We start from the raw sequence: 109,910 nt of genomic DNA on the forward strand, positions 1-109,910 counted from the left end.
TTTACTTTTATGTGTGTAGATGTTTTTCAAATTATGTTGGAGTTTGTTTTCGGTTGTGCTTATAAACTTTTGAGGATCAATAACCCTTAGACTGTAACAATCTGTTGAAAACTTTACATGCAGGAAAATGTCATATGCACACGTAACTTTGTACCCCTCATCATAGCAATGCCTTGAGTGAAGAACCACACTTGAGAGCAGCAATTGTGCCATTGTTTCTGTACCACCCAAAACCTATCTCAGTTGTGAACTACCTGAGCCAACTCTCTTTAAGATAGGTGTACTTTGTCTCAATTATAAACAAAATGGAAATCAGTGGCTTACTGTGGTGAGCATCTATCATCTCAAATACTAGCAAAAATCTAGGGGATAAGCAGGGCAGGCAAAATGTGATTGTGTCTTGCTGGATATCTTTCAGTGGATTCAGGATTCTAATCCAACCTCCTGATTTCCAGTTTTGCAATTTTGTATAACACGCTCCAAGGATTTTCATCCAGATCACACCTGCAACTGTAATGATACCTCCTCTTACCATATTTTTTGCTGCAGTAGTCAAGAGCATTTTATGGTCCAAGATGATTGCTCAGCCTCAGTCATCACAATTGTATTCCAGCCAAAAAGAAAGAGAAGGTTAGAGAAGAAGGACCAAAGTGTATATGCCAGAGGTCTTTGAATTTAGCTTTGTACACTTTGCCACATGATGTTTCTCTTGCAATGCACTGGCCAGAACAGTCCAAGAGCCACCTCTGTTGAAAGGGAAGTTTGGAAATTGAGTCCTTATTTTAGTGGCTATGTGCCCAGTTTAAATTTGGGAGGCCTATTACTAGGGAAAGGGGAGAATAGATTTTAGGGAACAACAAGCAGTTTATAAGGTTGGGCACAGTTTCTAGATGCCACTGCTTCTTAAAGACATTTGTATAAATAAGTGTTCAACTAAGATTGCTTACTGCTACTGCTTTTTATTATTTGTATCCTGGGAAATCAACATCAATGTAATACTGTTATATTTTATTGTAGATATTTGGAACCAATGCATATTCCCTTTTAGAAAAACTCCCATTTACATTTTCTATGTTCAAGGTTAAAGATTAGTTTATAGTACTGAGTACCACATGGTGGAATCAAGAAGCAGGTCTCTTTCTTTGATCTTTTCTTATGTCCACAAAAGCCCAACCTTCATCCTTTTGGAATGATCAACATATTTTAAACACTTTTGTGAGAACAAGTCAATAGGGGAAAACCTGAGAATAGAGAGAACTTGTTTATTTTCAGTGATCTGTTGCAAGTTTCTCTGGGAATTACTTGTTTATTTTTTCATCTAAAGAAAATCAGACGTTTGTTTGTCTTAAATGGGAAACCTAATGTTTGTCATTATCCTAATGTTTACTTAGCCAAGGAACACTTACGTAGTTATAGAATGTATCCAATGTGTAGGATGTGGAGAGGGCACCTATGATATGACATTTTAAAATCGGTTTGAGGTCATAATGCCCACTGGAAACTCAAATTTATTTACATTACTAAAATTTTTCAGTAAGAGATTTCATTTTCTTCATAATGGAGACGTATGTCTCAGCCACTAGATCATCGCCAAAAAAAAAAAAAAAATTCAAAATGTGAAACAATGTCCCTTGAGTGAATTTTGTAGTATGAAAACTAGAAAGGAATGATGATTTAGAAGGTTTTTTTAAATGAGACATGTTGTCAAGAATATTTTATGAGACAGCACTGCTTGTAACTTGGGTACAAAGTCCTTTTGCTGATAAATGAGAAATGACAAGGGAAGACTCAGGCACTGATCTCTTAAACTTTTCCATAAGCACAACGAAGTTTTAGTTTTTTATATTTTAATGTAGATATTTTTCTTCACAAGTTTATTTTCATAATTCATATGAAGTCAAGCAAAATACCCTGAGATGCTATGCAAAAGCTATTCAATTATCATAAGGAATGATCTTGTTGGGAATTTTGATTTTTAGCCACTCAGATGTTTTTTCTGTGATTGGTAAAAGATATATTAAGCTACACAAAAGCTCAAATAAAATGGTGAGTAAAACTTTTGTGTTTTTTTTATAAACGGATGAACACTGGATGATATTCAGCAGTAGGGATTCAGCAATCCCTCTTACCTCCTCTACCTGAAGACCTAATGGAATTAGAAATATTTGTTAAATTTTGAGGTTATAATTTCTTCTGGTCCTTTGTGTAGGTAAGTATGAATGAGTGTATAATTCCTATATGGCATTTTTGTTTGTTTGTTTGGTGGGGATGGGGAGGTAATTAGATTTATTTATTTATTTTAACAGAGGTGCTGGGGATTGAACCCAAACCCATATGGCATTTGTAATGGAACACATTTACATTCCCATGTTCTGAGCCAGTTTTGAAATATTTAGATACAGTTGTTGTATTTTTTATAAGGGACAGTTTAACTCTAATTAGAGTTTTATCTTTTACTTTTTTGCCTCTGTCACCTTTCCCTCCCCCACCTTTAAAGTAATGTTACTAGTTTATATTGGTTTCCACTAGACAATTTTGCAAGGAAAACTTTTACCTACCTCATAACTATCAGAAATACCATCACCTTGTAGATTTGATGGCACTCTTCCTTTTATGGGCCCCTAAAGCAGTCATGAGGAATGGTCCAGATTACTTGTTAACCTGCTTTCTGAGGCTTTTTTGAGATCCTCAAAAATTTTATCCAGATTGTTCTGAAAAGTAAGTTTATAGAAAGTCTCTACTTGTCCATCAAATTCTCGTCAGGCATCTGTGTTCTGGATTTCTAGAGTGTAGATACCATTGTTGTCACATGATGAAGTACTGAAAAATCAAGTTTGGGGAAAAGATATTTTGTAACACTATCTTCTGCAATAGGATTATAGAGAGTATAAAGGTAATAAGTTACTCTGATTACCCTTGTTCAACATGACTTTCTCTCTTCAACTTGTACTCTATTTCCAGACTTCTTTTCTACCCTTTATGAGGGCAGGGTGCACAGTTTACCAGGTGTCCTGGCCCGTGTCTGTAACTGCCAAGAGATGTTTTGGCAGGTAGTTCCCTCTGATTATGGCAGGTTAAATTACAGTATTTTGAATTTAATGTACACTATATTGATGAGAACTGGGTTGGTTGTTTAAAGGACTGAGATTCATCTCTAAATAAACTACTTTATTTCCTGATAGGACATCCTTTTACTATTGTGAAGATACAAGCAATGTCTACTTGTGTTAAAGATATAAATGTAAGCAAAATATGTTTTTAAAAATAGATGATATTCTTTCTTATAAACAGAATGCATTAGAAGCATTATTGCATGATTATTAATGATAATAGAAGAAGGTAGAGAATATAATTTATAAAAACCAGAAGGTACATTTTGAAATATATCTTATTTTTATTATATTAGCACATGAAATGATGAAGATACATGGTGAAAATCTGATTCTGGAGAAGGTGAAAGTTCTCATTTCTTTCCTGTGATCCACTGCATATCACCTTTCAAAATACTCCATACTTTGTGCCAGGTTCTAACTTGGTTAAAACTTTCACTTAAAGCTATTTGTTAAGGTGGTTTTGAGAGTAAATAAAACAAAAAGAAATAACATAGGACTTAAGTGAGCAAGCGAGGGACCTAGTTGGGTGATAGGGAAACTGCATCTAAGGATAAAGTGAAGATTGACTTTCTAGTGGAAAACAAGGGAAAGGATTAATTGGCTTATCCCAGACAGAGGGCAGTTCTTTAGGAAGAATGCTTGAGGATATGCTTGGCAATAAATGTGACAGCTAGCATGGTCTCTTTACAAGTTGACTTTATCTGAGATTCTGGAAGGAGAAAACCAAATTTGCCTTTATCTCGGGGCCCAAAGGCAAATGCATGTTTGATGCCCAGGCTGTAAGCCCAGTCTATATAAGAGCCTGATGTCGGGTCTGTAAAACATAAGCAGTAAATATTTAATTATAAACAAATGCTAACATTTTTCTTGAAATGGAAATTCACTGGTATAAAATTAGCAATAAAAATGATTATGTGTATGGCTAATCGCAGTAATGAATGGGAGTAGTGGTCTGTGTGGAGTAAGAACAATCATGGCTTTGGAATCCACCACACATTTTAAATATGTGCTGCATTTTCAAAATTCCATTTTTCTTGGATCATTTTAAGTCTAAGTTGAGTTTGTCTCCTGGGTGCACATTGTCATAGATGGAGATGGTCTGAGCAAATGCAAGCAACCGAGGAAACCAGCTGTGGGGGGGGGGGGGTCACTGGTCACTGAAAACCTACCAAGGAAACCTATACATACAAATGATGCAAAATTACATTCTTTTTAATAGTTCAGGCCTCTTTCCATTCATGTTGCTAGGGTAAACTATTTTATAGTTAAAAGACCAGGAAAGCTTAAACCACTTATTTAAAGGGTATATTTAATCCCCTAATCCAACTTTTGCATGTTCATTTTTAAGAATGTTATTTGTTAAAAAGACTGAAAATATATGCACCTAGAGATTATATACATATAAGATTTGTACAAGTGTACATAATACTATAAACATATTTATGTATATTTTGCTTTACATAATACAAAAACTGTTTTTGTACATAAAATTATTTATGTTTTAGAAAAAGTAATGAATTTAACTGATACTAAGATTTTAGGTTTGAAAGACAAGAATTCAAAGCTGTAGTGAAGAAAGAGAAGGAATATTTTGGTGGAAAGAGATAGGGTTGGCTCTAAAATTATTCAAGAAATCTTTATTAAGCCTTTAATATGCATAGTGCACATTCCTTGGCACTGTGGAGGGTGGGTGGTGCAGGTTGCAACGATGAAGATGCTAATTGTGTCTTTGGGAACTTACAGTTGAGGAGAGAGAAGTCAAATATGCAAATCAAGAGACATGGCAGAATATAAAAGTACCATAGAAAAGGTATAATATTTTATGAAAATTTAAAGGGAGAAGGAGATTATGCCTGGTGAGGAGGATGGCATTTCATGCTCAGTACTTGCTGAAATACCACCTTCATGATGGAGTATGTATTTGAGTATTTTTCCATTTGGAGATTGAAGAAAGGCATTCTGGCCAGTGAACTACAAGGACAGAAAAGCATGGAGGCATTTTTAGAGACCAGTGAGATCCAATTGGACTGGAACAAATGGAGCAGTAAGAGTTTGTGGGCAAAGCTCAGAAAACCTGATAAGTCAGGAAAGATGTTTTGTTTGGGAAGCAGTTATAGCCATTTCAGTGCTGTACTTAGGACAGGTTATCTGAACTGGAAAAAGTAGAGACGAGCTAGCAAGTATTTAGAAGTGAAAGCCTGAACAAGTGTAGATACACCACATTGGGAGTAGAATTGATTGGGCTCTATGTAAAAAACTTTGGAATGGAACAGTTAGAAATTTGATGAAATGATTGAGGTTTCAATCTGGGTGACTGAAAAAAAAGCCCACAGATTATTAACAGAAACAGGAACTCATAATAGTGATGGGGAAAAGAAACGGTAAAGGAAGGAAGACAAAAGGATATATTCAGCATCAATGAGACATTCAGGAAAGAGCTTGGGAAAATGGATTTTGAAATTATTGGCATCATAGGTGAAATTGGCTTGCACACATCCAGGATCATTATGTCTTCTTGGTGGATTGATCCTTTTACCATTAATGTTCCTCTTTGTTTTTAGCAAATTTCTTTGTTCTGAAATTTACTCCATCTTGCATGGTGATTTAGAGTGTGCTAGACATTTCAGTAAATGTGGCCAGTTTCTAGCTGTATCAGCTTTCCATTTGACGTTAAGTAAATTGCTGTGATTTCAAAGAATTAAAGAATACGGGTATTTCATTTTGATAAATTTACTTAATGTGAAATTTCTTATGATGATTAATAGTGGTAATTGAGAATATATGTAATTTGTGATTTTTCATAATTGTGTGATGTTTTTGAATGTAATACATTTTCCTTTATGATACCATTTTTGTATCTTTGAAACCTTAAATTTGCAAACAAAACCTATATTAAGACAAAATAAATACATTGAAAGCTTTTTACTTGTAAGAATATATTATTGTACAACTTAATTTATTGAACATACTACTTAGCTTTTTGTTTATCTCCATCTGTACCCTCTAAAATATGTGTATATATTTATAAAATATAATAATAATCACTTGCTAAATGCCAGGCACCCTTCTCAGTGCTCTATGTATGCTAACTCATTTCACTAATTCCTGTCACAGTCTTATGATTTAAGTACCAATTGCTGTTTTACAGGAGAGAAATTTTCTCACAGAGAGATGAAACAATTTACTCAGACACATAGCTAGATGTATAAAATAGATAATGAGGATATACTATATAGCACAGGGAATTATAGCCATTATCTTATAATAACCTATAATGGAGTAAAATCTCTAAAAATATTGAATCACTATGCTGTACACCTGTAAGCTAATACACTTCAGTTTTAAAAAAAGGGCACATAGCTAGAAGTGGTTGAGTCAGGGATCAAATCCAGGCTGCCTATCTTCGGAGTTTGTGCTGCTAATCATTGTACTGTACTGCCTACCATATGTGAATCTATAGTCCTCTCAGTAAAAAGTTTTCATTGAGTTTTACAAGATAATTTTTTTGTTGACATCTTCTTAAAATATTAAAAATAGGAAAAAATCTGCCACTCTTTTCAAGGCACATTAAGTGCAGGGAACTCACTGTAATACAGTCAAAATAAGTCAAAATAAAACTGAACTGATTAGCAATCTGGTTTCATCCCAAAGAAATCCACATCAAGTGACACTGGTGACTTAACTTGTGTGTTTTTTTAAAAAAGTGTTATTGCTATGCATTAAACATAGTAACCTGCACTTTTATATCAACACTAAACGAAAATTCTATTTAAAGCAAGAACAGGAGCTAGAGATATATGGGCATAAACTGAAATATTCTCTTTGCACTTTTGCTGCCCTTAGTATAATCTAAACTTGAACGTCTTTTAGTGGATACATATTGGGTGTTGTGAGCTACAAATTCAAGGGCTTGATTTTCTCCTTTTCAAAACCACTGTAGAGTGGTACAGAGTATAGAAAACAGTACGGAGTTGACAAGGGAGAGCAGAGCTAGCAGTTCTGATACGTGGGGAAGGCAACAAGAAAGCACATTAAAATTAACTTTTTAATTCATGATGTGACGCATATATGGATGACATTACTGATGTAAGCTCCCTGGTCCCTATCAGTTCAGTGAGCTAGTCTTGCTAACTAGATACTATGTTCAGTTATTTCTAAGATGGTAAAGGATTGGATATGCTGCCAATATGCAAATATAAGCATTTCACAATCTTTTAATATCAATTTTTGCTCCATCTTAATATTGCTGCTTTGTGGCAAAGTAGTTGGTATACAGTTTGTGGCCAGAAATGCTGATGTTTGTTCCTGCTCTGCCCCAAAGTGATAAAATCTTTCTGTGTCTCAACTGTACAGTCTATAAATGAGGGATTTAGCTCAGATCAGTGGTTCTCATGCCTGGTTTCATCTTAGAATCACTTTGACTACTTTAAAAAAATTCAAGTGCCTGGGCCCCCACAGACTAATGAAACCTGAAACTCTTGGGTTGGGACCTGATTGTGTGCATATTTTAAAAGCCCTTCAGATGATGCTAATGGGAAGTCAGGCTTAAGAACTATGAACTAGATCATCTCCTAGGAAACTCTCTGGTTCATATTTTATGGTTTTAACTTACTTGCTTATTACATTCAAATTGCAAACATACTTATATTTTCTGGAGGTCAGAGATCTCTCCACAATTTGGGTTTTAAAAATGCTCCCCCAGTCATTTTCTTTTGTCTCCATTAAATCAAAGAGATAAAAATATTGGTAAGTGCTCGATGGTTTCCCCAAATCCTGGAGCTTGTTAAGTGACACTTAGGATATTGGAATGACTAAACTTTAATCGTGAGGTGCTCCTATTTTTTTCTGTTCTTACCAAGTCAACCGCTTTGCTACCCTCTGCCTCTCATGAATGTTTGATTAACATTTAATCAGCTTTATTAAAGCAGTCACTCCTAAAATTTTTGAACATCTATCAAGCTGCTGCAGGCCCATATGGAAGAGGCAATTCTAAATCTGAATTGCTTGAAAAAAATCTTTTAATATAATATAGTAAAGAAGTTTAAAATACGACTACACAGTTATGCAGAATACTAATTCCTCTTCTCCTGTCCTCCCATTGTGAAAGTGACCCATGATAGCATGGAGCTGTGTCATCTTTGCTTGTCTGTTCCTCCCAGTTACAGTGTAGCCCTTTGAGAGCCGTTATTGTGTCTTTACTCTTCTCCCCTGTCTCTCAAAGCTCCAAGTGCTGGACTATTTATTAGGTAGGTGCTCCATAAATTCCTGCTCATTAAATGACTATGATGCAGTGCAAATGCGTAGCTCTACTATGCACATAATTTGCATTATATGCAAATATATATCATATATATAGTTATACATATATATATATAGTCATACATATATATATATATATATATATATATATATATATAATATATATATATATATATAAAGTGTGAGAGTAATAATCCTTTGATGCCCTAGCTACCATTGCAAAGCTTGTTCCTGTTTGGAGCCCTTTGTTCTTTGCTACCAAGTATATCTGTGTGTTTTTCCTGCTTATGGTATAGAAGTTGCTCATACATCATATTGGGGTGCCTTATCTGGCCCTGCTATTTCTCAGTATCCACTAAGTAGGGTGCCATTTTAAACTAGTGTTCTGGTCTATCCTCTGTTTTTTTTACTTTGCTCGTGTTTTTTTTTTTGGTCCACTCCTGTAGCTGGGTATATCATCTTTTTTGAAATCGTGTCACCCACTTGTATGTGTAATGAATCTCTGGCATGGCTATGTTGCAGCAAGATCTATTTGGATGCTGGAGATTAGCTGTGTCACTGTACTTTCTCTTCAGCCCTTTAAAGCACACAACCGGTTGACAGGTGATTGCTGTTAAAGTTCTCTGGGAATGGGACTTGTCTGGTTTTTTAAGTCATTTTTCCAATTCCGCCATGGGACCTCCAATAAATGGGCTCCGGAAGTTGTTTGTGATGAGTAAAGCTTTTTCAAATTCCATAGCAATTGTTGAGGGTGTAGACTTTTAGTTACAGTTTATACTTTCAGATTGGATTAGGGAAGTGGTTTATAAGGTTTGGCCAAGTAGAGTTACTGCAAGAAATCCACAGATTCATGTGCGCATATTTATTTTTTCAAACCACACATTCTAAAAGTATAATGGAAAATAATCATGTGTGTTTTGTGGTGGTGAATTGTGCATGAAATGTTTAATAGTTAAACAGCAGTCTTCGTGCCAAAATTGTTGGATATTGTGGCTCTAGAGAGTGATACCAGCTAAGTCAGTCTAATTCTATTGTGGCTTTAATCCACATTCACTCCTTTTGAACGAGTTAGAACACTATTTTCACTGAGCAGGTTTATGGGAATTAATTCTGCTATTCTTCCCTGACCTGTACTAGACAGTGTACGGTCTGAGAGGAGATCTGAAGTGTTATCCTTGCTTTTGAGGAATTAAATTTTGTTAGGAAGTTGATGTTTCATAAGCAGTTTCATTGGAATTTTCTGTAAAGTCTGGGCCTGAGAACTGAAGCTTGGAAATGGTTTGGAGAAAAGATGATTTTTACTGAAGTATTTCCAAACTAAATTCAGTGAGATCTGAGCAGAAATGATCCCATTTCCCAGGGTCTGCATTAATGGTCTTTGGTGAAAACCAAATGAACTTCTTTGTATTAATTGCAAATAGAAAGGCCTGGTTATTTCAGCCACAAAAACCAAACAGGAAAGCAGTATGCACAGTGGCAAAGATCGTGGACTTTGGGTTTGTTAAAACCTGGGATTGAATCCCAGTTAAGCTAGTAACAAGTGCTGCCCACCTCATAAAGTGTGGTGAGGATTAACTGAGGTTGTGAAAATCAAGCTAAGCACAGGGTCTGACTTGTAAGGAATCTTAGTCAATAGCTGAAAATGCAAAGACAGTTTAAAAACAGTGAAGAATAAGAAATGGTGCTGAGACACTAAAGCAAAAGAACCCAAACTAGAACCTTGTGACCTCCTTTCTTAATCCACCATGTAGATTTCAGCTGAACCCAACAGGAAAGGGCTGAAGAGAGTGACAGGAGACTGGTTTTACACGATCAAAGTGGCTGAAACTGTTGGCCTGCCCATTTTCCCACCAGGAGCTAAGGAAAAGACTGCGTTGCAGTGGGAATGAAGCCAAGGGAGAAGGAGTCCATTTAAAGTTAATGGTTAAAAATAATATATTGACTCTGCCGCAACTAATTCTTGTTAGTTCCTGCGAGGATAAAATGTTAGTGGTGGTGGTGAAAACAGGCAGGTGGAAGAATTAAACTGTAAATCTGTCTTGGTATAATTACTTCCATTGACCTTGTAACCCTGTAAAAGTTCAATATAATTTGTTTCTAGAAAAATCTTATCCTCCCAAAAGGGTGGAACCTCTCCCCTAGATTCATACAATCTCTTGTTTGTTTATTTATTTATATTGAGTTGTAGTTAGTTTACAATGTTGTGTCAGTTTCTGGTGTACAGAACAATTTTTCAATCATACATGAATATACGTGTATTCATCCTGTTAAAACTGAAGTTTAAATTAGCAATTCTGGATGTTCTAATCCTAATTTACAAATTCTGTAATTTTCTTAAATATCTATAAAAAAGAATTAGGGAAAATGACATAGCAAATGATAGGAGAAACTTACAAATTGTTGATGCTGTTGGGCCAGAGGTGTAGTTTGTTTCATATAGAGTTGATAGCACATTGATGCCAATCTTTGCAGCTTTGGCCTGGAGAGAAATAGAAGTTAGAGTGGAGTAACAGGGTACTATGTAATGCCCTTAAATTACTGGGGATTAAAAAAGGCAGCTTACTGGTTATTTGTCATTTGAAGATCAAAATAAAATAAACAATTAAATGAGAAATTTATTTTCAGTAAGAGATACCTATTGTTATTGTAAAGCCCTCTAAATGTGAAATCAATTGTATACAGTAATGTCCTATCTCATTTTGTGTTTCTGCCCTTTATTTACACTCTCTCCTCTTTCCCTCCTTTTCTTCCTTTTTGTCTTCTGACTTTCCTTCTCAAAAAACATATTCTTCCTCTCACATTTTTTGGCTTCAGATATTTTTCTCTTCCATGCCTCTCCTTCGTTGGTTGTCATAGGTTCCACACTGCCACAGGTCTTTCTCCACATAGGATTTTAGAAGAAATGCAGAGGGAAGAAAATTTTTTGACTCCTCTTTAAAGTCGTTCTGTTAAATTAGAGTTTCTCTTCTAGAGTGGAATCTCATCACCTTTAATACACATTAGTGTTCTGTGCTGTGAGAATGATTATTTGAATTCGTTTCAATGGAGTATAGTAACTAACATATTTATACTCTAAGTGAAGATTTCTTTTTGTCTATATGTATTATGTATATAACCAAAAAAAAGTTATTTTCTTAATCAATTTAGCTGTTGTGTAAGGACACTTACTTTACTCAGAGTTGTTTGTTTTGTATATTTGAATTTTTTAATCCGTAATACCATTTTCCTAGTGATAGATTGAAATTGCATTGCTGTACCTTTGCATATACTAATCAGATTCATGGGTTCAGATTCTTAACTAGATTAATTAAATAAATGACTTTATAGGCCACATATTACTTGTGTTTTTCTTTGTTGTATACACAGAAGATTTTAATGACTGAATCAAATCTCTGCTCAAACTTAAAATTGAATGCTGGAAACAGTTGACTGAAGTCAAAATGATAATTGTGACCTCTTAAAAGATTAGAAAAAAGTCTGTGAGGCAGTATTTGAATTACAGCTGTCCCTGCATGTTATATTTGCCAGCCTCCATGGGATCTGGGGCACTGAACATTATCTGCTTTATTTCTTCTACAGCAATTACAAATATTTATCCGCCATATGCAGACTTTTTTTTTTTTTAAAGCTAACTTGATCAAATTGTTTTCATAGAAAGGAAAAGGATGCTTAGTGGATCGTAGTTTTATAAAGAGTGTACTTTTAGTGCAGAAGCTTCACATTCATGATATCTTTCGTTGGTTAGTAAAAGAATTAATATAATTTCCAAGTTCATCAGGAGGAGAAAAATACAATGGATCTCCTTAAATCTGGTGTTTCGGGGGTAGAATAGCAGATGTCTTTGCTGTTGTCTTTGGCTTTTGCGGTGTATGGTTTTATGCTATGATCCATGTTAACTGTTTAACTGCAGAACCATCTGGATAGTAATGGAATTCTACTCTGGATAGCCTAGACATTTCTTCCTACTGGCTTTATCTTAGAATCACATCAATAAAGGAATATACACCTTATTATCCATATACTTTTATCACATGAAAAATTAATCTAAGGTTATGATTTTAACTCTAAGGTAAACTTCATTAGTTCTCTTCTTTAGTTTTAAAAAGTGAAATTCTTTCAAGATAACCCAAGTTGTTAATGACAAACAGACTGAAATCAGTAATAGTGTCAATGCATAAACCACAGGCTTTTTCCTACATACCAGGTCCTCGTAGTTAGGTGGCAGTTCTGATGTATATCCGTAGGGAAACAATAGCATCTGGGAGTAAGAATGGAAGGTGATGTAGGCCTTGATTGATTTTAGGTGGCTTTGAATGAAGTTGGTGACAGCTTTGGTCTCTTTCTCGGACTCTGGTGCGGGGCCCCGATAGGTCTCCTCACATGGGTCTTTGGTGTAAGGGAAAGCTGCAGAGGACATGGATGGATGAGATCACAATCTGCCCCCCATCAGTACAGCCCCCTACCTCCATTTTTTGTATATATATATTTTTATTGAAGTATACTCAGTTTACAATGTTGTGTCAATTTCTGGTATACGGTATAATGCTTCAGTCATATATGAACATACATATTCGTTTTCATATTCTTTTTCACCATAAGTTACAATACGATATTGAATGTATAGTTCCTTGTGCTAAATAGTATGAACTTGTTGTTTATCTAATTTATATATAGTAGTTAGTATCTGCAAGTCTTGAACTCCCAATTTATCCCTTCCCATCCCCTTCCCCACCTGGTAACCATAAGTTTGTTTTCTATGTCTGTGAGTCTGTTTTTGTTTTATAAATAAGTTCATGTCTTTTTTTTTTTAGATTCCACGTATGAGTGAGCTCATACAGTATTTTGCTTTCTCTTTCTGGCTTATTTCACTTAGAATGACAATCTCCAGGTCCATCCATGTTGCTGCAAATGGCATTGTTTTATTATTTTTTATGGCAGAGTAGTATTCCATTGTATAAATATACCACAGCTTCTTTATCCAGTCTACCTCTTTTGACATAGATGCACAAAATATTTATAACATTTTAGTCTCCCAGGTTTACAGGGCTGCCTCTATGTCCCTGGTGTCACAGTCACTGCGGACTAACTTTGTACACATAACTCAAAGTATAACAGACTTAGCCCACTTGAATATTCTTATTCTTAGCCTTGTTTATTTTCCCTCCATTTCCCAGGGTCACAGGAATAATACATCAGAAGCAGCCCAGGGACTGGAGCCAGTTCCAACTCAACCCCAGCTCGAACTTGCTGGATTTGGTATAAATTACCTGCTTTGAACATGGGTTTCTTCAATCTGTTTCAGTAGGCAGGTCTCACTTAGGGATATATGCAATTGTATTCATTATAGTAGAATAGAATTAGATGCTGAGATGGTATTTTCGACAACATTAGATAAAGAAGAAACTTATGAATTGGGGTAGTGGTGATTTCTCCTTGAATGTAAATAATGATAAAGTCATATTTGTGTAGCAACTGCAGTATCATCTGATGTAGCAGGCCTCTCTTATCATTGCCATTTCCATTAAACCTTTTCACTTTCTTTCCCCCAGTTGTTTCTTTTCATTGAACATCTGAAGAACTACCTATATGTTGGTTCTAACCACTGGTATTTCTCAGATTTTATCAGATCAGAAAGAGGAGGGATCTGAGACCTCTGTTCAGATTACCTGAATTTCTGGGTTGTGCCTGATTTTTAGCGAGCTAGATATATTAAGTAAGAGATGATTTGATAAACAGCCCTACCTCCACTTCCTCCTATTCAACCAAACATTCAAAATACTTCTATAGGAGTGATGATTGTCCTTCATTTTTTAGATTAGAAAATTAACACTTAGGCTATACCTATCTTCACTGAAATAAGTAGGTGGTTTCACTAACTACAGTGTGTAAGCACTCTTTATAGCTGTTTCCCTTGGGCTCCAGTCTGCTACTCACAGTTCCACGAGACGTTAAAGTTCCTGTTGAGGTCAGTTCCGACACAATTAGAGTTTTGGTTTTTGGAACGATTTTTCTTCCACATGCGGTTCTGCAGGATTGAATGATGAAAGTATTTACACAGATCAGTTTGCGTTTTTCAATTTGGTCATTTCAGATTCTCTCTGCAGGTATCTACAGCTTTGTTTGAAATTTATCTAGTTAACCTGAGGCCCATGATTATGAAGAAAAAGAATCTCTTTTTCCTACAACCTGTCATATTTTCAGAAACATTCTTTTTTGGGTGGGTTGTTTTTGTTTTTTTTCAGAAACATTGTTTTTAATATTAATATTCTAAGGCCTTCATAAAAAATTCAGTTAGCTTTAAAAACTTGATTAATTCTCAGTATTAGAAAATGATGAATGATGTTCTCAAATTACCTGTAATTTGAATTTTAACTGCATTACATCTTTCGCCATTTACAGACTCAGGTATAATATGTGTCAGATTGTGACTGTTGGAGCATAATTTTCAGTAAAGAACTTTTTGTGATAGTGTCTGTCTCAAATCTCAAAGTTAATTGTATTTAGCAACAGCAGGACATAAAGGATTCTCTTAAAAGACAGACATATATGTGTCATCGTTAGTTACTTTTTGATGCAATTTTTCCATCCACAATTCTATCCCAAGTTGATGGAATACAATGACTGTTGTTATGAAGTCAATATATTTGTAATGTCTCTAAACGACTTCTATTCTTAGCTAGAATATACTTTTGCCATATCGTATAACATACATCTCCTTTATAATTACTGTTTCATTTTATTTTTCCACATTTCTAGCTTCAGCAGCAAAAATTTCATATTATTTCAAGGACTCTATGTAACCAGAAAATCATGCTTTCCTTAGTCAGAAATTGAAATTTTAAAATATATATACTTTTCTGAATTAAATTAACTGCTTAACCAAACCTCAAACTTAATTCATAACAATCAGTGTGCATTAAACTCAGTAGATAATATTATCTAAATGCAAATAAGAGATTACAGAGCAGTACCTGTGTCCATGACCAAATATATCCATCAACATTGAACACGGGAAGAACATAAAAATTCATTCGGTCCAGGAGTTTGGTCATAATTTTGTTTTTACCGCAAGTTTTGGTTGCCTGTAGGGGTAGGAAAAGAATTAAGCTGTTGGTGTAAAGTTCAGCTACTGTGTGGAAAGCTGTAGTTATAAGCTACTGTGGGGAGAATTCATGAATTAATTATAAGTAGGATTAAAGATAACCTGTAATAAAAAGAATATGAGGAAGAATATATATATATATATATATATATATATATATATATATGGATGATGGAATCACTATGCTGTACACCAGAAACTAATACAACATTATAAATCAACTATATTTCAATGAAAAAATTTAAAAAATTAAAAAATGAATAAGATTAAAGAAAAAATACCCTATTAAAAAATTAGATTATTTAGAATGACCAACTTTTTTCCTCACATCGGATTGACATTTCTCTAATTATCAGGACTTTCTATGGCTACCTAAAATCTCTCATTATTCTTGGAAAATCTCTTCCACGTATATCTGTACTGGAGCCAAGATATTTCCTGTAGCCCTGTCTTGTGTGTGCCTTTATGGCCTGAGAAGGCAGAGCTCCAGGCCCTCAGCTGGAAGAACTCAAACAACTGCGGGGATAAGTCAGTTCTGCTGGCAGAGTCATTCCTAGTGGAAGTATCCTTGCCCTGAAAGGGGCTGTGATGTTCCCGCAGCATGTTGTATACAAAAACTGGCAGAAAAGAAAGTTACAAGATAGTAGGAGTCAGAATACAATAGAAACAGAGCGAGAGAAACAACAAACTTATAAAATTGATTTACTTTTTTTTTTTAAAGTGAGTTATTTTTCTCTTGGAAAAGAATCTTAAGTATGAAAATTCCAAGTGTGTGTGTAGCCAATTCAACATCTAAACAGGAATTAAAGTTCTGTGCTTTGGACTCATTGAAGAAAGGCCAAATTTGTAGGTTGTAATATATAGATAGTTTCAGATTTCCATTAATAACTAGAGGAAAAACCATATTGTAGGGAATTTTTTTCCTTAGTTTTATGAACTGTCAACTGGAGTTTAAGAAGTTAGAAGGAAGGTGTCAATTTTATAAAAACTTCAATGGTGAATAAAATCCAGAGCGTTTATTTCCTGACAGCACCAAATGTGGGCTCTTCTAGTTAAGTGGAACTGTACTCATTTGTAAAGGGGTGTTGCCACTTGGAATAGTGCTGGAGCTTGACAATCAAAGAAGTGTGTGAATGTTCCGATTGACTTACATGATGGACAAACCACTGACAGAATGCTGGGGAGATCCATTCTCATGCGTGAATGCCACAATCCATAAAAATAGCTTTTCTTCTTTCATCCTTTTCCCCAATCTTTAAAAAAATAAATTCGATGTATTATTTTACATGAACTCATGCACTGATCCTTTGTTGTCCAATAACTCATTCATAGTCTCAAAGCAATTCTTTCACCTGTCTCCTATTGCATGAGTAACTGTGTACGCACATATTCTCAGGGAGGACCATGGTGCATATCCTTAAAATAAATAATTCATAATATATTTCATAATCTATTTTTCAAAAATTTTTCTTAGTGTCCGAGTTGCTTTTAGGGTTAAAAGTCACAATATTGTTTGTCTTATTTCATTGCTAACATCCTTTGGTCTGAGAAATAGATTATAAAGTTGCTTGTTTCTGCCATTTCCTTTTGTTTTTCTTACTTTATAAACACGGTATTTAGTCTGGAGTGGAAAAGATTTTGTATTGGTGTTTGCAGCGAGGAGGAGAAATAGTGGCTGGATGTTTGAAGGGCTGTCATTCTGAAGAGAATTTAGATTTGTTTTGGGTGGTTGAAGAGAATGAATGGATGGGGATTCAGGATAAGGAAGGGCTTCTCAGTTATTAAGGGGATGCTTCAGGGAGCAATGTCTTTGGATGTACAAAAATCCAGCAGTAGCTGAATGGCAATTGTTAGCTTGGTTATAGAAGGAAATTCCCTCTCAATACAGAGTTGAAATGCCTCACTCACTGTATGGGGATCCTATAGTTATATAATATTTAAATTTCTCTTTCTTCCTGACATTTAGTCATCAGTTTCACTGGATTTTAATAGATGGAAAGCTGTTTTATACACCAGGGACATCGTAAACTCTTCTAATAAAGATATGGGATGAGAAACTTGTCTGAGTTTGTCCACTGTGTCTGTCAAATGGCTTATTCAGGGGTTTTCTTGGTTCCACCTAAAACCACGTGCTGCTTCTGTTCTTGAATGGATTTCTAGAGCTTATATATTCTTCAAAAGGTTAAGACTTTTTATTGTCTAAAAATTAGCTAGTTTTGTAACTTTTAAATTCATATTTTTCAACAATAGTAAGAATCAGTAGTTCTTGGATTCTTTTTACCTTGAGAACATACAGTGGATTGTTTTCAGCAGTAGTTCCAATTTTAATTCGAGACACCATTTTAGGATTCTTACGCACCATTTTTTCAGTCCAAGCAACAATCTTAAGAAAAAAAAAACCAATGTTTGAGGGATTAGAATAAAAGAAAACTAAGTGACATCAAATGTTTTGGGTGACATTTTTCTTTTTGGAAGCACTGGCATTTTATACTGTACCTTGTCCCAGTTATTGTATTTTGCATAGCTGTGCCTGCCTGGGAAATCTTCTTTAACATCAAACTGTTTCTCAACCTCTTCTTGTACATCATGCATCAAAATTCTGTTTGACAGGGGAATGATAAAACACACATTTACCAGAGAAAGAAAGAAAAACAGTTATCTTCCCTTTGCAGAAATTTCTTCTTCCTTCCTGTCTATCTTAGATTGTTTGCCCTGTTTCTTCATTATTCTCTAACCACCTCTTTTAAACATGTCTCATGCCTGGCTTCTGATCTTCCCATTTATCTAGAACTGTGCTGTTCTCACTGACTGACTGACCAGAGTTTAGAGGAAAAGCATAAATGAGGTATATACTAGGTATACTGTATTCAGAGCTTATTTAGCATTGAGACCAAGTACTGCTCATGAATATTGATTCCCATTAACATCGCTGAGAAGCACATTATTATGCATATTTTATCTAACTCACTATATGCTTGGTTTTGACTTGTGATGAATCTGGGATTTCTAAGAAAAAAACTGTAACAATGAATTTGGAGTCAGATGGGGTATGTTGCACTGAAACTCACATGGAGTTTGAGAAGTTGGAAATTATACTTTGGTTTGTCCCTACAGAGATAATTAATTGTTTTAAGCTCTAAAGAGGGCATGTGGCTTTTGCTCCACCTGCATTAATAGAAGTAGAGGACAGGCAAAAGAGAGATTTTATGGTCTCGGAGGTTGATTCGTAACATAAGGCAGTATTAATTAGTCACAGGAAGCGCCTGTCTAAGAATATTTTTAGACTTAGCACGTATCAATTTAGCTCTTGTGATAACAGCAGCAAAAGAAAGTCGTGTGAGCTGAAATACGACCTTTCCACAAGTGCAGCTGCTTGAGGACATCAGAATAGTGCCAGATTGTTGCTGATAGGGACTTGAAATTAAGCCTAAGGCTGGAAATTAAGAACCACTGCCAGATGTTATTTTCATGAGCCTTTCTACTAACTAGCAGTCATATTTAAGTAGACAAAACCAAATTATTTTCTCTCAGATATTATTTTAGCACTTCAAGATTTGCTTAATTTGTTTAAAAAAGTTCCTAAATATAGATGAAAGGATAAATAATTATCACTGAGGATTTAATTTTATAAATGGCTAATGTTTATTGAGTTTTTCTTATGTTCCAGGCACTCTGTTCAGCATGACAGTTACATTTTATCATTTAATCTTTACATCAACACTGTTAATTGAGTACTATTATAACTCTCATTTTTATAGAGGTTAGGTAGATTTCCAACATTGACACAACTGGTAAAATACAGAAACTGGGATTTGAACCCAGAGATGTATGACCTTCAGTGCTCTAGCTGTGAACCATTACACAACAGTGCCTCCAACACAAGGAATGAAATCCCTGAGTGCTGCCATCAGACCCATAGTCTTCTTAATTTCCTGAAGTTTGTGCAAAGTTTGCCCAGTTGACCAGCTCTCCTGGAAGCCTTAGTCCCAAGATCAGGAAGAGGTAGACTCAGAGAAGAGGCAAAATGAATTCTGTTTTGACAACTTAAAGCCTTCCTCCTTCTGCTGCTTTTAGAGAGTAATAAAGAAGGAATGGAGATTGCTTTGGCAATTTGGGGTCTTTTGTGGGTCCATATAAATTTTAGGATAATTTGTTCTAGTTCTGTGAAAAACGTCATGGGTATTTTGATAGGAATGTCATTAAATCTGTAGACTGCTTTGTGTGTTATGGCCATGTTAACAATAGTAGCGCATCCAGCCCAAGAGTGTGGGTTTTGTGTCGCCCTCAGTCTCCTTCATCACTGCTTCATAGGTTTTGGTGTGTAGGTCTTTCACCTCCTTGGTTAAGTTTATTCTCAGGTATTTTATTCTTTTTGATATGATTTTAAAACAATTTTTTTTCTTTCTGATAGTTCATCATTAGTGTATAGAAAAGCAACAGATTTCTGTATATTAATCTTGTATCCTGCAACTTTGCTGAATTTATTTATTAGTTTCAATAGGTTTTGGGTAGAGACTTTAGGGTTTTCTATATAAAGTATCATGTCCTCTGCAAATAGTGATAATTTTACCTCTTCCCTTCCAATTTGGATGGCTTTTATTTCTTACTCTTGTCTGATTGCTGTGCCTAGAGTTGCCAATACTACGTTAAATAGAATTGCCAAGGGTGGGCATCTGTGTCTTGTTCCTCAATTTAGAGGAAAGGCTTTCAACATTTTACCATTGAGTATGATGATAGCTGTGGGTTTGTCATAAACTGCTTTATTATGTTGAGATATATTCCATTTCTACCCACTTTGATGAGAATTTTTATCATGAATGGATACTGAATTTTGTCAAATACTCTTTCTGTGTCTATTGAGTTGATCATGTGATTTTTACCCTTCCTTTTCTTAATGTAGTATATCACATTGATTGACTTGCAAATATTGAACCATCCTTGCACCCCCGGAATAAATCTCACTTGATCATGGTATAAGATCTTTTTATGTATTGTTGGATTCAGTTAGCCGGAGGCTAACTGAACTTCCCTGACTTCAGACTATACTACAAAGCTACTGTCATCAAAGAACATAGTACTGGCACGAAAACAGACGCATGGACCAATGGAACAGAATAGAGAGCCTAGAAATACACCTATGCACCTACGGTCATTAATCTATGACAAAGGAGGCAAGAATGTATGATGGAGAAAAGACAATCTCTTTAATAAGTGATGCTGGGAAAACTGGACAGCTGCATGTAAAACAGTGAGATTAGAACATTTTCTCACACTATATACAAAAATAAATTCAAAATGTATTAATGACCTAAGTGTAAGACCTAAAACCATAAAACTCCTAGAAGAAAACACAGGCAGAACACTCTTTGACTCTAGCAATATTTTTTGGATCTGTCTCTTAAAGCAAAAGAAGGCAAAAATAAACAAATGGAACCTAATTAAACTTAAAGCCATTTGCACAGCAAAGGAAACTATTGAAAAAACAAAAGACAACCTACTGAATGGGAGAAAATATTTGCAAATGATATGCCTGATAAGGTGTTAATATCAACAATGTGTAAACAACTCATACAATTCAACATCAAAAAACACATAACCCAGTCAAAAAAGGGGCAGAAGACCTAAGTAGACATTCTTCCAAAGAAGACATTTGGATGGCTAACAGGCACATGAAAAGATGCTCAACATTGCTAGTTATTAGAGAAATGAAAATCAAAAGAACAATGAGATATCACCTCACATCTGTCAAAATGGCCATCATCAAAAAGAACATAAAGAACAAATATTGGTGAGGATGTGGAGAAAAGGGAACCCTCCTACACTATTGGTAGGAATGTAAATTGGTGCAGCCACTGTGGAAAACAGTATGGAGGCTCCTGAAAAAACTGAAAATAGAATGACCATATGATCCAGCAATTCCACTCCTGGGTATATATCCAGGAAAAAAAGATAAACACTAATTTGAAAAGATACATGCACCCCCAGTGTTCATAGTAGCACTATTAACAATAGCCAAAATATACAAGCAACCTAAGTGTCCATCAACAGACAAATGGATAAAGAAGATGCAGTATATGTATACAATGGAATATTTCTTAGCCATAAAAAAGAATGAGATTCTGCCATTTGAGACAATGTGGATGGACCTAGATAATATTATGCTACGTGAAATAGAGAGAGAAAGACAAATACTGTATGATATCATTTATTTGTGGAATCTGAAAAATAAAACAAATGAATATGTATATAGCGAAACAGAAACAGACTCACAGATTTAGAAAACAAAGTAGTGGTTACCAGTGGGGAGAGGGAAGTGGAGTGAGGCAAGATAGGCATATGGCATTAGGAGGTGCAAACTACTATGTATAACATAGATAAGCAACAAGGATATATTTATAGTGCAGGGAATTATAGCCATTATTTTGTGATGACTTTTAATGGAGTATAACCTATAAAAATACTGAATCATTAAGCTATACTCCTGAAACTAATATATAATATTTTAATTCAACTATACTTCAGTTAAAAAAAGAAGGAACTGTGGGCCAGTGTATGTGATTGCTAAGGGCTTTGGGGGTGTGTGTGTGTGTGTGTGTGTAAGTGGGGAAGTGATGTTGCAGGAAGGCAGAGTCATTGTTGTGGTGCCTTATAAACTGGTCTGAACTGCCCTTCCCTAATGCTCACATTCCTGCAGGATAGGAGCTACTCACAAAGCATGATTTCAGGTTTCCACAAGATCTCATTTGTCTCCAGTAACTCCCTAACTGGTTTACTTTGTATCAAACTTGGCACAGACGTGGATTTCTGACCATTTGAGGCATACCTCTGTGTTGGATAATAAACTTTAAGGCACTAAATGTATTCACTAGGAGGGAAAGGGAGCATCTGATGATAGTCTCTAGTTATCCTGTTGCGCAGTGTGTGTGTGCATGCACCACTCATGTAAGCACATGTATAAGTGGTCTTTCCTCCACTTGCATTAACAACAGTAGTAAAGGAACCAGGCAAAGAACAATTTTATGGTCCCAGCCAATCTTCATGGAACCCCTATGAAACATCATCTTAAAAATGAAGAAAATGAGATGAAGAGAAGTTAAATAAATTGTCAGTGTTAAATAATGCATGGTTTAAATGGGACTAGACTCAGACACTCTCACTCCAGAATCCACATTCTTATCTACCACACTCTTCTGCTTTCCACTGTGACCAACATCTCTTCGATATTTGTAGCAAATATTAATTTACCCATTTTATTCTTGGGTAAGGGATGTATAAAAATGTGGAGTAGAAGGAAAAATGAATAAGATGAAACATTAGAATGATTTATTTGCTTGAAACACTTATTTGATAGGACCATGTATATACTTGGAATATGAATCTATATCTAACTGAACATTATTAGGTAATTAGACATTATTATGAAGTGTTGATGATCAGTTTGGTGTAGATATCTGTGTTTCTCACATAATCTTTATGTGGATCTCAGTAAGATTTTACTTAATTGTATAATTTGAATTTTACTATTAATAGTTATTTTCTGAATTACCTTTAATTAATAATTATTTTCTAATTTTAACTTTTGGTCAAAGAAAAGATAATCTAAAATATATCTAAAATACAAATATCTACAAATGTAAAAAATTAGTAAAAACACTGGTTTTCAACTGCTGACTCTAAATATGGCATCTGCTCCTTAAGGCTCAATCCAATAGGTGCTCATTCCTTTAGACGTTTATTAAGCCAGTCTATTCAGGTTTGTTAGTATATACATTTTATTTGTTTTTTGGACTTGGCCTTTTGTGATTCTGTAAAAGTATAAATAAAAAGGGAGCAACATGCAACTTTAAAATCAAATGTCTTAGTAATTTAATTTTCTGAAAATTATTAAAAAATCACACAGATGCTTTAAACTAAGTAGTGGTTTATATGCACTGTGTAATGAAGCTGTCTAAGTAAATCATTGTGTCAAGCCAGTCTCTTAATGTGGCTTTATTCAGACTGGTGCCTGGGTCCAACCAGATGTTTCTGTTCTTAGAACCCTCTTCTGTTACTGACACCAAGTAGCACGTGTAATTAATATGCAAATAAAATTATCTTATAATTAGTACTTGGAGACAAGATTTTAAATAGTTCTTATCTGTGCAGACCACTTTACATATTTATATTTCTGAGGAAGGTAACTACCTAATTATGTGGCTTTCCCACAACTGTGGCTAATTTGGGCCAATTTCTAGAAATCATGTTCTAATTAGATGAAACTAATTTTTATAGGTAGTTTAACGCTTTGGTTCTTGATGTAGGTAGCAAGGAAGTATTTGGCAAAAGACAAAGTGAAAAAATCTATTTGTTAGGATCTGGATTTAGACCTCTGTCTGAGTCAGAATTGTTTCAAACTAGGAGAGGACCAAATAGAAGGGCTGATGTGAGCTATTTGATAAAATGGAAGGATGGTAGCCCCCCACCTAGGTGTCTTCTGTCACAGTGATTTATTCTGCTATCTACACTCAATGTTGGGCAACTAGCTTCTTGTCTACCTAACCAAGACATTAAGGAAAATGTACTACATTTTTACCCTGCCGTTCAAACCAGATTATATGAAGTTGACCAGCTAAAATTTATTTTAGCTTGTGCTAGATACTTTGTAAGAATTACTTAATCATAGGAATCTGGGCCAGGTTTATAGTAATGAAGGAAAGCAAAGATTGTAGTAATCGAGGCATACATTTGAGAAGTCTGCTGTGAAGTGAATCAAGAAACACAGTCATCAGGGAGTATGTAGGGAAGAGGGGTGATTTCTTTTCAGATGAAGGAATCAGACATCAATGTTAGCATAAGCATAGAGTCCACAGTGCACTACTAATTTCTGCAGTCTTGGAGGCAGAGTTACAAAGTGTCTATTTCTGATTTTAGTGGTGTAATTTATAAAATCATACGAAAGAACATATTGATACATTAATCAAAAAGGCTTAAGTGCTGGTATAAATTAATTTTGAATATGTTCTCCCCATTTATTCACTTCTGCATTTGTTTCACAACCCTCTTGAAACAACAACAAAAACAAAGATAGTCAGCAACAGCAATCACTTTTTAAGCCATTAAACCACAGTCAAGAACATTGTTTATTTACTTGTCTCATGTATGTGTTTCCTTCGTTTCAACATTGTTTATATGTATTAGGGATACTGTAGCAATGTAATAAATACAGTCAAGTCGTATGACCATCAGTAAGCCCCACTCTGTAATATGACATAGGATCCTTGAGCCATGTGAGTGACAACACTAGGTTAGGTGGCAGAGGCATGAAATAGCAAATCTAAAAGATAGAACTAGTGTTTAGCAGTGTTTTGAGTGGTGGTGGGCTCAGTAAAGGGGACTGCTGGAATAACAAGGGCTGGGGGATTTAAAACAGGACCCCTCAGTACATCAAACTGCTACATGTTTTAAAGGATAAAAGCACATGTTGTTTTCTGTATTGTGTGCTGATTTGTGATGCTCATCTCTGGGCTCCCTTCTTATTCGTTGGCCCAGGGCCCAGACTGTGTGTGCGTGACCTGTAATTGGTGCTCAGTAAGTTCTAATTTCCCCTTATTTCTCTGTGGGACCACAACGACTCATTTCTGCATCTCTGGCCGTTCGAGAAATCTCTTCTCTTAGATTTAAGTCTTATTTTTACTGCATTGTTTTTGTTTTCTCTGAGGAAGAATTTCTTTCATAAAGAATTATTTATTTTGTTATATATTTTACATTCTTGCATCTCTGACTCAAAGATGAACACTGTTATTTGGGTCTCCTTTTATGTGTCAGGAGAATTCAAATACAAGAGTGTGGTGCTGCCAGTCATCAGCAGTGCTGAGCGCTGCGCTGATTACCTGTAGGGGGCGTTGAATGTGCCCAAACCATCCATGCCTGCTTAAGTGCACTCTGTCCTTACTAGGGGCTGGTTTTTGGAGATGGAAGATGAACGTAATTGTCATTCTTGCAGATCGCAGCAAACATATGATGGGAGTTGAGTGGCCAAATTTGAGCTCATCACTTTTGAAAGCAGGTTTTCATAGTTAGTTTGGAAGTAACTTTAAATTTTATTTCATAGATAGAGCTTTCATTCTGGGTGGGCCCAATTTAAAAATAGTACTTCCCTCTCAATTTCAAGACTCCTCAAACTTTGAGTATCCAATACATTTGAATATTTGCATGGGACTTACTCGTAGTGCACTTTATTTTGATCCAAGGCAGACTGAATGGGCTGGGATTCCTTTTCACTAACTCGGAAATCCACTGTCATGTTAGCAGCTACATGGTAGGTGGCGTCTGGATACCAGAAGTCAAGCTGTGGAGATAAGATCAGTGTTAGTCAGTTGTTTATTTGCTCATCCAACACATTTATTAAGAACTGACTATGTGTCATATGCCATGAAAGGAATTTCAGTGTGACTAAAGTATGGACCCTTCTCTGAATAAGCGTATGAGATCTTAAATATATTTAAGAACTGTTGAATATTAGGGAGTGGGGAAAAAACCCCATTGTATTGATCACTTTTTTAGGTCATGGTACCTACAAGTACAAAAAGAATGGACCACTTTTGGTTAATCTGTTTGCTTCCACCACCTTGGGGTTGGTTGGTGTTGTTTCACAGTTGATTTAGCCACAGCAGCTGTTTCCCCCTCCCCAGTCCCCACTCCTGCAGCAGACCTCAGAACCAGATGTCCCTGTGAACTCTGGAATTCTTAGAAGGTTTGTGTCCAATGAAGGCATAACTCCAGCCCTGTCATTTTTCTAGCAGTGTGTCTTAGGGCAAATTACTAAAACTCTTTGAATTTCAGCTCTCTCCCCTAAAAACTGGGACTAACAGCTCTCTACTGGGAGTGTTGCGAAACCTGAAATAGCTGTGACGTCTGGGCCTTGCAGGCATTCAGCAACTGCTGGTTCCCTTCTCTTCCTCTGGCTCAGAATTTCAGAAATTTGGTGAATGGGACTATAAAGATAGCATTCAGATTAAAACAATTCGAGAAGATTCCAATATTTGTTCTTCAAAATCGTACCCAATTGTGAGACCAAATGAAGTACAACTTCCCAACCTAGGAAATGTGGAGAAAATGCCCACTTTCCACCCATTATGCCAAACTTGTGGACACATCTAAGTCTATGGCTGTTTTGTAGTTGAATCCCACTCTACCTCTAGGTCAGTCAGTTATATGCCAGTATGAAGCTGTGATGAACCAATTGATATTTATTGGTTTATTTTGATGAAAAAGAACAGCGTGAATTAGACATATGAAAGATAGAAGTGTGATTTAAAGGTGAGTTATATAGGGCCATCTAATCACAATAGCAGTTTCTCTGACAGGGTAAATTGGGCTAACAGTTTAGGGCTCAGTGAACTTTCATGAGCATTTATTAAGCACCAGGCACAGAGCTGGGTGCCAGGATTGTAGAGACTAATAGAAGAGAAGCAAGAAGTTTAGTGTGGGAGACAGAGCCGTGTATGCATTTCCTGTATGCTGACCAAATGCCAGGGGCAAGCACAGGTGTTCTAGGAGCACAGAAAGCTATCCAAACTGGCTCAGGAGAGTGGATGAACAGAGAAGGACTTCCTTCAGGAGACACTGCCTGAGCTGGGTCTTGAAGAATAAATAGCAGTTAGCCAAGTAAAGAAGGAAATGCATTCCTCCTGAGAAAAAGTGAATAGGGCCAAAGTGGGTGAGTTTTTGGTGTTTATGATGATTGAAGGGTGAGAAAGAGGGTGGGGGGTGCAGAGGTTGGCAGGTTATGAAGTTCTTGGAATGCCACACCAATACGAATAGAAAATACTTCTACAGTGCTTGTTATGGCTAGGCCCACTTCTGAAGATTACTCAAATATTAGTGCATTTAGTCTTTACAGCAGCTTTGGGAAGTAGATATGATTATTATCCCCACTTTACAGAGGAGGAAATTGAGACCCACAGAGGTTAAGTAACTTGCCTGAGGACACAGAGCTAGTGTAGAGCTAGGGTTTCAACCTCTGAAGACCATGCTTTTTCCATACAAGGCCACCTCTTGCTAAAAAGCTCCAAATGGAGGAATGTAATTGTCCGGTTTTAGAGAGAGCAATCCGGTTACAGTGTGGACTTGGCTTTGTGGGAGGCAGGATGAGAACCCAGAACACCAGAGAAATCGAAATTGTCTATTGAAATTGTCCCTGTAAAAGACAGGGCACACATGAATTTGGCACTGACAAGGGGATGAAGAGGAAAGAATGGATTTGAAAAACATTTGGGAATTAGTATAGGCAGAACTTTTGATTGATTTGATGTGACTAGAATAAATCCCAGATTTGGTTCTGGGTTTAAATCTGATGTATCATCTTGGTTATTTAATTTACTGTCTTTGAATTTCAGTTCTGTTTTAAACAAGTTTAATTATGACAGTGACACTAAAAATCTGATGGAGAATTTGAAATGATGTATGTAAGGTGGCTGGCATATGTGTCTTGTGTCCAGGAGCAGCTGAACAAATGATAAAATGTTTATTTTAATCCGTTGGATTTTAAAAGACTGATCTAACTTTAAGAGTTTACTTTTAAAATGGACCTTCTCTTGGAAGGGGTCACATCTTGATATTATCAACTAGTGCATTGATGTCATCAGTCACCCAGTACCTTGATATTATCATGATTTTAACAGAAATTATGCTACTTTACAGATCAGAAGAGAATGCAGCTGGCAATGAAGGAGAGAAGCCATGATAAACGTGTCAGGAACATCTCCCTATTTCACAGTTTCACCTAGAAAAAGCTGTTGTCTGTAGAGCCTTTGGGCAGGAAAACAGAAGGGGTAATTTGGGGAAAAATAAACAGAAACAAGGAAAGTATTGGCGATTGGCTGAATTAGCCAAGTAGCTCCTGCCACTTCCCCCTGCCTTTGTCTTTGGGAGCTCCATGGGCATTAAAAATGAGAGACCAAAGAAGCAGTTGTCAGGGAACAGAAAGGAAAGATAGGATAGCCCTCTCCATGCCTTACCTGGTTGGCTTTGGCCAAGTCCTTTATGACGTTTGCTTGCTTTTCATCCTGGGGCTTCACACGGAGCACCTTCTCCCTGTAAGAATGCAAAGGATGAAAAATGTGAACTGTACAAGAAGCATTTCTTAATCCTCTGCCCACACAGAGTCTGGAACACAGGGCGGAGAGATTTACCTGTCAAAGCAGACAGGAGCAATTGCAAGGGTGGTAGCGATCAAACCCACAGGCAGGATGAACCGCATGGTTCTTCTTTGCCTGCCTGGAGACCATCTGGCAGTTTTATGCCTCAGCTCTTATCTGAAGGAGCAGCTGATTTCCTCTCAGGGTTCTGGTGGGTGAAATGTCCCCCCTCCCCTGATGTTTTCTAGTTGGGGAGAGGGATAGGGTGGCAACTGTAGCACTAAATGCCCACTTTGTGACAGGCGAATGCCATGCTGCTCATAGACCTTTTACAGTTGGGAATACCCATTTTACAGAAGGGATGGGAGGCAGAGTCCTTGTTTAGCAAATAACTTACCCAAGGTAGCAGAGCTAGTATGTCCACAGAGTTAAGATTTGAACCCAGGTCTTTGTTCTAAAATACTACTCTACTGTATGCTTGAATTTAATGATGGAAGGAATTAGTTTAAATTTGCACTTGCAACCTGAGATGCGTTTGGGTATCTGGCCACGGAATCTTGATGGATGGTCCTTAATAAAAAAAAATACGTGTTTGAAATTTTGTTGTAAATTGTTAAGTTAAAAACATTTAAATTACAAAATATTTTGAATATACTAAAAATACTATAAGTTATCTGGAAAACGATGTGTCCTCTGTCTAGATTTTATACTTTTACCATCAGTGCTCAGAGCCTCTCTTGGTAAAGTAGTGAACGTTGCAGAAATTGCTAAAACACTCACATCCCCACTCGTCTCCCCTTTTCCTCCCTCTGTCCTTCGTAAAGCTATTTCCTCCCTCTGCTATTTGTAAAGCAACCCAAGGACATTTAGAAGCCAAGATAATATGGTTGCTCAAATGTTTGTTCACTGGCTGCTCTCTTCAGGGTCCAGATGATGTAGGTGCCCAATAAATGCTTTTTAAAAGTTGAACTAATGCAAGTCATTTATAAAGAATTTTAAACAGTGCCTTGGCAGAGGAAGGGTCTTTAATCTTTAAACACAACTCAGTTAATTATGGATTGTTTGGAAGAAGGCAACACCATCACCCAGAATTATAGGTAACTTAACAGAGTGAGTGAATTTAATCAGGTAACTTATTAGAGTTTCTTTTTAAAAGCTACCTCTTTACGTTGACAAATGTATAGATGGTCATATATGAAACTTCTCAGTACCACGGTTGTATACCTTTCTTATCAAAGTAATATTATTGAGGAGATGACCCTGTTATATGCACAGCAGCGATAGTTTCATTACTTTCCATCTGATATGTAATATGGCATGTATCCCTTGCCCCAACCCTGCAAATAAGGCAGAGGATGGGTTTACAAATGCCTTCATGTTCTTGACATTGGACAAACTTACCAGCACTAGAAAATCCCAAAGCAAATGCTTGCTTCATTGCTTCAAAGGGTGTGTTTGGCAGGGATACAGAGGAAAAGGAAGAGCTTGACTTTGGACTTAGACAAATGTAACCTCAGAGTGGCTCTCAAACACCGGCTACTTTACCTGGAGCAGGCTGCTTAGTTATTCTAGACCTTGGTTTCCTCATCTGTAAAATAGGGATGCAAATGGGACTCTAACAAGTGGCTCTAAGGGCAAAATGAGATGCATGTGTAAGGGACTTGGTGGATGGTCGGTACTGAACAACATTTCCATGTCTTCTCGGTAGTTAGTACAATGTCAGGCTCTATAGATGAGCTTACTGGCCACTGTCAGGCTGCAGAGCTGAAGAGTGTCAGCATATATCATGTGGTAGATTCAAGTGGTTGCTGTGTCCTGTGGGGGTAAAATATCTCTCTGTGTTTGTTTTAATGTGAGCTGCTTTGAGAAGAAAAATTATGCTATAGCTTTGATTTTTGGAGTTTTATTTTCTGATTCTAAAAGTAATAAATGCCTACTGAAAATCATTTAGCAAAATATGAAAGAGTTGAAAGAAGAAAATAGAAATCTCTCAATTCTAACTTTCTGATATATTTTCTATATTAAAGCCTTTTTCTGTGCGACCAGTTTTAAAACTGTGTAGAGAAGGCCTCTGGTCTGTTTTTCAGGTCAGCTAGGAAGGACACTTTTATTTTATCTGGGGATCTAAGTAAATGTTTGAAGGATCCTGGTATTTTTCAGGATAAGACTTTCATGATAAATAATCTTTGGCTTCTTAACATCTGTTGCATGTTGACAGTCCCTTGTTTCTGGGAGAAGACATAGGCATGTGATGCTTTAAGACCTCTTCCTCCTCCCCAATCTATTTAGCCTCTGAAATACAGTACAATAGGTGGATTTCAAGAATATTTTGAAGCTTTTTCTCAGAATAGGTGTGATTTCTTGGCGGGCATAGTTCTGTACAACCTTACATTACTGCATCAAGATTTATGAAAGGCCTTGGCATATGTATAGAGTAGGATGAATAGTTGTTAGACACAATATCATTTTAGGATTGATTATGTAGGATGGTATGATGTTTCATAGGTTAGATTAATCTCTTTAAAAAGATACCTAAGGTTGAATGCTTCACAGACAATGATTTTCCATCTTTCTGGATCTTTGTACTCCTAGGATTTTTGTATGTCTAGACACAGTTAAAAATGTCACTTTGTTTTTTTAAGCTATGCATTTTTGCATATTTTTCAAACATCATCACTGTAAAAGAAATGTCCTAGAAAATGGAAGTGAAAGTTCTCTTGTGATTTACTAGAATCTTTCAAATAATACCCAATCTTCAAATCAAATCTAGTAAACTACTGGAATACCTCTAGGTACCTCATAAAGGAAATGTTGAAAGAAAAATTTTTTGCCTTTAGTTGTGGATATTGGATTTTTAACATTGAAATGAAACTGCCCTGTGAAATGCAGAGAAACTTGTCTTCATTAGTTGCAGGAAAGGTGGCATTTCTGGACAGAGATGTGGCTGTGTGATTCAGGCGGTGTCAGAACTGTCTAGAGGGGGTGTGACTATTTGCTCAAATAAGATGACCTAAGAGGTTCATCAAGACCCCATTTGCCCCCAGATAACCTCATTAACTGTCATGGTTCCTCCTGTCTTCCTTCTGTGCCTGAAATACTCTCTTTACCAATTCAGACAGGTTGTCTGGCCAGAGCAGGTGAATACATGTGATGCAATTCTAGATTTGTAGAACTCCCATGTCCCACACTGGAAAACCAGTCTTACTATTTTAAAGCAGAAACACTGTTTGAGATAGAAAATATTCAGGGGGCCATTCCTGTGCTGTTCCTTAGTTGCTGCTTTGGGGTGGTGAGAGCTTGAGACTGAAGAGAGAGCTTAGAGCCTGTCCTAGGTTCTCAGGGTGGGATTAAGTCAAAGGAAGGAAGAGGAGAGGTGCCCTCACAGCCAGGGGCTCCTGTGTGGGCAAGGCTGGGCTGAGTCTGGTCTGGCAAAGCAGCAGTCTCTGGTCAGCCAGGCAGAAGCGCATACAGTACTACTACACTAGAAGGGACCAAAGCAGGCGTCTCTCTCTGTTTTTTCTCAGTTAAGCTCAGGCATATGGCTACTCCTAGCCTGCTGGCTGTTAACTTTCAGTTGGCAAAGGAAATAGCAAAAATGTCTCCAGTGCAGGAATTCTCAGATACGTGGGTTTTAGGAAAGAATACTTGCATATTTGCTTTCCTTATTCTTCCCAAAAATTCCTTGGAATTTTAGAAAAGCCCATGCATATTCCTAGTTTCTGTTTTAAAGCTCTGAACATTGGGCTACAGCATCCTTTAGTTAGAGGTTGATGCCACATACTAGAGACTGGTAACGGAGTGTCCTGTGGAACTGTCTGAGTTGAATGATACACCTCCAACAAGATAACTTCACTCAGCTAACTATGGTTGAGTTAGCCCTCCAATTCACATGGATGTAACTTAAACATAATGAGGGAAAGATAATTTTGCTAAATTACATCTGTTTTTAAAATTAGCATCAATGCTGCTTAAAAATTCACAGGAATTTCATTCTTTTTCTTCCTTTCTTTTTTCCTTTTCCTTTCTTTCTCTTTCTTTCTTTTTCTTTCTTTTTTCTTTTTTTTTTTTGCACTTAAGGCTCTCTTTTTCTCTGCCTATTTAAATGATGTATTGCTAAAGATGATTGCTTGACAAATTGTAGCAGCTGCACTGCTACCATCTAGTGGACAATTAATGAAATTAATCATTCTTTGGGTTGACAGCTAAGCAAATCATTGTGACTTTAATGGATTGTTTTTGAATAGAACACTGTTATAGATATTTCAACATATTATGCTAGATGTGGAATCCTGTTTTCAATCTTGAATCCACATGGAAAATAATGAGGTAATCTTTTGTTCTATGATTTTAAACTAAGAATACTCCCAAATTGCAATCTAAATACATATTATTATATTTTAAAATTTGAACTTTGCACAATACTCTTCAACGTTAGCACGTTCAATTCTAATTCTGGAAAACTTCAAGTCATGTTTGATATACAAGTCATAGAGTGATTTTTGCCTCTTTCATTTTAAGCCCAACTGATCCAGCCAGGGTCCCTGGCATCCTCTTGTTTCACTTCAATCTACTTTCCACACCTTAGCCTGGATGGTGTTTAAAAAAAAAAACCTCTGATCCTGTCATTTACAAGTTAACATCTTTAATGGCCTTTAATTGTTCTTTTTTATTGAATGAAAGATTCTTTAAATTCTATAGTGCTTCATAATTTTCAAAAGTTTCACACACATGATTTCATATAATCCCATAATAACCTTTTTTTTTCCCTTACCACTATAATGCCCCTCCCTCTTTCCTCTCCCCATTGGTAGCCACTAGTTTGTTCTCTGTATCTGTGAGTCTGCTTTTTTATTTTATCACTAGTTGTATTTTTCAGATTCCACAAATAAGTGATATTATATAGTATTTGTCTCTCTCTGTCTGACTTATTTCACTTAGCACAGTGCCCTCCAAATTCATCCATGTTACTGCAAATGGCAAAATTTCATCCTTTTTTATGGCTGAGTAGTATACAGTTGTGTGTGTGTATATATATATAAATACACATCACATATATATATATATAAAAATACACATCATATATATATATATATATACACGTACACACATACACATCACATCTTCTGTATCCATTCAGCTGTTAATGGACACTTAGATTTTTTTTGATGTCTTGGCAAATGTAATAGTGCTGCTATGAACATTGGGGTGCATGTATCTTTTTGAATTAGTGTTTTTGTTTTTTTCAGCTATACATCCAGGAGTAGAATTGCTGGGTCATATGATAATTCTATTTTTAGTTTTTAGAGAAACCTCCATACTCTTTCCCATAGTGGCTGCACCAGTTTACATTCCTACTAACAGTGTAGGAGAGTTCCCTTTTCTCCATATCCTCGCCATTTGTTTTTTGTGTTCTTTTTCGTTTTCTTTTGTTTTTCAGCTTTCAGTTTTATTAGGTAGAATTGTTATAATTTGACTGCACATGTACAATATATTGCATATAAATACATATATAGAATATCCTACACTTAAAAAATTTACATGTGTACTGTTCATTGTTCCTAAGAATGTTTAGAGCTTTAACTTTTTAAGTTTACATAGTTATCAAAGGAATAAAGCCAATCACAAAATAAGAATTAATTTAAAAAGATACATATACCCCACTATTAACAGCAGCATTATGTTTTCTGTTTTTTAATGACGGCTGTTCTGACAGGTGTGAGGTGATATCTTATGGTTGTTTTGATTTGCATTTCCCTGATGATTAGTGATGTTGAGCATCTTTTCATGTGCCTGTTGGCCATCTGCATTTCCTCTTTGGAAAAATGTCTATTCAGTTCTTCTGCCCGTTTTTAAGTTGGGTTGTTTGTTTTCTGGTGTTGAGTTGTGTGAGTTGTTTATACATTTTGAACGTTAACCCCTTATTGGTCATATCATTTGCAAATATCTTTTCCCATTCTTTTTATTTTGCTGATGGTTTCCTTTGCTGTGCAAAAGGCTTTAAGTTTAATTTGGTTCCATTTGTTTATTTTTGCTTTTGTTTCCTTTACTTACTAATCTGTGACAAAGGAGGCAGGAATATATAATGGAGAAGAGACAGTCTCTTCAATAAATGGTGCTGGGAAAACTGAACAGCTAATCGTAAGAAAAGATGAAATTAGAACATTCTCTAACACCATATACAAAAATAAACTCAAAATGGATTGAAGACCTAAATATAAGACTAGATACTATAAAACTCCTAGAAGAAACCATAGGCAGAACACTCTTTGACATAAATTGTGGCAATATTTTTTGGATCCATCTCCCAAGGCTTCTTATTGTTCTTAGACCAATGTACTGAATCCCTAACATGACCTCTAAGCTCTGCTTGACATGATCCCCAACTCCCTCCTCGGCCCTTACACGTACCCCTCTTCCCTCAACTGTCTGAGTTCCACCCTCTCTGGCTTTCTTCTCATAGCATCTGTATAGTTACAGGGCCTGGAAGGGGTGCTCCCTTCGTCCAGCTAATTGTGAATCATTCCTGAGAGCAGTTTCTCCCTCACGAGGTAGGTAATGTAAATTAAATCACTAATTATTAAATAACTAGTTAGATAATTATTTGTTTCGTGTCCATCTTCCCTAATGGCCAATACAGCCATTGAGGGCAGAAATGTTATCTTTCTCTTTCATTGCTCTGTCCAAATTGCTTAGCAAAGTGCTTGGCATGTAGTAAACAGCTCAGAAAATAACTCAAATGAGCTGAGATGAAAGCTATACCACACTTTACAGTCTTAAATTTCCCCTATGTTTCTTCTTCCTCATCAGCCCCCGGCTCTAACCTGTGTACCTCTGCACTCTGCCAGGACTGGCCAGCACCCCAAGGACTGTTAACACCTATATTGCTGATCTACATCATCAGTTTTGCATTGCTTGTTTAATCCTTTGTTCATATCTTTTTTTTTTTCCCAAAGAAGTGGACAATCTGTCAGGTTTTTCAATTATAATGATTCACTTTTATTATGATCAGTATTAAAGATCCAAGTAGTTTCATAGACCCAGAAGCTTAAAAGAAAGATTGGGGTCTGGAAAATATCTAGGCAAAAGTAGGAGTTCAGGGTAGAAAAGAAAGAAAGAGTGAACATTTAGAAATAAGGCTCTTAGCACTCGGGACTAGTACAGATGTTCCAGGACATAGCTGGTAACATGGTTGATCGCCAGCATTGTCTCCTCACAGGTTGCCTGGATCTGGGATTCAGGGAGGGCAAAGCCATATCTCCCTTTGTCTCGGAGTTCAAAGGTGAAGGAGTATTTGATTCCTAGGTCATAAGCCCAGTCATCAGAGCCCCCAGCAGCAGGGTCTGAAATGAGCAAACAGAAGAAAAAAAAGATCTTTACATCTAGGAAGGAGATTAAAAAGCCCGCCAACTTCCTTTTACAGTTACAGATGTTTCACTGCATAAAATTGCATAGGTAGGCGAATTTCCTAGTAAACTGGATCATAAAAGCTGTGGGGGCTATCTTAAAAATTAGCCCAGCTTTACTACTAAGTCTGCTTTGTGGGAGTGGTGTCTTTAATATCCCAGGAAGTATATACTTTATAATATTTAAACTTCTCAGTGTGCTTGTGTGCTGTGGTAAACTCTGCTGTATAGTGTGTAATTTGTTTATGAAATATATACAATTTCTGGGAAAAGAATGTATGTTCCTGGAAGAATAGGAAAAACTGCATGATGATTGTGAGAGGAGAGGACTCCAAACCCTGCTGAAACTTGCTGAATAACGACATTGGAGCAGCTCCAGGGCAGGGCTGTGCCTTCATTTTTGTATCCTCAGGCTCTAGCATATGGCCTGGCATAGACGAGGCACTCATTCAGTTATTCATTCAATGACAGTTATGATGTCATTCATTTATTCAATCACTTGCTTATTTATTCATTTATTTATTCAGTCAACAGCAGTAAGGCTCTCACTGAGCAGCAGGCCATGTGCTCAACTCTGGAGATGCCAGGACAAAGGAAAGACATGACCCTGCCCTCCAAGGGCTTATGGTGTAATGGAAAAAGGAGCCTTGTTGAACTAGCCTGAAAAAACCTACAAGAAGTTCACAATATGTGAGTAGGTAGGTGGGTTATTTCTGATAGAAGCCCCTTTAAGAAAACAGTATACCCCATCTGATACAGAGAAGTTCAGTAAAGGACAGGAATACAGAAGGCTGTAGTCTACATGAAGCTTTTTAAAAAAGCCCTCAAGATTAGAGCCTATCCTCCATTGGAGGCCCCTTGATGATAAGAGTGGCCTTTTTTCTTGCATTTCTTGTCCTTTAAGGCTTGGGACAGAAAGAAATCATGCAAAGGCAAAATATATGTAGAAATGGAAAATGGGGCCTGCACAATGTGCCTTCCCAGTGGAATCCAAGCAGCAGCATCCAAGGCTCTGGGGTCTGGCCCCTACCTAACCCTCTTGCCACTTACCTCTTTCCCTTGCAAGTAGCTTGAGCCTGAAGTAGCCCTTGCAACCTGCAGTCTGTTTAGCCAGGAAAACCTTCTCTCTGTCCTTCCAGATAAAGCTTCTGTGTCATCATCCTGAGAAATCATCCCTGATACTGTGGGAGGGGTGCTTAGTCTTTGAGGGTGCTCTTTTCTTGTGCATCCTTCTGTCACAGCACTTAGCACCTGTATGACAATTGACGGTACCTCTTCCTGCTTCCCTGCTGTGGGTGGTTTGAAGATTGCTCCCTGGTCCCCCACCTTCCTTTATCTTCTCTTGTCTTCCCTTCATCTTTCCTCCCCAGCACCTAATGAGGGCTGGCACGTGGTAGATGCTCAATAGATGTTCCCAAAGAGCAAATGTTTCTGTGGGCTAAAAGGGATATTTCCCTCCCCGCCTCCCCGCCCTTTTCCTGAACAGAAAACCAATTACATATTTTGTAAAAAAATTCACTGTCAGGCAAAAGCCACATGCTTTAAATGATAGAAAGGAAAGACTCTGGGAACCATTTGTCGCCTTTTAGCCACGTGGATTCTTTGCACAGTTCTGAAGCCAAAACTCACAGATTGTTGAAGCTCCTGGGCCATATGTGTACTCGGTGCCATGCAGGGTGGCAAGTTCTTCCACGGCAGCTTTGGCCAGGGTATTCTGCAGAAGAGCCAGCAGTGAGTGAGTGAAGAAATAAAAGCACACACTGAAACAAACAGACACCTGTACATTATTTTTAAGATGAAGACATGTAAGTCACAATTCAAGAGAGTGCCCATCCCTATTTAGTCGTGTGATCCAGGTGATTCTTGTGGGATGTCTTTCCTAATCCCCTCACCCAGCTCTCACTCTGAGCTTCCCTTTGTCATGTGCACAGCGTGTCATATTGTGTCAGTACCATCAGCTGTCCTCTGGGTTCTCAGTGACTTTCTGTCCTTTATCTCAGTGTCCCCAGGGCTTCACTCCTAGTGGTTACTCAGTAACTCTTTGTTGAAACTCTGAGGATGTTTAGCACACTTCTTATGCTATTGTTTGAGAATTAGGTCCTTACATTTATTTTAAATCATTGTTGCAGTAAAATCTGGGTCCTAGCTCTAAGTTCTGTTTTAGTCAGAGGACAGTGATTTACTTCATCTTCTTTTTTATTTACATGGAATTTAGTTGCTCTTTTTTTTTTTTTTCCTGGACTTAGTCTTGTTAAACTTTTTTTTTTTTTTAAACCTCAGTTCCGGTTTAAATGAAAGCTATGCTTTCATTTAAATGAAGCTATCCTAGATACCCCATTTATTGACATAGTAAAATGTCTCCCCCTGTGAAGAACTAGGTTATAACAAAGGATTAGTTTGGCAAATTTATCTTGTCTCTGGAGCTTGTGAGAGAAAAGCAGGAGGCAGGGTCTTTATGGCTGTGCAAAGAGGTTGTCTGCCTAGTACAGGCAAGCAAACACCAAATGCATACAAAATAACCCCAAACAAAACAATGCAAAAAGCACCTGGAAATATAGCAGGTTATAAAGCCAAGATTAAGTCATGATAGGATTATGTGAGTTGGGGCAGGAGTGTTAGAACCCACTCATAGGAATGATTGATAGTCAATGCAACGTTCTGTGGTAACAAAAATGCTCAAGACTGGACAGTTCCAAGGAGGAGTGGTAGTTCCAGCATGGAAGAATTTTTAGACTGAAAAATTGGAGAACATTTGTTTCATTTCAAAATGCAGAACATTTGAGTTCCAGAATTTAAAAAGTAGCAAGTATTAGCTTATGTGTTTTTTTTTTTTTCTTAGAAGCAGCATCAGACTTGTTGCCCTCCCACCCCCTACACCCAACTCAAGGAGAAGGGCTCTACACCACACCCACTCCCTGTGCTGTCAACTCCCGAATATTCATTGACATACTGTCCATTTAACAGAATCACTTGAAAAGCAAGACTTGACTTAGCTGTCTCTGATTGTTTACTGCAGGAGAATTAGCTATGATTCATTCTGGCTATAAAACTAGCTATATTTCATATGTTGGCATTGTAATTGTCTTGTACATATGCCTGGAAGCTGTGAGGCAGGTGATGACATCAGAATAATTCTCTTTTTACAAAGTAGCAACTTCCCTTAATTCTTGTTCTAATATTAAAACTGGTTTAGTAAAATCTTAAGTCAAATTGATGAGGGCGTGGCTGTAAGATTTCAAGGATTCTAGCTCTCAAAGCATTAATGCTTCATCAACCAAGTGGTAAATTTGAAAATTTAAAAGGAATGATTAAAACTTAAACTGTGTTTTTCTGGTCTGGTCCACTGAAATGATGCAATCAAATTCTTGGAATTAATTTATTATTCCCAGAGTTTTGGGACAGTAACTTGAACATTTTAGGCTTTTAATTCCCTTTTTTTTTTCCAAACTAGTAAACTAATATGTGCTTTCTCATACTGTGTGGAATCTTTACTGCTGTGATCTAAAGGTATTGTTTTTGTTTAATCTTATTCTAACCAACATACTAGAATTAGGTCTTCTCTCCACCCTGCAGTATGGGGCTTACTGCCGGTTGAAATCAGAATAATCTGTAAACATTGCACAATGCTCAGGACAGATTTAAAACCATCTTTTAGAGTTGTGAAACATAGTGAGGTATCAGTTCTTCTGGTAGGTAAACAGCCCGTTTCCTACTGTTCTACAGTTTCTTTAACTTGCCATTCATCCAAGGGAACTTCTAGTTATGTTTCTGTGAGGCAGAACCTCTGATCCTAGAGTACTCTTACTTCTTCTCTAGTTACCCTCCTCAGGCTTTCTACTTTTCTGTTTTTTATTTTTTTCCCTTAAGCCTTGAATTCTTACTTTTAGTAGAAATAAGATTCTAATAAGTTCCAGGTATGTCATGTACGGCACTGTGACTATAGTTAACAATACTGTATTGTGTACTTGAAGATGGCTATGAGGGTAGAGGTTTAATGTTCTCACCATAACAACAAAATGATAATTATGTCAGGTAGAGGGTGTGTAATCTAATGTGGTAAACACTTTATAGTGTATCAAGTCATCACATTTTATACCTTAAATTTACACAACATTATATGTCAGTTATATCCCCGAAAAACTGGGAAAAAGGGAAATGTGATTCTTCAGGATTGGTTCCAAACGTGGGAAGTTTTGAAGACTAGAGATGATTTAAGACAAGATCACAGTCATTATCTATTAACTTCTCATATGTCAGATGACTTTCAAGTCTCTCAATATCTTTATTGGTGTAATGTAATATTTGAGTTATCTAACAAAACCGAAGGGGCTTACTCGTAATCTGTTATCTCTTTTGGCTTACCAATTTACCCATTTAGTCATAGCTACAGTTAGGGCCACACAAAAATGTTTAGTTTGCCTTTCCTCAAAGTGATAACCAAGTGCTTTCTAAGCCTTCAGAGACGTATTTTGGAAACAGTTGCTCTGCCTTTGATGCTAAAGCAGTGTCTAAGATTGATGTTAGCTTAAAAAGGCAGTTATTTTGTTCCTGTCACTGGTGCCCATTGAAGGAAGTTTGTGCCTCAGCCTTGGCTCTCCTTGTCCTCATTGCTCTCTCATCTTGATGCCTACCTCATCACCGCATCCTTCAGTGGCTCTCTCACCTTCTACTGAAATCCAGCCTCCTCTCTTGTCATGAAGAGTCTTTGTGAGTTAGTCCCTCCCTTCTCTCCCAGGCTGCATCACTTGCTGTGTGACCCCATGTTCCTGAACTACTTTCCTGTACACCCTTCCCTGCCTCTCCTTACCTCCATGGCTTTGGGCATCCTTCTCCCTCTGTTGGAATCCTCTTTCTCTCTTTGTTCACAAGGAGAATTGCCATTGTTCTTCCAGATTCAGTCTAAATGTCCCCTTCTTTGCAAAGCTGCCACGACTCTCTTACGGAGCACTGAGCCTCCCTTCTTTGTGAGGGCTCACATCTTTATCAGAGTTTCTATCACTCTGTGCTGTAATCATTTGTTTTCACATCTATTTATTCCCCAGGTGAGCTCCTTGCGGCAGGGGTGGGGTTCTTGGCTATTCATTTTGTATCCTCAGCTGATTGCATAGCACCTGGTTGGTTGATTGTGTCTTATCATAGGACTTCAGGTGGGCTTGATTTGGATTGGGGTGCAGAGTGCTGAGCTCTGCAAAGGCTGGACTGGGATCCTCCCTGAGTGGAGATTGGGGATGCTTGTAGGTAGGGTGGTGGTACCATGTAGTGATGGTTGGTGGGTTACCACTTTTAGACATTGACCTCTGCTGTGCACTTTACTTACTTCCATTAATGAAAAAAAATAGTGAAGTCTATTGACTCTTTCTCTCAGCCCCTCCGAGGCCAAGAGACAAAAAAGTTAGAAGAGACATTAATCAACCAAAATATATTTTAAATTCCAATTATCTTAACAAAAATCCTTGGAATCAGTGTGGGTTTTTTTCTTTTGAAGAGTTCAAATACTTTTACAAATGTTACTCATTTATCTTCCTAACACTATCTGTCCACATTTCATCAGCACAGAATTTTCTAGCAGAATGGAATGCCAAGTGGGGCAGCACACTTGGTGGGAATGTTCCAGCCATGCTGGGTGACTGACCCCTGCCAGGAATGGTAGAGAGAGGTGATTCCTGCATTTGCTAAATGTTAGAGAGGTAACTCCTTTTCCTCATGTGTTTCTGTTAAAAGGGACTAAGATAGCTGACAAAAGACTGGCAGAAACAATAGAACATCAGAGAGTATGATCCACATCTTGAAACCCCAGTTAATGACACTTTCTATATAACCTGTCATTTGAGGGACATCTTACATAGTTGCTCAATGGCTTCAGAATAAGAACTAACATTTACATAAAACCTTAGATTTATAAAGAACTCTTGATAAGAGCTAGATATTTTTATCCCCATTTTACAGATAAAAGAACTGAAACTCAGAGAGGATAAAAGAATTTGCCCAAGGGCATGCAGCCCCGTAAGTGGCTGACTTGAGCTAGGTTCTTCTTGCTTTAAATCCTGTGCTCTTTTTCACTTCTCCTTGTGGCCTTGAAATACTTCAAAAGAAGTGTTGCTGGAGCTGGTTTTACCAATTGTAAAGAACAGAAGGAAGCTAAATATAAATCAGCCTCAGAGAAAACTTTGCTTTCAGTCAAGGCCAAACATGGCCAGCCTTTATTAATCCTTAGATATGAGTTTCCGACCACGTCTTATGCATGTTCTCTTTTGTCACCTGTTTTCTTAAAAAGAGGCCTTGGTCATAGAGCAAAAGACAGAGTCTAAATTGTCACATCTAACTCAAAGCCCAGGAGACAAAGGACTAACTAGTGTAATGTTTCCCCAGGCTCTGAGCTCCAGGGGGCTGGTGAGATGAAAAAGGCAAGGGTGTTCTTTTCCGCTGACCTGCGTTCCCAGGTAAGGTGATCAGGAAGCCCCTGTCTCATGACTGTGCTCATGGTCCTCATTGCCACCTCTGTGTACACGGCCAGTGTCACGACAGCGGGGGCTGCCTCTTCTAATCTTCCACTGGCCCATTATTACAATACAAGAAAACAAAAGCCCCAGACTGACTGTGGGGTATAAACCAATTCAAAGGAAATTTTCTTCAGAACTTTGTTTCTAACTTGAGGTTCTGAGTTTAACCATCCCTTGGGGTGAAAACACGTGGTAATGGAAGCATCAAAATGATCTTTAACTGCAGTTTCCTTCCTTCTGTGATAATGGGTAACTTACACCAAGGGAACAATGAGAAATTTACATTTTTACATTTTGGTGCAAAAGGAGAAGCCCCCAAGGCCTGCAGGCAGGACCGAGGAGAATGCTTTCGGGACTTGAAAAAACAAATATGTTTCTGAGGAGAAGGAGGAGAGTAAACCAGTGCTGGCTCTGGTTGCAAAGACCCGACTTGAAAGTAAGACAAGGAGTTGGGAAAGGCGTGCTTCAAGAGAGCGAGCCTGTCTGTCTTGGCAGACCCCACGGGGAGCGTGGCAGTGCTTTCCCTGATGTAAACCAAATTCTTTCTTTGGCTGATCTGCATACATGTTTTTACAATTCAAGTAAAATGTGAAGCATGAGTCAGCTGAAGTTGCAAAGTTCATATAATTTTTTTTTTTATGGCAGTGGTGCTTCTTTCAAATAAATGTTAAAAGATAAATGCTGTGTAATGGGGATGTACAGCCTCTCTTGCACTTTAAATCTGCAGAAAATTGTAAACTATTTGTGAGGAGGTGTACGATCCTGTGAAATCCAGGGACCTCTGGCCAGGAATGAGACTCTATTTATCTTTGTTTAAAACAGGGTTTCTCAACCTTGGCACCTTTGACACGTGGGCTCGATGATCCTTTGTTGTGGGGGCTGCCCTGCATGTTGTAGGGTGCTTATCAGCATCTCCTGGCCTCTGCCCACTACATGTCAGGGGCACTCCCACAACCAAAACATGACATGTACTATGACAACCAAAAACATCCCCCCAACATTGCCAGACGTCCTCTGGGGGAAGGGCAAGGGGCAAAACTAGCTTACAGGGAAGTCAAATAAAAGACATAATTATGTTAAAGAAGCAAGTATTTTTGAGAAAAAATTGGAAAGGAAGACAGCGGGTTTTAAAGGTGCTCTGAATGCCTCATTTCCCTCTGTTGACGATAGTACAGGTGCCTCCTAAACACCGCTGCTAGGTCATTCTTACTAAAATAATGCTGCCTGCAGGTTGCCAGATTTAGCAAAAAAACAAAAGCCAGTAAAATTTAAATTTCAGGTAAACAGTGAATGCTTTTCCAGTATAAGTCTGTCCCATACAATGTTTGGAAGGTACTTAACCAAGTGGTTATCTGAAATCAGATGCAACTGGGAGTCTGTATTTGACCTGGCAATCCTGTTTACCAGGTCACTGGCTCTGGGCGCACTGTGATGCAGGATTCATTCTGACATTCAGGTCCCTCCATAGCCTGGTTACTTCACTCCAACTCTTCCCTCGCGAGAACACTCATAACAGGCTGACCACCCCCCCGGCCAACTCCATTTTTCAGTCCCACTGTTGCACATTTGTTGGCTCTTCTTTCTGCCTAAAATGCTTTCTTCCTTCCTCTGCCACCTAAATTCTGCCCATCCTTTAAGGCTCCGAACAAATGGCATCTCCTCTCTGTAACCTTCGCTGAACAGCTTCATTGCACATTGCTGTTTTCCTGCCCTGAATTCCTGCTACTGTGCCTAGTTGGAGACTTCCAATTCTGTACTTCTCTTGTGTGGTTTCTGATATCAGAGTCTTGATATTTCAGTATAACCCTGCATTCTCAATGGCAGGAACCATGGTTTGCACCGAGCACTTAATAGGTGCTCAGTGGAATTTCTGGTAATTGCCTGATGTGTCATGTATTGACTGGGCCCTGCAGGAAAATTTTAACAGGCCAAGAAGTCACTTAAAGTGTATAATGGTAAATCAGCAACTGGTTTCTCTAATCGAAGAAATTTTACAGTTGTCATTTAAAATATTTTTGTCTTTTAAATGAGATTAGAAATTCTGAGAAAATTGCTGAAGCAAATGTTCTGTGCCTCAAGTCCTGTCTGCCTTAGTTGCTGGCAGCCTGCCTGGCAGAGGGACTGTGACCCTTTTACTCTTGTTATTAGGCAGGGACGTGGTGACAGCTGTGACTGAGTGTGTGTGTGGCTCTGCAATTGTCCACCTCCTAATCACACTATTTCTTCCTCTGATTTTTATGTTTATCTCTAATCACGCACTTGCTTCATGCTCACATGCTTGGGTGGAGCAGTAGGTTTCCATCTTGGTGGCTCGTTAAGTAAAACACTTTTAATTAAGAGGTAGTGAGGTGCCATGAGACAGGACGATGTTAGATTTTAGAAAAGGATTTCTATCTTTTGGTCAAGTTGAATAATTTTTCAGAAACTATTAGACTGTCATATTTCTCTTGGTTAATGTATATAAACCCATGAAAGTATGGGCCAGAATCATAGAGACTGGGCCCTGAGAAGTCAGGGATCTTAGTGGACTAGTGTGAATCTTTAGATATGTCCAGGGACAGAGGTAATAATCATGTATCTATAGGATAAAAGACTTTATTCATTAATGTATGGTCTTTTGCAGACCAGCTGCATGGTGTACTGACATGGCCTCACAGATGTGTGTGAGTGTGTCTCTGGAAATTGGGGCAGCCTAGGAAATTCTTCAGGACCCAATAGCTCCAGGCTCAGTGCCACCTCTACTGCTGGTATTGGCTTAGTCCAGTCTCCATTGTCTCAGCTGGAAAATGAGAAAGCAGAACCAGAGAAATTCCAAGATTTCCAGCTGTAAAATTCTGTGCTTCTAATGCAGGAATGTACTGATGGATAGTGCCCTGGATTGGCACCTTTGTGTAGTGTACATTGGTTTTCCATTTGGTCAGTCTGGGGAATGGGTCAAGATACTTAGTGATTGGTTATTATTCTGAGTTCCTGCTTTTGAACTTAGAAGTGGTATTATAATAATTATTATTGTTAACAGAGCCATGGAGGCCTCTTTGGGGGAAATGTAGACCAAAGATTGGGAGCTTCTCTGTTCTCAATAAATGCAAAGGTATGGATAAGTCTGGAAGCCTTTTCAATTATGCATCCTAATTTTTATTTCCTCTGATGATGAAGAGGTCATATATTTCAATATTTCATTACCTTTTAGAATTTTGGAAATGTAAGTATATTCTGTTTTTGGGCCTTAAAACTAATTTTGAGGATACTGATAGCTTTATATCAAAGAAGTCAACACTGAGGAACTGGACAGTTTATGACGCATTGGAAACTCACAGTGCAATTTGTATTCTTTCTTTAAATAATATAATGTGCGTAAAAGCAGTTTGCAATCAGGATAGCATTGTACATGTAAGATACTCTTATGATTCCTTGTACTTTTTACTCATCTGCTGAAGATATATTTTTTGGTAGCCTGTGTAATCCATGGTATTACTTCTCTTGCATGTTTACTTCATTGGTCTTTTGCATTCCCATCTCTGCCTTTCTTCCCTGTAAAGGTTGTCTCATGATATAACTGTCAGGTAATCTACATGTAAGATCTTTCAGAAATGAGGCCATGTACATTTTTATCATGACTCAGATAGCAAAGGGTTGCTACTTATGGTATGTCCTAAATTTGGACTGAGAATGCTGATATTATTATATAGAATAATTTCCTTCTGATTATTTCATTGAAGCAATTTTTTTTTGCTACAAATATGATCCTATAGATTTTATAGGTATAAAGAAAAATAAGAATCATATATATATATGCCAAAATCTGTATATGACAAAGTCCATTTTACATTCCTTTAAGAAAATTCTGAGTTATCTATGATGTGGTTTGGTGCCAATAATTCATCTTATTAATCTTTTACTATCTTTTGTTTTCTACAGTGGGTTCATATTTTTCTAATTGAGAATTAATATGGGGCCACTGGATTTGGATGGAGCACTCATCTTTCTAGGGCAATACTTTTATTTTTTTAGTGATATCCTTATTGCAAATAAAAACCATGAAAAAAGTAATATTTTTATTTTTGAGAGACTCAAATTCTATTTTGGCTATACATGTATTTATAATAACACTATAGTTATGAGTTGTTCTAGCAAAATGTGCTTAGGAAGTAAGTGAATTGGATTTATACAAAATAAGAAAAAAGATTGAAAGGCTCTCTAGTCAACTATTCAAAATATGTGAGTTGCTTTGGGGTGCCAAACTAAACTCAGATCCCAAGTGAATCAACTAATCAAATAACATGCATCTTAGATTTTACTAATGACATTCAAGTATTTCTTTTAAGATACTAGGTAAAAGTTTAATCATAGGAAAAAATGATTGGAAGTTAAAGTAACTTTTAAATCAATGTTTGTGATATAAGCACAGATAAGTTTTGTATTTTAGTCACCTATTTTATGCTCTGGCAAACGTATGACATAGCATGTACTTTTCATTCAATTTATTAGTTTTTTGAGTATAAAAATAAACACCCAAAGTAAGATTATTTTGTGGTTTGTGGTTTTTTTTTGAGAATTGATTATGAATATTTTACTTTGATATAATTCTGTTTCACTTCTTTGTTAGAATTTAAAACAATTTTGGAGAATTTAATTTTCTAATTTTTTTCTTTTTCTAATTTTTAAAAAACTATTACCACTCTTTCCTTGCTTTTACATGGAGAAGTGATTCTTAGGGAAGAATGTCAGTGGATCACATTCTCCTGGAATGGTTTCACATCACTTGGGGCACATGTGAATTGGCCCACTAAACTCACTCTGAGTCTTGGGTCTTTTCCTGGAGAAACTGTAGGAAATAGCAAGAATTATTCATGAGATTCCAAAGGTAGAACTTACTTGATTCTTTTTTTTTTTTTTAAAGGATAATTTGTAAGACTTTTAGAGCAGCCCAGATACTATGTTATTATTGTATGGAGCCAGTGGGGCAACAAAGATTTCAAGATTGCTAAAAGGGTTTAATCTTATTCACCAAATAAGAAAAAGTATTGAAACTTTGTGAAGCAGCTCAATTCCAAAGAACACTTTCAGCTTTTTTGTTCAGCTTTTTTGTTAGACTAAACACTTTTAGTCTTTTATGTTTAAAAAACTAGTTGATATTGAGCAGACTGGATATATTGGTTGTTGTTATATTTAATATGGCTTCTAATTTTATTCTCAATATTTTACTTATTAACTCATTAATGCTTGGTTTTTACGGCTTTGTCTCTTCTGATGTACAATTTAAACACTCACAGGAATTAAGCAAACAACATACCCATACCTCTTTCCTCTGGTGACCAGAAATCTAGGACTGAAACAAGGACCACACCCATCTCTGGACAGCAGGCCTATGAGCACCCACTGCTGGGAACACTTACAGACTGAACAGAATTGGAAAACTCAAACATTTAATGGTTCCAACTAATGATGTTCTCCTTTGTTTTTTGGCTATGTTTAGGGAATATGGAAAGCTTTTTAAAAAATAGCATTTCTTTTTAAAGAAAAGTTTAGCTATCAGTTTTCTAAGAGACTGAGTTATTTTTTTGTTTTGCTCTTCAAAAAATATGTAAGCATTACATGTTTTATTTGGTCTCTGAAAGACTGCATCTAAAAGTCCAAAACAACAGTTTTCAGTTTATAAAGTTACTGGGTCTTTGAATTTATTCATTTAGGTAAGCCAAATATCTATGTCATGGGCTAACTGGAATAATTTTTTATTTTTTTGGCATAACTCAAATGCTTTAAATCTTATACTTACTCTTTTAAATCATTGGTCCCAACTTCTGGCAGCCAGATGTTCATAAATTAAAAAAAAAATTGTTTGAAAGATTCAAACCTGCTTATTTTAAAAAAATATGCATAGATCTAGGGTATTTGTTAATGTGAATATTATAAAACTCTTATATTATTTAACTGTATGTGGTTAATCTTGATTCTCCAACAAGATTGCTAATTTTTTTTTTCAGTTTTGGGAGTCTTCTTTATTGTTTATTATTTACACTGTTACTTAATGTTTTTATGGTTTTATTATTAATAAAAATTTATTTTATTTATATTTTATTTATTTTTACTTGAACAGTAGTCAAGAAGAATGCTAATTTTTTGAAACAAGAATATTTAATTTTATTTGCATTATTTCTCATATCTAGTAAGGACCCATTCATATCATTTGTTCATTGATTAATTTGCTTCTATGTATCGCCTAATCCAACAGCGAAATAAGCAATTTTAGGATCTTATCACTTAACCCAGTATCAACCAAATACTCCAGATTCCTAATGACATCTGCCATACTCTGCCTGTGTCAAATCCAGCTCAAGGGCAACTTGTGAAATTGACTTTCTGATTAAGATTAAGTATGAGGTGAAGGAACTTCATTGATCTGAAATCATCATGTGTGTCATTATTGCGGTGAAGCAGGAGGAAGTGGAACTATTATCATTTTGAAGACTAGTGAATTAATCATATATTGGGGATCATTACCTGCATCAAAATCATATTTCTTCTAGACAATTTATCTAGCCAATTTCAGATTCCTTGTAAATCTATAGTATTAAGTTTTTTGCTTCTATTACCAAAAATCAATAATGGAACTTCCAGAAATTATTCTTATAATAATTTTTTTCCAGAAATAGAATTTAAAAAATCTCAACAGTGAAATAGTAGATCTACTACCATGACTACTTACCAACTCCTTGTTGTCCTTCGGGAGTGCATAACTGTAGGAGTAAGGGTAGAGCATCATCTGGGAGTATGAGTGGATTGTCAGGTATGCTTTGATGGAAGAGAGGTTGTCACGGATGAAATCAGCCAGGGCCTTGGTCTCTTTTTCAGACTCTGCAGTAGATCCACAGTAAGTTTCATCACAGGGGTTTTGAGAGGCTCCAATTGCTGGAAAAACATATATTGTTGTTAATGGCAAATGGTCGTCTACTGAAATTCTCCCAGGGCATGTTTCAAAATTTCAAACTACAGAGTTCAAAAAATAAGTTGTTTTCACAATAGTTTATAATCATCCTCGCATGTATATGCATTATAAAGTACATTTAGTCACAAGATTAGGTTGGTTTTAAGCTAACAGTGTAAGAAGTTGCATGTGAAATCACCAATGTGTCCCCGTGTAGTACTAAACAATGAGATCAATAAAGTGTAAGAAAATTAATAAGTAGGGGGCAAACTAATATCCAGGAGAAATTTCTATATTGTTGTAATCATTTACTGAGAATTGAATCACGAAAGTATAATTATATCACAATTTTATTTAAATAATTATTTAATGGTGGTCTCCTCTTGATTGTGCATTCCACAAATAGGATCATGTCTGGTTTGTTCAATCTCACGTTTCCTGCATCTAGCATAACTGGGAACACAATAGAGTAAGCAATACATTTTTATTGACTGAATGAGTAAACTGTTTATTGTCTGTGCTTTCAGAAAGTTAGAATTCTAAAATATAGAATTTTATATTTTTTTCTTGTTTTAGACACTTGTGTTTTCCTCTGTAGTTTTTCTTTGTATGCTTTTCAATAGCTGCATGTAGAATGGTCAGCCAGTTACTTACAGCACCAACGAGCATCAAAATTTCTGTTGGGGTCTGTGCCAATGCAGGTAGTTCCAGCATTGGTGGAGCGGGTCTTTCTCCACATTCGGTTCTGAAAGTGCACTATATGGTTAGGACAAATATGATAGAAAGTCATTAGTTTTAATTTTATCAGCCCCTCCTGGTATTGGTTCATATACCTTGGTCCAGGTGTAGATGTAGCCATCAATATTGAGCACAGGCAAGACATAAAAGTCTAGCTTGTCGAGAAGTTCTGTCATGTGGCTCTCACTTCCATAGGTGCCAACAGCCTGTGTATAAATTACAAAGCAGAATTTCATGGAAAAGTGGAATGTATTATAGTGTTAAAATTTACATAGACTGTGCGAATATTGACTTTAGTAACAAAACTGCTGCCCCTCTTTGAGGTAGATATTATTAATATTTAAAAAGCAATTAGTGAAATACTACTGACAGTTTTTTAAAAAAATAGTTTCTAATTCTTCTCTGTTTCTAGAATACTCTATTTCATCCATATGTAACTCAAATAATGATTTTCATTTTAACTTTTTCCCTTAGAGATGAACAAAAAATTTAATAAAATTAAAGACTTTTTAAAGAGCATTTCCTCATTTGATGCAGTAAGCATTACTCATTTCCTTTGAAATAGAAATTGCAGTCACTTTTTCTCAAAGTTAGTAGGATATGAGGGTAAGACCTATTTCTAGAAAGTAAGGAATGTCTACGGATGTCTATGCATATTCCTAATACTGTCATCTAGAAATTGTTTAATTTTGGTGAGACTGCCTGTAGATGGTTTCATTAGAGGAAGTGGCTGACATAGAAGAAGAATGAAAAAGCCTCTCACTGTGAAGTGAGTTTACACTGATGGTTTTTGGAGAGTCTCTCACCAAGGCTCCAACTGCATAATGATGAAAGGCTTCTTCTTACTCCTCTTTCCTGAGAACGGAACCTTGTTAAGGGTCTAGTTCTCCCTAAGTAATATGGACACTTATCTATGAATGACCTCATCCCCCTTTATTATGTTCTCTTAATCACAGTTCTTCAGCCCCAGGATCATATTAAACTTACATTTAACTCTTCCCCAGGCTTGCCTGAGTAGATTTTAAAATATTTACAGCTTCTATGTAGTAATAGTTTTATAGACTCTTTGTGACTCTACACATGTATGTTTGTTAAAATAACACATGATAGAGCATTTTAGGTTGGAGAAGCTATAGAATCCTGTTCTGTTAGTGGTCTATAATTAGAGATAACCCAAGTAATATTGAAAGTCCTTTCCTTCTAGAGGGCAGATGGTGAGATACTGAAATTAAATGGTGCCAATTGGATACATAACATGTCTAGAAACCAAAAACCTAGTAAATAGATACGGAAGTGCTTTACATACTTATATAGTAATATTCTTATATTTTAAAGCACTTTGATACTTTAAACTTTTACTTTTGAAATCATTTTAGACTTATGGAAGAGTTGCAAATATGAGGAGTTCCCATATACCCTTCACCCAGTTTCCTTTAATGTTGCCTTCTTACATAATCATGGTACAATGATGAAAGTAAAGAAATTAATATTGGTGTAGTACTATAAACTAAACTATTGGCTTTAATTTAGGTTTCAGTAATTTTTCCGCTAATGTCCTTTTTCTCTTATAGGATCCAATGTAGAATCCCACATTGTATTGGGTTGTCATTATTTCCTTAGTCTTCTCTTATCTGTGACAGTTCCTCAGTCTTTCCTTGTCTTTTATGACTCTGACACTGTTAAAGAGTACTGGTGTGGTTATTTTGCAGAAGGTTCCTCAATTTGTCTGATTTTTTTTTCTTTTTTAATGATTAGAGGGAGGTTATGCATTTTGGGAAAGAAAACCAAAAAGATGCTGTATCTTCTTAGTGCATAATATCAGGGGTTGCATGATATTGATTGTATCTTATACTGGTGATGATCCTGACCCTGCTGTTGTTAACCTTGATCACTCGGTTAAGGTAGTTTCTGCTAGGTTTCTCCTCTGTAAATTTTGCCTTTGTAATTTAATGCATAATTTTGGGAGATATTTTGATGCTGCAAATATCCTATTTTTCTTTAGACGTTTACCCATAACTTTTTGCATCCATTCATAGATTTTCCTGAAGCAGTCATTACTGTGGTGTTCTAGTGGTAACTTTCTATTTCACTCATTTGTCTGCCCATTAGTTGCAGTTCTTCTATAAGAAAGAGTTGTCTCTTCTCTCCCTTTTCTGTGTTTATTGAATCATCTATTTATGTCAGTATGGGCTCATGGATATTTAAAAGGGTTTTCAGGTCTATCTTATCATTAGAATTATAGGGAGTGACACAGTATCATCTAGAACAGGGACTGCATGTACTGTCTTCTTTCATTCTGAAGTAGGGTGCATTGATTATCATCCAGGGGATAATGCTCAAGTTAGGTGTTTATCCACTACCATTATCACTTTTAAATGACCTATCTATTAGTCTTTTCACCAAAGGTGGGTGAGAAAGTTCAGATGAGTGAAATTCAAATAAATATAATTTGCTAACTGTTTTAAAATTTTGCCTTATGAAGTTCTCTCGGTGACCTTTATAGCTTTCAGCTTGGAATTACAAGTTTTCTTTGTGCGATTATTCTCTTTTATTATAGCTAGGTTATAAGGGATTGATTAAAAAATGCTTTCTACTTTCCTCCGCCGATAATCATTCTACATACTGACCTCTCTCACAAACCACTGGCAAAATGCAGGGGAAATCCACTCTCTGGCATGGAAACCACAGTCCATGAAAATGGCAGGCTTATTTGACCCAGATGTGCCAACCTAGTGCAAACAAAAGGAAAAGGGAAATGGTGATTCATCACCTTCAGGAGTTAACATTCACTACCCATCTGGGCTTTGGACTCAACAGGTGAAAATTGACAGCAGCAAGAGATATATCCCATGATTAAATTAAAACATAATACTAGCACAGTATGTTCTTGCCTCTAGACAACTCACAATGTTTGAGCTGAAAGCTTACATGGCTGTTTATTATTTTTATTAAGCTTGACAAGCTCATATTTTCAGAAGATGCTTGATTACTCTGCTTAATTGTACTCACGTGGAGGTTATTTTCTGCTGCTATTATTAGGTGACATGACCAAGACAACTGGATGAGTAATTAGAAGTAATCATGATTGTTGCTAATCTTGTAAGAATTTTTCCTTCTCTGCTACTTATTCCTTGTTTTTTCATTTTCTTCATTAGAATTGCATGATAAGAATGGCATTAGAGGATGACAGAAACAAATTGTTGATACACTGTGTAATGTTTTCTGATAGACATGAAGTTTATGAACCTCTTTAACAAATGGATCTGCAGATAACATCTGGGAGAGAAAAATTTCATCAAGGTAGATGATCATTTACATTGCTTACAGGAATGTGGTTAAATTTATAGGACTTCTCTTACTTTTATTGCATTTTTCCTTTTGAATAAATCAAAATAATGACTTAAAAATTCACATATCATGAAAGAATCTGGGGAATCTGTTTGATTCCCTAGGGGATATAGGCAGGAAAAGAGTTATAACAGTGTTTGGGATGAACATGTCTGTGAAACAGATGTTAATGTGTTAGAATTCATTGATTTAAAGCCCTTAGACATGTCAAGGTCATGGTTAAAAAGGATTACCTTGAGGAGGTATATATTGTTTCCTGAAAATGTGGTTCCGATGACACTGCGAGAGACGAGGTCTGGATTTTCACTGGTGATTTGTTGAGTCCAAGCCTCTATCTACCAAATGGAATCATTTGTGGATTAATGTGACATTCTTGGTTCAATTCCCAAAGCAGTATCTGTGTAAATCGTGTGCACGTCGTACCGTTTCCCAGTCGTTGTACTTCTCGTAACTGTGTCCAGTTGCGTACACCCTGCTGTCAAGCTGAGCCTCCAGCACAGATCCCAGGTTGCTTATCAATACCCTGTAATAAACCAGAGAGGGTGCTTCTGTGAACAGAGCCATGTCTCCCAGTGAATATATGCAAAAGCCCAGTCTCCACTTTAGCAGATGGCACAGGGAGTCAGATGTTTCCTCTGATTGTTCTTGATGCTCTTCAACTTGAGCTACTCATCACAAAGCGCGAGTAAATCACTGAGAAGGATACTGGAGACTGTGAGCGAAGCAGGCTCTTCTTTGGCTCAGACTTCACATGTTTGGGTGTCTTTGTACCTTAAACTCAGAAAATGGTTTCCCTGATACCTGGGGCATTCTGGGTCAGGGCCTTGGGCTGCCACACAGAGGCATGCATTCAAGCCCTATCTATGGTCTTTCTTCCTCAGGACTTTCCTGGTTTTGGTACTGAAATCTCCATGTCACAGGAACCTTCTTAGTCCAGGGTAAATTGGGCTAGCTGGTCACCTGAGGCCTTTCTCTAGGCTTTGAGAAAAATATCTTTCTGCTTGCTTTTCTTTTGGCTGGTTTAAAATAATATAATAATGGTTCTGTAGTGAGGTAGTATAAAAATTGGTGACAGAAACTTTGAGGCCTGCTTATTTCTATAAATGACTGTTCAGATTCAAGTTTTTATTATAAGAGGCAGGCATGAAGGTATGGGTATGTGTGACCTTGTTTCTCCTGGCAACTTTTGAGTGGAAACTATGTTCTGAAGGGACAAAATTTTATGAGCATTAATGTCCTTGATCATGTCCTTGGTCACTGTAAATATTATGGGCAGTAGCTAGTTTGTAGAAATGTCTGTCATCCACAGTCAAGCCTTGAAAGGTTTTTATCTGACACACAGAGAACTGCAGCCGCACATCAAAAGTCTACGTCTCCTCCGGCAGCCCCAAGGGCATTTTGATGAAGTATGTCAGGGACATCTTCTGAATCTCTCTCCTGGTCTCTTCTTCATTTGGTTAACTTGGACATGAACTGGTGTTTATGGGAAAAACAGTAAATTAGTACTAAATGATATTTGTTTCCTAGCAAGAGGCAAATACTATCTTAAGGTAGTATTAAAAAAAAAGAAAAGGGAGAAGTTTTAAAGATTTATTTCTGGGGAAAGAAAATTTCCCATTAAGTACTTTCGTTAGTATATTTGTTTCTCTGTCTGCTGTAAGTTACCACAAATGGAGTGGCTTAAAACAACGTGAATTTAATATTTTACAGTTTAGAAATCAAACACGGGTCTCACTGGGCTAAAATCGAAATGTCAACAGGGAGATGCCCCCGTCTGAAAGCTCTAGGGAGAATCTGATTCCTTGCCCTTTACAGCTTCTAGAGGCTGCCCACATTCCTTGGCTCTTTGCCCTTCTCCTCCATCTTCAGAGACGGTACCAGCAGCTCAAGTACTTACGTTTCATCACTCTGACCTCCTCTTCTGCCTCCCTCTTCCGCTTGAAAGGACCCTGTGGTCAATTTGTATTTATCTGGGCAACCTTGGATAATCTACATATTTTAACTACAGCTGCTTAGCAACCTTAATTCCATCAACAACCCTAACTTCTCTTTGCCATTAACATAACATATTCATATACTTGGGGGATTGGGATGTAGACATTTTGGGGGGATAGTCAGGAACTACAGTTAGGAACAGTTGTATTAAGTGCTATAATTAATTATATTCAACACCCAAAGTGAATTGCTAGGGAATAGGGTGGAATTAGAAAGAATCTAAAATTAGGAATCAAAAGGTCAGAGTCATAGTTTTGCCTAACATGTAAATTGACTTCAGAAAAGTCATTTAATCTCTGGCCCTTAATTTTTATAATTTTTAGAGTCAGATATTTGATTAGCTGGTATCCAGTGTCCTTTTCAGTTCTAGAATGCAATAACTTAATTCAACTCCATAGACCTTGGTCATTTACATAGATGTCTTCCAAGGTTTATCAAAAAAAAAAAGTAAACTATAGTAAAGTTGCTGGTTACCACCCTCATAAACACCAAGGAAACATCTAGAATAGAGATAATTTAAATATAACTAAAAACAAATGAAAACAAAGCAAGTAAAACAAAAACCTTGAAAATTAAATATCAACAAGCAGAAACCTTTAAGAAAACAACTATATTCCAAGATCATCAATTTGAAAGAACAAATCCTGCCTAACAAGGATGAACTTCTCTGATAGAATGGCAAAACTAAAAATCCAAGAGGAAATGGCAAATGACGTCTGCTTTCACTTTAACAAGATTTTCCACTGTTAGTGAGCAAATAAAATGACCGTCTTGGTCACATGGCTTCTTAGAGGGGGCCCAGAGAAAAGAAAGCATCAGCTAACTGCTCCTGGGCATTGTACAGCCTCAGGACATTCTATTGCCTTTTGTTTTCAAGAACAGAAGCACGCTGGTTTCTGACTACCAGGACCGGCTCTGAGTGGAGGGAGAAGTAGAGCTTCTATAGCAAACTGCAAAATCCTATCTTTTGCGTCCAATCCTCAAATTCAAATTATTTGGGAGAATAAGTGACTGTGGAGGTTGCTACTTAGTTTGGTACTAAGAAGAGACATTCCGTTAGAGTTATTATTATGTTAAATATTACATATTTCATCAATAATCAGGACAAAGAAGCATAATAAAACCAGTTAGATTTAAGATGGCACCCAAGAGTAAAAATGTCCTCTAGTAACTTGCAAACGAGTATCAGAAGAAGGTTGAAATGTGGTTGCTGACTTTTGCCTGAAGGTGGGGGGATTGACCGTAAATGATACTTCCCAGTCCTATGATTATTTGATATTATTAGATTTAGGGCAAAGCACTACTTTAACTATATTACAAAATATTATTACTAAATAATGAGCTTCTGTTCTACGAGATTAAAACAATGCCTCTTAATGTAATAGGAACTGCATTACAACTCCAAAATATAGAGGCATGTACACTATTTTATACTTTTGTATGTTTCTTTTATAGTGCTATCCAACTTCTTTTTCTTTTTTTTTAAACATGCAGGCAAATTAGATAACAGGGACTCGCAACAAAGCCCGAAATAACAATGTCTGAGGAGGAGAGACATGACTTAATTTTCTCCCCTTTTCAGATTCCTGAAAAACGGAGCATTTGGTCAGTTCCCAGACTACACACCCATTGCTGTTGAAGAGCATTACTATGTACGCATTGTTATCCAAGGACACTTTCCTGTTCGAATCTGAAATATGCTGAAAAATGTTATAGGCAGATAACAATAATCAGTCTCTTCTTAGATTAGATAGGGCACAGACAACCTTCCTGCAGTTTGTAGGAAGGAATTGTGTGAAGGCCCACCCACTGAAAGGTTCTGTCAACTTGGCTTCAGTACTGTTAAGTTGGCGATTTACATCATCCAATTTCTGGTCTTTCTGTACCGTGGGTGTGACATAAGCATTTAAAAATAGGTTTTTTTTCTTGGTGCACACATTTTAAATTTTTTCCTGTGGTAATTCAGAATCTGATTAAAACTACCAAATGATGAAAGTCTTGGTGAAGGAGGTTGGGACCACTGAAAAACCGGAAGAGCTATTTTGGTGGAACTTGTGAAGTAGATGGTTCCTGTTATATAGAAAAAGAACTGCAAATTCTTGCCGGCAGGAAGCCATCTAAATACACATTAGTTACCATGTGAGGTAATAATGGGAAGCACAGGGACTGCTTGCAGCCCCGGCAAGAATATTGCTGGTGTGCTTCTCCAGGATTTCTAGGGACTTATTATTATTTAATATTTAGAAAATCATATGCTCAAATGTGCTAAGCAAAAATTAACAAGATCTTAGCCCTCAGGGAATGTCCTATGTTCTACGTGGGACAGCATTCATACACAATTCCCCAAAAGTTTACCCACTAAAAAAAGGACATGAATTTTCCACCTGGTAAAAGGAGATTGATATGTGATTAGAAGCTGATTTACTGCTTCGTGCTGTGAGCAGAATTAGGACGTTATTCGGGTGGCTAGAGTTATCTTATGGTCGCTCATCTTCCTTTTGGTTTTCTTAAAGAATTGTAAAGAAACTTATCTTTTTGAGTATTACTGAGGGCTCCTAAAGGCTAGGATTTTAGAAGTCCTTCCTAGTGTAATAAAAAGAGCAAAATATCACAGACATGAATCTTAATCACATGTTGAAACTTAACTGTATTATGTCTTTGTTTTAAAAAGACAGTTGATTCTTAAGGTCACATTTTGACACTTCCCTCAGGCAGAAGCAGATAGCTAAGCTGTGTAAAGCACGATAATGGGGTTAAACAAAACAGTTTCTGTTGACCTTTAAAAAATGTATAATCCACCTCTTTGTACAACAGTAAACCATAGCAGCACTCACAGCAATAATAAGACCAGTTACGATTTATTTACATATTGTTTTATTTCATCTTTACAATAACCTTCTCTCAAGAGTAGCATTGTATATATCTTCACTTTATGAAGATATGGTTATAAGGATCCTTTCCCTAGAAGGATGAGGAAACCAAAGCTCGGAAAGGTTAAACAAATGATCCAAGGTCACACAGCCAGGAAGTTGCAGAGCCAGGATTTAAATCTTGTCTGATTTTTCCCAAAGCATTTGTTTGTTGCATTATGCTGCACCCCTTCTCTTGATGGAAGTGCACATTTTATAGGTCACAATTCTGACCTCTTTACTAGTATAAATACTATTCTATATTTTAAGATGTGAAAAATTATAGAAAATTTCTGTTAAAATTATGTAGGTCACATTTTCTCAAAATATAATGGAGACTTGAGCTTGTGGTAGGGAATTGGATAAACATTTGAATTTTCAGGACTGGAGCCTGAGACTGTCTCTTTGCTGCTTGCTTATCCACTCTAGAGGAGAACTTCTGCTTTAGACTAAAGACCTCACTTCTTCTTTCCCTCAAGTGCAGATTGAGGGAAGTTCTAAGCCTTAGCATATAGTCTGTTCTCTGCCTAGAGCATGACTTTTCCTTGTCTCTGTCTGGCCCACTCCTTATTTTTCAGTTCTCAGCTAAAGCCTCATTTCCTAGGATGGTCCTCCACGATCCCTAGACTTGATCTATTCCCCAGTATCTCCAGCTCTTTACGTTTCTTGATATGTTATGCATATTGCAATTCTTTGTTTAAAGTTCATTTTCCTCTGAAGGATGTGGGCTGTATCTGTTTTTTTGGTACTTTTTATATGTAGGCCCTCACTATTATTTGTTGGATCAACAAATGGACAACTGCCTCTATTTAGGGGGACATCCTCATCTTAAAAGGCTTAGATGGACCAGTGTGGTATTTGGGGAGGAGATGTGGAATGATCAGCTTAGCCAACTCTACTCTAGGCCTTTGGGGAACCACTTTCCTTTCTTTCAGTCCTTCTCTCCCTGCCTTCTCATACCACTAGAGATAGTTGGGGGCTTTGGGAGGGAAAAGAACAGAAAGACCACTCAGTCTGACTCTAGTCTGGTCCTTAATCTAAAGGAGCATGGAGAACCCTCATGGCTCACAATAGGTCTGGTGCTCACCTGGAAAGAAGACTTGATATGATTTGGGGCTAAAACTGTGTCTAGCTGATAATAGAATATCCACTGGTTTGGCCTACAGTCTGTATGTCACTTGTAAGCCAGTATCAGTTCAGATATTTGGCTAAAGATTTGGGATATGAGAGTCAAAACTGTTCTTACTAGAGCAATAACTAAACACAAAATCTGCTAGACCTGATGTCTTAAGATCTGGAATTCAGGGCCAACCCTGCCATGCCTTATTTATCAGGCCCTGAGGGAGCCTGGTCTTGGTCTTATTTTACCTTCCCAGGGTTTTTCAGAGACCAGGATGAGAGCATACATGGGAGAGAATTTTTATAACTATGAAACATAAACTTACTCATATTGTAGTTCATTTTGCTTCAGAAAGTCTTCCACAGTGAAAATATCTTCTGCTTTAACATGGAAGTCAACTGTAGTATGAGTATTGACTTGTATGACAGAATCTGGTTTCCAGAAGTCAATCTAAGTAAGGAACAAGATATATTGTATTAGACATGTATAATTCAATGGGTAAATCATCACCAGCAAGCACACTGTTGCTCTATTCCAGTGAGTTATTTTCAGACTCAAATTATCCATGAAATCTCTTAAAAATATCTCCTTTGAGTGGACAAGAGTTGGAATCAAGCAGTTAGATGTCAATAAAAGTGTTTACACATACATACATACATAGCATTAATTGATTATCAGCAAGCATGAAGAATGTATAATTATCTCCCATAATGTTAGTTAATTGCAGTATTCTACAACTGCTCTTTTCTATTTTTTGATTTTTCTAGAGCAGTTACTTACTGTGATAGCAGTGTTTTTGGTGATGGATAAATGTGCTGAATGAATGATGATAAATTAACTGGAGCCACAATATTTAGTAGAGAGAAATTGAGCTTTCCCTTTTACTTTTTGTTAGATTTGTTTTATGAGTTTATCTTGGAGCTCAGCGCTGTACAAGTCACAGTAATGTGTGGAACCAGGAGCATCCCTGACCTGTTGAGGATCCATCAGGGAGGAAAAATGTATCTTTCTGCAGTGGTCATCTTGGTACCGTGGTCTGAAACAAAATATTCTCGAGGATCCAATAATGTGCTGACATTTTCATTTGTTCAAATATTCATCAGCTATTACTGAGGACCTACTATGTGCTAGGCTCTGTGCCTCAGACTAGGAGTACACTAGAGAGCAAATCAAAGATGGGGACATTTTAGAGAAAATTATGCACAAAAGTAGGATGACATATTTGATAATTCCATTGTTTTTCTTTGTGAATGTGTGGTTTCACATCTCCCTTTTCCTTGGGAAAGTACTAACCAAGGACATAGTGCCTTTCATAGGTGTCTTTTTTTCTGTTCTTTCTTTGAGCTGAGTAAAGGCCTAGAAGCCTGTGGTGAGCCTGACATTGGGTCTTTCTTTGCCAATGTGTCTCACCCAATACCTGTTTAGATGTTTATGAGCTAGTCTCAGGCTGAAGGTGTGACCAGTGGTGATGTTTAGGACCATTGCTTTGGAGCTTAGCAGGGAGTTTGGGCAGACTTAGTGGTTGTTAAATAGAAACTGATGATGTACAATATTAAGATGACCCAATTTTAGATAAACCTGTGGAGAATCCTGTAGCCTATATTCTGTTCTGGTAATCTTCAAACCATTGTAGATGTCTAGAATGTGCTGAATCATGAGTCAGTGTCGTAGGGAATGTCAGGGCAATAGAAAGCAGGGATATTAGAATTACACAGAAGGAATTCCAAAAGTAGTGTGTGCTGTGGGGGAAGTATATGCACATCATGATAAGGACTGAGAAAGCAAGGGGCTGGTGAAGAATTCCAGTTAGCCAATATTGTAAAGAGAAGAGCAATGAAGACAAGCACATTATAAGAGAAAGTATATTTTTAAAAGTTAACTCTGAATTTGTGTTCCTAATAAATGCCTATCATTTCATGGGGGGATGGGAGAGGGAAGTGTGTTGTTATTATAGACACAGAGGTTTAGAATTGGTGAAGCACATGAAGTCCTCCAAGCATCTGTAGTCAAGTTGGCCGTGCTCCGCCCGTGCTCAATGCTGCAGCCTTTGAGCACGCTCAAGGGACTGCCAAGATCTGCATCTCAGTGCTTGAAAGCTCCCCCAGACCTGGAAAAGGCCAGGCTAACAGCTTGCAGCAGTCAGGAAGTGCCAGAGAAATGATTCCTTCCAGAGAAGTGCTTAACCAATGACCCTAGAAAGTAGGTGTCTAAGTGCTCCAGTTCTCATATTTCTCAGGTGGAATAATTTTGAATCCTGTTATTTGCGCCCTTTCCTAGAGTTTCTTTGTAGGATTAAGCTCTAGTCAACCTCTGTGGTATCTGGCTTAATAGTGCCCACTTTGTTGGCTGCTCTCCCTTTTCTGTATCTCTACTTATGCTTCCTGTGCTTTCTAAATGAAATCTTTCTCCTGAATATTTGTCTAAAGGTCTACTCTAGAAGAACCTATATTAAGATGCTAGCTTTCCACTTAGAGTAAAAAAAATGCCTGCACAACATCCTTGGTGATGGGTACTTGAATATATCTAGCACCGCTTCAGAACAGCCTAATTGCCTTATGGATGGTTTTATTTCTGATATTAATTGAAAGTTGCTTTCCCTAGACTCCTGACCTCTTGCCTATCTATCCTGGCTTTGCCAGTGAGAGAGAGAGAGAGAGAGAGAGAGAGAGAGAGAGAGAGAGAGAGAGAGAGATTGATTGATTGATTGATTCTGTGTTGAAGAAATCTCATAGGCAAGTTTGACAGAAGACTCATAGACCCTAACCTGAAGTCCCTTAAAAATTTCAGTTTGACAAGGAGAAAATTGGTCAACAAACATCCTAACATACAATGTGATGGAGTCTTGCAAAAATGATGCAGACTTGCTGACTTGGAGTTAGTCCCCAGTGCATCTTAGGAGAAATGGAGCCCCAAATCAGGAGCAGCACTATAGCCTCATAGATGTTTACAATGCATTAAGTAGGGCTACAAATAATAAAATATTGGTACAGGGGATAAATATAAATTTCAGAAGTTGCCAACACCTTGTGAATGAGATCTATGTTTAAAATATGGAAGTGAAATAAAATATAGGATATGAGATGTGGGGAATTGAATAATATGTTGAAGAATTATAAAGCTGAAGTTATAAAATTATAAATCTAGGAATCTGAGTGACAAAGAACCATAAAGAGCATTTGTTGGAAGATAAAGAAGTATCTTTAAGTGATAGCACTGTGGGAATGTCAACTTAATCAGCCAGCTGGCTAATAACTACAGAGTCTTTCCTAAAATATATTACAAAACCAGCACAAAAGCAAGATAAAGTAGTGTATTGACCTTAAATTCTTTTAGGAATAAGATGGATATATAAAGATGAAATACTAGTTTTGGGGATTTTGGGTTCTTCACATATTTACACAAATTTATTACTTCACACTGCATTTGACTATAAGTGGAGCACATAACAGACTCTTCATTCATCTTGATGGAATTTTCCTTTCTTGTTGGAAAGGAAAATGGCTTCTACTCGAGGCCTGCTTCCAGACAGCAGGGAAGAACTTACAAGCATAATGGGAGTGATGGAAACACTGGAAGGCTGTAACCATGTTACTCTGGGCATAGATAAACATGCACCTGAAACTGGAGAAACAGAGTTCAGGAAAGTACTGAGAAAAAAGAACAGGTTTTGTGATGAAGATCTCTAATAAAAGAACAAGGAGATAACATAAAATCTTTACTCTACAATTAAACATGAAAAGAGTGAGGCTGCTAGAGTCCAGTGTGGTCACAGGTCTCTCCAATACATTCAGCTTTTAAAAGGACATGTTCAAAAGCCGGAGGAAGGACACATGGCCAAGGATGAATACAAAGACTAGATGCCCTTGTAGTGATCTTATCAGGAAGGCTACAGTCCAGAATATGCTGCACTTGCAAGACTGCTAAGGAGAGTAAAAATCCCTTTTCCAATCATGTGGAAATGCAGTGAATGAAGAAGAAACATGCAGTCCCCCTGCTTGGAGCTAAAGCATGATGTTTACAGCTGGAAGAGAGGAAGTAGCCGTGTTTCACTTTTGTTTGGCTTTTGTCTTTTCTTAGGAGTTATACTATCTCTTGTTTTTTCTGTTTCTGTTGAGAGGTGAAATTACCATACGTAAAGGATTTTTCTCATGTTTTGATTTGAGCAGAAATACCTTCTTTGGAAAGAACACTGAGGCCCAGGATGGATAAGGAGAGAGGGGACTGTACCGTCCATGTAAATTGCATTCAAAATCCTGGATCTAACGATGGTAATAACAAATGCTTACATAGTTGTTACTATATAAGTTCTTTCCAAGTGCTTCACTTATAGTAATTCTTTTAAATCTCATAACAATCCTGTAAGGTGAATGCTGTTGTTCTCCTTATTTGACAAATGAGAATGTTGAGCTCCAGAGAGGTGTCCAACATCCAGCTAATTAAGTGGTAGAGCCAGAAATTGAACCCAGGAAGTCTGAGTCCAGATTCTCTGCTCTTGACCACCAGAAAATGCTGAACTTTAGGTAACTAAAAAATACTGAGGATGTAATTGCAGGCCTTTCTCAGCAATCTTGGGGGAATCAGAGCTTGAAAGGATCACTGAGGAGTGGAAGGGGCACGTCTTGGATTTCATAAACAGGAAAACAGGTGAATCCCAGAGCTCCTGGGGCTGGGCATGGACTCTGGCAAAGCTGCAGAGTGAACTGGAAGCAGATGGATTATGAACGCTCAGAAAAGGAAGCTGTAATCCTTAGGAGCCAGCACGGTGTAAAGCAAGCATAAGTCAGGCTCAGTTAACTTCATGTTATTGAAAGAGACCTCTAGCCTGATAGAATGCTGAATCTGGATCTTAGCAAAGTGACCAAGTCTCTGCATTTATATTCTGTACAAGCCGGAAGGTGCAGTGTTAGCTGTCGGTAACACCACAGTAACATGGGTGGTGCAGCAAACTCATCCGAGGAGAGTTGGTTAATGAATCACTTTCAGTGTTTAACACTGTGTCTAGTGTGTTGGTGACTCGTGATAGATATTAAATGAATGAACCATGGCGGGGGCCTCTAATTCTGTGCTGACCCCTGACTTAATATTTTTCCTTTATCAGTGACAAAAATTAAAGTCAAGAAAGCATGTTTATCAGACTTGCTGGTGATGCAGAGTTGGGGGAAGAATTATTTTTCTGGATGACTGTATTCATTTTTAAAACAATTTCAACGTGCTATCAAGGTAAATTTTAGCAGAGTAAATCTAAAATCCTGCACTGAAGTTAAAAGATCAATTAGGCAAGTACAGAAGAAAGAATATCTTGCTTGAGGGTGATTCATGTGAGAAAAAAAGTAGCCTAATAGTTTTGATTGGCAATAGGTTTACTTTAAGCTAAGAGTATTTTATAACTGTTCAAGATACTTAAAAGAATCTTCAGCCCCATTAATAAATGTCTGCTTTAAAAATGAAGGCTGGCAGTGGTCCCACAGTATGTATTAATCAGAGCATACCTGGAGGTCCACTCAATTCTGAGAGCTACACTTTAAGAAAGAAATATAGACAGAAAGATTGAGCTATATTTAGAAGTGACGAGAATGATCAAGTGTCTGTAAACCAGTGCTAAGAGAAATGATGGAAGGCCTGGAAAAGATAAATCTTAGAAGGAAGACAGTATTTGGCTCAGCTAGGTCCACTGGGTCAAAGTTAGAGAAGGTAGCTTTCAGCTTTGTGTAACAATTAGAATGATTCGTAAGGCAAATTTACTTCTCTAAAACAGCAGTATTCCTACTATCCTTTTAAGTATTCAAACAGATTTTATTAGGGCTAGAAACCAGGGATGCTGTTTCTACTGAGGAAATTCAAATTTGAGTGGAAGGCTGGAATAGATGACTTCATATTCTCTTTCAGATGTAACCTTCTGAATCTGCTTGGTTATGACACTCTCTACCTTTATCCCCTCTGTACATTAAAAGCTAAAAAAATGACTACAGAAAGATAGATGGATAGATGGATGGATGGATGGATGGATGGATAGATACTTAGGAGCTAGTAGACTATTTGGTTTACATATTCATGAAAAGACAGTTTGGACCAAGCTATTTGTCATTAGCAATATCTTCCTGCCACACTATGTATGTAATTAAAAATGTCAGTTTTCATCCCATATGCAGTGGATTTTTTTTAAAGTAGCCTAGAGATTATGGTTTCTTGAGAGTCAAATGAAAGTATGGAAATCACTCATGCCTTTTTACCTTCCTTACTCATGTCACGTCATTAAGAGGGCCTGAATCAAGGTCATGAAAACTCAAGCTGTTTGATTTGGAATGAAAGAAAATCAAAGAGAACAGATGATACATGGGATGTGGAAATGAATTTCAAGTTGGATTAAAGCCCAGTTTTTCTGTAATATCCAAGTTGATCATTTTTCTCTTTTGCTTTAGAAGAGAAGTTACTGTATGTTAGATGTTCTATGACCTTTGCAACAGTTCCAACTCATCTAGTTGTCAGGCCCTGTCAGCTCTTTAAAAAGTTACCTTGGATTTATAATACTGTGGGGCTTGTGGCAATCTAATTAAGGCAGAAAAAAAAAAGGTATTGCAGTGCTAAATGTTTTTCAAGTTCTTATTTCTTGCTACAGAAGTGCTTTAGCTAATATTTCATGTCATTCTTTCTTTGATGGAATCACAGTGCTATCTAAGATTTAAAAATAAGTGTGAAGGAAACTTAGCATAGAATTGTTATTTACCTGCCTGATGCTGGTCAACTCACGGAGTAAGTTGATGTGATTTTCATCTTCAACATTGACACGGAACACCTTATCACTGAATGGTGAGATAACAGAAGAAGAAGAGAACATTTAAAATTGTGTAGTTGTTCAAGTATTTTGGCTAGCAAGGAAGTCACTTGCTCACTTAAACGTGTTGCTTACTTACCCTTCAAAATGCTCACCAGAATGGTGAGCAGATGCTAGGGTCACGGTTACGAGAATCAGGAATGCCAGCATTGTACCTGACTAGGTCTTCTGGGTGGGTTTCTCCTGCTTTTATAATACGGGTGTTGTTTATTTTCTTCTCCTGATTGAGAAGAGGCACTATCAAATCTTGATTAATGGTTTTCCTGGCATTGTTGCTTTGGTAGCTGTGAAAAGTCTGAGAGTATATCTCTCTCAACACCTGTGGAAACAGAGCAACTAATCTGAAGTTCAGCCTGTCTAATTTGGATGTCAGACCTTGAATAGTCTGGAGATAAAGGATTTTAAATAAAATCTATTTTGTTGCCCTTAAAATTTTTGACTTGAGTATTACATACAACAAATTCTATAGATTTAAGTGTAAAGTTTGATGAGTTTTGACAAATGTATACACCCATATAATAAATATCCTAATCAAGGTACAGAACATTTTCATCACCCTAAGAAGTTCCTTTGAGCATCTTTCCAGTCTCTTTCTGTACTTCCCTCAGGCAACCACTATTCCCATTTCTAGCTTCTTGCATTAATTTTGTGTGTACTAAAACTTTATGTAAATGAGGTCATATGGTATATATTTCTTTGTGTCTGGCTTCTTTCATTCAGTATAATGTTCCTGAGATTTATTGATAATTTTGTTTGTATTATTGTCTTGTTCCCTTTTATTAAGAAGTGATAGTTTATTGTATACCACAGTTTATTTTCTTGTTGGTAGATATTTACATTGTTTCCGGTTTTGTGTTATGAATAAAGCTGCAATAAATCTCTTATACAAGTCTTTTTTAGACATATGTTTTCATTTTGGGTGGAAACAAATTCTAAGAATGGAATTGCTAAAAATAATGCAGGTGACGGTTTCACACCATCAGAGTCTGCCAAACATTTTTCACAGTAGTTGTTATCATTTTAAACTTCCACCAGTATCGAGTTGCTCTGCATTCTTTCCAACATTTTGGTATTATTAGTCTTTAATTTTGGTAATTCAGTGAGTGTGCTGTGGTATCTAACTGTGGTTTTAGTATGTATCTCCCTGACTAGTGACATTGAACATCTTGTCATGTATTTTTTGGTCATTTGTAAATCCTCTTTTGTGAAGCATCTTTTGTTTTCAAAGTAATTGTTTTTTTTGCCTTTTTATTATTGTTTTCTTTTATAATTTGTATATTTTATATTTTTTTCCAAGAAATCTTTGACTATCTCAAGGCCTCAAACGTATTTGCTTATGTTTCTTTTTTTTTCCTTTGACGTTTTTAGGTGCTTTTTAATTATTTACACTCACAGAACCAAAATTCAAGATTTAAAATATAGCCTTAGTAATATTTTGAATTTTTGTTTTATTGAAGGAAATCAATTACAATGTATCAATTTCTGGTTTACAGCACAATGTCCCAGTCATGCATATACATACATGTATTCATTTTCATATGCTTTTTTTGCACAATGTACCAGTTATGCATATGTATATATACATATATTTGTTTTCATGTACTTTTTCATTATAGGTTATTACAAGATATTGAATATAGTTCTCTGTGCTATACAGAAGAAATTTTTTTAATCTGTTTTTATATGTAGAGCTAACATTTGCAAATCTCAGACTCCCAAATTTATCCCTTCCCACCCCCATCCCCCCAGTAACCAAAGGATTGTTTACTATATGTCTGAGAGTCTGTTTCTGTTTTGTAGAAGAGTTCATTAGTGCCCTCTGTTTTTCTTTTTTAGATTCCATCTATGAGTGATATCTTACGGTATTTTTTTCTCTTTCTGGCTTAATTCACTTAGAACGACAGTCTCTAGGTCCATCCATGTTGCGGAAAATGGCATTATTTTATTCTTTTTTATGGTGGAGCAGTATTCCATTGTATAAATATATCACAACTTCTTTATCCAGGTATTTGTCGATGGGCATTTAGGTCTTGGCTATGTAAATAGTGCTGCTGTGAACATTGAGGTGCATGTATCTTTTTGAATTAGAGTTCTCTCTGGATATATGCCCAGGACTGGGATTGCTGGATCATATGGTAAGTCTATTTTTAGTTTTTTGAGGAATCTCCATACTGTTTTCCACAGTGGCTGCACCAAACTGCATTCTCACCAGCAGTGCAGAAGGATTCCCTTTTCTCCACACCCTCTCCAGCATTTATCATTTGTGGACTTTTGAATGATGGCCATTCTGACTGGTGTGAAGTGATACCTCATTGTAGTTTTGATTTGCATTTCTCTGATAATTAGCGATACTGAGCATTTTTTCATGTGCCTATTGGCCATTTGTATGCCTTCATTGGAGAATTGCTTGTTTAGGTCTTTTGCCCATTTTTGGATTGCGTTGGTTTTTTTTTTTTTTGTCATTAAGTTGTATGAGCTGTTTATATATTGTGGAAATTAAACCTTTGTCAATTGCATCATTTGCAAATGTTTTCTTCCATTCTGTAGGTTGTCTTTTTGTTTTGCTCATGGTTTCCTTTGCTGTACAAAAGCTTATAAATTTAATTAGGCCCCATTTGTGTATATTTGCCTGGGTAGACTGCCCTAGGAGAACATTGCTAAAATTTATGTCAGGTAATGTTTTGCCTGTGTTTTCTTCTAGGAGGTTTATCATGTCCTGCCTTAAATTTAAGTCTTTAAGCTGTTTTGAGTTTATTTTTGTGTATGGTGTGAGGGAGTGTTCTAACTTCATTGATTTACATGCTACTGTCCAGTTTTCCCAACACTTCTTGCTGCAGAGACTGTCTTTTCTCCATTGTATATTCTAGCCTCCTTTGTCAAAGATTAATTGACCATAGGTCTGTGGGTTTATTTCTGGACTCTTTATTCTGTTCCATTGATCCATATGTCTGTTTTTATGCCAGTACCATGCTGTTTTGATTACTGTAGTTCCATGGTATTGTCTGAGTTCTGGGAGGGTTACTTCTCCAGCTGCATTCTTTTTCTTCAGTATTGCTTTGGCAGTTCTAGGTCTTTTGTGATTCCATATAAATTTTAGGGTTATGGGTAATTTGACAGGGATTACATTAAATCTGTAGATTGCTTTCAGCAGTGTGGCCATTTCACAATATTGATTTAACTAATCCAAGAGTATGGGATATCTTTCCATTTCTTTAATCATCTTTAATTTCCTTAATCAATGTCTTATAGTTCTCCATGTATAAGTCTTTCACCTTCTTGGTAAGATTTATTCCTAAGTATTTTATTGTTTTGGATGCAATTTTAAAAGGGATTCTTTCTTTACTTTCTTTTCCTGCTATTTCATTGTTAGTGTAAAGAAATGCAACTGATTTCTGTATGTTAATCTTGTATCCTGCTACCTTGCTGAATTCTTTTTATCAGCTCTGGTAGTTTTTGTGGGGGGCTTTTAGGGTTTTCTATATATAGTATCATGTCATCTGCATATAGTGACATTTATACCTCTTCTCTTCCAGTTTGGATTCCTTTTATTTCTTTTTCTTGCCTGATTGCTGTGGCTAGGACTTCCAAGACTGTGTTGAATAGAAGTGGTGAGAGTGAGCATCCTTGTCCTGTTCTAGATTTTTGTAGGAAGGCTTTCAGTTTTTCAACATTGAGTATTATGCTGGGTATGGGTTTGTCATAAGTAGCTTTTATCATGTTGCAGTAGATTCCCTTTATACCCACTTTGGTAAGAGTTTTTATCATAAATGGGTGTTGAATTTTATCAGATACTTTTTCTGCATCTATTGAGATGATCATGTAATTTTTGTGCTTTCTTTTGTTGATGTGGAATAGCACATTGATTGATTTGCATATGTTGAACCTTGTGTCCCTGGAATGAATCCAACTTTATTGTGGTATGTGATCTTTTTTATGTGCTGTTGGATTCTGTTTGCTAATATTTTGTTGAGGATTTTTGCATCTATGTTCATTGATGATATTGGTCTGTAATTTTCTTTTTTGCTAGTATCCTTGTCTAGTTTTGGTGTCAGATGATGGTCACTTCATAGAATGAGCTTGGGAATACTCTCTCCTTTTCAGACTTTTGGAAGAGTTTGAGAATGATCAGTACGAGTTCTTCTTTGTATGATTGGTATAATTCCCCAGTGAAGCCATCCAGTCCTTGTTCTTAGGGAGGTTTTTTTATTACTGATTCTGTTTCATTTCTAGTTATCTGTCTGTTCAAGTGGTCAGTTTCTTCTTGAATCAGTCTTGGTGGACTGTATGTTTCCAGAAACTTGTCCATTTTTTGTAGGTTGTCCAGTTTGTTTCCATATAGTTGTTCATAGTATTCTCTTATGGTTTTTTAATTTCTGTGATATTGGTTGTAATTTCCCCATTTTCCTTTCTTATTTTGTTTATTTGTGTTCTCTCTCTTTTCTTCTTGGTGATCCTGGCCAGAGGTTTGTCAATTTTGTTTACTCTTTCAAAAAACCAACTCTTGGTTTGATTGAGTTTTTCTGTTTTTTAATCTCTATTCTATTTGTTTCCTCCTTGATCTTTATTATTTCTTTCCTTCTGCTGACTTTAGGTTTTGTTGTTCTTCTTTTTCTAATTCTTTTAGGTGATGGGTTAGGTTGTTTACTGTTCCCTTTTTGTTGGAATGGAGGCCTCCAGACTTGTTTCTGAGCTGCAGTGTGTGGTAGGCAGAGTTGGAACGCTTCAAGTACTCTTTATTGATGCTGCCCTTGTCCCTGCTTTGGCCTCAGTAATGTCAGTACTCTGCTCTGGTGTCCTCCAGGTTTTCTGCCCTCAGAGCTACTAGGACAGATTCGCAGACATCTGGGTCACACACCTGGATCGTGGCATGCTGTCAGGTCAATGCTGTCCCCAGTGCCACATCTGCAAACTGTATGCAGGTCTGCTGAAAATTCTGCACCTGCACTTGCTCCTGCTGTGTTCCAGAACTCTGCTCCTTGCTTGTCTTTGAAGTGCAGGTCCACAAAGGCACCCATGGAGCAAATCGGTCCCCTCTGCCTGGGGCTGTAAACAAATCTCAGTACCAACTATGAAGTTGTGGAACCCCTGGGTACAGATTCTGGTTTCAACACCAGCTCTGCCTGGGAGCCGTGCACCAGTGAATATGGTGGCTGTTGCTGAGCCCTGCCTCTCTTCTCTTGAGAACACGCCAGCAATGGTGCTGGGGGCCTGCAGAGACAGTGGCTATGGCCCAGCTGCGTTGCACCCCTACCCCCAATGCACACCAGTAGTTTTACCTTTCTTTTTTTCAATTTTTTTTATGGGGGATCCAGGCTATTCTGTTCTGTATACATTCCCAATCATGGCCCACAGTACACTCCAGCCCCCTGAGGCTGCCTCTGTGATGTCGGCCCCAGCCCTCCACCTGGCTCGGGCAGCCAGTCCCTGGCCCACATCCGCCAGCTTGCATCTAGGGCTGGGAATTGCAGGGACCTTTTGTGCCGGTTTATCTGTCAGCCAAGTGGCTGATGTGCACTCCTCCAAGACTTGAAGATTCCCCCTTGGTCCCACTGTCCTCTCCACTGGAGAGGGGGCGTCCAAGCGTCAGAGCACTATTCCTTCTTTGCTGCTCCCTCCCTGTGGGACAGATCCCACACTAATTTTTTTTTTCTTCTTTTTTTCCCCCCTCTTACCATATTTTGTGAGGAATTTTTTCTTTTGAAGTAGGCAATGTTCTGTTAAAGTCCAGCAGGTGTTCTGAGTGAATGAGTGGGTCTGTGGATGTAGCTCTTAGTGTATTCATGGGAGAGCTAAGAGCATCCTCCTCCTCTGCCATCTTGGTACCAGCTTACCTATGTTTTCTTAAAGGAGCTTTGTAGTTTAGGTCATTATTTATGATGTAAGGTATGGATCAACACATTTTAAAAAATATGGGTATCCAGTATATCCAGTACTATTTGTTGAGAAGTCTTTTCTTTCCCCATTGAATTACAATTGGTGTCTCTGTCAAAATTCATTTGACCATATATGTGTGGGGTAATTTCTGGACTTTGTGTCATGTTCCATTGATCTATTTGTCTAATTTTATGCAGCTATCACAATGTCTTAATTACTATACTTTATAGTAAATCTTAAGGTCAAATAGTATATAAATCCTACAGCTTAGTTCTTTTCCAAGATTGCTTTGGCTGTTCTAAGTACTTTACATTCCATATATATTTCAGTATCAATTTGTCAATTTCTATGAAAAAATATTGCTGGGATTTTGATTGGTATTGTACTGAATCTATAGATCATTTTGGGGAGAACTGATACAATTACGTGATTGAGTCTTTCAACTTATAAGCATGTTATCTCTGTAAATTATCCTGGGTCTTTGTCAAAAAGTGTGAAGAGTCTGAGATGTTATCTTACCTACAAGATAAAAAGTTATCCAGTCACAGTTACATAGCTGCTAGCAGAAGACACAGTACTCCTGGCTAAGAATCAAAGGACTTTATTATGGAAATACAACAGTCAGTGTAAACTTTTTGTTTGTTTCAGTCCTTTTATTCCTCAGTCCTTTGGGGATGATGTGGAGGTGGGCCCAGGTGGATGCTGGGTACGCAGGTTTGCATTACAGTTGAGGTACACCAAGTTTAGGAAGCTCTCAATCTAATGAGTAAGCTGCTGGCAAATCTGCCCAACTCTTGTGCCAGAGGAGACATTAGCTTTATTTTCCTGGATGGCAAACAGAACTTGCCATTGCCCTAGAGGGAGATGTTGTTTCTGTCTTTCAAGCTGTTTGCTATGCAAACATCTTTGAAAAGATAGTCCAAAATAAAACCTGTTCCAAGACATGCAGAAACAGAGGGATCCATGAAGACTTGTCTGTCCCTTTCTACACACTCTTGACTTCTGGTGAATTTTTCCATAAGTATGCTACTCTATTGGTGGTCACTCTTATTAATCTGACAGGCAGGGGTTGGGACCAATTCTATTCAATTTGCCAGATGTGGCATTTAATTAAGGTAAATATCAATAGGACTCCCAGCAGTATGATGAAACCAATCTGTAATACTGACCTCACCCTTGCCTACCTAGGGTACCAGACCCAACCAGCTGAAGAAATTCCATAAACTATCAGTTCCTGTTTAGAAAATCAGGTAGCTTTACTCTTAAATTGCAATATTGACTGCTCCACTGAGACAATAATACAGTTACAACAGGAAATAGTAGCTATTGCACAAACTCCACCATTGCCTGCAAGAAGAGGGTCGAGAGCAACTCCATCATAACCAACAACCCTGGTCTAAACTAGCTAAATGAAAGAGAGAACTTGTTATTCATGTAACTGAAAAGTTTAGCAATAGTGCTGGCTACACAAGTTCTGTTGATTATGTTTGATAAGCCTGAGTCTCTCTTTTTGGTCAGTTCCACCATGTGATAATAGAATGGCTTCTCATAGGTCCAGTTTTGCATCCTGCTGGATTGGCAGTCCTATTGGAAAGATAGTTTATTCTTCTCTAATATTCTAACTCAGGTCTTCAGATTGGATTTCAGTGGACTGACTTGGTACATATGCTTCTCTATACTTGAAGTAATTCTGTTGCCAGGATGATGGGATGTGCTGATTGACCAGGCCTAAGTCACCCCTGAAACCTTGGTATAAGCCCTCCATAAAATACTATAAAACTATGACTGCTGCTGCTACCTTTCCCAGGATAGATCTTGAGCAGTCTTCACTTGTGTTTACTACCAGATCCTAAATCAAAATCAAGATCAAAGGTCAGGACCTAGCTACAAGGGAGGCTGGGAACGTCAAAGTCTGACTTTTAACTTTGGTAGTGGGAAGAGTCTCTGCCTCCTTTGGCTCCTTAGCTAGAGCATTCTCCAAACTTAGAGTAGGAGTTAGGATCTGGATGGCTAAAAAAGAATGACAAGTATACATTAAAGGAGGAAATAATCACTTGAGGATGACTTGTGGTATAGTACTTGGGACTATAAACATACTAGAGAATTGGTTTCAACTGTTGCTTTGTGGAGGTGGAGGGCAATTAGAATTTTCAGTTGGTAATTAAAATTTATTTTAGTTAGTTGTAGTAATTTTTTCACAGATATTAAAATTTCTGCTTCTCATCTCATATTAATATATTTAAATTTTTTATGCATAGCTTGGTGATTAATAAGCTAAGAGGCACCTTTGTGTCTCTGTGTTTTATGTAACAGCACGAGATTTTGGAAAGTCTATAAAATGCCCTGTGGAGTTATGATTCATCCTATGTGATGTCTCACTTTCTGCAAGAGCACTTCCCCAAGCATATTCCATGATGTTCAATAGGAAAGGATTCTGAGGTCAAATGTGTTTGCTTTAAATGAAAACAGACACTTCTTTAGTGTAGGGCTTTTTGGAATTGTTAATATGTATTGTAAATCATCAAAAAGGGACTTTTAAAATTTTTTCTATTTATTTAATTGAGTTATAGTCAGTTTACAATGTTATGTCAACTTATGGTGTAGAGCACAGTTTTTCAGTCATACATGAATATACATGTATCATTTTCACATTCTTTTTCACCATGAGCTACTACAAGATCTTGTATATATTTCCTGTGCTATACAGTATAAACTTGTTTGTCTATTCTATATATACCTGTCAGTATCTACAAATCTTGAACTCCCAGTCTGTCCCTTCCCACCCCCTCCCCCCGGCAACTACAAGTGTGTACTGTACGTCCATGAGTCTGTTTCTGTTTAATATTTAAGTTCATTTGTCTTCTAATTTTTTTTTAGATTCCACATATGAATGATATCATATGCTGTTTTTCTCTTTCTGGCTTACTTCACTTAGAATGACATTCTCCAGGTCCATCCATGTTGCTGCAAATGGCGTTATGTTGTCATTTTTTAATGGCTGAATAGTATTCCATTGTATAAATATACCACAACTTCTTTATTCAGTCATCTGTTGATGGACATTTAGGCTGTTTCCATGACTTGGCTATTGTAAATAATGCTGCTATGAACATTGGTGTGCATGTGTCTTTTTTGGATTAGGGTTCCTTCTAGATATATATGCACAGGAGTGGGATTACTGGGTCATATGGTAAGTCTATTCCTAGTCTGTCAAAAATGGGCTTTGATACAGCATTTCTTGAACTTTTCTCATAGTAGAGGGCCAGGTTGGTTAAGTCCAGCTAAATTATAAGATTTAGGATTGTTGCTACATTCCATTGTGTTTGGCGGTGGAACATTTTCCTTAAAAGCATCACCTAGGACCAGAGATTTGGGGAACACATTCTTGGGAAACTCTGAACTGAATTCACAAATGGAATCACATTAACTTGCAGGTTCTTGGTTTATTTTGTTCAAAGCCAAAATGTTTATTGTGATTTCAGTATTAAGGTCATGGGGCTACATGCTATCAGTGTGACTATAAAATACTAAGAATATATTCAGAAGAATGTTTTACAGGCATGTTTTTAATCCACCTTGGATCATAAGTTATACTATCAAAATGGGAGTTTTAAGTGCCAGTGAATATATACAAATGTGTATAGTTACAGTAGATTTTATGATTTATGATAATGAAGTATAACTAATTTTTTGGAGCTATAAGAAAAAAAAAACTTCATTTAAGGATGGACAGGTCCAAGAGAAAGAGAGATGCACCTGCAGTCTCTCTGTTTCTAAACATTACCTTGCCTCCAGGATGATGTTGTCACGGATGTCAGGCTTTCCTAAGTTTCACCAGGCAGATAAGTCACTCTTCCCAAAAGGGCAAATAATGATGACACCTTCTGGGACGAGTGACTCAGAGTGACTCTGAGTAGTCAGAGCTGAAAAAGGCTTGATTCCTGCTCTTCAAGCCCTGCTCTGCCAGGCATGTTAGTGGTTAGGTACAAGTATTAATGGAGTAGTTTTATTGACATGTTCCTTCTTTGTTGTAGAATGTGGGTTAAAAAATTGGGTCAGTTGATAATTTTGGGGAAACCATTCTCACAACTGGAGTGCTACCTAGAACTGATAGGTGAGGAGTAAATAGAGGGCTCTTCTTCACTGTTAAAGGACCAGATGATACAAAGGAAGAGAGAGAAATCAGGAAATATGCAGTTTCTGTTAAATCAGAGAAAACAGTTCTAATGACTTGGAAGAGTTCAAGTACTTTGTACATGTATTTGTGTCTATTTGATATTGAACAGGAAAGAGTTTATGTAAAAATTATTCTCTCAGAAGCCCTGTATCATCATCATTGTTGTCATCGTCATCATCATATTCTGTCATCAATTGCTAGACGATTTACTATGAAAGAAGATTGTTGATTCGATTCTGATGTTCAAAACATGATAGGATTTTAGGTGAGAGCGAAGGAAGCTCCTAAATGTAAGTTATTTTTGAAAAGAGTTGGCTTTTGTTTCTGTTTGCATCCAGTCAAAACAACTGATTGATTCAGTCAATTCAGTGAAAATTCTGCTCACATTGTTTTCTTAACTGAACTGTCCAGTTGTTTGTAAGGCAGCCAGAATTTTCCTGTAACTTGAGGGATATGACTGATTGATAACACAATCTGATGGTATTGCTCCAAGGAGGGCAAAAACAACCTGAAAATGTTTCCAGGTGCACCAATGTCCCATTAGCTTTCTGTAATTATATTTAATATCAAATAAGCTGCCTTTTTATGGATATGAAGAAACATTTTCTTGGCGACTTTTCTCTCTGGCATCTACTGATGTTGGTATGTATGTGTATGCACGTATATATATATATTTAACATGATCATCATCATTGATGGGCATAGTCTGCATATCTCTGGTGGGAATGTTGTTTCTTACCGAATTACAGACCAGTATTTTTGAAAGCTGGGAAATAAACAGGACAACTTCATACCATAAATCTTGCCACCTGACTCATCAATTTGAGGTTTCTTATTGAAACAAGGAAAACATCTTTAATCATGCAAATATTTGGAAACTGCAAGCATATCTCTATTTGGAATTTGGGAGGTAATTAAAATGGACAAGTTATGATTGATTAACTCATGAAGAATGGGTTAGTTAAAAGGCATTTGGTTCTGTTTCTATCCTTACATCAAGACCCATCAACAGGAATTAAGAAAACAGCATAAGTAGGTTTCAGCTCCTTGCTGAGGGCAATTAATCAGGACAGAAGGTTGGGGAGATAAATTGGAATGGTGCCAAATAAATTAACCTGTTTTTTTCTTGTAGACCATCTAAATATTTTGATCTTTGATTTCTGTATTAGATGATGGATTTTCAGGAAAAATTCCTGGGTATTTTGAATTATCAAATGAATAAATGACATTTGTTATATTTTCATATTAACAGCTTTACTTTATTTGAAACAAACTCGTAAAAATAAGTACATTTCTACCTTTAATTCAAATATGAGGAATAGTTTTATTTTAATTTAATTTAACAGAGCCTTAAAAAAGCTTAAAATCTTTTGAGGAAAGGGTAAGGTTTTACTAAATAAATGTTAATAATACAAAATGCCATATGGGTAGAAAAATAAAACCAAAAAATCAATTCTAAAAAGAAAATGTCAATATTTTCTGACAACCTGTTTACTCTTTACCTGATATGAATCTTCAAAAAGGTCTGTGTTCTACTTTGCATGGCTCCAGTTCAATTTCAATTTATTCTTAAAATTAGTTTGGAAGGGCAGCCTCCAGGCACCCAGATCATGCAGCTGACGCTGTCATTTGGCAGTCTGATTCTAACTACCAGATTGGTTTTTTCTGTTCTGAGAGTCTAAGTCATTGAGACGCTCTGTATTTCTATTATATTACTATGAAGTAATTTCTTAGGGAAATTCTCTGACGACTACTCTGGTTGACACTTGGGAGTAGCAAGCTGACAACAGATTCTCCTGTAATCATTTGCAAAAGTTAACATTTGAGTATTCAGAAAGATGATCAGTACAATGGGTGTTAGCACTTGGATTTTCACCCTTCAGAGTGGTGTACATTTTAATGTTGGAGTGTTTTACAGTCTTTTGAAGGACTAGGTTTTTATATCACCATACTTTTAAATAGTTTTAAATAATAAAATTCTTCTGAATAATTCTGAGAATTAAATAGCTAAACTGACACCTTGATTGAGATTTAAAAGAAGATTCCAGAATCTTTGTTCAGTTTTTTGTTTTACTTCAGAGTTTTTTGGTCTCCAAATGCAAGGAGGGTTGAGCTTGCTTCACAATTAATGACCTAATTTTGTAGCACTGCATGCTGCTCCCCAACATTGATCTGACTTGGAGGCACGTATGTTAAACATGATGTCAGCAGGAATTATTTTGACAGCTGCCACAAGCGGTAACATAAGACTCAAAAGGTTTTCACTGTAGAGTGTGGTGGTCTAGAATATTGGTCTGATGTATATGTATTAGTGGACAAAGACAGTATTTAAGAGAAGAACCCACAAAGAAAAGTGATCACATTAATGGAACATTGGGAGATAAGGCTGAAACACACAAAAAATATCCCTTTTAATTTCAAATTCGAACAGCAGAATCAAAGCACATTCTTCTTTTTAATGGTCTCTGGTATGAGACCAGAGACTCACTTTACTACCATGAGAAGTGATTCCAAACTGTATGAAATACCATCCCTGATACACGAAGTATTGGCTGTTGACAAGTCTCTCTTAATCTGAAGAGAGTACCTCCGTGGATGGGCTACAGTTTTCATTCTCAAGACTGATTACAGCATCAGATTACATGATAAACTTGTTCAAAGCATGGTCTTGTGTTTTCTAACAGTGTTAGATAAATATTCAGTGTCTGCATTTCAGAGGGTAACACAAGGATGACTCAAATAGCAAATTAAATTTAGGTATGCCATCTGCTGCCTTTATGTTATGAATTCCAGCCCATAGGACATTGACTGGGCATGAATGTATAAACCATTGTCTTTTATTGTTGGACTTACTACAAACATTGGACAAATGTTCATCCATGCTGTTGATCTTCTTGGAAAGGGTAAAATTCAGCAAAAGTGAATTTTTTAAAGTTGTTGTAAGTTTTTTGTTTTAATAAAAATAAACCATAACAGAAGAAAAAACAGCATGTACTTGTTTCTCTGAGTGCAACATCTCAGCAGGCTTTAGGAACTCATCCACAAGGGGTAAATTGTTTAATGCATAATTGTAAGCAGAACTGTAAAAAGCCATATTAGACTTCCATGATTTTATTCTCTTCTTCTGGTAAAAGATCATTACTTCTCCCTGGGCCCCTAATGGTTAAGCCTTTTATAACTTTTCCATTTCTAAGGAAGTTCTTGATTTCTTCTGATGGTGACTCTTATGCCATGTCTTTACTTAAGAGTAGTTTCTTTAAGAAATGTCTTCCCAAATGTTTCTGTAGAAATTTTCTTATTCTTCTTTCAAGACTTACTTTTTAAAAAGTCTCCATTTTGGAGGGACAATGGGTATATTTCCTTTTAGCTGTCTAATGTAAAATATGAATTTACAGACATGAAATTACAGTTTGGTGCTATCATTTGGAGGCATTTTTATCTTTTAATATCTGTTGCCAGTCTGGTTCTTTAGCAGCGTTTGCTCAGATGCAGTGGTTACCAGCACCAGTAAGAGCTGCTTTTCAAGGACTTTTGTAGATTTTTAGCTAACCCTGTAAAATGAGTTCTCTATTTTGGAGGCTAATAAAAGTCTTAATGATATGTGCAGCCAACAGATGGGACAGAGGGCTATTTTGGCAGTGGACAGTTGAAATCTGCCCTGAGTTGTTTGTATAAGGCTGTCACTAAAGTCAATAAAAGGTAATTTTCACACACAATTTAGTTCAGGGTGTAAAATGTGGGAAAGAGTAGCTGGTTTAAGTCCAATGGGCATAAGGGTAGCAGTTGGTATAAGTTTTGTCTGATGTCAAATTCTAGCTGACAGACTGACAAGTTGATCAAGAGTAATATGGGACCGTGCCACAAATTGTGGACAATGGCAGGGCTTCAGAGACTGAGAGAAGGACATAGCTGAAGTAATTATTCCCAACATCTCTGGCATAAGCTGTGATGATTTTTTTTAGGCTCTGTCTTCTCTGTTCCCAGTCTTCTTTCTTTTTCACTCTCACTCATATCCATTTTAAAGTCATTTCTGCTTAGCATTTTGTCCATCAAACAAAATGCTTACATAAATGAATACCTCAGTGTGAGAGCATCATAATGGTGTCACACAGATTCAGAATATGGTGTATGTTCTGGCCATACAGGGTCAAGTGTGTGGCTCAAATCTGCTGATATGAAAGAGGGACTCCATATATTCTCCCTGGTTATGGTAGGGGATATTATGTTTAATGCAAATAAGACTTTAATGGGGCTGAGAAAGAGTCTGAAGACTGGTTCATAAGTGAAAATTATGCATAGAAACTGTCAGGACTTTGCTCTTTCATGCACTATTAAATGAATTGTTAATAATTTATGCATATTTTGAGAATGAAAAAAGACTCAACGATGTTTTTGCACGCATTATTTTATCTGATGCTGGTGATCTCTGAATATGGTTTAAATGTATGCATGTAGCTGTGCAGAACAGGTTCATATTCTAGCTCTTATTATTGTTCAGTCTTTGAAGGCAGGTACTGTAAGTACTGTAACTCTATACACCAAGAATACATGACAAATAAGAAATGAGTTTATAGTCATTGAATTGGTGAGATTTTGTTAGACTGCTTCAGAGTTTCTTAATCTTAACATTATTGACATTTTGGGCTGGATAGTTCTTTGTTCAGGGGCTGTCCTGTGCATTTTAGGCTGTTTAGCAGCATGCCTGAACTCTACTTATGCCAATAAGTAGATGCCAATAGTATACTCTTTAGCCTTCTGAGCTGTGACAACTGAAAATGTCTTCAGATGTTGTCAAATATGTCCCTTTGGGGCGAAACCTCTCCTGTTGAGAACCACTGGTTCACTGAGGGTTAGCTTGCTTCCAAGTCAAGCCAAGACTTCTGAACTTTAGTAAGATTATAGTCCCAGATGGAGAGGCAATTCTGGGAAAAGGTACATGTGTAGTATACTTAGATTAGACTATAGTCATGGCTTTTTGATGGCTCCATCAGCATCCCTAAGAACCTATTAAAGCATTAAATCACAAGGCACCATCAATGACAGTGAGGTACTTATGTGGCAGCATGAAAACGATGCTTGCTCCAATAGGTTATTCTCTGGAACTGTGCAGAGCAGAGAGGTTGGTGGCCTTGTAGGCATCTGTGGTTTTGTGAGGTAAAGTGGAACAGCTGTAGTCAGGGCAAAAGAAGCCTTGAAGCATGGCCTGAGGAGTTGGAAGCTGAGGTGTGACACACTGGAAAGCAACAGCAGTTGCCTGCGAAGAGGGTGGCAGGGACTGAGCTGGAGGCTTTTCTTGACTAGAGGTAACTGGGTTTCTTTAAAGCTCCTTGTGTTTGCTCTAAACATCTGTGAACACTTCCAGTCCCCCAGGGAAGCTGGGTTTCCTGCACAGTCCGGCTGGGCATGGAGCTTGTGACTGCAGTAAATGGCCTGATACTTTCTTACTGTTCACTGTATTTCTTGGGCTCGATTCCCTCTACCCTTTCTAGGTGAAGACAGGCTGGGGCAGGAGCAACTAGGAGCTGTGTACTTACTTTGTTTTCTTTCTATTTTAGTTGTGATACTATCTCCCCAAAGTGAAGTAAAGAAGAGGGGCCCATTTCTTGCTAATTCTTGTCTCTGTATGATACAATTAAATGATTTTTGTTATGCTTGACATTTTCCCACAGACCATAACGCATTCTGGGGTTTGGCCTACCTAGTACTGTTAGTAAGAATCTTTGCAAGCACCAGACATTCATCCTTATTTGTGTATTTTTAAATTTTACATTTAACCCACATTTGAAAAGGAGTATGTTTTAAAAATACATTCTGTTTATTTAGAATTCTAAAGAGCAAGTGTAATCTGCTAATTTCTAGGTTACAGAATTCTTAAAAATGTGCAACCGCTCACTAGGTGATTTAAAAGAGGGTGGTTTCAAGACCGACGTGAATGGTGCCTCTTCATTTGAGATGAGACTACACTCAGTGAGAGTTTGAATGTGGTTGCTGAGTACATTTCACAGGTAGGGGATTATGGATGATTGTTGAAAGTCTGCTTACTTGCTCAGATCTTTTTGATAACAGATTGCTTTGAGTCAGTTTTGGTCTTTCCAGGTACCATAGTTGCTCAAACACACAGGCATTTTCAAATGTCCATGCCTTTGTTTGCTCATGCTCTGCCAGCTGCTCAAAATAGCGTCTTTTCTGAAGTCCAGCTGAGGAAATTCTTCACCTCCTTCCCATAGTTTACTGAGTCCAAGGCACAGTGTTCCCTTCCCCATTTTAATGTGTCTCAGTTTGCTGTGATTCTTATGATGAATAGCATATCATAAGCAAATTGATGACTTCTTTCCATAATGATATATAAAGTAATGGTTGATTTTGTAATTGTTGGCAATTTAGATTTGATGAAATACAGTACATGAATCTGCACTGTCAATAGGTTATCCAAGTAGAAATGTGCAGTAGGCATTTGGAAGTGATTGTCTATGTCTCTGGAGAGGTGAAGGTACAAAATACATTCTTCCATCCCAAGATTTCCCCAAAGCCTCAGTCCTTTACGGCATCAACTCTAAGACCTAAAAGCATACTCCTGGGAGATCACGTAAACTGAGAATTGATGAGGAACCAGTGAGGGTATAAATTCATAGAGCTGTGTAACTATCACCAAAATCCAATTTTAGAACCCTTCATTCGCTCCAAGTAGATCTGTCAGGCCCCTTTGCAGTTTATCACTGGTCCCATCCCCAGCTCCAGGCCGTTGTTAATCTGCTTTCTATTTCCATATATTTTTTTCTGGGCATTTCATATAAATGGAATAATATAATAAATAGTCTTCTGCACCTGGATTATTTCATTTAGCATAATGTTTTTTGAGGTTCATCCATTTTGTAGTATTTATCAGTAGTTCATTCCTTTTTTTGCTGAATAATATTTCATTGTCTGCATGGACCACATTTTGTTTACCCATTTACCAGTTCATGGATGTTTGAATTGTTTCTACTTTTTAGTTATTGTGAATAATGCTGCTAAGAACATTCACATAGAAGTCTTTGTGTGGATATGTTTTCATTTCACTTGGGTAGCTATAGAACAATTTCTTGATTGGACTATGGATTCTTGTCTGAGGAGCAGGATATTCTACAGACATCTTTGAAATTTTCTTTTTTTCATGGAGTTGTATTGAAACCTTGAGTTAGATACCTAAAAATTAAAATACTAATGACTATGTGAATATGATAAGAGCAGCTAAAAGGCTGTTAAAATTTACTTGGCATCTGGTACAATTTACTGTCATTCACTAGTAACTACCTCCATTTTTTTCCTGTCTGGAATAAAAATGACATATACATTATATTTACTAGTCTGCTAATACCACCGAAAAGCCTAGCGATTGACATTTTCTCAGACTGCTCTGAGGCAATGTAGCAATCTAATTCTTTAAAACTGTGTCCTTGAATGTATCATTTAATCTCCTCCCTTTTTGTCCTTTTATGGTTGAAGGACATTTTACATTTAAAAACTGGGATTTAGGTTGATTCTTAAAGGGGCCAATAGAAAAAAAATAATTTGTTTTAAAATCTTTTCAAATCCAGAACATCATTCAGGATAGTTTATTAATTTGCCAGAGAAGTTAAGAGATTAGAAAACCTTGATTTGCTCTGTTCTCTGGCTTCTTAGAACTGCAGAGTAATGTAGAGTCCAGTTTTGCATCTGCAGATTTTTAACCGTATGAATAGGAAAAATGTGATGATGGTGAATGTTAAAATAACATTAAAAATAACACTTCTCAGGACATTTCTGCTAAATTGGAAGTGATGGATGAAGACTTATAATATAGTCTTCATTCATTCATTCACCTACTCACTAAACTAGCCTCTTATTATTTCTAAAGATATTTACATGTCATCTTCTATGTGCTTGACACTGAGCTAGGCACCCTGATGACAACTGTGAACAGCAGTTTAAAGTTTACACAGTAAAGTAAAGCTATTTAGCAGATGATTTTCCCAACTAATTAAAAAACATAGTTAATTCACTTTGGGAGAAGAAATTTGGAACTTTTAGTTACTTAATTTAAAGATCTTCGGAACTTTCCTTCAGCTCTTTTGTGTAATAATTTGGTTGGCATCTTTCCTGAATCACCTGTGGGTTGGTATTGAGCAGCTTTTAAAATCAGGAGAAACATGACCAAAGACAAGAAGAATCATTCTCTGAAGTGAAGGTGCCAAGACCTCCAAGATGAGGTCTTCTGAACCCTATGTCTCTTGGTGAAAACTAAGGAGAAAAATATAAATATTGTTCAAAAATAAAACCCCAAGTTTAATTACAAGCATTTCATATAGAATAAAAATATTGTGCTGTGTTCTGTTCATCTAAAATTCTTGCACATTTTCTTACATTATTGGTCTTGTACAAGATGCTTAATGTTGCTTCAGTTGAATGTGACACAAACAGATTTTTTAGTTACAAATGACTACTCTCTGGTACCAGATTCCTAGGTCCTTACATATAAGAAATATATATTTCATCTTTGTCCCCATTCCTAGCACAGAACTCCTGAACCCTTGGAATTGCCCAAGTGATGAGAGCCATAAAGGTGTCTTGATATTCATAACAAACCCCTTTCAACCACATCTGAGTGTATGTTAATAAGGTGACTTTTGGAAAGCACCTAAGGATGGAGCTGGTTTCCAGAGGAACCAACCCTGTAATTAGAGGGTTGGAACTTTCAGTCTTACCTGCTTGACCTTGGGGAGGGGAGAGGAGTGGAGGTTAAATGAATCACCAGTGGCCAAAGATTTAATCAATTGTGCCTGTGTAATGTAGTCTTCATAAAACCCCAAAAGTACAGGGTTTGGAGAGTTTCTAGGTTGACTGATGAACACATGCAGATTCGGGGAGAGTGGTGTTCCCAGAGAGCATGGAAGCTTTGACCCCCCCCTTCCCACATACCTTGCCCTGTGCATCTCTTCTCTCTGGATTTTCCTAGTTATATCCTTTTATAATAAACCAGTAATTTAGTAAGTAAAATATTTCTCTGAGTTCTGGGAGTGGGGAGCCACTCTAGCAAATTAATTGAACTCGAAGATTGGGTCACGAGAATGTCTGGTCTATAGCTGTTTGGTCAGAAACACAGGTGACAACCTGGACTTGCCATTGGCATCTGAAGCGGTGGGTAGGGGAGGACTGGGCAAGTCTGTGAGACTGAACCCTTAACCTAATGCTATCTCCAGGTTGATCATGTTAGAATTGAGTTAAATTGTAGGATACCCAGTTGGTGTCACAGAAAATTGCTTGGTGGTATTAAAAACACACACATATCGGAAATATCAACCAATGCCAAATTAGTTAAGTGCACTTTAAAGAATCTCTGTTTGTTACTACAATAGTTTTTCAATAGAAAAAAATGTGTTTGGTATTGAAATATCAGAATAGGAATACAACTGTGTTTATTGTCTGCCAGGATTAGGATCAGAGATGATCTGAGTTCCATATATATATGCTTTCACTAGCACAGGCCCAGTGGAGAAAGTGGGGATTCTGAATACCAGAGGAAATAGGCCCGCAGGAACACTCAGCCTCCTGTTTTCTCCTGGTGCTACGCATATGCTGATGGTGGCCAGGTGGAGGATTTGGCTAGCCCAGCTAATTGCTTCTATCTGGAGGAATAAGCGAATAGTGCAGAACAGTGCGCTACCCCTGGATACAAATTAAACGGCACTAAAGTGCACTTAGAAGAAATTAACAAAGCTCCAGAATGGAAAGTGACTTTAAAAAATTCATTCTCTTTTTATTTCAATTTTACGATTAATGGGAAATGAATAAATGAAGAGACCATGTAGAGAGAGGAAATCGTAAGGGATTATTACCACAGCATAAAGCTTTTGTAGGTATTGTATTTGAATGGGCTGAATACAGGAGATGGGTTTTTAATCATTTCCCTGGTTTTAAATATCAGCATTATTTTTTTAAAAATACTACCTTGGAAATCTGCAGACTAAGTCAGTATACTTTGGATTTCAAAATACAGAAATCACAAAATTTTTATGTATTCTCTCTAGTAGAAGCAAATGCTGTGGCTGTTCTCTCTCCAGGTGGATGTGATTTTTCTTTATGTTGTATCGAGGCAGATGACATAGAGGCACAATATGAGCTGCTTACACTTGAAGTTAGAGTTATACTTCTGACAACTTTGGTGTGTAAAAAATGGCACAGCATTGGCACACCATTGGTATTTATTTCACAAAATGTAAGGAGAACAAAACAGACTCCTAAACAGGTGAAAGACATTCCACAGTATACAGAATTCAACTGTGCTTCCTTCTCATACTTTGAAATGTTATCTGCTCAGTTGGGTGGGCCAGTTGAAGACCATCACTGTATTATTTATTGAGAACTTACTCTGTGCCAGGCTCAGTACTAACAGCATGGATTGTCTATCTTGATTTTCATGTTTGTTCTATGTATTACGCCCATATTCTATTTGAAGAAAATGGGACTCAGAAAAAAGTAACTGCTCAAGGTCACACTTGTTCAGGGAGCCAAGAATTGAATCAGAGACATCATGTTTATTTGTACTTCAGACAACAGGAAGGGAGACCTGCGTAGTCCAGAAAGGGATGAGTCATCTGAAAAAAAAAAAAAAAAAAGAGTGTGGATTCAGCTGTGACTTTCACACAGATACTTCCACTTGCCTCCTGATTGGGTCTTCTTCATGATTAATTAAAAGCCAAATAAAAAATTTCATGTCAGAGTATTGAAATAATTGGAATAGATCTCATTTTCTTTGGCTACACAGCATAGTATGAAGTGCTTTCCCCCAACTGGCATTCTTATAAATTACCATTATTTTTTCAGACAGTTTTCTACCCAGGTGGCTGAGTGTTTGGTTGCAAAATTAGTTCAGATGGTTTCACACAAAATTATGTTAAATGTTGCTACATGTGCTTTACTGAAATGAAATATTTAACATTTAATGAATTCCTTTCCTCATTGGTTAAGTCTAATCTATCTGGCGCAATTTAAAAATGGGTTTCATTTATGAGTCTCTTGTTTTCCTATTGTTTCCATATTTATTCAGTATTTTTTATTAACTACTTACTGAGGGATTTAACAGTCTTCTGGTTTACTCAGCTGTGGCCCAGAAGACCAACCAGAGAATTCAGTGGCCCCTAAAATAATCATATAAGATGCTTCCAGAGTATTTGAGGAGGAGAGTGGTAAGTGTGTATATGAAGTATTGTTACATTTTTGAGTGCTGTGTGTTTGAGGTATGTGATAACAATTTTAAATGCTTGTGTTTCCTTATAATCTTGTCTGCTCAGAAATATTTTTAGGGTTTTGCTAATACTAATTTCTATTACAATGTGGGATTAACTAATGTAACCTTAATTTCTATAGGAAGAACTTGATATTTAAGTAATAAAAATTATGTCTGAAAATATTCTGCTTTGGAGATTGGATGACTTTACTGGCTGTGTATGGACTAAATTAGCAAACAATTGCACATATTTATTCTGAGCTGTGGAAGCTACTCTTTCTTTTGCTTGTGACAGAGAGGCCTGGCCTGGAGCAAACTCTGTCCCTCTCATACCTTGGCTGCATTTCATGGTGCATTTCCCTCTGTGCCCAGACCTCCGCTGTTGCCATCCACAGACCGATTCAAAGGCCGCTCTCAGTGGGCCTGCTCATGTGCTCAGTGTATCGGGAAGGGGATTGTGGAAAGTCAGACAAGAGAATGAAGTGAAGGGAGAGAAAGGGAGGAGAGAGTGAAGAAAGAGGGAAGGAAGGAAGAGACGGAGAAGAAGTAGTGAAGAAAAGGGGACTAGGAAATTCAGAAAAAGTGGATAAAGGAAGGAATACAGAGCAACAGAGGCGACTTTTTCCTCTACCTTCCTCTTTCTAAAGCGGGATTCTCAGTGTGACATCTACATAGAAAAATCAGGAGGTTTGTGAGTTGGGATTTGAAACAATTGCATGCTTATTTCTTCTTATTTGTAACTGAAAGTTGGCTTTTCCTTCAGCTATGAATGTAAGCCACAAGCCACTGTCATATTAGCAACACCCATGACTTTGTGTTTAACAGAAATAACAGATATTTTCATATCGCAATGTAATTGTTGCAGATATCTTGAAATATTACTTATCCTCATAACCACTTTGAAATTATGGTGGCTACTGGACTTGCCACTAGTTCTTATATAATGCTTAAAAAAAAAGCACATATACTGTATCATATGTTTGGTTTTAAAACATTTTAGAATTGTATTTCAGTATAACTACTTTCCTTTTCAATCCTATACATTTTATTTTATGCACTTAAAAATGTTATTCTGATGGCCATCATTCAAAAGTCCACAAATGACAAATGCTGGAGAGGTTGTGGAAGAAAGGGAACCCTCCTATACTGCTGGTGGGAATGCAGTTTGGTGCAGCCACTGTGGAAAACAGTATGGAGATTCTTCAAAAGACTAGGAATAGACTTACCATATGACCCAGGAATCTCGCTCCTGGGCATATATCCAGAAGGAGCCCTACTTCAGGATGACACCTGCACCCCAATGTTCGTAGCAGCACTGTTCACAATAGCTAAGACATGGAGACAGCCTAAATGTCCATCAATGGATGACTGGATAAAGAAGAAGTGGTATATTTATACAATGGAATACTATTCAGCCGTAAAAATGACAACGTAACGCCATTTGCAGCAATATGGATGGACCTGGAGAATGTCATTCTAAGTGAAGTAAGCCAGAAAGAGAAAGAAAAATACCATGTGAGATTGCTTATATGTGGAATCTAAAAAAAAAAATAAATAAAAGAACATAAATACAAAACAGAAACAGACTCATAGACATAGAATACAAATTTGTGGTTGCCAAGGGGGTGGGTGGGAAGGGACAGACTGGGATTTCAAAATGTAGAATAGATAAACAAGATTATACTGTATAGCACAAGGAAATATATACAAGATCTTGTGGTAGCTCACCATGAAAAAAAATTGTGACAATGAATATTTTTTTTTTCATGTATTACTGAAAAATTGTGCTCTACACTGGAATTTGACACAACATTGTAAAATGACTATAACTCAATAAAAAAAGTTAAAAAAAAGTTATTCTGAGAAGGGACCCGTAGGCATTGCCAGATACTAAAGGGGTACATGGCACATCAAAGGTTAAGATCCTCTGCTGGATGGCAAAACCTCCCACATCAAGAGCTTACAGTACGCCTGAGATATTTATGCTCTCAGTCCTTAGGGTGGCAGTTTGCAGCTGGAGCAACCCCAGGCTGGTTGCCTGACCTCAAATAGCCTTGCCTGTACATGAATTAATTTTATGTGTTCTCTGATGTAAGAGATATTAGGGGGCACTCTTTAAGTTACTAGGGATTTGACTCCTAACATTGATCTTCCAAGGATGCCATGCTTTTTCAAATTATCTCCTACATGGTGTTATCATCTCTATTTCAGAGAAAGCAAGGGTTTATTACAGAAGGGAACAAGAGTGTAGAGCAACATAAAGCTCTATGATCTAGGAGGCTCAAGGATTTCTGGGAAGGGCTCCTCAGACAAGAACAAGATCAAGGGAAAATGGAAGCCCATTAAAGGGACTTCTTTTGGCTTCTTTTATGGAACAAGGAAAGATGGTACCTGGATTCTTCCTAAGAAATAAATGTACTACCCAGTTTCGGAGACTGTCTTCTATTTGGGCATAAAATTCAAATGACTGTGATCTTGTCCACATTCATATCTGACCTGCAAAATTTTTATTTCTTTAAGTTTCATCTCATAGAGCATAATGCTAACAGTGTCTTTAAATATGAGTAGCTATAAAGGGGTTAATTTATTATCAGTGCCCAAAACTTCCTGTGAGAGGGTTGACTGATGACTTGCCCTTCAAGTAGTCATCTTCCCCTTTTATGTAATATATAAGGTCGAATTTTAATACATCCAGAGTCACATTCCATATGTCATTGGTAGTCTCTAATCTAGAATCTGTATACATGCCAATTTCTCCTCAGTTTTTGAACAGTAAAATTATTAGAATAAAGGACACTGTAGTTGGTTGGATTCTTGGTTCTTTTTATAGAATCCTGAAGTTTTTGCTGTGTCATTTGGTGTCTGAGCCCCCAACTTTGCAGCAAAAAGCTTTAAAGAAAATGGAATCCTTTCCTCTTTAAACTATAACAAACAACGATGGTCCAGGACTATACAGAAAGCATCACATTCAGATGTGCAGTACTGAACTGTAGAATAGTATCACTAACTGGCCATCGATGACATATTCTCTTTCTTGGTATCCAGGAGACTGGAAATCATTTGGTTTCCCTTATCTAGGCCACAGCTGTCTTGGGCTTGATTCCAATCATTTTGATCTGGTGAGGATTCTTGTTGGCAACATAAATGCAGTTGAGGAGGGGCTGTAATGACATGGTAGTGACAGCCAAAATGCATTTCCTTGTTTTGATCTAGGTGAATGTTCTCAGTAGTATTGCTGGAGACCATAAAATAAGACCATATGCTTATTCCTCTCACACTTCTAGGAGATTTTTTTTTTAAAGGACCAAAAGATATTTTTTTCTCCATTAAACTCTGGACAAAGAGCAGTTGTGAGCCAGTATCGGTTAATCCATCATATTATAAAGTATGAAAATCAATAACCAGAAAAACACAAAGTACCCCTATGTGCCCACCCCATTTCTAAGGAATTAATTCATCAGGAGAGGCAGCAACACAGCAGATTTGTTAGCTTAATTATGATGTATTTCCTTGTAACCAGTTTGTATGCAGTAATTGATCAAAAGTCTTCATAACAGGTTTCCCAGAGCAATTCGTTAGTTCAGTAAAACAATGTGAGTAATAGTTGGAACATGCTTATTCATAATCATTTTGTTAGAAAAAAAAAGAACAGCAGATGTAGTTCAGCATAGATGGCCATCAGAAACAGTTGATTTATCAAAATGAATTGATCTTGGCAGTTTCCATTCTGGGGCTTAGATGGAGAAACAAAATTAGAATTCAGTGCTGCTCACATAGCCAGAACAAAGTAATGTTGGCTCATTTTCCAGTAACATTATGGGTTACATCATGGATAGATAGAAAATTCAGAATTTATCCAGCCGTATAGATTAAGCCACACATCTAAGTGATCAATAAATGGAGTAGAAGTATTCCCTGCTTTCCCTCCATAGGAAAATGACAGGCCAATACCTTTGTTTAAACCTGGACCTGCTATCTTATCCTAAGAGCACAGAGCACCAGTGGTAATATAACACATCCCAGCATACCAGGAAAACAATGGACTGAGAGAGTTAAAGGTGAGCTTGCAAAATGACACTCTTCTCTCCCCCCTCCTCCAGTGGAATGGACTATCACTCTGACCTTCCATAGGGTTGCTTTTGGGAAAATCCTCAATCAATTAGTGCACATAATCCTGATTTTTAACCATAAATCATAGCTCTGCACAGCTGCATGCATTCAAAACTTCTATCCTTTTCCAACCTACACTCTCATCTTAAAAACTGTGGTTTAATTCATTTGGTTTAGCAGCTGCCTCCTTACAGCACATGCCTCCCAGATACACAGATTACATCGATAACTGGCCATCTGTGCTCTACAGTCACCCGTCCCAGCTCCAAATCTTTTTGGCTTCTCTTTCCGAGCTCTCAGTGGGATGCTTGACCCTCAGGTAACTGGGAGGCAGTCAGAGATGCAAAGAGCTCTGGATTACACACAAGGGATGCAGAGCTGAATGATTCCATGAAAGAGGCCCTTGTATAAATATGGCCTTTTTTTTTTTAATTCAGAAAGATTCTCCGAACACCTAAAACTTATTTTCCCATTACTTATCTTGTCTTACTTAAGAGGAAGTGGATTTTCCAGGCCAATGCTCATTTGTTGTTGCCACTATGCTTTTAAGGTCCAAATCAGGCTCTCTCACACTGCCAGGAAGAATGCTCAGTTGAATATATTATCGGCTTCCAAAATTTTCTCATTTTGAAGACTTTGTGGTCTGCCTAGCTATGTTGCCTTGGGTGCCAAGTCTGTTCTATGGGGACTAATTGGGGAGCTTGGCAGAGAGATGATGAACTTGCTCACATACTAGGAAAGTCATGGTCACAGGGCTAAGGGAAAACAAATCAAGTCTCTAAGTCCCACAGTGAGAAGTCTTCGGTTTGCTGCTAGAGGCAGGAGTAAAAGGGCCATACTTAGACTCTGCATAGAGGACGGTGTAACTGAAAGGAATTTGTTGAAGGTCCAAACCTGTTCAGGTGCTCTTGGACCTGCCTTTGCATCCATCCTCCTTCAGGTTAGACAACATTAAATCCCAGGAGCTTCCAAGTTTTTATGATCAAATGTATTCATGAACCATAGTGCAATGGAAATAAGTTTGTATCTTGAATAAACAGATAAAAGACTAGAGATTTAATTTGTACTCTGCTTTCTGTGAGAAATAGCCATAACTGTACTTTTCTTTGTGCAGAAGATAGTGTGATTAAACAAATGATTATGGGGACTAAGAGCCTAGCATTGAAGTCACAGCCTGCCTCCAGATCTAATCTGAGTTTCCAACTCTCTGTCCGTGTTCTTAGGATAAGATGTAAACAAGGATTGGCGATGACTGAGCAATGGTGAGTTTCTCTCCTTAAAGGTCTTCAGTCACGTGACTTTGGAGTATTTTCAGTATTTTATCCAAATCCTCTGTAGTTGATTAGTAGGTCTTATTGCCGATTGAGTTCCCCCACTCATGCTCTCCCTCTCCCTCCCCCCAATTTAAATGTCCTCATGGATGTTATTTTCTGCATATTTAAGGGTATCAGTAGTGTTCATCAGAGGAAGGCTAGAGGGAGATAGCACGGCTTGGGGACAAGGCACTGAGCAGGGAGCAAGGTGCATGGGCAGCTGTGCGATGTTGGATGAGCCATTTAACTTTCCTGAACGCAGTGTGCTACTCTCATTAGAGGGTTCCTTTGACAATAAAATCCTATTGTGACCCTTAGACAGAAAAATCAGATAATGTCTAATGCTTTCAGCACATACGACAGAACTACATTAGTGTTTATGAATGTAAGCTATGTGTAGTAGCATCAACATGATATAAATAGAACAATTAGTGTATCTTGGAGGTATTAAAAGAGGTAATGCACCCTTTTTCATCCTCTTCCCTTTCTGTTTCAGTTCATAGCTTTGCTGTTCCCCGGAATTCTAAGGATAATGCTATTTAATATTAGCAAGAATTGGACATAATCAGATATTTTGTGGTGTAGTTATCTTTAGTAGTTTACAAGAAAGGCTGTCCCCAGCGACATGCTTATGGTGTTGCATTCTTGTCTTAGCCTAGGGCTTTTCTTCACCTCGACTCTTTCCTTCTCCCCTGAGTCCTCTGTCAGCAGCAATGAATGCTTAAGTAGGCTCTGTCAGGAAAACTCTTGGTGACCCTGGAAACGGTATTTAACCTTTCCATGGATCAGCATCGAAATTGCAAAGCAAAATTGACAGGAGCTGCCTCTTTCACAAGTCTGTGAGTTATGACTAAGAAAAGAAATTGTACGACGCTGAAAATCCTCAATGCTGCAGACAGGCCGAGTAATGTTAATAATTCACCAGCTCATCCCTGGCGGCCATCACCAGACCCCTAAAGCCAGTTGCATTGTGGTTGTCCAGGTCATTTCCTACTGGAAATGGAAAAAACTCAAATGACAAAAACTTTCACTAGTATTGGATGATTGCTAACAGGAAAACTGGAGTTTTTGAAGTGCTTGTGAGGCATATCAGTGCTGTAAGAGTGTTTCTTCTGTAGTTAAGCCAAGGCCATGAGCTGTTAGTGTGACTCCTTTCATCGGCACTAAGTTCACAAAGGCTCTTATAACAAGGGTTTTTTTTTTTTTTTCTTTTTTAAGAAGGAGAAGAAAACAGATTTGGCATAAGCTGTATGACAGCCACAATGAGGCTTTCTTATGTATGAAAGACATTGACAATCAGCCCCACGGGGTTTATGTAATTTGAGAATATAGCTTTAAAAATCATATTACAGGCGGCAGTACTTAAGATTAATACAAAGGCCATTTACCTTTTTATTACATGTTTTATTAGCACTTAGCGGCTTGATTTATGAAAGAAAAAAATTGAATATAGTGTGTCAAAAGAGAAAGACTGCTCTATAAAATTAACATAAGAAGGTGACAGTGCACTCCTCAGTTTTAGGAGAAAAAGTCATGGAAGTTTTCTGCACAATGTAGCTGAGTTCTCTGGGAAGTGATATTCCAAGAAGAGCTAAAGAAGAATTAAGAGATGACTTCTCTTGGGAAGTAGAAATTGTGGGAAGACCAATGGAACGTGTTTATTATGGGATGTGTGTGGGGGGGCCAGTCCAGTCAGAGGGAATGGCATCTGCAGATCCCTAAGGTGAGAGAGAGGTTGGCATTTTCTGGGAGCAGGTAGAAGAATAGTGTAGCTGGGGTGTCATCAACATGGTGGAGCATGACAAAGTGAAGTTTAAGAGATATACAGTTAAAACTCTTTATTAAAAAGTATAGTTTGTGAAACAAAACCTTAGTTTACTTATTGATGGGTCAGAGGTTATTGTGTCTATAATAAAATCATGGACATAAATTTTAACATAGTGATTACGTTTCTAGGGATTCTAAGGACGTGATCAAATATATATAAAAGAAGATTATATCTAAGGGTGTTTATTATAGTTTTGCTAACTTTTATTTTTTTTAATCACACTCAGTTTCCATGGTTTTATTCTTTAGACAGCTTTCTGTAAGATTGATTGTATTTTTGTTATTCCTTACTTTTTTCTCTACTAATTTGGAAGTTTTTAATTTTATTTCTACTTTATGTTACCTTAAAATTTTATGTGCCTTCTTAAATTCTAAAGTTAAACAATACATTTATATGCTCCTGTGAACCAATGTCAGGTCCTTGCAAATCCCTAACTCTGAAATCTCCCACTCACTTTCTTAGTCTTTGTCCCATATTTTAATCCCCTTGTTTTAAAATCATTTCTGTTCTAGGTTCCAAATAGTTAATTCACTATTAGCTGTGCCTGCTCCTCTACTATTTGACATTTTTACTCTTTTAATGTGAAATAATTTCAAACCTAGAGAAAACTTGTGAGAATAGAATGAATTTTTTTTTGGACATACTTTAAAGTGGCCGATGTGATGCCCTATCACTTCCAATTACCTCGGTGTATAATTCTTACAAACAAGGAAATTCCCCTATATAATCACAAACAACATCAAAATCAAGAAATTAACATTGATACTTTACTACTGCCTACTCAGATTCCTTTCAGGTTTTCTCAGTTGTCTCAGTAATGCCCTTGATAATAAAATAACTTAGCACTGAATTAGGCATTGTGTGTAGTTGTCTTGTTTCTTTAGTCCCCTTTGGTGAACCGTTCCTCAGTCTTCCTTGACTTTCATGTTGAAACTTTTGAAGATTACAGGTTAGTTATTTTGTAGAATGTCCCTCAGTTTTCATATCATTGTTATTTCCTCATGGTTAAGTTCCAGTTATGTAATTCGATAGGAATATCACAGAAGTGATGTCTTATTCTTCTCATTGCTCCTATCAGGTGGCACATGGTTTTGATTTGTCCCATTATTGGTGATCATAACCGTGATTAAAGTGATATCTGTCAGAATTCTCCACTGTAAAGGTACTCTTTATCCCTTTGTAATTGATGAGGATTTTGTGAAGAAGTTCTTTGCAACTATGCATCCCACTTCTTAAACTTTCACCGAGTACCTTTAGCATTCATTGATGTGTCTTGGCTGAATTAATGATTACTCTGATGGTTGCCAAATTGTGATTTTCTGATTTCTTTACTCTATCTCCATTTATTCACTGGCACTTGACTCCAAGAAAAAGTTTTTTTTCCTTCATGTTTAGGTATTCATTTATTTATTTATATCATTATGGACCCATGCATTTCTGTCTTGATGCTCAAATTGTCCAAAAATTGGCTAGGAATCCCTTTACACTGGTGTCTGTGTCTTTGATTTTTTTAGCCATGTTTCTTTGAGCATTTTCCTACTTTTTGGCCTGAAGATATTCCAGGCTCACCTTATACTTTCCTTGTCCCAGCTCAGGAAGCAGCCTTTCTCCAAGGAGCCCTGTGGTTCCTTTTAGTGGAGAGTGGTTATTTAGAAACTGAGATCTGAGTGTTAGGTGTACTCATTGCTTTATGCCCAGATCACTCTCCCATTCTCTCTCTCTCCTTCTGTATGTATCTATTTAGATACATACACATAAAGATATATATACACTTCTGTATTTACTTCCCAAATTATCTATATTGACACTATTGACACCTATAAGTTCCACTAATACCTTCAATTCCAGTCCACTTTATTTTTCCTCTTTCCACATTTGGTACTCCTCTCTCTAACAGTAAGGAAATCAACTTCCTTTAACTTCATTATATTTATTTATTGCCTCTGTCTACCTGTATGTGTCCCATTTATCATTGCATCTGTGCCCCCACTCATTGACCTTGCACAGACACCCATCATGGTCAGCTCCACTCAGTTGCTTTTGAATTGAAACACTTAAATTAAAAAAATTGCATTGATCATACATTTTTATTTATAGAATTTCTTTTTTAAAAACACATTTATATCTAATCCTTTCTTCTTGACATTAATTGTCTGTTCTTTTCTCTATTTCTTTGATCATTTGATACTTACTTTCATATTTATTTGCAAGTTTCTTTTGGACTGCTCTGTTATCTTCAGTCTTAGGGTTCAAACGATTCCGTTAGTTGCATCTACTCAATCTGCTTCAGCCTAGCTCACTTCTGTGTAGGACTTACAATTTTTCACTGTGAGCAGTTCTTTGGTAGGGGTTGTTTACCACAGCTGTCCCAGTGTCCTGGGTTATGGAATTGTCTCTGTGGAGTCATTCCTGTGGAATGATTTCGTATTTGCCTCTTCCAAGGATTTATGAGTTTTACTGGTTTGGACAAACTGTTCTATTAATTTCTTATGTTGGGATTTCCATACCCAGGGGATATGACCCTCTTGCCTATGGCACAGGCTTGGTGCTCTGCTTTCCTGCAGGTGGTTCTTTTTCAACCTTATCCCTCAAAACGTGACCAGCTTCTTCATAGCTTTCCAAGGCTGGGAAGCAGAGTTTGTAGAATAGAGTGCACAGGCCTCTCGTCTCCCAGTTGTATGCAGAGTTTAGTTCTGACTCTCATGGCTGTGACTTCATGGCTGTGACTTCTCCTCTCCTATTTGCTGACTCGGTTAAATTGCAGCCTCCAGCCCCTATGGCCTGTCTGACTCTAATACCCCTGGTGAGTGATTTCATCTCCTACTCATCTTTAAGGCTTTTAGTTTTCTCTTATTTGGCCATGTATTAAAATAGTTTTTTATTTTGATTTTTTTGGTTGTACACTGGTGCACATTTTAATGTTTTGATCAAGGAAGTATGTAAAATACTGTAAAATATTGACTTAAATGTTTAACAATACTGCTGGAAATAAATTATAATGTAGTTGTAAGATGGAGTAATATGTAACTATTACAAATAATGTGATTGAAATGTAATTAAGTGGTTAGAAAATGCTTAATATTAGGTTAAGAAGCATAATATAAATTTATAGAATGTTTATTATGTAAAAAATATGTGTAAGAAAAATGTCTATAAGAATATACTAGACTGGAATGTTAGGAGTAACTGTCTCTGGTTTGAGGGATTAGTCTTGAGTTAATTTTATTTTTTTGTGGAGATACAGAAAAGTAACTTTGACAAACATTCCTAAACCATAGAATTCCTCGAATAATAAAAATAACAATACATCTTGACTGGTCACGCCTTAAAGGTATAAACAGTTTCTAGGAGGTTTAACTCTAAGATTTTCCCTACATTTGGGATTGAATAAAAAGTTTTGAAAGTGAATAAGGCACTTTGATTTCAAACCATTGTGAGCGTTCTCAAAGGGATTTTATTACTTGAGTTTGAATTGAATATTAATAAGAAACAATTTTCATATGATTATCGAAGTTACATTTAAATAAAAATTTGTAACTTAGCCAAGCTTTGTTTTCCTTAGCGTACAAGTATCAAATTTTGAATTTTAAACTCACTAAAATAAGAAATACTACTAACTATTAGTCTGTGGAAAAGCATATATATTTGTATTCAAGCTGATTTTTATAGTTACCAATAAAAAATAATGCATTTCAAAGTCATCTGTGTAATTAAAGTCTGAATAACTGTGTCCAGTTGGTTGTTTCATTTTAGAGTACACTGAAAGGAATTCAATTTTGAATTGTATAGCTTTAATAAAAATAACAAAGCAAAACAAAAACAAAATATTTATTTATTTTCCTGTGGTATCCCAGAAGCAGACTTTAATAAAGGGGGTTGTTTCAGACACTTTACTATCCTTTGAGCATTTAATGTATTTCTTTGCTTGTTTAACTCTTGCCATTTATCTTGCTTGGAAATGCTTACAACTGTAACTCATATTGCTAATTATTATGTTCTTTTGAATCAAATACATCTCCGTGATCATTTGTGACTGTTACTCAAATGGCTTTTTTTCTCTTCTGTTTCAAGTCATCCTTCTCATCAACATTCTCTGTCTGTATTCATTACTGCTGTTTCATAGTCTCTTTTAGAGCTTTCCCCTTCTTTTCATACATAGACAATGATATTGTTTTTACACAATGGGGTAGACAGCCAAGGCTGCTTGCTCCAGGAGCCCCAAGGCTGACAGAGCACTATCTCAGATCACCTGTTTTCCATTAGCACACCTGTACCCTTGGCAGGTCCTGCCAGTTGGGAAGCCTTGGTTTGTTCCATGTTGTCTCCGTTTCATTAGGACTTTGTCTATGTCTCCATGTGCTTCAGCCATTTTACATTTATTAAAACTTTAAAACTTTTGAATAAGTGAACCAATACATATCATGTATCAAACTATTTGATTAAGTAATCAAACTGTCAAATACCATAGCTTTTAAAAATGGTCACCACCTATGTGTCACCAGTCCTCATCAACATTTATAAGTAAGTGGGTGTGGCTGTCCTGGAATTACTGTGTTCCTTGTGGGTGAGTTGCCTTGAGTGATTAAGGGGAAAATACTGGCAGCTGAATCTTGAGATCTTGAGGAAATTTTCTTAAACTTTTGTAAACATGCACATGTATTAGATGTTGGTTTTTTTGCTCTCCTCCTCTTGCCGTCCTCCTGTCTTTTCCTCTCCCCTCTCTCCCCTTCCCTTCCTTTCTTTTTTCTCTTTTGAACTTTAGTGTTGGAGCAATTTAAATTTATGAAGAATTTATCACTTTTTAAAAAATTTTATCTTACAATATAGGAGTTATTTATTTATTCGATAAGGAAAGACCTGTGCCCAGGAGCAATTCCCAGGAGAAAGTAATTTCAAAACCATGGTATTTCAGAAAGAGTTCCTACCTTCTAATCTGAAATTTGTGTGAAATAAAGAAAAATGGCCCTTTTAAGTGGAGACAGGAACACTTAGTAAGCAGTTTACTTTGTGCTACATACTACCTCATCTTTTCTAATATAAATTAACTGTTAACATTATTACATAAAATAACAAGTTATATACAAATGACATTTTCCATTTTTACCTTTGCTGCCAGCAAGCCACAAATGGAACTGATACCCAAGCACAATTATAATCTCCCTTTAGTTTTCCAAATGTAATGGTCACTCTCCTTCCTTTATATGGTTATTTATTTTTTATCTTGAGATGTTCCAGTGCATCTATATTTTTATTAAATGCTCCTTTAGATCCTTTTTTTGAGTAAGCAAACCTGAATAAATAAAATGAGAATTGGGATAGGTGATCTTGAATGTACCTTTGGACCGGGAATATTTTATTACTTTATAGTGAGAGCATAAAAAGTTACTGGATATTCAAAACTCTCTCTTCTCATCTTTCAGGTTGAGGGTAACTTGCCCAGTTCCTTGTATCTTAATAAAAATACCCATCAAATTTGCCCTTTTGTGAGATAATTCCTCTTTGAGCTAGAGAATGCCTAATTTAAGGTTTTGGCTCTTCACAACCATTTCACGAACTCCCATGATCTGTGGGAGCATTTTTCTCTAAGGGAAAAATATAATAATTTATAACAAATAATACTAGATATAATTTGATTAAGGAAAAAAAACTTAGATGAGATCTTTGTTCCTTGGAATGTCTGTGTTCCATCTTGAAAAGATGTGCAAACTCCAGTTGTGAAATAAGATCTTGGGAAACAAATTCTTTTTGGGTAAAAGGAAGAAATTATAGAACAGTGGAGAGAACAATAGACTGAGGCTCAAGAGAATAGTGTGGGTTGTTTTTAAAGAGCATAGACTTTGAAGATAGAAAGACATGGCTCAAATCCTGAATTGCCAGTTCATTGGCGACCTAACTACCTGTGTATTCCATTACTGTTGACTCAGATTTTTATCTGTGAAAAGAAGGAAATGGTACTGTTGGGTTGTTCTGAGACATCAGGTATCTAGTTCAGTGCCTGGCACCTGATAGACTCCCTGTAAATAGTAGCTGCTTTTATCAGCATCAGAAAGCCCTGGTTTAAGTTCTGGTTTTCCTGTTGTGTGATCTTGGGCAAATGGTTTTGCTTCCCCGATCAAGTTTGTAATTCTTGGCCATACCTCCCTGAGAAGAATGTTGTGAGATGAATGCTGAGAATCATGGTGCTGTTGTGCACATCCATCTCGAGTAAGGTCAAGAGCACCAGAGGTAAAGCTTGGCTGTCTAGATTTTAATCTGAGCCCTGACACCAGCCATTTGACTTTGGACAAGCTGCGTTATTTCTTGGGTCTTAGTTTTCACATTTATGTTATGAGGATAACTGTAGAACCTACCCCATAGGGTTGTTGTAAGAGTTGTATAATTTAATGCATGAAAGTGGCTGGCACATTATACTTTTGGTATATATTAAGTATTAATGACACTTGAGTGACTTTCAGAGGAATTATTAATGCTGATATTGCAATGTATTACAAAGCAGTGTGGTATAAAAGAGCAAGCATGAGCTTCAGCCTTAAGACAGACTAAGGTTCAAATTTTTACTCTATTTCTCAGTCTTTTAGAGAGCCTGATAATGACAGTACTATTATTTACCTCTTATGGCAGTTGTGAGGGTTAAGTGACCTCTTGCCTTCTTATTACAGTGGCAAGAAACTCAGTAGAGGGTAATTCCATTTTCCTGATACTGGAAAAGTGCAATGGAGATAGTAACTCAGCTAGGAAATCATGATAGAAGCTGTTTGTAATCCATGATTCATCTTTAAGCTCTTCAAGACCACCCAGGTGTGGACATTTTATTCTTTTACTTTCTCAAGTTGAGGAACCAGGAAGATGCTTCCTTTTGACTTTCCGCTCTCTCTCTTTTGCTTGAAATGGACAGCTATCATCACTATTACTAACATTTACTAAGGGCTGACATCTACCAAGTACTTTGCCACATATTACTTCACTTTATCCTTCCAATAACCCTGAGGTTGAACAGTATCCCTATCCATAGATGATTAAACTAAGGCTCAGAGAGATGAAGTGACTTGCATTAAGATTACATGACTCCTGGGCAATTGAACAAAGGCTTAAATGGCCCAATTCACTCCACCTTAAAGTCTTCCCTGAGAACCAAATGTGAACCTTTCACTGTACCTCCTGGGGGCCTGTATCCATTTGTTGAACCTGCCAGGATAGAAAAATGGAACTCTTGGCATCCACTCTAGCTTGAAATAGGCAAACTTGCCCTCTAAACTTGGAATCTGAGTGGGGCAGGGCAAGCTGACTCCTTGTCAGGCAAGAGGGCTTTAGCTAAGACAGCAGGTTTGCAGAGGCAGACCCTTAATCTGGTGGCAAGTTTTTACCTTGACCCGCTTAAAAACTGTTTCCATGTGGTTTTGGAACAGACAGAACCAGTGGCAAAAGTGGTCTCCATAGGGGCTGTGTGTTTCAAGGTAACCACTGGCAGATGAGATAGTAGTAGAGGATGTAAATTCCTGGTTTATGTAGGCAGATGCCTTGGGTTTCCCTCCAGGACAATTCTGTTAGGTTCTATCACAGTACACTTTTATACTATTTTCACATGCGAAGCCTACATTTTGTGCATGTGTATTGGGTAATTGGGTGTTTATCTGCTCAATTTGCATAACAAGCATACTGACATTTTTATGTGTAACAGACGTGACTGTTGTACTCTAGAAGACTGATACGATTTCAGAATATGGCTTTATGATAATACCACAAATGGTAAGCCCTTTTGGTTGTGTGCAGAGTTTTGCAAATACTCAATTAATGGCAAAAGAAAGAAATGTAACCTTCAGTGACTTATTATTGGTTGAGACATCTTCCACAGAAATATTACAGTAGAATAATTGGTGGTTCATTGTATGTTTTATGATCTCTAGGTTCTTGAATGCAGGTTTGTGATATTTTGTAATTGAAAGTTTGTATTTCTTAATTTTCCTCACCTCTTTCTCTTGTCCTCTCACCCACCTCCCCTCTGGCAACCACCTGTTTGTTTTCTGTATGGACTCTGTTTCTGTTTAGTTACATTTGTTCATTTGTTTTGGTTTTTAGATTCCACATACAGGTGAAACCATTCAATATTTATCTTTCTCTGTCTGACTTATTTCACTTAGCATAATACCCTTTAGGTCCATCCGTGTTGTAGAAAATATCAAGATCAAGATTTCATTCTTTTTTTTTTAATCGGCTGAGTAATATTTCACTATGTATGTATATATTTACTCTGTCTTCTTTATCCACTATCAATTGATAGGCACTGAGGTTGCTTCCATGTCTTGGCTATTATAAATAATTTTGCAATGAACATAGGTCTGTATATATCTTTTCAAATCAGTATTTTTGTTTTCTTTGGATAAATACCAGGAGTGGAATTTCTGGATCACATGGTAATTCTATTCTTAATTTTAACAGAATCTCCATACTGTTGTTCATAGGGGGGCTGCACCAATTTACATTCCCACCACCAGTGCATGAGAATTCCCTTTTCTCCACCTCCTTGCCAACACTTGTTATTTATTGTCTTTTGATAATAGCCATTCCCACAGCTGTGAGATGATATTTTATTGTGGTTTTGATTTGCATTTCCCTGTTGATTAGTGATGTTGAGCATCTTTTCATGTGCCTGTTGGCCACCTGTATGTCTTATTTGGAAGAACGTCTACTCAGGTCCTATGCCATTTTTAATTAGTTTTTTTTTTTTTGGATATGTGAGTTCTTTGTTTATTTTGGATATTAACCCCTTATCAGATATCTTATCAAATATCTTCTCTTCAGTAGGCAACCTTTTGGTTTTGTTTATTCTTTCCTTCATTGTGCAAAAGCTTTTTAGTTTGATGTAGTCCTATTGGTTTATTTTTGCTTTTGTTGCCCTTGCCTGAGGAGACAGATCCAAAAAAATATTGCTAAGCTTGACATGAAAAAGCATACTGCCTGTGTTTTCTTCTAGGAGTTTTATGGTTTCAGGTCTTATATTTATGTCTTTAATTCATTTTGAGTTTATTTTTTGTATGTAGTGTGAGAAAGTAGTTTAGTTTGATTCTTCTGCCTGTAGCTGTCCAGGTTTCCTAACACCCTTCATTGAAGGCGCTCTTTTCCCCCCATTGTATATTCTGGCATCCTGTGTCGTGATTAGACATGTAAGTATGCCACATGTCTTGGAGCAGCTCAGGTATTCTGGAGCTGTGTTGGCCTGCTGGTAGGCAGAGCTGAGTCCCAGACTTTCTGGCTTCAGGGCTCTGGAGGTCTTGGGGTTGGTATAAACCCACAAGTGGGCAGGGCCTGGACCCACTCTGGTGGTTGATACGGGGTTCCTGGACTAGTGCCAGCTCACTGGTGGCCACGTCCATGCCCCAGCACTAATAAGCTAAAGGGAGGATTCCAAAATTGTGCTCTCCAGCACCAGTGTTCTCTTTATAGTATGAGCTTTCCAAAATGCCTGCTGCTTGAGTCTGTGTCCCCATAGTGAGTCCTAGTTGCCTCCTGCCCTTCTGGGAGGCTCTCCAAGATCAGCAGGTGAGTCTGATCCAGGTTCCTTTCAACTTAACGCTTCTTCCCTGGGTCCTAGAGTTTGTGAGATTTCGTGTATGTCTTTTGAGAGTGGAGTCTCTATTTCCCACGGCCCTTTGGCTCTCCTGAAAGTAAGCCCCATGGGTTTCACAAAGCCAGACATTCTGGGGGCTCATCTCCCTGGTGCAGGGCCCCTGGACTGGGTAGCCTAATATGGGTGCTTGGACCCCTTGCTTCTTGGGAAATTCTCTACAATTGTAACTATTCTCCCATTTGTAGATTGCCTACCTGGCAGTATGAGTCTTAACCTTACCATGTCTCTGCCCCCTCTGCCCATCACATTGTTTCTTCATTATACCTTTAGTTGTAGAAGGTTTTTTTCTGCCATTCTTCAGGTTGTTCTCATTGATAGTTGCTCTGTAATAATTGTGATTTTGATATGCCTGTGGGAGGAGGTGAACTTAGGTTCTTCCTACTCCATCATCTTGGCCATTCCCTCTGAATACCACACATTGAAACTTTCTATCAAGACTGCTTTAAAATCATTGTCAGATAATTCTAATACCATTGTCATCTCAGTGTTGGCAACTATTGTGTTTTTTTTCATCCAGTTTCAAATTTTTTTTTGTTCTTTGTGTGATGAGTGATTTTTTATTGGAATCTAGACATTTTGCACTTTCGAGACCTTGGATCTTATTTAAGCTGTCTGTTTTATCTAGCTTTCTCTGATGCTACTGTGACAGGGGAAGGGATTGTGCCATGTCATTGCTACCAGATGGAGTTAGCCTCTTTTCATGCCATTCAGCCTCCTTTGATGCCTGAGTAGGGAGACACTGTCTTACTGCTAGGCAGAGGTGGGAGTTCTGGCGTAAGCCAGAACTGAGGCCACGGTGGGGGTGGCCTTGCTAGTGAGATTTCCTGACCTTCTACTAGGCCTCCTCAGATACTACTGCAGTGGGGAGGAGGAGGGGTGCTCCTTTCTGCTGCGAGGGGATAGAATTCCACTGGATGGAATTCAGTGGTCTTCAGTGACATCGTGGAAGAAGCTTTTTCCTGGCCAGTGGAGATGAAAGTCCCAGCTTACTACTTGACCTCTCTGAGTCCACCCTTGCAGGGGCATTGGGGCACCTCATTACAGCCTCATGAGGGTAGAAACCTAGGCTCCACACTTGGCCTTTGCTGGTGTGAGTAGGAGTGAGGCCACAATTTTTTTTCTGCAGTATTTGTCTACAGTGAAGATGTTATTATGTAAAAGTATTCTGTCTTTTTAGGCTTCCCCTTTTCTGTCCTTTGGCTAGAGAGAGCAGGCTCTTTGGGGGGCTTATTTTTGTTGGTGACCATTGGTGTTTCTGCATTGTCATATTATTTAACTCCAAGTCTGGTATATATGAAGCAGAAAGAAAACCCAGGAGCTTACCATTGTGTCTGTTCTGGGGCCTTGAGGTCCCTAGCTAGTCTGCCATCTTCTTCCACCATTCAGAGTCTTTTTGTTTTTATTGTATATACAGTGTTTAGGGTTTTAGTTGTGCTTAGTGGAAGGAATAGGGGAAAGTACCTCTATTCTATCTTCCCAGAAGTGGAAATCCCCAGGGGCTATATTTTTATTATTCCTTTGGTACCTCTGACTGTTCAAAATGCATGTACAAAACACCAAGCACTTTTTAGGAAACAATATTTTTAGGAAATGGTATTTGATCTCTTGTTAGGGACTTAGGTGCATTCATCCATTTATTTGACAGATACTTTTCTAGGTGTGGAAGACACTATGAGCTTCCTAACTGGTCTCTCTTGTCCAGCTGTGCCTCCCCCCAACATTTGTTCTTCACATGGTAGCCAGAATGAGCCTTTATAAGAGTAAAGGAAATCACGAACTCTTCTCTCTAAAATGTTCCAGTGATTTCCTACCATAGTTTAGAATAAATCCTCAATGTTTCCTATGAATAATTCAAGTAAGGAAAAATTCCAGTGTGAGGAGCACTGGTGTTCTGGACCTAGCCCTGACTCTGCCACCACATAAGGCTGTGACTTTGAGAAACTATCTAATTTCTCTGAGCAGCTCTTCTCTGACTTAAAAATAAGTGAGTTTGGTGAGCATCCTAAACTTACCGCTATTTCTAGTATTCTGTGAAGAGACTTGAAAACTTATGTACTGTCTATGGGATTTTTCATATTTGTGTAAAAGTGTAAATTTTGTTTTTGAATGAATCCAGATAAGTGTAAATCTTGTCTCTGAATCGATTTCCTTAGCCTATCCAGGAGGTCAGTTTTATTTCTCGCAGACTGTTTATCTTGTTCATTACATTAACGAAGTTTTAACAATAACCTGTGTAATCATTGCAAGATCTGCATATCCTCCCCACTTTGCGTTTGCCTTTCCCTCTGCTTATAATGCTTTTCCCCCAGATATTACTGTGACTGACTTCTCATCACCTGGCTGACTTTGCTCAAGGTCACCATCACAATGAGGTCTTCTTTGATGCTACCCTATTTTCAACTGAATTCCTGCCCCCTTTCCTGAATCTGGCAATCACTATCCTTTTCCCTGCTTTGTTTTTCTCCTAAACACTTACCACTTTTACATTTTGTATTTTTTTTTTTACTTATATTCTGTTTATTTTATATATCTATCCCATTCATTATAATCTTCCTCTTCTAGAATTTAATTTCTATGATTGTAGAGGTTATTTTTTTAAAAAATATTTCTTAAGTTTTGTATATCCAACAATTTTAAGAGTGCCAAGTGCTCAAAAATGTTTGCTGAACGAATGTTAAATTCACGTCTAGTTGTGAATCTAATTTTACTTTGTCATTGACGGTAACAGAGAGGAATGGATCAAGTCCTTAGATCTTTCTTTTCATCAGCCTTCAGCTTCTTTTATGTCTAGAGTCACCCAGCACATTGAACTGGGCTCCTGAAGGTGAATTTCATTTAACCTCAGTAACAAATTAATTCAAGGAATCAGATTCCAGTAGCACTTGGAACACAGGAGAACAATATTTAGGCAAAATGCATAATATTATAACTGTCTACTGAACCTACCAAGATTTTATATGTTGGAATATGAGCTCATGCAAAATGAAAGCACTGCTTCATGCAGCACACAGTATTGTTATCAAGACCAGCTCATTTATGTGGATATTGCAGCCCTAGACTACTTTGCTAAATGCTGATGCTGAGCCGTGGCTGGAGATGCGGGTGGGTGTGCAGTCTTTCTCAAAGTGTATTCCATACATGCATTTTTATGGATCCAAACACCTTCGCTGGTGTCCTGTCTGCTCATTTGCTCATTTCTCTCAGACATAATTTACTGATCTGTGAGCCAAGGATGGCTCAAAGGGACAGCTGGAACTATTATCTTCTTAATTTGCTTTGAAGAGAAATTAGTCCTTATTGTTTATAATTATAAAATGCCGACTAGAAAGGAACATTTTGTTTTAAAAAATGAAGATATAAATATTCAGGTTTTCATCATGGCCACCAACTTTGAGTCTGGTGAACATCTAGCTTAAGGGTGTAAGAAAAAAGGCTGCTTTAAAAAATAAGTCTTAATTTATTTCATGCCGATCTTTCTGATGAGCTTAACATTCTTACTTAATAGGGCCTAGCCAAATCCTGGGTCTTACTGTGAGACATGTGTAGAAAAAATGAAGAACCTGAAACTTGAAGGCAAATCTCCAGTTGTTTTGGCGCCTGCGCCTTTGGCTTCCTTTCAGTTATTCTGGGTCTGTGTAGGTTTCTGCCGAGTTTTCTGTAACAAGTGGGGCCTGACATTTCCTTAGCTTATCCGCGAGGTCAGTTTTATTTCTTGCACAGATTGTTTATCTCATTCATTACATTAACAAACCATTGGGATGAGAAATAAAGTGGTCTGGACAGAGGCAACTTTCCCAATTCATGTTAGCACATGAGACAGAGTTGCAACATCATGACTCGTTGCTAAAAAACCCAAAAAGCAAAACAGGGGGGCTCCAAACCAACCAACCAACCAAGCAAACAGTTTAAAAAGTCCTCTCCTGTAGGTTTTGCAGCATCTCCAAGTTGTCTGAAGCTCTATGTCAGTCAGCACGATTTTGCTAATCATGCACTTCAGACAGTGAAGCTGTGGGTAGGATTTGCCTTCTTGTTCTTTCATTTTATGGAGAACCAGGGCCTGTAGAAAAAGCCATACATCATTTGAAAGAAGACAGATTGGAAATAGAAGCCATCACTTAAGCTCTGAAAAACATGAACTCCTGAGCCTGAATGGTGGCTTAAATATTAATTCCCTCTTAGATAACCTGACTTGATAAAGCTAGACGAGTGAAGATCTCATATACTTTATAGTGTGTTTATAATGTTACAGACCATTTCCATTACTTTCCTAAACATATTTTTCAAACTGGTTTCAAGTTGATCCAGCTGCCTGTAGTGGAGTACATCGAAAGCATAACTGACCTAAACATGACAGATAGTGTAGCAGCTGTTGTTGAAAAACTGACACTGTGTTGGAACTGCCTCAGCCGCGAAGCTGTGCTCTGCAGAAGCCACATGCTCTGAAATGTTTGTCTTTGTGATAAGCTTTTGAGTGTAGTTTCTCCTGACAGTAACACTGAGGTGTATCCTGCCATCTTCAGTTTTTGAATTATAAATCTTTCCGAGAAAGCAAAGTAAACCAAGAGATGTTACATACGTTTATCAATTCAGGTTCAACATTTTCTACATTGAGTTCACATATATTTTTGTTCTCTACACCAGGTATCACAACGTGGACTGTATCGCCAACAGCCATTAACTACTTACGTTTGGGTTTATTTTATGATTTTGGCCTGATGAATATATTATTTCCACATAGATAGATAATATGGCAGCATATAATGTTAAGTGGGTCTTTGGGAAGAGAATTGAATTTATAAAAATAATCTAATCCATGTGGATATTTTCCAGCTCATCTTGGTGATCTTTTAATCCAAGATTTTCCTTAAATACTGTATTTGCAGTTTAAGCACTGCCACATGCTGCCATTGCCGTTACAAAGATACATTAGATTGATAGAATGATGCTGCATTCTTTATGACTGGAGAAAATAATGACTTCCTCTGTTCTCTCTAATCATGTTTTTACGGTTTGTTTTCCAAAATACTGCATACTTGACCTTAAAAGGGGAAAAAGACTGCACATTTCATTTAACGAGTAATAAAAAGTTGGGTTCTTATTTTGCATTTAAACCTATGGGGAATACATTTTACTATAAGATATTTTCATTATGATCCCCAGGTCTCAGACAGTTCTGGCTGACTCTGGCTGCTTGAGGACTGTACATTTCAATAATTGAAAATAGATGCAGTGGACTTTGACCTATTTTACTTTCTGTGTCTCCAAGTTGAAAACTACTTTTTAGTCTGCCATGAGAGTTTAGGAAGCCACTATTTCGAGTAAAAGGGAAAAAATAAAACAAAATTCATACTTCATTTTTCTCCCGTTCTTTACTGT

At 37.2% G+C, this 109,910-nt stretch overlaps 2 protein-coding genes across 2 annotated transcripts; both read right to left on the reverse strand.

Moving 5' to 3' along the window:
* Positions 1-3,417: 3,417 nt before the first annotated feature.
* Positions 3,418-28,754, reverse strand: CPA3 (carboxypeptidase A3). The gene is given in 11 exon segments (XM_010970413.3): positions 3,418-3,927; positions 10,767-10,851; positions 12,574-12,776; positions 14,307-14,397; positions 15,344-15,454; positions 16,626-16,727; positions 17,756-17,857; positions 17,971-18,073; positions 25,677-25,801; positions 28,473-28,548; positions 28,647-28,754. Coding segments are annotated over 11 exon segments (1,254 nt in total). The 5' UTR covers positions 28,715-28,754; the 3' UTR covers positions 3,418-3,739.
* Positions 28,755-35,559: 6,805 nt separating this feature from the next.
* CPB1 (carboxypeptidase B1) lies at positions 35,560-66,574 on the reverse strand. Its single transcript, XM_010970418.3, has 11 exons — positions 66,442-66,574; positions 66,255-66,330; positions 59,856-59,980; positions 53,930-54,029; positions 53,740-53,841; positions 52,786-52,887; positions 50,254-50,364; positions 50,075-50,165; positions 49,202-49,404; positions 37,625-37,709; positions 35,560-35,932 (listed from the first exon to the last, which is right to left on the reverse strand). The coding sequence occupies exons 1-11, from the start codon at positions 66,510-66,512 to the stop codon at positions 35,745-35,747; spliced, it is 1,254 nt and encodes a 417-aa protein (XP_010968720.3). The 5' UTR covers positions 66,513-66,574; the 3' UTR covers positions 35,560-35,744.
* Between the last annotated feature and the right edge of the window lie 43,336 nt (positions 66,575-109,910).

Source organism: Camelus bactrianus, chromosome 1 (assembly GCF_048773025.1).
Source record: "Camelus bactrianus isolate YW-2024 breed Bactrian camel chromosome 1, ASM4877302v1, whole genome shotgun sequence".
Lineage (NCBI taxonomy): Eukaryota > Metazoa > Chordata > Mammalia > Artiodactyla > Camelidae > Camelus > Camelus bactrianus.

Bases quoted from the DNA above. Each gene is read 5' to 3' on its own strand.
- CPB1 (XM_010970418.3), bottom strand. From the start codon at position 66,512: ATGCTGGCATTCCTGATTCTCGTAACCGTGACCCTAGCATCTGCTCAC. The intron at 53,842-53,929 runs GTACGACGTGCA...TCCATTTGGTAG, and splicing joins AGTACAACGACTGGGAAACG to ATAGAGGCTTGGACTCAACA. The intron at 35,933-37,624 runs GTGAGTTTTGGC...TGCTCATTTCAG, and splicing joins CCCAGGAGCTTCAACAATCT to ACCCTGCTGCTGGGGGCTCT.